The sequence below is a fragment of the Leptodactylus fuscus genome, chromosome 5 (assembly GCF_031893055.1).
Source record: "Leptodactylus fuscus isolate aLepFus1 chromosome 5, aLepFus1.hap2, whole genome shotgun sequence".
Classification (NCBI taxonomy): domain Eukaryota; kingdom Metazoa; phylum Chordata; class Amphibia; order Anura; family Leptodactylidae; genus Leptodactylus; species Leptodactylus fuscus.
In genome coordinates this window covers 36753185-36897363 of record NC_134269.1, presented here as the reverse complement: position 1 = coordinate 36897363, position 144179 = coordinate 36753185, and the positions used below count along the sequence as shown (strand labels likewise).

Genomic DNA, 144179 nt, shown 5'->3' with positions numbered 1-144179 from the left:
CTGTCTGACAGGATACAATGTAATACATCCTGGTATTGATTTAGCTGCAATTCCCATATAATGTTATTAGCTGAGTCACCCTGCAGGAACCATCGGGAATCAATGTCACTGTTGTCTCTATGCAGTCACAAGACTACTACTATTTTGTGACTAGTGACACTTAAAAAGCAAGTAAAACCCCCCATAAATGTCAGATAACTTAACCCCTTCCCGCCGATGGCATTTTTTGATTTTCGTTTTTCGTTTTTGACTCCCCTCCTTCTAAACCCCATAACTTTTTTATTTCTCCGCTCCCAGAGTCATATGAGGTCTTAATTTTTGCGGGACAATTTTTTCTTCATGATGCCACCATTAATTATTCTATATAATGTACTGGGAAGCAGGGAAAAAATTCAGAATGGGGTGGATTTGAAGAAAAAATGCATTTCTGCGACTTTCTTACGGGCTTTGGTTTTACGGCGTTCACTGTGCAGCCAAAATGACATGTCCCCTATATTCTGTGTTTCGGTACGATTCCGGGGATACCAAATTTATATGGTTTTATTTACATTTTGACCCCTAAAAAAAAATTCCAAAACAGTGTTAAAAATTTTTTTTTCTAAAAGTCGCCATATTCCGACGGCCGTAACTTTTTTATACATAGGTGTACGGGGATGCATAGGGCGTCTTTTTTTGCGGGGCCGGGTGTACTTTTTAGTTCTACCATTTTCGGGAAATGTTATTGCTTTGATCACTTTTTATTCAAATTTTTATCAGAATTAAAACAGTGAAAAAACGGCGGTTTGGCACTTTTGACTATTTTTCCTGCTACGGCGTTTACCGAACAGGAAAAATATTTTTATAGATTTGTAGAGCGGGCGATTTCGGACGCGGGGATACCTAACATGTATATGTTTCACAGTTTTTAACTACTTTTATATTTGTTCTAGGGAAAGGGGGGTGATTTGAACTTTTAATACTTTTTATATTTTTTTATATTTTTTTTTACTTTTTTTTTTTTTTTTTTTTTTTGCATTTATTAGACCCCCTAGGGGTGTTGAACCCCAGGGGGTCTGATCACTAATGCAATGCATTACAATGCTAATGCATTGCAATGCATTGCAAAAAATCATCATCTCTTTTGCAGGCTGTATACACCAGCCTGCAAAAGAGAGAATTTGCAGACTGGCTGGGAGCCCTTAACAAGGCTCCCGGCTGTCATGGCAACGGGGGGTCGGCCCTGGAGCATGCTCCAGGAGCCGGCGATCCCTGCCAAAATGGCGGCGCCCATGCGCCGTCGGGAAGATGGCGCCTCCGGCGCCTTTGACAGCAGCGCCGGAGGGGTTAATGCCTCCGATCGGTCCGGGGACCGATCGGAGGCATTAGAGCCGGTTGTCTACTGCTTAAAGCAGTAGACACCCGGCGGCTATGACGGCCGCCCGGCTCCCGGGCGGTTGCCATAGTTACAGACCCGACACGCGCCGTACTATTACGGCGCATGTCGGGAAGGGGTTAAAAGAGACGTGGTCTTGGCTAAAAAAAATTTGCACACTATTTCTCTGAAGCCAACAACAACAATGTTGGCAACTTTGACAATATCCTACATACAGCATGCTGTTAGTGGTTCTGTCAGATTGATTCCAAAGAGTTTCACTATCTGCTGTGTATGGGGTTATCATATCATCTACACCTATTTATTATTTGTTTATTTTGCTTACTTATATAGCACCATCATATTCTGCAGCGCTTTACAGATATTGTCAGTCACTGTCTCATATAGGGCTCACATTCTACATTCCCTATCAGTATGTCTTTGGTGTGTGGGAGGAAACCAGAGTACCTGGAGGAAACCGAGCAAACATGGGGAGAACATACAAACTCCTTGCAGATGTTGCCCTTGGCAGGATTTGAACCTAGGACTCCAGTACTGCAAGGCTGCAGTGCTAACCACTGAGCCACTGTGCTGCCCAGCCTATTGAAGGTATATGTCTACGCTATACAGCTACTTAAGCTGTATGCCTAGGATGTACAGCTACTGAAGGTGTATGCCTGTGCTGCACAGAAACTGAAGGTGTATTCCTACATTGTACAGCTATTGAGGGTGTATTCCTATACTGTATAGTTATTGAAGGTGTATTCCTACACTCTACAGCTGCTGAAGGTGTATTCCTATAATGTACAGCTACTGAAGGTGTATTCCTACATTGTACAGCTATTGAGGGTGTATTCCTACACTATATAGCTACTGAAGGTGTATTCCTATAATGTACAGCTACTGAAGGTGTATTCCTACGCTGTACAGTTATTGAAGGTGTATTCCTACACTATATAGCTACTGAAGGTGTATTCCTATAATGTACAGCTACTGAAGGTGTATTCCTACGCTGTACAGTTATTGAAGGTGTATTCCTACACTATATAGCTACTGAAGGTGTATTCCTATAATGTACAGCTACTGAAGGTGTATTCCTACATTGTACAGCTATTGAGGGTGTATTCCTATACTGTATAGTTATTGAAGGTGTATTCCTACACTCTACAGCTGCTGAAGGTGTATTCCTATAATGTACAGCTACTGAAGGTGTATTCCTACGCTGTACAGTTATTGAAGGTGTATTCCTACACTCTACAGCTGCTGAAGGTGTATTCCTATAATGTACAGCTACTGAAGGTGTATTCCTACGCTGTACAGTTATTGAAGGTGTATTCCTACACTATATAGCTACTGAAGGTGTATTCCTATAATGTACAGCTACTGAAGGTGTATTCCTACGCTGTACAGTTATTGAAGGTGTATTCCTACACTATATAGCTACTGAAGGTGTATTCCTATAATGTACAGCTACCGAAGGTGTATTCCTACACTATATAGCTACTGAAGGTGTATTCCTATAATGTACAGCTACTGAAGGTGTATTTCTATGCTGTACAGTTATTGAAGGTGTATTCCTACACTATATAGCTACTGAAGGTGTATTCCTATAATGTACAGCTACTGAAGGTGTATTCCTACACACTACACTATAAAGCTATTGAAGGGGTCTTCCTACACTGTACAGCTATTGAAGGTGTATTCCTATGCTGTACAGCTACCAAAGGTGTATTCCTACGCTATAAAGCTATTGAAGGTGTATTCCTATGCTGTACAGCTACCGAAGGTGTATTCCTACGCTATAAAGCTATTGAAGGTGTATTCCTATACTGTACAGCTACTGAAGGTGTATTTCTATGCTATAAAGCTATTGAAGGTGTATTACTATGCTGTACAGCTACTGAAGGTGTATTTCTACGCTATAAAGCTATTGAAGGTGTATTCCTATACTGTACAGCTACTAAGGTGTATTCCTATACTATACAGCTCTTGAAGGTGTATTCCTACGCTGTACAGCTATTGAAGGTGTATGCCTGTGCTGCACAGAAACTGAAGGTGTATTCCTACGCTGTACAGCTACTGAAGGTGTATGCCTGTGCTGCACAGATACTGAAGGTGTATTACTATGCTGTACAGCTACTGAAGGTGTATTCCTACATTGCACAGCTATTGAAGGTGTATTCCTACTCTGTACAGCTACTGAAGGTGTATTGCTATGCTGTACAGCTACTGAAGGTGTATGCCTACACTATATAAAAGACACTGGCTTATAACATAATAACCCTGTATATTTCACTGTGCACTACTGTGTGTTTAGTACATTATTACAGTAGTATAAAAAGGGTACAACAGTTCACTTTGGAGATCAAGGCAGGTGACTGCATTAGAGTACACCCCTTGTACTAAGTAACCTTTGCACATATTGAGACAGCCTATGATGAATGGTGCACAGCAGCTTGTGAATTCTCTGCAGTTGTGCACCTTTTACAGGCTGCAGAAAAGTCCCCCTTGTGAACTTGGGTTCCTCTCCAGTTTGGAGCGGAGTTATCCCTGTACCATCAACTGTGTCACATGCAGAAGTGTAAATTGAGGCACCTGGGCCATAGTGTAGAATCTGTAATGGAGTCGCTACACACCTTATGCTTCTTATTGTAGCGGTATATTTTATGTGGCAGAAGGACCTTTGGGGGTAATATGCTACTACCAGCTATGGTCATGCTGTAGGTAGGTAGTTCTAGGTATCCCATGGAGCCACACAAGGCATTACGACAGCAAACAGATTGTAACCTTTCACCACCATGTATAAGGCTCCGTCTTTATCAGAATGGCTCATACACAGAAGGTGCCATTGCAGGTTAGACGTGGCACCATAATGTTATTGTTGTAATATTATATTATCATTATTATATCATTATTACCTAATTTATTACAATGAGGCAAAGATAATACTCTGCAAATATCTGACGAAACAGTAGTCAACTGTATTGCCACTATTTGCAGAGCACCGCCATGAACAGTAGGACAACCTACAGTAGCCCATACTCATTACATGTCTATAGACTGAACCCGCTGTTTCGATGAGATCAGGTGGGGTCCTCCTTACTGTTCTCTGACTTTTGCCAAAAGAGGAGAGTCAGTTGTACAACCCTTTTGTTCCTGGGAGATAATATGCTGCCAGAACTGTGTAGTACCAACTTTCTCCTCTCTCCTTGTTTAGGACACCTTGTATGAGGTTGGTGGCCAAAATCGTAGTTTTTATTGCCAGTTCTTCTTAGTGTTTCTTGCAGACAAATGTTATTTTAGAATCTAAAGAGCAATTTAAAATTTTCTATATACGAAGTGTTTTGTTTTGGGCATTTTTAGGGTTTTTGGTGTATTTTTTTCTATCATTAGAATCCCTTTTTCAGATATTATCATGTGGGAATAGCCTTAAGAAAGACTATTCGCCCGCTACCTTTATATTTCTGATCCATGCCGCCGTACCGTTGATATACTGTATGTTTCTGGTCAGTGGCGTAACTAGGAATGGCGGGGCCCCGTGGTGAACCTTTGACATGCCCCCCCCCCCCCGACCGACACCGACGACCTTGACTGACCCCCTCCTACGCATTCCTGCACGCTCTATTATGCCCCATATTGGCTCCTGAACACAGTATTATACCCCATAGTTGGCCCAGCACACAGTATTATCCCCCATAGAGGCCCCTGCACACAGTATTATGTCCCTCAGTGGCCCCTGCACACAGTATTATGCCTCATAGTGGCCCCTGCACACAGTATTATCCCCCATAGTGGCCTCAGCACAGAGTATTATGTCCCTCAGTGGCCCCTCCACACAGTATTATCCCCTCATATTGGCCCCTGCACACAGTATTATCCCTCATAGTGGCCCCTGCACACAGTATTATCCCCCATAGTGGCCCCTGCACACAGTATTGTACCCCATAGTGGCCCCTGCACACAGTATCATGTCCCACTGTGGACACCCATAAACAATTATTATACTCTGGGGTCTTTTCAGACCCCAGAGTATAATAATCGGAGACCCAGGGAGAGAAAAAAATAGAAAAAAAAAACCTCTGTTAGGGAGCCTTCACACGGAGTTACGCTGTGCTCATTCCAAACGTAGAAACACGTTCAGAATGAGCGCGTAAAAAGCAGCTCCCATTGACTTGAATGGGAGCCGGCATATGTGCGCTACCCATTGAAATCAATGGGAGGCCTTTTTGGTACTTTTCCCTTATAGGGCCAGCATCGCAGTTCAGCATCAGCATCGGGACATGCTGAACTGCTGACTACTGGCCCAATGCTGGCTGTCACTGGAGCTGTGTATAAAGGAGCAGCGGATCACAGGATGCCAGAGATGGGCGCCAGACCCTGCCCTCACTCGCGGTGCGGAGAGGATGGTGGAGCTCGGCCTGGTGTGAGTGGTGTGCCACTGTGACAGATGCTGTGTGCGTGTCACTGCAGCTGCAGCATTAGGGGGTGACTCCAGTGATGCCTCCATCTTCTACAGCCACGCCTCTCCGCCACATCCTTCGTGTAGTGTTCTTTCGGCAAACTTGTGTTCGGAATCTAAATTCTGCACATGTGCAGTCGGCTTTGCCATTGGGCTTCAGAAAGTGCTGACTGCGCATATCTATTCGGCCATTTTGCTGTGGCTGCTTTTAAGAACAGTACGCTGTGTAAGTTGCCACAGTAAAATGGCCAAACAGACATACGCTGTCGGCTATGCCCAAAGCCCAATGGTAGAGCCGACTGCGCAATAAGCTGGAAGCAGATGAAGGAGGGCATTAAGCTGGTGACAGATGGAGGGGGAAAATTAAACTGGTAGCAAATGAAGGGGGACATTAAACAGGGGGGCAGATGGAGGGGGACACGTCTGCCCCTAGTTGCCCCAGTTTAATTTCCCCTTACAGCTGCCCCCAAGGTTTAATATCCCTGTTCAGTTGCCCCAAGTTTAAACTGGTGCACAAGGAGAGGGACTTCATACTGCGGGGCAATTGGAGGGAAACATTGTAATGCGGGGGAATATAATGTTAAGGGTGACTATCTAATGCATGTATATTAATGTATATCCAAATCTGCATAAATTTTACCCACGTAGACTATGGTGAAGCTGTGCCAACCATTGATGATATTGGCATAAGATTACTTCAGTTCCGCCAGTGTTGTGGATTTAACCCCAGATGATCCACTTAACTTCCATACAAATAAGACTCAGCATCAGGATATGACGGAAAGCACGTCTCAAGGAAAGAAGTGTCCTCTGTCCAGCCTGATATCCATGGTGTGTTTGAAGGCAGAGTCCACATGTGCTTAGATTATGACCTGAGTGATAAGTCTCCATGAGATAGAGCTTCAATGAGGAACGTTATCATCGAGGCCTGAGAAAATGTGACAAAGGGCGAGATCACCAGCCATGTGGCAGAGGTAAGAATGCGGGCCTGAGGTTATGGCCTTTATTACTACATCCTGACTCTGCTGGTTAGCTACATTTATGTAATTACACAGTGATAATATTATTAGTAATGCTTTATTATGAGAGACAAAGCCATAAAGGGGTTTTACGGACCCAAATAGAATTTTCAAACCGATGACACAAATCCTCTGTTCTAGCAGCCTCCAGATGCCAGAAGTTGGTAGTATAGGAATGGTTGTTGTTGACCAACACTATACAGTGGATGGGATTGCTATGGCAGCCCTATTACTTCAATAGGAGCCGCGTTTCATATGGTTCCCAGAGTCTGCTGGAACAGATGAACTTTGCGGGGTTTGGGTGTCAGGTCAAGACAGATCAAATACTGATCAATTCTGTGGATAGGTCATCAGAATGAAAATTTAATAGATTGATGGGGCTAGAGAAACCCTTTAGAGAGAACCTTTCACCACCTCCAACAAATCTAGCTCTTTATATCATTCAATAGTCTCTGCTCCACTGATTCCAACACAGTTGGAATTTTTTCTCTAGCCCCCTCCGTTCCTGAGCAATCAATGCTGTTAGTTTTGGTGCCTGATATACTATTTAGGCTCTGCACTGTCAGGAGGGCGGTGTCAGGCAGGAGCAGATAAGGGGTGTGATTCTGAGCTCCGATACTGGCTGTCTCTGATTGGAGCTCTGAATCACACCCCCTGCCTGACACGGTCCTTCTGACATTACAGAGGTTAAATAGCACATCAGGCAGAAAAACTAACTGCACTAGTTGCCCAGGAATGGTGGGGACTAGAGAAAAAATTCCAACTGTGCTGGAATCAAGAGAGTGGTGCCTATTGACAGATGCCAAGGTCCTCTTTAAGCTCCAGTGTCCCAATAGCAAATCTCAACTCCTTATGGTACAGAGGGCCCTTTAGGCCTCCTGAGGTAACAGAGTCCAGAAACATTTTTTTATCTCTGCAGCCCCTCTAGCTATGTTCTTGATGTAGAATACTGTATAAGCAATGCCGCTCCTGCTACCTCTTGTGTCACCCCCTCTACCTCATAGATTGTAAGCTCTTGCGAGCAGGGCCCTCAGTCCCATTGTGTGAAATCACATTCTTTGTTATGTATCTGTCTGTATTTGAACCCTACAAATTGTACAGCGCTGCGGAATATGTTGGCGCTATATAAATAAAATTTATTATTATATTACCTACCATGGAGGCAGGGTAGAGTATTGCTATGGGGCCCATGGAGGCAGGAGGCCCGCAGGCCCCTCTCACAACCCTTGAATCTCACAGTTCAAGTATTGTAAATCCTTCCCCCTGCACATCATTATTGTAGCTGTTGCAGAGTTGATTTTATTTTTCTTTTTTATTATTCATTGCCTAAAAATATCGTTTGAAAATGCATTTTCACAACCCCTGTCCTTTCGTCCTTCTTTGCCCAGCCGTAAGGCGCAATTCTGACTTGTTAGGGTCAATGCACACAGAGTATTTGGGCGCAGATTCTGATGCGGAATCCATGTCAGAATCTGAGTGGAAAAAAGCCCCCCATTGACTTCAGTGGGTTCTTTTTTCCGCTGGGAAATCCAGGCCATACACGTTAGCTAACAATTGGCCATTAGCTATCTCTTTCGGCATCCCATGAATGGGCAGAGGAAACAATCCAACTTCCAATCCTTCTCCCTGTCTTTCAGGAGAGAGTCAGAAGACACCTATATAATCTTTAGAGGGTGACCAATTCACTGGTAGTCACCACTTTTTTGGGAAATAATATGTGTTCCATAATATCCTGTCCCTTCACTATTTCACCAGTACCAGTTTTTAACCCATATAGTACTACTATGTTGTTGCCTCCTGTCTCATTGCAACCCTTCATGTCACCTTATCTTGGCCCTAGTGAAGCGTTCCCTTCTACATCATTTATATTTACCTTTTTTTTGCAAAGGATCCACAGCATAATCCCAGTCTGGGAACAGACCCATATTCATTGCACAATCCTGCACTGCACTAATATGTAGGGTTACATAATGTTATGCTTAAAGAAGCCCTGACGTGTCGGTTTTAGTAACATTACTTACCTCTTAAATCCCTCATCCATCCAGATACTCCGGAAAGGTCTCTCGGTCCTAACTATAGAGGGTTAGCAGTGGTTACCAGGACCTGGAACCTCAAGGGGCCCCAAAGGTCCCTCTGCCATATAAAATATATCATTATTTTAAGTGGCATAATGTAAGCCCCATAACAGATTTTGCATTGAGGCCCAGGGGTGTTAAGTTACACCTCTCGCTCAGAGTTTCAGAAATATGTGCCCCGAGTGCTGGTTGTCAGGTGGGTGCCAATAAACCACTTTTATGCATTTAGATACAGAGTCAGGCCTCGTTCACATCAGTGTTCGTATTCCATCCAGGGGAGTCCACATGAGGACCCTGAACAGAATACCGAACGCAACTGAAAGCGGTGTGCCAGTGAAAGCACATGGACCCCATAGACTATAACGGGGTCCGTGTGTTTGCCGCCAGATCTCCGCAGGGATCATGCAGACAGGAAAGAAGTTCACAATCTACTTTCCTGCCCACATGATTTGTGAGGGCAGCGCACGGCAAGCACATGGACCCCATTATAGTGTACGAGGTCCATGTGCTTTCACTACACACCACTTGCAGTTGTGTTCGGTATTCGAAGGGTCCTCCATTGCCCATTAGCCCTAAGAAATATCTATAAGCTCTTATACTTCTTCCTTCTACTCAATCCATTCCTACCTTTGGCTCAAAAATTCATGCAAAAACTGCAACAAAAAAGCATAAACGCAGCGTTTTTTGTTGCGGATTTTGTTGTAGTTTATTGAGCCAAAGCCAGGACTAGATTGAGCAGAAGGGAGACGTATAAGAACTTTCTATATATTTCTGATTTCACTGGTAGACATTCTTGGCTTTGGCTGCAAAAAAATAAAACGCAACAAAATCTGCAACAAAAAAAGCTGTGTTTCCGCAACGTGGGGCCCCAGCCTTAAGATTTATCTCTAGCAGTTTATACTCCAGAACTTCTCTTCCTAATGTAACCTAGCACTGTGACTATACAGTCCCAACAATGTGCATATGGATAGAGGGCTCGAGCCGGTGTTAGGGACATTAAAGTGTCCTCATAAGAGTATGTTGCAGAGTTCCAAATTAGATAATTAATTAACAGGCCTAGATGGACTGCAGCCATCTTTCTTTTAAGCCTGGAGAACTTATTAAAGACACAAGATGGTAGTGTATCAAAAGAGTTCTGATTTTATTATAAGAAAAAGGTAGTTTAAATACATTACAGACAAAGAGCTGGCTTGGCTATTCTAATCAATACAACCATGATTGGTTATAGAGATATAAGACAAGCCTGGCACATGGATATTGGCTGAGGCTCCTTATAATCTGCATCTCATTATAATTTTCCACACTGGGATGGACTTTCCCATGAAACAAAGAAGGATTCAAAATACTTGTGTGAGCTAACATCCCAGACTGTCTATATGTATATATCATGGCAAAAGAGATAAGATGACATGTTGCAACTTAATTAACAATTAGCTACATAGATTCTGTCTATACAAACTCTAAGTGACCTTCATAAACCATAAAATATGACAAAGTGCCCAGATACCATAAGATTAATACTTTTGTTGGTTATGTGTCCATACATCATGTAAAGGAGGTACGAGATATACAAAGTCAGCTGCATCTTCTCAAAATGAGGCCCTTGAGAGATAATGATTAGCAACCTATGCATTAATGTTCATTATCACATTCCTTAAAGTCTAACAAAGGGCCTCCTTGACTTAAGAAGAAAAAACACATACTTATACAGTTTATATGTGAAAGATTACAAGATGGCTGCCAAAATACAAAGATGGAGGACTTAACTCTAACACCGGCCACAAGCCGCAGGATGAAGTCTGATATATTTGATCAATGGTCCAAAGAACCAGCCAGTTAGTTTCTATGGTGATGCAAAGTCTGGGTTCTCCCATCATCTCCACCGTTGGCTCACGGAGTTCATGATCTACCTGTGGAAGTTACGAGGTTGTGTTTATGCTCTGGGCAAGCAGATAAGTGACTGCATCACGCTGTATAGAGATAAGGATCCGGCCGGGTACCTTGGCACTCGGTGTTCTCATACACAGGTACATCCGGACAGCCCGGGGCAATGAGATACTGTGTTTGGTGGAAAAAAACAGACTTGTAGATGGAAGCAACCTGACAGGAGCTGGAGGGAAACCAGAGATTAGAATATACTTTTACGTCAAGCTTTACTTTCTGTGCCAGGAGATTTATTGCCAGGAACTGATGTGTAAATGTGTATCTTCATTCTGCTGCTAAAGACAGAGACTGTTGGGAGATGGATCAAGAAGGAAGTTTTAGAGACTGTTTTGCTGGAATCTGAAGTAAAGCATTGTATAATGTTTCCTACATCTGCGGCACTTCTGTCTGGACATCACTATGTACATTTTTTTTCTATCAGTATGTCTTGACTGCGGTATTGTAGACTGGTGCTAATAATGGGAACCTACTCCCACCTAAAATCCCTCTAGATTGGTCCCACCCTGTTTCCCCCTGTTTCCCCAATATCTCCCCCTCCCCCACTGCGTGTCCCCAGACACCCCACATGAAGACACTGAGACTGGATTCTTTGGATAATTTTGGCCACAGCAGCCAGTTTATTTACAAAACATACATAAAATAAAACCGTCATATAAAACCCAACTATAAAACAGTATAACCTGTATTAAAGCGAAGACCCGAGCGGAGGCCCTTGGAGCTACAAAGTAAACTGGCCTTGCACCCCCACTAGACGTGCTATGACCGGATATTATAGTTTTTGCCACCAGTCGTTACCCCCAGCTCCGTGACACCGAACCTGGCCAACCAATTAAAGGGGGGGTTCTCTCATTTGGGATAAACGCCATGCGCCAGACCACCCACCACCATGGCCGCTACCAAATTCAAATGGGAGGGGGTAGCCACCTCGCAGACTCCCCCCCTTATCGGATTTTACCACCTCCAAGGACCCCCCGCCCGCCACGGCCACTGTGATTCTAGGACCGCAACCACAAGCAGGCCAGAAGCACAGCCCGCATGAAGGACATCCGCACCTGGAAAGAAAATGACACTACCAAATGAAACACAGCACCAGCCACCAGAATAAAAGGGGAGGGAGGGACCGCTCACTGCGATGTCTGCCTGCGAAATGGCACTTCTCCGGCTAACCACTGGATATGACTCGTAGGCCCCACCCCCCGCTCCCGGCATTCAGAGCGGGGAGCGGGGCGGCGCCATCTTGGAAAAGGTAAGTGAAGCGCTGCTTCACCTTACATTTTCCATGCGCACCGCTACAAAGGCCAGTCATGCAGGCCTCCGCTATCGGTGCCTGTGGCCTGCTGCTCCGGCCACTACTTTGTAGAATGGGAGGAAATCCATGCAAACACGGGGAGAACATACAAACTCCTTGTAGATGTTGTTCCTGGCGGGATTTGAACCCAGGTCTCCAGCACTGCAAGGCTGCAGTGCTAACCACTGAGCCACCGTGTTGCCAAAAATTTTAAAATTTTAAGTGAACTGAGTGGCATAAAACCACAAAATTTAGCAATTTTAAGCCCACAAAGTCGCAAAGCCCTATATGGCGACTTTTTGACGCCATCATTTTAGAGTGGACTGTTTAACAGATTCCACCCTATATGTTTCTTACAAGAGAATCCATAGATGTAGCATCTCACAATTACCTCCTTTCATGGTCCATAGTCAGCACGGACACCTACAATATGGATATTTAAGTGTTGTACACCACACCTAAGCTTAGTAAAAATCGTCATATGAATCCCATTTGTTAGGAAGTTCGTACAGAGGGGGCTGTACTCATTTTCACCCTACCATAGGCTGCATCTGATGTGTTTCTGTATTACTGGTACTTGTAACTGCTTCGCCATAGGTACAGTCTAAGTACAGCAAATGTTTTCAGCTCCCCAACTAATATGTGCCAGGAACAAGGACTCAAAGACAAATAAGCATGCTCATGGCAAACTTTTTTTGTGTTAAGCCTTGTCCTATTTGACCCCATCCAGTTCTACCGCATCCGGCACAACAATAGTCCCCTTCAATGTATAACATGCAGTGATGATGCTGCCTTACGGATATGCAAATGAGTCTGCCACTGCACTGGGGGCGGTGCCTGATCTGCCAGATTTGTCGACAGACAGTTGTGATGCAGGCAGAGGCTAAGAATGTCATTCATGGCTAAATGTGCGGCATTGGACAGTGATTTCTGAGGTTAGCTGTAGCACTTGTGGCAGTCTGTAGGCAAATCTGGAAAATCAGGCTCTTATATGTACACGTATGTCATTGGGGTATAGCTATATAGGGTGCAGAGGTAGCTGTTAGAGATCAGCGAGTACTGTTCGGATCAGCCAATCCGAACAGCACGCACACATAGAAATGAATGGACGTAGCCGGCACGCGGGGGGTTAAGCGGCCTGCCGCCGTCAAAGCGGAAGTACCAGGTGCATCCATTCATTTTTATGGAGCGTGCTGTTCGGATCGGCTGATCCCAACAGTACTCGCTCATCTCTAGTAGCTGTCATACCTGGGTCCTGATACCTAAGGAGGCCCAAAGGCTTCTCTGTCACATAAGAAGACGCCAACATTATAAGTGGTACATGAGAGGTGGGGGCCCTGTTAAAGATCTGCTTTATTTGTAAACTCTGGAGACGTCTGCAGCTCCTGACCCCGCAGCTCTGACATGACAGGAGATGTACAGGCACAGGCAGACAGTCCATATGACAATGCTGTTCCTGCACGACCATTAAATTCACCCTTTAACCAGGAGGACGTTGACACTATGGGAAATAGGAACATCTCCTTTAAGAGCTACCGAGCTAGGCATAGCTATAAAACCATAGACCGTGATGGTTGGTCTTAGAAGTGAAAAAAATATACAGGAATGTACAGACCCTCCCCCCTTCTTTTCTTCTACCCTAAAGCGGATAGTAAGTTCTGTGCCAAAAGAGGCCTTGTTACCCCCAGGCCTCTGCTATTAAAAGGAATCAGGTCTGGGCCTCCTGACTCGAGCAGCGGCGGGAAGCTGAGATCTGTGATACTGCAGACTCCTTACAAGTGACGCTGTAGGTACGGGATAGTCTCTCCTATGTGACTATGTGGCTATGTCACCATGTTGGTTTGGACAAAGGTCAGCCGAAACGTTTTAGCTTCATACAATAGCCACATTTCAATCTAGGTGCAGTTCAGATGAGTTGTATACAGAATACTTGGCCACAGGTAAGTAGAGCTGGAAAATGAGCCATTATAGGAATATTCCAGATCCATCTGCTGCTACTATAATAAGGAGTAAGTCTTAGCTATTTTTCAATTAGCCGTCCCTTGCTTTCCTACATATCATCAGACCAGTGTAGCCTAGGTAAGTTGGTTTTAAAGGGGTTGGTTGTCCAACAGGTTTTTTTGCAAGGAAGCCAGCGAGGTGAAAAAAACAACCCATACTTACCTGTCCCCGATGCACCGATGTCTCCCTGTGCGCTCCGGCTCTCCTGCAGTGGAGTCTTGTAGAAATCCCCGCACACCTGACCACTGCAGGCTATCAGCGGCCTAAGGAAAGGATACGAGATTTCACAGGTGACGAATGCGAGTGATGTCCCGCTTCGCTGAGAGAGGTCCGTTGTGGCGTGCCAAAACTACACCCCGGAGTGGCAGGAACGGACCATGGTGGGAAGCATCGGAGCTCCGGGGACAGGTTTGTATAGGTTGTTGGGATTTTTTTCACCTTGCCCAGCCTCCTTACAAAAAATGGTTATCCTGGACAGCTCCTTTAATACTGTATCTACTCTAAAAGCCCTACTGCTTCCTGTGTATGTGAACAGGTCCTTATATTTCATAGAATTCGCACACAAGCTATGACCTTCATGAGGATTAAGTCTCATTAGACAAAACAAGTTCCTACTGTTATCTAACAATCCAATGGTTCCCAGGACATCAGTGCACAGAGCGGACTCCATGAGCGACATGAAGCTCGCTGCTGCTGCTGATTACTCCGGCCAGACTCGCGCTGGTTTCCTGTTTGACATTTGCGCTGCCAGGCCAAACACTGCACCAACACTGCCCTCTTTTATACACCTACAACTAACTACCCCCCCCCCCCCCCCACAACTATCGCCATCGGGTTTCATTTAATTTTCCTACCTCATTACTTTTATTTTTTTAAAAATCCTAAAATACTGCAGTTTTTACACTGATGGCTAAGCCTAAAGCTTATGCACACAGCCATATCAGGACGGGGGAACATGGTCCATAGGACGGTCACAGTTCCCAACCCGGCTGCAGCTCCTGTAACCTGAACTACAACATCATAATGATTTATGATACTGCCAACTTCAGAACTACCACAGCTGTACTATCCTAAAGTCACTAACATGATGCCAGGATAGCGGAGCCATGGTATTCCTGAAGCTTAGGGCATCATAAATCATCAGGATACTGTACGCTCAGGTCACAGGATTTGCGGCCGTCACATGGATCGTGTTTCCTGTCCCAGACATGGCCATGTCCATGTGGCCTAATAATATGCTTCCTGTTCACTCTTCAGCAGTTATCGTATTATCATCAAAGGCAGGATTACAATGAAAGCTAATACCTATATTATAGGAGTCACAATAGGTTGCAGATTATCTAGTCTCCCTCCCTGTATAGTGCACAGATCACAGAGCATGCCTAGTATAGTCTCCCATAGAAGTCAAGGGGTCATTTCCAGACTACTGTGCCTATGATCCATCTGCTGCTGTAAAGCAAATATCTAAATGCTGTTAACAGACAAGATGGCTGCCGCATGAACATGTACAGAAGCTGGAATAAAAAAAAAGTCTAATCAGGAAATTAAAAAAAAAACTGATTAGACAAAAAGAATAAGAGTATCAGTATATATATATATATATATATATATATATATATATATATATATATATATATATATATATTATATTCTCTTTAATAGGGATTGGGAATTTGGCCAGATCCCTTAAAGGTGTTGTCCAAGATAAACTAAAAATTTGAAGCTAACCCCCTCCCCCACCTAACTTCTAATTTACTTCCTTAAAAATAAATGTATATTTACTAGAGATGAGCGAACAGTGTTCTATCGAACACATGTTCGATCGGATATCAGGGTGTTCGCCATGTTCGAATCGACTCGAACACCGCGTGGTAAAGTGCGCCAAAATTCGATTCCCCTCCCACCTTCCCTGGCGCCTTTTTTGCACCAATAACAGCGCAGGGGAGGTGGGACAGGAACTACGACACCGGGGGCATTGAAAAAAATTGGAAAAAGTCATTGGCTGCCGAAATCAGGTGACCTCCATTTTAGACGAATAGTGGATTTCAAATCCGGGTCATATGAGAATGTGAACTTTGTGACTATGAGACAGGGATAGCTGTACAGGCAGGGATAGCTAGGGATAACCTTTATTTAGGGGGGAATGTTATTAAAAATAACTTTTTGGGGCTCTATCGGGTGTGTAATTGTGATTTTTGTGAGATAAACTTTTTCCCATAGGGATGCATTGGCCAGCGCTGATTGGCCGAATTCCGTACTCTGGCCAATCAGTGCTGGCCAATGCATTCTGTTGGCGTGATAAAGCAGTGCTGAATGTGTGTGTTTAGCTCAACTACACCTTGTGCACCCTCGGCTCTGCTACATCAGAGCCGAGGGTGCGCTTGAACCCTTGTGCACACTCTGCTTCATCAAGCTAATAGAATGCATTGGCCAGCGCTGATTGGCCAATGCATTCTATTAGCCCGATGAAGTAGAGCTGAATGTGTGTGCTAAGCACACACATTCAGCACTGCTTCATCACGCCAATACAATGCATTAGCCAGTGCTGATTGGCCAGAGTACGGAATTCGGCCAATCAGCGCTGGCTCTGCTGGAGGAGGCGGAGTCTAAGGTCGGACCTGAATGGAGACTGGTGTGGAGCGATCTTAGACTCCGCCTCCTCCAGCAGAGCCAGCGCTGATTGGCCGAATTCCGTACTCTGGCCAATCAGCGCTGGCCAATGCATTCTATTAGCGTGAACTGAGTTTGCACAGGGGTTCTAGTGCACCCTCGGCTCTGCTACATCAGATTGCTACATCTGATGTAGCAGTGCCGAGTGTGCATCAGATGTGTAGTTGAGCAGAACTGGCTCAGCACTGCTAAGTCTCTGCATTCGCATAGGAATGCATTGGCCAGCCTTCGGCCAATCAGCGCTGGCTCTGCCGGAGGAGGCGGAGTCTAAGGTCGGACCTGAATGGAGACTGGTGTGGAGCGATCTTAGACTCCGCCTCCTCCAGCAGAGCCAGCGCTGATTGGTCGAGTTCCGTACTCTGGCCAATCAGCACTGGCCAATGCATTGTATTGGTGTGATGAAGCAGTGCTGAATGTGTGTGCTTAGCACACACATTCAGCTCTACTTCATCGGGCTAATAGAATGCATAGACTATAATGGGGTTCGAAACCCATTCGAACACTCGAGCAGTGAGCGGCTGTTCGAATCGAATTTCGAACCTCGAACATTTTAGTGTTCGCTGATCTCTAATATTTACCCATATCCCTAGGGCAGTCATGTGACCACCCCACCCCGTTCCTGGATATGGAATATCACCAATACACCTCTCCCCTGTCCCTATCATACTCACTTGTCTTCATGTCCTCTTCTTCTGCTGGGTGTCACTTCCTTCAGGGCAGCCGGCGCCTGCGCAATAGAACACTGGCAGAAGTGAATAGGAGAAGCAGCAGGTCTTCCGCGCATGCGCAATAGAATGACTCTATTGCACAGACATGGGTAGAAGAGGAGACAGCGGCACAGAAGAAATTAATCTCCAGGAGAAGAAGACAGATCAGTATGATGGGGTGGGGAGAAGGTTGGGGGACTGAGTTAGTTAGTTATGTATGTAGGGCAAGTAGTCCACGGGATAGCTAGGGAATCGGGGTTGGGGTGTAAAGGAGGAGGAGGAGGGAGAGAGAGGGGGGATCTGAGTGAACAGCAATGCATCATGGTAGTTGTAGGCTAATACAGCAGTAAGCTAACCATGTAAACAAATGCAGAGGATGCCAGGAGCTCCCAGAGAAACCCAGAAATCACTCAAAACACTCCTATAGGTATTTGGGTGCACTTATTAACCCATTAAGAGCACTAGCTAATAATTATTTTTTTTTGCCCGGAAAACCCTTTTAAAGGGTTTGTCCATAAATTACAGAAAACTCAGGGGTGGCCAGGTTGAGTGTAAACTAAAAAAGGACTCACCTATACTTGGCGATCTGTTTTGGGGTCTGGTTCCCTTTCTTGTCTGGCCTTATCAGGTTAAATGTGGAGAGGCTCATTACTGAGATATGGACCCTGGGGGGCCCCAAAGGTCACTCTGCCCCATAAAATATACAACTATTCTAAATGATACAAGGTAGATAGGGGTCCATCACAGATTACCCACGGAGCCAGGTAGACCCCATTGAGTATAATGGGTTCCGTCAGGTGTCGCCATTTAGAAATGGTAAGTGGTGAAGAAATGTCCTCCATGCAGAACATTTTTCTAGACCGATTTTTGATGGTCTCTGTAATGGAGACTCCAACGCAGATGTCAACCTTTTCCTGAAAAGGGATTAGTACATCTGCCCCCACCAACTGGTAGCAATTTGGTGTTAAAATGAACCTGATACCAATTTGTGGGTGTAATGTTTATCACTTTATAGGATACATCATCAATTTCTGATCAGCGTGGGTCTGACCTGTGGGGAGAAATATCCATGTCACATCAGTGAATGCGATGTTCTTCAGGCCTGGAGGCGAAGAAATAATATAAGGCCATCTGGTACCGAGAAACAATGATCTGCTTGTCAGGATGAGATCAGCAAATGCGATACCTGTAATGAAATCAGCAAGAACTCCGCTTATAGAGCCGCTGTCTACACAAGTGACAAGTGAAGGTGACTCAGTTGTTTCTTGCTTGTTACATATGTATGTGCCATATGGTAAAATAATAATAAGTAAACTGTCACAAATTTTCAGCATTTCAGAACGAAGTCTGTCTCCATGTGTCACTATCTGGCTGACAGAGAACAATAAGAAAGGCTTAAAGTGACCTCCAATTCTAAAACAACAATGAATAGTACAGGTGACTACAAGAAACTTTGTAATATATCTTATTAAAGAAATATGTTTCCTTCTCCACTTCTCAGGCTCAGTTGTTTTTTCTTTCATAGAAGTCTATGGAGAAGGGAGGGGGAGATTGCTGGAAAAGACAGACAGACCTGCGAGAAAAATCGTGGCAGACATGCTGTGATTTCCAAAACTGGTGGAGCTTTGGAATTCTTAGCATGTCAATTATATCTACGGAAACACCGGCGGCTTCCCTGTAAATATAATTGTAACAGAAAGTCCGCGGAGGAAAACTGTGCGAACTTTCTGTTTAAAGCACTGTGGGAAGAACAGCGATGCGTTCCTGCCGCAGGTTTTCCCACAGCACTTTATAGCTGTGGGTCATCCCGTGGGGCCTTAGCCTTATACTTCTCCTTTTGGTCCCCCAAACGAAATTTAGAGGAGAGCATGGAAGAGGTTAAAAAAAAAAGCGCCATATTTACTTGAGCTATACCCTGATGTCCCAGCCGATGCTCCCAATCTCTGGTGTCAGTCTGATTTTGGCACATGTGGCAGTCAGATATTTTATCGGTGCAGAGATTCTGGTTCGTGCAGCAATGACGTGCCCAACAAAACAAACATTTGCCATGAGCTTTCCTCACAATAGACAATAGCGCAGTCCGGTGATTTACTGAATGGTATTTTGCAGTATTCTTTGTATAGTGAGGGTGTTACTTGCCCTGAAGTATGAGACTACAGAGATGTGTTCTGGGTCTTGATCTAAAATTATTCAATGATGATCTCTCTGATCGTTCCGGGTAATGTGTTCCAGAGAGTGGGGGCGGCATGGCAGAAGGCTCTGGCTCCAAATCGTTTAAGGTGGATTCAGAAGATCTTTTGGCCCTAAGTTCTTTGTGGATTTGAAGGTCATCATCAGACTTTAAAAGTTCTTCTCTATTTTATGGGCAGCCAGTGCAGTGAGTGGAGGATGGGGGTTGTGGGACCATGTCGGGGTTGTTTGGTTATTAACCTCGCTGCAGCATTTTGGACTAGCTGAAGGCGATGTATTTCTCTATCTGGAAGATCTACATATGGGGCATTACTCTAGTCCAAATGTGAAGTTATGAAGGTATGGACCAGCATGGAGAGGTCTTCTATTGGAATAAGGTGATTGAATTGCTAGTAGAGTTCCCCATTAATTACGCTCAAGTTTTGCACATGGACTAAGCTTTGAAAGATTGTGTTTCCTAGGGATAGAAGTGGCCTTTTTGCATTAAGCTCTGACCTCCAACCATGAGAACTTCAGTTATGTCCGGGTTCAGCTTTAGCCAGCTGACATTCATCCATTCTTATAATTCAGCTAGGCATGAATTTATGATTGGAGATGGGTCATTTACTCTGGGCTTGAAAGATATATATATATATATATATATATATATATATATAATTGGGTATCATCTGCATAGCAGGGATAGGCCAGGCTTTGACTCTGGATTAATTTGCCTAATGGAAGTTTGTAAACTGCAAATAGCATTTGGGATAACGCCGAGCCCTATGGTGCTCCATGTTTTGAGAGAACTGGTGATGACAACGATGAGCCAAGGGATACTCTACACTTGGCTAGGCCTCTGTCCCTGACCATGAGCAGGTCTGTTAGTATTCACAGTACTATGTTTTTTTTCCTGAAGCCTGACTGAAAAAGATCATAGATGCCATCTCAAGAAAGATAGTCTGGTATCTAGTGGAATAGACATAGTCTTTTCTATAACTTTTCCCAGAAAGGGAAGATTACAGACAGATCTGTAGCTACTCAAAGCACTTGGGTCCATGGAGGACTTGTTTAGAAGGGGTTTGATAATGGCATAGAATAGTTCACTATGTTCTTCTCGTAGGAATGAGCAAGTCGGTACATTCCAGGAGAGGTGACTTGGGCCTGGGTCTAGTTCACATGTTGTTCTGCGTAGACTTGGAAGGATGTTTGTGATCTTTGTTTCATGTACTTGGAGCCAGCGACCTAAGGTATTATTATTGAAGGCCTTTGGACTCTTAAAGTCAGTTGTTGTTGTTTTCTGGATGCCATTCCAGGTCACTGTAACTTTGGCCCTGAAGTAATAGGCAAATTTTTCTCAGAGTTGTTACAATGATGGGATAGTAGGTCTTAGACAGTGTGGCCGGCCTGCTCTTTGCGTTTTCTATTCAGGCATTAAAATCTCCAAGCATGATCCACCACATGTGATGACTGAAGGACCCTTAGCCAAGCTAGCCAGCCACACAGGACATATATTGGTAATAAGCGAACCATTCAACTACAGGTCCTCCATGTAATATATGGTTGTTCTTGGTCTATCAGGGAGGGGACTACTTTTACAGAGCACATAACAGGGGTCCCCAGCAGGGACCTCTCCTCTATAACACCAATATGTCCTAGGAGGTATTTGGAGATGAGTTTTTCTGAAGGGAATACCCCTTTATGTGCGTCTTCATTCTGAGGATCATTCCAGTATCGCTGAGGTTCATTATTCTTCTTGTATCACTTCCAATGTCTTCTTCATTACTCCAATCCTAGCCTCCAGTCATGCTGTACATCTGCCACATTTCTCTATGTCTATTAGAGATTTCTAGCTTCCTTTATGAAATTAAACCCCATTGGATATAGAAGTGGCTGGGCACATACCAGCTGATTCTGCAAGTGGAATGCATTGGATTTTTCTGGCTTGTTATTTTGCTCGGGTACAGGCCAAAACATGAATATGTGCTGCCAGGCTTCAGTTAGCAAATGTCATTTATGGAAAATAACTTGTATACCAGTCAGACCTACTGACGTCAAATTTTCTTTGCCCATTTGGATAGGAATTAATACTACTTATCGGAGATGCCAACCTTACAAAAATATTGACTGTGGATATTCAGTTATGCCAGGACCAACCCTGTCTGACCTTTCATTTGTATTGATATACAGTAGTTCTATTAGTTTCTATCTGTCTATATACAGAGATGTAACTACAGAGGTGCATGATCTACCTATATCATATCTATCTATCTATCTATCTATCTCTTATCTATCTATCTATCTATCTATCTATCTATCTATCTATCTATCTATCTATCTGTCCATCTCATATCCATCCGGGGTGTAACTACCGGGGTAGCTGCGGTAGCGGCTGCCACAGGGCCTGGGACATTAGGGGCCCAGCGACAGCCACTACCTCTGTGTTTTTTTTAGTAGGAAGTTACCAGCTGGAGTTACTCCAGCCGGTAACGGGCCCTATTTACTTACCGATCCTGGCAGGGGCTGGGATCGGTAATTGATGCCGCGGGCCCTACAAACAGTATTATTATACTCTGGAGTCTTTTCAGACCCCCAAGTATAATGATCATAGGCCCAGAAGAGGTAAGAGAACATAAAAACCAGTGTTACTTACCTCTCTGGGCTCCAGACAGGCTTCGGGCCTACTTGTGTGACGTCCCTGATATCACTTGACCGGGGCCTGCATTGCGGATTATGTGACGTCCTGGACGTCATTGAGGATGGCCAACACCACTGAGGAGTGCAGCAGAGCCAGGGAGAGGTAAGTAACACTGTTTTTTATGTTGGTATCCCCCTCCCCCCGGGTCTCCAATTATTATACTCTGGGGTCTGAAAGGACCCCAGAGTATAATAATTGTTCATGGGTGTCCACAATGGGCATAATACTGTGTGCAGGGGCCACTATGGGGCATGATAGTGCATGCAGAAATACAGGGTGGAGGAAGGGGGTCGGTCGGAGTATTCAGTGTCGGTCAGAGAGGGTACGCCATGTCAAACGTTCGCCAAGGGGCCCCACCATTCCTAGTTACGCCACTCTATCTATCTATCTATCTATCTATCTATCTATCTATCTATCTATCTATCTATCTATCTATCATTCTACCTCTTGTCTCCATGTATGTGCGTGTATATACATAACATACGCACACAACCATTCATCTTTTTTCCTCTGATGCAATACCTTTACTAATCTCGGTTTGCAGAACCGTTCCCAAACAGGGCAGATGTAAGATTACATAAAGCTTTTTCCATGATCTGTTTGCACACACCTGTGTTGTTAGCTATTAGATAACTCGTTGGCATATTAGTCGGTGGGAGGTTTCCTACTACACACCCCCTGGCACATATACTACTATAACAAGTTATCTAAATATAAGCTGAATGTAACTCCATGAGGCGTCCATCGGAGTGCCGGGTGTTTGTATACAAAGTGTTACGTTGTGTTTGACCTGCTGCAGCTTTATTTAAAGGGCCACTAAACCATAAGTCAGCAGCTTATAAAAATGTATCTAAGGCTGGGTTCTCTAAAATCGCCAGCTCTTTGTCTAAAACACTACGTGATGATGTGACCATGGTGGCCATTGGTGTCCTGCTATTGTAACACCTCATATCTCAGGCACAAAGCAGAACCGTAGTCTATACACTGTATACATTTTATCATATATATCGCTTGGAAATTTTTCCTTAATTTTATTTAAATTATTTAATTTATTTTATTGTAATTGTAGCAGATGACATTTACATAGCAAGAAACAAGTGGGGAGATTCCTTTAGGATCAGTAGATGATTCCCATATTTCGTTCCCTGTCTCGGCGCTTTCTATTAGTCACAATGGGAACATTTGTTCACTTGAGAATTGACAGCTGGGTATGGGTATATATAGATCCTGTTTTGTTTGTAAGTAGAATTGGGAAAATTTTCTGAAACATGATCATGAAGGTAAAAGTAACTGCAGGAGGAGAAGAACTTAAGCCCGCCACATAAGGAACTGTGACATAACCGTGTACATTGTATTTTATATTGTTTGGCGACATTGGAGTGTGCATTATTTTTGACTATGGTCCCTAGTCATCTGTGACATCACTGTTTTTTTTTTTATTCCAGTTCTATGAGATCACTGGTGGCATTACTTACATGTGCTGACATCACTGTGATTTCTTATGATTTCACAGTGCTTATTATCCATGTACGGTGACATCACTGTCGTCCTTAGCCATTCGCTATCTGTAACATCACTGTGCGCCTTATTCACGTGCAATTACATCATTATGTAATAATAACTTCCTATGACTTCACAGTGCGTATTGTCCATGTCCAAATCAGTCAGAAAATAAAATAAAAGGTTAACTAATATGACTGACAGTAATTACAAATGAAATTAGGCACAATTTAACAGAAACCATTTGCCAAATTCCCCCAATGTCTATTAAAGAGAACAAGAATCATCCCACAAGCGCAAGCCCTAGTAGCATCCAAACAAAGCTGCAGCACAGAGCTCTGCAAACTAATGAAAATTACGATCTTTCTGATCTATGGTGGGAGAACATGGTAGGTATTTTCTATTTTTATTAGCTAAGTAAACCCCTTTAACTCCATTAATCCCTTTAAATCTCCTACCAATTAATTTACTGTCAGGATTTGGACACATCATTCACCATATCATTGGACAGAAAGAATAGATGTCATCATAACGGAAATTACTATGTATACTAAGTAATGCCACCTACAGGCTAACACAATGAAGAACAATGGTCCCATCAGAAAGTGATTGACATTCCTGCTTTGTAGCGGTCACTAATACCCAGCATCCTATTTCATTATCCCATAGACTGGCACGGATTACCCTCCTCAATACTACTCTCATCAAGTACACACAGCTGAAGACTGAGGCCATCTCTTCTGGCGGCTGAATATCCTCCCCTCCCGTATACACCCCATAGTGCTGAATCACATCATGCGGCTATATTCTCATAGTGACTCAGCACATTGCTGCTGCTCACAGACAAAGAGGATTCTTACACTAGTCTGGCTCTATGTAGCGGGATCGGCAAGGATGACATCCCAGAATATACAGCTGTGCTACATGGCTGAATCCCTAATATAGGGGTGAAGGTGTCTTCACTTCATTGTACTCATCTCTCTTGCCCATATTTTATTTGGGGGTTCAGCAATTTACTTTAGGAATCACCCCTTACCTACGTAAGATATCTATAAGATAATGTATATATATCTATAAGATCTAATATATATTATATAGTGCCGAGAGGCCATCCCATCAATAAGAATACTCCTAGACCTGGAGAATGGGCTTTCCTAGCATGAGCCCGCTCAAAGTGAAGTCCATGATCAAAAGAGCTGCAAAATAAATCTGGAGTCTGTCTGGTTCCCTGTCCTTGAATGTAACAGTGCGTCTGGAGTTAATGGGGCCCTGGGCAGGGGAACAGGTTTAGGTCTCCTTCTTTTCGGCTCTCCCGCCCCAGAGGCCGCTCTCCTTCTAACAGGCTTCAGCATAAGCTTTATTACTCTCTCTTGGCCCATTATATAATATTTCAAAATTAATCTGCACAATTCAAAAAAATGTAAATGCCGTATTTGCTCAGAATTCAACGTCTTTACCAGCCAAAAATCTGCTAGATAATATGATATGAATAAATATGATTTTTTAAAAATTATATTGCTAAAAATTTCATGTGTCTTTATTTAGAATTTCTTTCCAATACTGGGGCTACATTAAGGCCTCATGCACATGACCGCGATTGCGGATGAAAATGCAGACCCTTACATTTCAATGGGTCGTATACATATAGTAGTAGTTTTTGCGACTGTGTACGGGCTGCATTTAAGGGTCACATATGCTGGATCAGGTCCTATACTTGTGCACATTTGCGGCTTGGCGCATTCAAGAGAATGGATGGGTCAGTGAAGACCGGAGATAGCACCCAGATAGCAATCCGGGTGTCATTCGTGCCTGATCCACAGACTGCACACGACCGAACGTGTGCATAAAACCTTAATGTAGTTGGAGTTGTGTTAACCCTGTATGCTTGCTGCATCAAGAAATGTGCCAAAATACTTCTCATGTCAATAATATATACAAGTAAATAGGAAATTTGACATGTAAAATTAGGCACTTAGTAAATGCCCCATTGGACCCTATTACAAAGAGCATTAACCTTGGCAGCAGAGACCTAAGATGACAGCAAGAGAGAGAGAAATATGAAATACATATTGGTTAAAAATCGCCACGTCCCAAAGAGATCCAATGTGGGGTTTTTTTTGGTATAGTAAGAACAAACAGCTAAGACAATGTATTATCCGGGATCTCATATCTTGCAGAACTACACATGTGGTATATTATTACCGTAAATATATATTGGAGAACTTAGAATCAGAGAGAGAACATATGAGGGATATTAGAAATGTCAAAGATGGAAAGGTGAATGGGATATAAAGGAATTAAAGCAATACCGCGATATTATACAATGTTTCACGATTGTAACCCAAAAACATAGACATGGTATAGACATCCAGTAATAGAGGAGATGACATGAACCAATATTGGCACAACAGGAATGCAGGAGGATTGAGATAGTGGTGACCAGGGGTGTAACTTGAGGGGGTCTTAGGGGGCCCATAAGCACTGGTATCAGTATTGAGATTGCAGCTTCCATCTGGACCATAAACCAAGGAGACCCACAGATTCCCCGAACCACACTAAGGTGGATTAAACTCCTTAGCACCCGTAACCATCACTATCAAGAATTCACTGTAGGGGGCCCCGGATATAAGATTGCAACAAGACTTTAGTTACACCACTGGTGGTGACAATGGCTGAAACTGACCTTAATGAAAAATTAAGCTTTGCCCCATTATTATAATACATTGCTGCCATTTTTTATGATGATTTTTATTCATTGCGATTTGGATGAAACTTTAGACAATAGTATAATAACTGCAATAATCCTGCTATATACTACTGCTATAACTACCCTAGAGGAAGACAGAAGTGCAGCCTATAAAGAAAGGTTTTCTCTCTTAAAGGGGTTATCCAGGAATCATTGGAAGGATAGGAATGACTGGAGTGGGTGTAAAGCACAAAAAAGTCCCATTCATCTATCCATTATACAGTCCTGGCCCCCATACCCTTTACATGTCGAGACTCACCGAACTGGAAGTGGAGGGGCTTACATGACAGTTGAGGGCCAAGCACTGGTGAGGGAGCAGTGTACAGTGTCCATATTAGGACATCCTCAGATATCAGAGTCAAACATCAGATTAATGCTAGTTTACAGCTCTGATACCTGACTTCTGACATCTGATTTGTCTGACACCTGACTCTGACACCTGACTCTGACACCTGACTCTGATACCTGACTCTGATACCTGACTCTGACACCTGACTCTGACACCTGACTCTGACACCTGACCCCTGACTCTGATACCTGACCCTGACACCTGACTCTGATACCTGACCCTGACACTTAACTCTGACACCTGACCCTGACTCTGATACCTGACCCTGACACCTGACTCTGATACCTGACTCTGACACCTGACTCTGACACCTGACCCCTGACTCTGATACCTGACCCTGACACTTGACTCTGACACCTGACCCTGACACCTGCAGGAGTAGAAGATACAGTGTATATAGGAGCTGCAGGCTGAGAATCTCAGATGATACCTGATACCTGACTTGTGACTCCATCAGAGATCAGACTCACACATCACATACAAACCAGCACATACACTATGCCACCTAATGATTGGCCAGGATTACAGAGCCCCCTGCAGGAGTAGAAGATACAGTGTATATAGGAGCTGCAGGATGAGAAACTCAGATGAGACCTGATACCTGACTCTGACAACTGACACCTGACTCTGATACCTGACTCTGATACCTGACTCTGACACCTGACTTCTGACTCCGTCAGAGATCAGACTCAGGCATCACATACAAGCCAGCACATACACTATACCTCCCAATGATTGGCCAGGATTACAGAGCCCCCTGCTGACACTCAGGAGTAGAAGATACAGTGTATATAGGAGCTGCAGGCTGAGAATCTCAGATGAGACCTGATACCTGACTTGTGACTCCTTCATAGATCAGACTCAGACATCACATACAAGCCAGCACATACACTATACCTGCTAATGATTGGCCAGGATTACAGAGCCCCCTGCAGGAGTGGAGGATACAGTGTATATAGCAGCTGCAGGCTGAGAAACTCAGATGAGACCTGATACCTGACTTGTGACTCTTTCAGAGGTCAGACTCAGACATCACATCACAGTAGAGCTGATTGGATGAGACTCTTGCAGTAATTGTCATTGACAGCATCTCCACCAATCAGAGCTTCTGAGGGAGGAAACTTCATAAAGCTGCTGAAGTCTGGAACGTTCCTCCCTCAGAAGCTCTGATTGGTGGAGATGCTGTCAATGACAATTACTGCAAGAGTCTCATCCAATCAGCTCTGCTCCTCCTCTACTTTGTGCAGGACTTTTCTCTCTGATGATTTTTTGGTAAAATCTGCAGCAGGGTCTCCTATGGAATATTAGTTGAGGTTCTTTGGAGCTTATTGGTGAATTTTTGTAGCACAATGTTGTAGGTCCCGCCCCTTTACTGTGAGTCTACGCCCCTTTTTTCACAAGTTTTAAAAGTATTTAAAACACTTGATAAATGTGGTGCCCAACATGTTACAGGGTGTATTTGGTGAAAATGATACTAGAATTCTGGAGCATTTCACTTGATAAGTTTCCACCATTGTATGTGCTGGCTTGTATGTGATGTCTGAGTCTGATCTATGAAGGAGTCACAAGTCAGGTCTCAGGTCTCATCTGAGTTTCTCAGCCTGCAGCTGCTATATACACTGTATCTTCTACTCCTGCAGGGGGCTCTGTAATCCTGGCCAATCATTAGCAGGTATAGTGTATGTGCTGGCTTGTATGTGATGTCTGAGTCTGATCTATGAAGGAGTCACAAGTCAGGTATCAGGTCTCATCTGAGATTCTCAGCCTGCAGCTCCTATATACACTGTATCTTCTACTCCTGAGTGTCAGCAGGGGGCTCTGTAATCCTGGCCAATCATTGGGAGGCATAGTGTATGTGCTGGCTTGTTTGTGATGCCTGAGTCTGATCTCTGACGGAGTCAGAAGTCAGGTGTCAGAGTCAGGTATCAGAGTCAGGTGTCAGAGTCAGGTATCAGAGTCAGGTGTCAGTTGTCAGAGTCAGGTATCAGAGTCAGGTGTCAGAGTCAGGTATCAGAGTCAGGTGTCAGTTGTCAGAGTCAGGTGTCAAAGTCAGGTATCAGAGTCAGGTGTCAGAGTCAGGTGTCAAAGTCAGGTATCAGAGTCAGGGGTCAGGTATCAGGGTCAGGTATCAGAGTCAGGGGTCAGGTATCAGGGTCAGGTGTCAAAGTCAGGTATCAGAGTCAGGGGTCAGGTATCAGGGTCAGGTATCAGGGTCAGTTTCAGGTATCAGGGTCAGGTATTAGATGTCACTAGTCAGAGTCAGGTGTCAGAGTCAGGTGTCAGATAAATCAGATGTCAGAAGTCAGGTATCAGAGCTGTAAACTAGCATTAATCTGATGTTTGACTCTGATATCTGAGGATGTCCTAATATGGACACTGTAGCAGTGACGTCACTCAGATATGTCACTGGTTCCTGGCATGGGAGCAAATGAGGCCCGGGACTGTATAACAAAGAACCGGGGATAGGTGAGTTGATCTTTTTTGGCATACACCCATTTCGGCCACCCCTAAACTTCCAATGATTCCTAGATAACCCCTTAGAAGAAAGGAATAAGGAAGAGAAACAGAAGATAAATAAAACTAGATATCCACCATGTTTATCACCGCCATGTCTATCTGCAGTACATTACCCAGTATTTCACAATTACTTATTTTTCTATGTATCTATCACAATATTAGGTGTCATCTGAGAAGTCATATATGGAATTATATATATATATTTATTGGATTCTGGGTTTATGGGTCCTTTACATATCAGCTAATTTTACCCATTTTGGTAGGACTGGTTGACCCTCTAATGTGTGTTTGGAACCCTGTTTTTTTCCAATGGTGGATGTCAAGGAGAGAAGGATTGGGCTGTTTGTTTTCAACATGTCTGACCCTTTGCTGTCAGGGGTTGAACGCATACATTACTGGCTAAGTCAAGCGTGCATGTGTATGGGTGGATCAGGAGGAATAGCCGTCAGCCATAAGAGCATGTAACAATAATCAGAGCAGAAAGGCATTAAGAAGCCATGACGGGTTCTCCATTCATCAGGCTTACAATATACTCCACGTCTTGGGTTCTTCTCTTACATCTTCTACCCCCTCTGCAGAATGCTTGGCTTTAATACGCTCTTGGCTTGTAGGGCCGGAGGGCAAATATTTGCCTCTGTTTAATCTTGTTACGTGAGTGATGAAACCATAAACCAAAAACTGTAGGAGTATAGGTCTAGAGTTTCTCCACGTGTGTCGGGGCCACATATTCACTATCAGTAACCGCATTTATCACTTGCATGAGTAGAGATAAGGAAACAGGAACATAAAGCGGCCATTGTCCTGTATTATATCGCATTGTCCCGGTCACAGACCTGTCAGAGCTTTTCTCGCTGTCTTGTATAACAATCTTTTTGAAAAATATAATGTATAGATTTCTCCACGCTAAAGTTGGCCATACAGGCTATTCCTCTCGCCCCACCTATACACATGTATGTTTGCTTTAGCAGAGTGTGCATGTGTTCTCAATAAGGAACAGAGAATTACTGCTATCGGACACCTCTGCTGGTTTATTTCACATAAGAGCAAAGGATTGGGAATATGGAAATTCGACAACCGGACCCTTCTTTCTTCTGACATCTGCAAGCCATTACTGTACTGTAGAAAGCATGCAGTCCTTAAAGGGATTGTCCAGCAAATTGAAATGTATGGCTTATATTCATTTATGGCATATTGGATTGGTTGGGGTCTGACAGAAGGCCCCACCACATGGATCAGCTGTATGGGGTCGCTTCTGAGGTCTGTATTATACACAGCATAGGTCAGGTGCAGTTGGCTCCAGACCAGGGGCGTAACATGAGGGGTGCAGAGGATGCAGTCACACCGGGCCCTAGGAGCCGTAGGGGGCCCATAAGCACTGGCATCAGTATTGAGATTGCAGCTTCCATCTGGCCCGTAAGCCAAGGAGATCCAAAGATTACGCTAAGGTGGATTAAACTTCTTAGCACCCGTAACCATCACTATCAAGAATTCACTGTAGGGATGAGGTAGGGGGCCCCGGACAAAAGATTGTATCGGGGCCCTCAAGACCCTGTATAGTGGCCAGACATAGAAGAGGGCCCCCTGTACCCCATGATTATTAATGTGTCTCTCCGTCTGACGATCTGACTCTCGGTCACATGACTGACTCTGCTGTTCTCTATGTATAAGCTACTGGAGTAGAGCCGAGTCGGCGACATCATAAAGAGCAGGAGTGTCAGCAGAGGTGGCGGAGCATGGAGACCTCTGCCATCCCTCTTGTTCTCTGCAAAGCTAATAATGGGGGAACCAAGGCCCATCATCTATAGAGTCAGCATCCATACCTTATACAGTACAAGTATTGTATAAAGTTTTATATCTCCGCACTACTTCTTTAAAACTTATTACATCGCAGAAACCCAGTTTGTTTGGTTTTCGAGGAACAAACCAGAGTTATTTTGCCTGGGGTGACCACGTGGCCTATGAATATAGTGAGAACAAATACGATAGAATCAGATGATGGAATTACAGGATCCAGGAATACATATCTTGCAGCAATACACATGTGGTACGGTATATTATTAAATATACTGTAGGAGAACCTGGAACATGGAGGGATATTAGCAATGTGGAAGATAAAAAGGATTTTACCAAATGAAAAATAATACCCAGCATTATATAATGTATCATGATATATCACATACCATGATGTATCACATACCATGATATATCACATCATATCACATACCATGATATATCACATATAACATACTGCAGGCAGAAGATGTCACATGTACAATATACGACTCCCGCCCATCACAAATATTCTCACCAAGGTGTGTCTGGGGATTACAGCTATATACAGCATCAATGACCAGCAGCATATTACAAGCACATGACAGCAACAAAGCCCACGCATCATGTATAATGTATTATCATATTGCCATTTATTTAGTCGGTTCTGTGACAGTACTGATCAAGCAGGCTCCAAATATAGGGATCAAGCAGGCCCCGGATATAGGGATCAAGTAGGCCCTAGATATAGGGATCAAGCATGCCTCAGATATAGAGATTGAGTAGACTCCAGATATAGGGATCAAGCAGGCCACAGATATAGGGATCAAGTAGGCCCCAGATATAGGGATCAGGCAGGAATATTTTCTCTGGCCCCCACCGTTCCTGAGCAATCAATGCTGTTAGTTTTTGTGACTGAACTGGAATCAGTCAAGGGACGTCTATTAACGAATGGTAAGAACTTGAGTTGGCCGAGGTGATAAAAGGTTATCTTTAAGGAGGTCATGGTAAAGTGGGGCTTCATACAAGTTTTGCTAAGGGGCCCCATGGTGTTATACGTCTCTCTACATAATAAGTGTAAGGCCCGTTCACATAGCAGAATTTGACTTTGATTTTGGGGCAGATTCTACCCCAAAGTCAGTGGCATAGTCCACTCTGATTCTGCCTCCCATTGATTTCGCTGCAAATTCATCTGGAAAGCTGTGATGGACTGCTGAAGTTGTGCATCTGTATCCTGCTGTGGGGAGGAAGAGGAATCTGAGGCTGACGTCCATTTTGAAATCCTTTTTCATTTTCCTTTAGTGTCGGGTGTGCTCAAAATAATCAGAAATCTTTTCCTGGATAAGAGGTTGGCTAGCAAGACTGGCCAGTTACATCTCAAGGGTGGCCAATAAGGAGGTGTGTTAATTTGGCAAAAATCTCTCCTAATAATAGGCTTAGGTCCATTGACACAGTTGTTAGGCCTGTTCTACCAAGGCATGCTCTGACATAAGAATTCCAGGAAAATTTACTATCCAAAAGTACATCATGTATGTACAACAATTACATCGATTTGTATTTCTGTTTGCATTGGCCTTTTACATGGAAGATGTGATCACCCAAAAATAAGGGCAATGAAATTTGCCCAATCTTTGGTCCATGTAGTAGGGCCTTTCATTGGCCCATGTAATAGGGCCTTTAGGATTACTGGGCCCTTCATTGGCCCATGTAATTGTACAATAACAATCCAGTTGATCAATTGTACGTTTTTCCACCACAAAGAGGAATATATACCATACCATATATACCATATGGTGCTGGGGATATTTAGGGTGCCATATTTTTTTATTATGGCTACAACACCCAGACCTAGTTGTTCAATAGAACTGAACTTAGCTCAGCATAGATATAGTTAAAGCTCCAAAATCAAAGAAAAGCAAAATCCTGCTAATATTATAGGACTGGTTAAACCTCACGGCCATGTCCGTGTCTTTGCTTTACAGAGTATAGGTAATTATCCAGTTAACCCCGCAGCGCCTGAAACTCCTGCCCCTGGTGCGGGGTCTATTAATTACAGGCAGACATCTTGTACCGCTAATCACTTCATTACTTAGATGGAGCTCCCCCCGCAGGATTGTCTGTCTCTAGCTGATCAGGTTAATAGACTCTTAGCTGATCTATGGTCGCATAGCAATGAGTCCACATCAGGCCACCATCATGTACCTATCACAGACATGTTCCCGGCTAAGCATCATCAAATTACAAGGCCCCCCCCCCCCCCCATCTGCACATGATTTTGGTTTCTTTTACTCGGAAATGATGGGGTTACTGGCTCGTCTCCCCCTCCTCTAATTCCTGCTTATCCCCTTTCTATTCTTCTGCAGAGTGTGAAGCGGATTCTTCCACTGCAACTGATGCAAGGATGATGAAACCTCGGATGATGCAACAGCTCACAGTGATTTCTAGTACCAGCTTCCTATACGCCGCAGCAGATGTATAGAAGCACAGGGCCGTATACTGTGCAGTGTTGGGTTACAGTCCTGCTATAGTATTCACTACTAGTGTAGTCTAGTAACTCAGCACTCTTTGTTTAGTGAATCATATGGATAAATATATTACTATGTGCATATGGATATATAGATATATGTGATTCATAGATAGATAGATAGATAGATAGATAGATAATAGATAGATAGATAGATGATAGATAGATAGATAGATCGATCGATCGATCGATCGATCGATCGATCGATCGATAGATAGATAGATAGATAGATAGATAGAATGCTTGGTCTTGCTCCTATTTAATGGCCATACTAATGTACCTTCAAAATGTCCAGCAAAAGTATTCATAACCCCTGAATGTTTTCACATTTTGTCACCTTACAACCACAAATTTAATTGTATTTTATTGAGATTAAGTGATAGAGCAACAAAAGTAGCAGATAATTGTGAAGTGGAAGGAAAATGATACATGGTTTTTGGAATTTTAGCCCCCTGTACTCTGATACCCCTAAATAAAATCTATTGAACAAACAGCATCATGAAGAACAAGCAACTCACCAGACAGGTCAGAGATAAAGTTGTGGAGAAATTTAAAGCAGGGTTAGGTTATAAAAACATATCCCAAGCTTTGAGCATTACAAGGAGCACTGTTCAATCCATCATCCATAAAGGAAAAAGTATTCTACAACTGCAAACCTACCAAGACATGGCCGTCTACCTAAACTAATAGACAGAGCAAGGTCAGCACTGGTGAGAGAAGCAGCCAAGAGGCCCATGGTCACTCTGGAGAAGCTGCAGAAATCCACAGATCAGGAAGGAAAATCTGTCCAGAGGACAACTAGAAGTCGTGCCCTCCACAAATCTGGCCTTTATGGAAGAGCGGCAAGAAGAAAACCATTGTTAGGAGAAAGACATAATAAGTGACGTTTGCAGATTGCCACAAGCCATATAGGGGACACCGCAAACGTGTGGAGGAAGGTGCTCTGGTCAGATTAACTTTTCGGCCTAAATGCAAAGCGCTATGTGTGGTGGAAAAGTAACCCTGCTCATCCCCCTGAACACACCATCCCCACTGTGACACATAGGGGGCAGCATCATGCCGGGGGAGGATTTTCTTCAGCAGGGACAGGGAGTTAGTCAGAGTTGATGGGAAGATGGATGGAGCTAAATACAGGGCAAAGCTGGAAGAAAGCCTGTTGGTACCACAAAAAGTCTTGAGACTGGGAAGGAGATTCCCCTTCCAGCAAGACAATGACCCTAACCATACAGCCAGAGCTATAGGGGAATGGTTTATATCAAAGAATATTCATGTGTTAGAACGGCCCAGTCACAGTCCAGACCTAAATCCCATTGAGCATCGGTGGCAAGAGATGACAATTGTTGTTCACAGACGTCTCCATCCAATCTGGCTGAGTTTGAGCTATTGGGCAAAAATCTTAGTCTGTAGATGTACAAAGCTGCTAGAGACAGAGCCCAAAAGACGTGTAGCTGTAATTGTAGTGAAAGGAGGCGCTTCATATTATTGATATAGGGGGATGAAGACTTTTGCAAGGTACTGTAGATAGGAACACTCCATAACCAATTGTTATGTAATAAATGAACTCTCTTTACTGAGGGATACTGGTACGTATGGTAAGCCGCAGCATGGCTGACCCACATATAAATCTAGGACATGGCTCTATTACAAAGCCTTTGGCCCAGATTATTACATTCCCATAAGAAGAAGATAAAACTGCAGATCTATATAAATTCATGAAGTTACTAAAGATCAGGTGTATACAGCAGGAGGTCACAGGAGGGTATATACAGGTCAACCTAACCACACTTAAGGGGGCTTTCACACAGACATTATGAGGGCTAGACCTAAAAAGCAGACATTGTACCTCCTAGTATATTTCCACGTTTGATGCTTGTGTCATTCTTGTCTGATCCTTGTGTGATCCGTGACTTCATCCGTTTTATGTGTATACAAATAAAAAAAATGTACTAGCAAAGGTTGTTAGCATCACCTAGCATATTTATATTGGTTTTATTACGTTTTACCTCTTTTTCAAATAAAACGTCACTTTTTGACAATGAAGGATTTTCCTGGGTCGCCGTATTCGGACGCCTATAACTTTTTGCTGTACTGCTGACAGATACGTCAGGGCTCTTTATTTGCGGGACAAGTTGTACTTTCTATTGGTACGTATGACTTTTTGATCACTTTTTATTGATATTTTTTGGGAAAAGCAAAGTGATCAAAATACGTTTATTTGCACATTGCGGTATTCTTTTTTATGGCGTTCCTATTAATTTCATGTTTTCGGACACTTTGCTTTCTAATGTGTTGCCACAGAAACCGCCATTCAATATATGTCGCACAATTACAGTGCGAGAAGCAAAGTGCAAATGATATGGACTCCTACATTATTCAGTGCGGAGCTTCTTCCAGGAAGAGTTAACCCCTTCATGGACACCTCCGTTTTTTCCGTGCAATGCAGGAATAGCTACGTGCTTGCTTTTATTGTATTACAGCAAACAATACATTGACATTACGCATTCACAGGAAGATCATCTAGATTGAGTTAGTGGTTAGCAAATGTGTAAGGAAAACCGGGCCTAGACGGAAGATTTGTTCTGATTTATTCCATCTGTTTTCTATTTTTGACTATGGCGACAGATAGGGGTAGCTTACATCTAGAGTTAGATCATGGACAGAGTATTTATTTTATTTTGCTTTTTTTAGAACAAAAGATGGTTATGGAAATACGTAGAATATCATGTTCTTTCCCATCCCCCGGTTGAATTTGATGGACACGTACTATGTAACGAGGGGAACAAGGGCGGGGGGATTAGTGGGAGACTTTGTGCCAATGTTCTTCAATGGTCATTACATACAGTCACTGTGTTAATATTTGATGCTATGGCCATCCATAGTCATGGCCTGTCTATATTTCTATGTACTCATATACCAATCTGTACGGTCACCTGTCAGCATGTTAATATATCATTGGTATTTTATATCCCTTACACATAGTGACGGTCTCTATACCACGCTGCAGAATATTGGCGGTAAAAGCGACAGGAAATGAAGTACTAGCAAGATACAGAGAACTGTGAGAAGGATGCCACTCTGTGGGCAAACGTGGAACTGCAACTGAAAAAGTATATATATATATATATATATATATATATATATATATATATATATGTGTGTGTGTGTGTGTGTGTGTGTGTATATATATATTATTTATATATTTATTTATTTCCAGGTAAATATATATGACATGTCCAGAAAAGGGGGCTAGTAGCCCTATATTCACCCAACATGAAGGCAAATGGCTGCTATGCCTCCATAACACACTCTGCATTATACATTAATAGCAAGGAGATCATCTATTGCTACATTGCTATGTAAGGGTATGTTCACACTGAGAAATTTAGCATTGATTTCGAGGTGGATTCAGCTTCCAAGTCAGTACTAAATTCCTTCCAGAATCTGCCTCCTAATTGTTTCTAATGGGAAGCAGAGATCTAAGCAGGACGGTGAGAACATAAGTGCCCTGTTTGATCTTGCTGTGGATTCTGCGGCTCATCCAGAACCTGCATCAGGAGACAATCTGTGAAAACGGGGGCGATAAGTCGGAGGGTTGAAATATGGAGAGAAATCTCAGCCAGAAATCTTCATTTTCCACAATGTGAATACCACTAAAACTAGTGTATATATCATTCATGCAAAGTTCACATCTGTGCTGAGCTGTCCGTTGTCCTGGTCCGCCAGACGACCAGAACAATGCTAGAATAGTGGCTACACACGGAGCCCCACTGACTATAATGAGGTCTGTCAGGTATCCCTTGTTTGTAAACTGAAATCGGTGACCAATTAAGTTATGCGTGCAGGACTTTTATGCTGTGTTGAGCAGACGCTGAGCCTTAGGAGTGCTGGTTAATAAAGACATCATCGTATATAGGCTGCCTTGTTTGTTTTATAGTGAATATTAAATACTACATGAAATCATACTAAATAAAAAGAGGAAAAAGTAAAGTCACCGGTCTAAAACCTGTATATAATATAGCTCCAAGTATGGCTACAGCTTGGCACAATCTTGCCTATAAAGAAGAAAAATATAATAGTATAATCCTTCTGTTTGTTGAATTTTCATTATACACTGTCCATCAAGGAAAATGGACATAGAGGAGAGAACGTTTTACGGGGTAACATGGGTCTCATAAGACAGCAGGATATAACAGTGCGGTGCACTCTCTCTCTGATGTCTGGCGATTCACCAGATTGAGTGGTTCATGCTGGTAATGCTCGATCAAGTGAACAACACTAGGGAACACCTAAGGAGGGAAAAACACATATCATGAATCCATAAAATAAGACTGGTTTATTAGTATATCAGATGTTGTATACAAAGGTCAGGACTATTATGGCTGTTTCAATGTAAGCAGCATGCAGAGACTAATGCCCCAAACTTTGAGCAAGACCATTTTGTAATAGGGAGGTGTAATATTTTAATTTATGATTTTGTTTTTATAGTTTATGGAACATGCTGAAGGGTCTTAGATAAGGGATGCAAACATAAATGCACTATGCGTCAGTCACCTGTAAGACAATACACTTGGTTGTGTATCTCCTTGGGTACATTACGTCTTGTGATATAAGAGACGTTATATAGCCATCTCACACACATGCACGTACTAGTATATGTTTACATGTTGTCTACAGAGGGAACCACATAGCGAACATAAAAGCCCAGAGGCCAGTGTATTCCCATGTTGAGAAATATAAATGGGTGGAGTGGGAAAATTTTGATATAGGACCAAAAAACTCAGTCGTTCCCTATGGTGAAGCAGATTGCACAATGCGGTGTTTGGCAATGTGCTGATATATGACATGCTCGGCACACTGTGTACTTACAACACCGCAATAATAAAGCTTTACTAGACATACTGACCTATATTACACAACCAGATCTTACACAGACGCTAAACTGAAAATCTATGGAGTTGAAACAAGTCTATTGTTCCCTGTTAGTAGCAAAGTCAGCCCAGGGAAGGGGCCCACTGTATTTTACTTTAAAGGGAACAAGTCAGGGGGATTTGGAACACTAAACCACTGCACGGGTCCTATAGACCTGATGTTTAGTGTCCACAATAACCCTGTTGTAAACCTTTATACTTACCTACAGATGACTTTAATGGGATTTATCTCTGGTGCGCCTGGTAGCCGCGCTGTTCTTCAGTGAAGCCAGAGATGTACACGCTGAATTCACTGCGCATGTACCCAAGGTCTGGCGCATGCGCAGTGAAGCCAAAGTGTATTCCGCTGGTTTCATTGATGAGTGGGGTACACTTGATAGATGAGTACAAAGCTATTTTATTTTTAATGGGGCTATGGATTGCATTATAACAGGGCTATCTGGGACACTAAACGCCTGCTCAGAAATTCCTTGCCCCCATTTCTATAAGTCATATTGTCAGATTTTCAAACCTACACCAAGATTTATCTCCACACGTGTGATTGAGATCAGGTGACCGTACACAATAGGGTCAATTCACATCATCCATTTAGTAGACCTGCTAAAGATGAATCCAAAATTATTAAAATGGACATCATCAATTTACAGAGAGATTAATGCAATTTTAAAAAGGATCTATTTGCATTTGTTTTTTTGCATCCAATAAACAGATCTTCAAAACGTGATGTGGGTGGAGCCTTAGGCCTCTTGCACATGGCCGAATGTACAGGTCAAGACTCTTCCGATGCTCCGTTCCATTCCCATAATTATAGAGTGCGACGTATCCTGTTCCGTGATATTGGAATGGAAACTCCCATTGAAATCGGTGGGGATGGAGGGTACTCAGATGACACTAGGATGCCATCTGAGTGAAACATGAAAGCATTACGCTCAAAAAACACAGACCCCCCTCAGCCTGCACACTTGGTCGCATGCACGAGGCCTTGGCGGTCGATGGAACCTACTTATATTACTAGGACTAGCTGACCACCCAATGTGTATAGGGGTGTCCTGATGTTTGGGAAAACAAGGGCGAGTATACTATATATTAATACACCCAATAATTTTGTTTTCAAGGAAGACAAGTCACCACCGGAGGTGTCTAGCAGCGGCGCAATCCCCTCTGATCATTGGGAACACATGCACACTCAGCCAAGCCCAGCATTCATGGGTATAAGGGTGTTAGGAGGAATACATGTCAGCCAAATGAGTGTTTGGTTGACAGCTATTGAATAGAGATGAGCGAATATACTCGAACGAATACCTCGGCCCCATAGCTCCCGGTGCAAAAACACTTCTGGGGCTTCAAATTTTTACTGCCCCTCCCACCTTCCCTGCCGCCGGGAGCTATGTGGCCGAGGTATTCGATCGAGCATATTCACTCATCTCTACTATTGAAGGTATACAGGCAGCTTTAGGGGTTACTTGTCCCTTTAAGGTATATAACACTACTATAGAAGAGAATATAAAGTATACTGTGGCATCCGTTTCCCTAACACATACTTCTCTCGCACTTACCTCTTCATTCCGTTTGCCCTCCTTTCCTAATGAAAACCCACGGTCCGCCACAGCTCTTATGGGAATGTTGTAAATGTGGTCATGGTAGAGGACGGCCAAGGTATACGGCTGCATTTGATTTTGTGAAGAGCTTACGCGCACCAAGAAGCAGCCATCCTGTGGGATATACCGAAAAGGGGGTGTCATGGAAGCTCTGATGTATCAATGCAAACATGGGCTTATACTAGATCAGGGGTCGGCAACCTTCAGCAATCCAGCTATTGTAAAACTACAACTCCCAGCATGCATACCTGCTCTGTTGTTCATGGAAGGGAATGGATAATGTTGGGAGTTGTAGTTTCACAGCAGTGGGGTGCCGAACGTTACAAGACAAATACCCTGCATAGCGCTATATGGTGAGCTACAGGGCAGGAAATGCATTATATAGAATATTATTCAAGATGTCTAGAAAAAAGGTTAGGAAATATAAAAAATGTGAGCGTCTGGAACAAATAAGTGCAACATAATACTGATAGTCAATGGGTAGATTGTATGAAATAGCGTTTATAGGTATCGCAGCTATAATAGGGTCCCTTGTGCACAAACCTATGGACAGTGTATCTAGGATGTGTCTATAGCAGGGGTATACCCGCCATGGAGGCAGGGGCCAGGGTACTAGTGTAGGATGAAGCGCCCCTATTGTTGGCGACATCCAGAAAAAATTATACCAGTTATCAGTCCAGGAACACAGGGCTCACTCTACAGATATACTGTATATACAATTGCACTGTAGACTTAGCTAGCATTAGCTTCAATGAAGGTGCAGTACATATTGCACAGTTTTCCTATGGGACCCTTTGATCTCTGTGTACCCCATCGGTATAAAGAGACTTATGGATACTTCCAAACCATGAACAGGGTTAAATAAAAATTCTGCCAAATGGTAAAATCCAACCTATCTGGTCATTCATTTTCTGTACCTGGCTTGAAACTGTAGTCCATAAATGATGGTCTTCTGCAGAAGGGGATGTTTTACATGCTGGTTATCTATATACATGGTCTGTATGTATGGATATAGCTTGTATATGGAGTTGCTGTAAATAAACTCATCCATATAGGTTACTGTGGGTCAGATCCACTTCTGTTATTCAACAATACTACCATTATAAAATTAGTATGGTATGTACCGCCCAAAACAAGGTGTACACCGTGTGCTGCTCGGGGCGTTGGCACGCCTATATCTCAGGAAGATTTAAGTTTTCTCCCATTAAGGAGCATGGGAGCATGAAAAAGGCTAAATAACTAGCTGTTGCTTATGAGGGTCACGTGCAACCTGTACAACCACACAGGGGGTCAATAGAAAGAGGACCACTACCACCTTCAATGTCTACCCAAATATGACCTATATTTTAAACCAAGTATTCATGATGGTTTTATTTTTCATTTTCCATTCCAATGTTCTGCAATATTCACTCTATCCACTAAGCCTAATTATATAATGACACTTGCCAATTCTGTAGGGATTTCATTGCAGCAGTCACCTTGTTTATATCACATGCAAATCATATATACGATCACAATAGAAGTTCACACCTCTATAGATAACACCCATTGTGACCCATCAATAGATTCACTACTGACAATACATGATGTCACAGCTTATCACCTCCCCCTCCTGGCACAGAGCATAGACCTTAGTGAGTTGGGTCCAGACTATTACTGTTTATGGCCATGACTATGCTGTAAAGCATATCACTAAATGCTGTAAACAGATCAGAGGAAAAGCTCAGACAAGATGGCCGTCCCCATAATCATGTATAGACTAGAATAAACGTCTACGATATGAAAACAAAAGTAGACTAGAAGAAAAGTGAAAGTGATTTCGGTCAGATCCTGAGTGATGGAGACCGGCCACTTAACAATACATGACAGTACACATGTACATTAAATTGGGGGGGGGGGGGGGGGGTCCTCCAGGGTCTATTGTCATGGCTGGACAATGGAGGACTGCCAGTTATATAAGCAAAAAGTTGCAAAATGGTTTTGTAACTCATCCCAAAAACTTGCATAACCTTTGAGGAGATATAAACTTGGCAATCTTGTACATTACTAGGCTGTTATGCAAAGGGAGGCTTCTTATCGTACAAAGGTGGAGATGCGGAGGACGTGCCCAGACTGACAGCGCTGATCTCACAGCTTGTTTACAGGTAAGCCCGGACTGGTAAACTGTACCTTATTTATTCTGCGAAGAGCCGTCTCTGCTTCTTTCCGCTCCATCTCACCCCCATACCAAGGTCTGCCCGTCACCTCCAGATCCTGGATTATAATACAGCATTTATTCAGAGCAGTATATATACCGGTATATATATATATATATATATATATATATATATATATATATACATATACATATATACAGCTCGGGAAAAAATTAAGAGACCACTACAAAATTTTCCGTTTATCTGACTTTTCCCTTCATTGGTATATTTTTGAGTAAAATGTCCATTGTTCTTTTATTATATAAACTACTGACAACATGTCTCCGAAACTCAAAGCAAAAAAATTGTGTTTATTTGCAGCAAATGAGAAATCGTCAAAATAATAAAAAAAAAGAAGCAGCGCTGTCAGACCTCAAAGAATACAAAGAAAACAGGATCATATTCATCTAGAAACAACAATACTAATGTTTTACCTCAGGAAGATCAGAAATCAATATTTGGTGGAATAACCATGATGTTTAATCCCAGCTTTCATGCAGAAGATCTGCTTACATTTTTGTGCCAAGAGCGGCATAAGGTCGCCCAAAAGACTGGTGGAAAGCATGCCAAGACGCATGAAAGCTGGGATTAAAAATCATGGTTATTCCGGACTACGGAACACATTGGCGGTTTGCAGTGATAGAACACGGACCCCATAGACTATAAGGGGTCTATGTGCTTTCTGCACGGTCTCCGCTCGGAACAAGCGGACAGAAAAGTAGTTCATGATCTACTTTCCTGTCCGCATGACTCGTGTGGAGACCGTGCGGAAAGCACACGGACCCCATTAGAGTCTATGGGATCCGTGTGCTCTCATAAGGTCACCGCTTGCCAATGCGTTCAGTAGTCCATTCGGGGGGCCCCCATGCGGACTCCCCCAAACAGATTACTAACGCAGATGTGAACGAGGCCTAAACTGGAAACCCCTTTAATCTCTTTGTAATAGAAAGCTATGAATCGCTCTGATATAGTTAGATACAAGTAGTGGAATACTGAGAACGGCCTTGTCCGCATCCAGAGGCAGGAAACCCGTCCTTAGATGACCCTGAGTGTGTCTATAGTAGGCAATCCTGAAAACTAAACAGTATGAATTCCCGTCCAGGTTCTTTCTATCTACAACCACATATTTGGGGGGCACCTAGTAAGGCTCTTTTCACGCTGTGTGTCAGTGACCTGTTTGCCATATGTGATATAGATCCACAGGCCTCCATTTATCAAACAGAGGTTAACAGAGTGTCCTCATAACACTGGCACCTATGGCTGACAGATGTCACTAAGGCTGGGCTCACATTTGCATTGCAGTGACTGCCAAAAGAACGATTTCAGTCTAATAGAAAGGACACTCGATAGATAACATTACAGACATCAGTTGGTCATCTTGGATGTCTGCTCGTTTATCGGTCTGTGTGTCTGTTGTTCCGGATCGGGCGCAAATGTCAACATAGCATAAACTGCTTCCCTGCTTGCCTTCATGTCTGTGATTGCCACTAGGGGGCATGTATCTGACACAGATATATATAAACACACGGCTTCCATTCAGTTCACCATGTGCAGTGAGCTCCATCTAGTGGTGGCTGCATGCAGACAGAATTTTATCACTGTTCGGCTTTGTTCACATCTGTGTTGGAGATTAAAAATCACTCATCTCTATGCCGTGAACACAGCCTTAGGTCTATTATAGCATAGAAATGAGCAGTGGATTTGGAACTGTGTGCAAGGAAGCTTTAGATATCTATTATGAATTGGATCAGTACAGAACAATATAGCTATAGGATGTTTTCCGTTCTCCCTATATTTCCCTTAGTTTTGCTGTGGCCCTATCATATCTGACATCCCTGAACAGGACCGGAGATTTAGGGAACATTTACATGAGATTTTTTTTAGGGGTGAGGGGCTTAACTACAGTATATTAGAAGGTTGTATAACTTTACATTATTCAACATGTAAGGGTAATTTGCAGAATATCAGCCCCCGCCCTTTAATATCAGTATACTAGGAAATGACTTCCCTATTTTATGTAAAGCACCTTGTAAGGAAGTCCTCAATAACATCAGTATATAAGGCGTATACCTTATCCTGTTATGTCATATGTTCAGAAAAATGTGAATAACGTGTAGCCACAGATCTTTGCCCTCCAGGGGGTTAGATACTTCTATGGGGAACAGCATCTGCCTTTCCAATGAATAGGTCATACCACACCTCCAGGGGGCAGTATTCCATGGATATATGTTCTATAGGTGGACATAGCTACTTACTACAGTCAGCACTGTACATGGTGAGACCAGGATTATAAAATATACTATAAATATATTATAATTGATACTAAAAATTAAAGAAATAATCCAGGTACTCACCTCTGACTGCGGCTTAGGTTTCCCTTCAGTCCCTATAGGAAAGGAATAGGTTGTTGTTTAGGGCTGTGACTTCTTGGTAAAATTTACTTTTGCAAGTTAAACTTTTAGAACACTTGCACGGTATTACACAGTATTTTTTGGGGTACTGCAGATATATAGGGGGTATATCCAAGGGCGTAGCTATAGGATGTGCAGTGGTAGCAGTTGCTACTGACTCCTGAGAGTGCCCCAAAGATCCCTCTGCCACATAAAATTTACCATTACTCTAAATGGCACATGGCAGGTAGATGCCTCACTACAGATTTTACATTGGGGTCCAGGAGCTTCAAGTTAAGGGTGCATTCACACAGAGTAACGTTGGCGTTTTTTGTGCTTATTTTGGCACATAGCACCGCGTTAACGCCGCGTATACGCCGCGCTATTTTGCGGTCGAGTTAAATGGCGCAAACGCGGCGTATACGCGGCGTTAACGCGGAGCTATGTGCCAAAATAAGCACAAAAAACGCCAACGTTACTCTGTGTGAATGCAGCCTTACGCCTCTGGGCATCTATTGAGAACTCTATACGTAGCTCTGTCATCAAGGCCCAAGTCTACAATACTTCTCTTGTGCTGCACCTGGACTCCCAAAATCCACAGCCATGTTACCACAGATTTAGCTATAATTTAGTGGTATTGGGGCTTATACTTATGAAAGTACTATGGGTAAAGGCACGTATAAGCTCACCCAGGGCTGGCATAAGAATCAGAGACCCGTGGTACCTGCTTTGTGGATGTGGACAATACAGTGGGGTGGGCTTACTTCTTAATGTACTTTTTGTGTTCTTACCTGTAGCAATATCAGTGTGTGTGCTGATCTGTAGAGAAGAAATGAGCATTTATGTTATCAGGTAACTATATGCAGGTTTTCACTATTTTACTTTTACATGGCACTCCAGCCTAAAGAAAAACTATTTTGTGCCAAGATGCTTTGCATAATACAGACCCCCTTCCTTCAGTCTGACACCCCATTCTGGAGATTCCTGACATCTACAACTGTCCAGATGAATTTGTCTTCTATTGCCTTACTAAGGGTGGATTCACACACAATCATTTAGAAAAAAACCACTGTGGTATTTCAGGTTTGTTTGCTGCAAAATTGCTGCATCCAATTGTTTATATGATAGTCAGTTGTGAATCATGAAATGTTTTGCAAACAGCATTTTTTGTAGTGGCAAACGAACCACAGGACACTCATCATGATGTGACATCATCCTTACAGTATAAGGCCCTGGCCGGTATATAGTATATACTATTACGGGCTTTGCAGTGTTTTGTAAAAATATGGGTACAGGTGTCAGACATGAGTGCAGGTACTAGACATGGGTACAGCTGTCACAGATGGGTACAGGTGTCACACATGGGTACAAGTACTAGACATGGGTACAGCTGTCAGACATGAGTGCAAGTACTAGACATGGGTACAGCTGTCACAGATGGGTACAAGTGTCACACATGGGTACAGGTGTCACACATGGGTACAGGTATCAGACATGAGTGCAGGTACTAGACATGGGTACAGCTGTCACAGATGGGTACAGGTGTCACACATGGGTACAGGTGTCACACATGGGTACAGGTATCAGACATGAGTGCAGGTACTAGACATGGGTACAGCTGTCACAGATGGGTACAGGTGTCACAAATGGGTACAAGTACTAGACATGGGTACAGGTATCAGACATGAGTGCAGGTACTAGACATGGGTACAGCTGTCACATATGGGTACAGGTGTCACACATGGGTACAAGTACTAGACATGGGTACAGGTATCAGACATGAGTGCAGGTACTAGACATGGGTACAGCTGTCACAGATGGGTACAGGTGTCACACATGGGTACAAGTACTAGACATGGGTACAGGTATCAGACATGAGTGCAGGTACTAGACATGGGTACAGCTGTCACATATGGGTACAGGTGTCACACATGGGTACAAGTACTAGACATGGGTACAGGTATCAGACATGAGTGCAGGTACTAGACATGGGTACAGCTGTCACACATGGGTACAAGTACTAGACATGGGTACAGGTATCAGACATGAGTGCAGGTACTAGACATGGGTACAGCTGTCACATATGGGTACAGGTGTCACACATGGGTACAAGTACTAGACATGGATACAGGTGTCAGACATGAGTGCAGGTACTAGACATGGGTACAGCTGTCACAGATGGGTACAGGTGTCACACATGGGTACAAGTACTAGACATGGGCACAGGTATCAGACATGAGTGCAGGTACTAGACATGGGTACAGCTGTCACAGATGGGTACAGGTGTCACACATGGGTACAAGTACTAGACATGGGTACAGCTGTCAGACATGAGTGCAGGTACTAGACATGGGTACAGCTGTCACATATGGGTACAGGTGTCACACATGGGTACAAGTACTAGACATGGATACAGGTGTCAGACATGAGTGCAGGTACTAGACATGGGTACAGCTGTCACATATGGGTACAGGTGTCACACATGGGTACAAGTACTAGACATGGATACAGGTGTCAGACATGAGTGCAGGTACTAGACATGGGTACAGCTGTCACATATGGGTACAGGTGTCACAAATGGGTACAAGTACTAGACATGGATACAGGTGTCAGACATGAGTGCAGGTACTAGACATGGGTACAGCTGTCACAGATGGGTACAGGTGTCACACATGGGTACAAGTACTAGACATGGGTACAGGTATCAGACATGAGTGCAGGTACTAGACATGGGTACAGCTGTCACAGATGGGTACAGGTGTCACACATGGGTACAAGTACTAGACATGGGTACAGCTGTCAGACATGAGTGCAGGTACTAGACATGGGTACAGCTGTCACAGATGGGTACAGGTGTCACACATGGGTACAAGTACTAGACATGGGTACAGCTGTCAGACATGAGTGCAGGTACTAGACATGGGTACAGCTGTCACATATGGGTACAGGTGTCACACATGGGTACAAGTACTAGACATGGATACAGATGTCAGACATGAGTGCAGGTACTAGACATGGGTACAGCTGTCACAGATGGGTACAGGTGTCACACATGGGTACAAGTACTAGACATGGGTACAGCTGTCAGACATGAGTGCAGGTACTAGACATGGGTACAGCTGTCACATATGGGTACAGGTGTCACAAATGGGTACAAGTACTAGACATGGATACAGGTGTCAGACATGAGTGCAGGTACTAGACATGGGTACAGCTGTCACAGATGGGTACAGGTGTCACACATGGGTACAAGTACTAGACATGGGTACAGCTGTCAGACATGAGTGCAGGTACTAGACATGGGTACAGCTGTCACAGATGGGTACAGGTGTCACACATGGGTACAAGTACTAGACATGGGTACAGCTGTCACAGATGGGTACAGGTGTCACACATGGGTACAAGTACTAGACATGGGTACAGGTATCAGACATGAGTGCAGGTACTAGACATGGGTACAGCTGTCACAGATGGGTACAGGTGTCACACATGGGTACAAGTACTAGACATGGGTACAGGTATCAGACATGAATGCAGGTACTAGACATGGGTACAGCTGTCACAGATGGGTACAGGTGTCACACATGGGTACAAGTACTAAACATGGGTACAGGTATCAGACATGAGTGCAGGTACTAGACATGGGTACAGCTGTCACAGATGGGTACAGGTGTCACACATGGGTACAAGTACTAGACATGGGTACAGGTATCAGACATGAATGCAGGTACTAGACATGGGTACAGCTGTCACAGATGGGTACAGGTGTCACACATGGGTACAAGTACTAGACATGGGTACAGGTATCAGACATGAATGTAGGTACTAGACATGGGTACAGCTGTCACAGATGGGTACAAGTGTCACACATGGGTACAGGTACTAGGCATGTGTACAGATATCAGACATGGATATAGGTGTCAGATGTGGGTAAAGATACTAGACATGGGTATAGGTGCCACACATGGGTACAGGTACTAGATATGGGTACAAGTGTCACACATGGGTACAGGTACTAGATATGGGTACAGATGTCAGACATGGATATAGGTGTTAGATGGGGGTAAAGGTACTAGACATGGGTATAGGTGCCACACATGGGTACAGGTGTCAGACACAGGTGCAGGACTAGACATAGTACAGGTATCAAACATAAGTGATAGCCTCAGCAATAGTAGATTTTGAATCTACTTTCATGACTACTTTGCATAGCCAGCCATAAGAAAAACATTGCAGCATCGGATTGACCTGTACTACAATGCTCTGACCAGTTGTTATGGGCAAAAAAGACAATTTTACTTTTGCATATAGTTAATAAATGAGTCTTTATGTGCCTCGTGTAGTCCTAGTAAATGGCCACCTGTCTTCTGCATTGTAATCATGTCTCAGAAATAAGAACATGATGTCACACAATGCCAACTAGAGAGCCAAGGAGAATTTGGCACACTTAAGGATCATTGTCGTCTTAGCCAAGATGGGAATAAGACCCAATGGCCCAACCAGCAGGCCAGGACTTTTGGAAACAGCTTTTGTTCTATGGTGTTTCCAAAACTCCATAGAAGTAGATAAAGGTTACAGAAACAGTGTAGCTTCTCTGTTCTACTCTGTATCCATAAGTCCCATAGAGGAGAATAGAAGTTATGGAAACAAATGAAAACATTCACGTTCAGCTGTTTCCATAACTCCTGATCACTCCGGTGTGGCAAAAACGTGGGTACTCTCATCTCCACCATTAAAGACTGAGATGGGAATAAGCCTTTATGACATGTAAAAGTGTTTCCGGCCATCCATTTGGGCACCACTATGGACAGATCTGCCTGTTCTCCAGGATGAGGCCAATTGTAAAGATGAAGATTTATAGATTTTATTACCTGTGTCTCCAATAATGTCAAGTACAGATCTAAAATGAAGGATACAACAATCTGCAGTCGATTACATGAAGTTGTAGGCAGCCAAAATGTCATCTTTTACATCAATACTGGTCACACACATAATATTATACACACAAGCTCACTCAGTTGTACACACCACATGGTGGCCAATACTAATTTTTAGTGCAGGCCAACTTAAATGGGTTTGTAAGGGTCAGGGATGCTAATATGGATAGTCTATCATTGGGCTAGGCCATCAATATCAGATCGCTGGGCATCTGACTCTCTGACTCCCATCAATTCACTGTTTAAAGGGTCAAAATGCTTCAATTAGATTGGACAAAGCTGCAATACGGTTCACCACTGCTGCTAAGTGTACTAAGTATAAGTGTGCAAATAGACAGACTAATATAATGTACACAGTGAAGAGACCTCGGCACAGAATTCCGATCGCGATCGTGAAATTTACTCGATCGCCGATCGGAATCCGATCTTTTCCGATCCTGATCTCTCAACCCTAGTCAGAATCGATTTTAGGTGGAGATGGAGTCAGAAAAAAAGTTATCAACTCCAGCTTGAAGATAAAATTATTCATTATTATTAATGATATGATACAATTATTAATATGATAGATAATTAGATGTATAGTCTGTTATATATTTGTTTTCATAGTAATCGGTCACCAGATTTCTAATAAAGCGTGCTTGGTTCACACTAGTGTTGGCTGTCCGACTTAGAGACCATCTCCAATGGTTTCCGAGTCTGTGTCTTTCACAATATGAATGAAATAATACATGCTATCATTTTTTTCTGTCATGACCTTCAGTATTGCCTGCGGGAGGTTACAGTGCTGTCCTTTGTACACATGAACAGCACACGCTAAAATACTTTGTGTGAATTAGCCCTTAGACAATACATCATCTTTACCATCCATTCCTCGAGGGAAGTTGTTGTTGCACACTGGTGGTGAACGCATGGCCGTACAGGGAAGGGACATCCTGCGATCAGGAAGGGGAAGAGGGGGACCATGTTTGGTGGGTGGTCCTGGTCTAGTTTGCTTTGGTGCTGCAAGATAAGAAATGAATGTTAGTGCCCACCATGGATCCAACACAGCGATAACCATATGTAAGGTACCACCACACAACCGGTCAACATCTACCTACATTCAGAACAATAAATCCCTCAGTGCATCACGTCTACCCCATTTCCCCGAAAATAAGTCATCCCCCGAAAGTAAGGCATAGCAGAGGTTTTGTTGAATTGCCTAATATAAGACACCCCCCTAAAGTAAGACATAGTAAAGTTTTCATTTGAAAGCATGCCCGGACAGTACACACACATGCAGCTGGGATTCTTTTTATAACACTGCTGTCGTCCCCTACCTTCACCATCCGGTGCAGAGCAGCTACATGCAGGAAGCTGCATAAGACTGTCACCTGTGTCACTGATGTTCCCTTCAGCAACCATGACTTGTAAATATGCAGGCAATGCATCAAGAGTCCTGTGGCCTGCTGCTATCCCCGTTGTCCCCTAGTACCAGATGGAGAACACAGTCTGCCGTTGTTCCGCCGCCATTACACTGTACGATGCCCCTGCTGCGTTGTACCATATGAGCGTGCTGTCGTGAGCGTATATAATAAATGTTCATTTTTTTTGTGTTCAGCAATAAATGTGAATTCTTCTTCATTGAAAAAAATAAGACATCCCCTGAGTATAAGACGTAGCGCAAAGCCCCGCTCATGAGTCTTCTTCACTCCAGGGACTCCGGTCCTTCCTGTATCCAGGCCCCTCTGTTGAGCATTAAAGCCTCTACTTGGGCTTGGGGATATCTCCTGTCACACACTGCCATTGAGGACCTGGTCCCCTTGATAAAAATGCCTCTGCTTTACATGACCGCATTCCTTCCCCAGATGTAAATCCGTGGTTGGATTGACAGAGGTCTCTATAGGATTTCACAATCATATGATAATGACTGACTTAAATCTTTCACTATGTTGCGTACTGAGTTTAATATCCCTAGCAATTATTTTTTTAAGTACCGTATTTTACGGACTATAAGGCGCACTGGACTATAAGCCGCATTGCCCATGAGCGCCTTATAGTCCGTCTCGGTTCATATATAAGGCGCACCGGACTATAAGCCGCAGTCCGGGGTGCATTATATCTTATTGAAAGCGGCGGCAGGCAGACTTTGCCAGCGGCCGCTTAACCCCCCGCGTGCCAGCCGCTTCTATTGGAAGCGCTCGGCAGGCGAGGAGGGGCTCTATCAGCAAAATCATGCTGATAGAGCCCAACCGTAAACGTTAGGTTAAACTACCCCCCCCCCCCCCCCGTTTTAAAATAAAAGCCTGAAACAGAATGTCAAACTTACCGAGCGGTGTAGGGTGGGCGGGCATCCAGGCCTCCTCTTCCTCCGATGTTCCGTCCTCCTCCGGCGCTCGCAAGCTGATAATGGCCAGGGCACATGCGCAGTAGAAGCATTATGATATTGCGCATGCGCCCCGGCCATTATCAGCGAGCGCCGGAGGAGAAGGACGGAACATCGGAGGCAGAGGAGGCCTGAATGCCCGCCCGCCTGCCATGCACCGCTGGGTAAGTTTCACGTTCTGTTTCAGGCCGGCGTGACAGCAGGGCTGCCGGACACTTCCTATTCATTTCTATGGGAGCCGACATGCGAGCGCTCCCCATAGAAATGAATGGACTGCTTTTTTCCATTCATTTCTATAGGGAGCGATCGCATGCCGGCTCCCATAGAAATGTATAGGAAGTGTCCGGCAGCCCTGCTGTAACGCCGGCGTGTACGGTTGTGATACACGCCGGCATTCGGTAGTGTGAATGCACCCTTACGGTGCATTTTATGTATGTATGGAAGCGGCACGCAGTCTTTGCCGCCGCTTCCATCCATATATAAGCCGCACCGGACTATAAGCCGCACTTACGATTTCTGAGGAAATCGTAGGTTTTTATGTGCGGCTTATAGTCCGGAAAATACGGTACTTCCAAATTCGGCACCTTCTACAAACTCTTGGAGCCTCGAGACTTGTTTTTCCAAGGCTAGCCTTTCGGTTATGGAGACAGTCTCCTGCCCGAGGTGGCACCTCTGCATTCTATAGTTTTCTCTTGATTCCATCTACGCAGGTCAAACCCCTTTGCCTATTGCGTTGGGAAGCTGACCTAGCCAGAACCATTCCCCTGACGGAGTGGCATAAGGCCTTTGGATTTGTTAAGAAGGTGTCCAGGGGTGCTTCACATTGGGAGATGGCGCAAAAAATTATGCTGCGCTGGTATAGGACTCCTGTTCAATTGGCTCATATGAATTCCTCTACCTCAAGGCTATGTTCGCAGGGCTGCAGTCGTGTAGGCTCATTTATTCATATGTGGTGGGAGTGTCCCCCAATTTCAGGCGTTTTGGGTAGCAGTGTTTCAGTTCATGTCTTCCATTGTTGGTCTCCCTATTCCTCCCTCCCCAGGGTTAGCGCTGTGTTTCTTGGATCCTGGCTCTTTTCTAACGGGTACGTAGGTTGTCTTGGGCCAAATAATCCTAGCAGCTAGGTCCGTGATTGCCCGACAATGGAAATCAGCATTATGTTTGACTGTAAACATCATGTCAACCTAGCGTTTATACCGGAGCGTATGCTGGCCAGTAAAGGGCACACTTTTTCTACCGACACCGAAGATCTCGACCGACCCCTCCTCTGCACTCTATTATGTCCCTTAGTAAGCCTGGCACACAGTATTATGTCCCTTAGTGGCCCCTGCATACAGTATTATGCCCCTTAGTGGCCCCTGCACACAGTATTATGCCCCATAGTGGCCCCTGCACACAGTATTATGCCCCTTAGTGGCCCCTGCACACAGTATTATGTCCCTTAGTGGCCCCTGCACACAGTATTATGTCCATTAGTGGCCCCTGCACACAGTATTATGCCCCATGGTGGTCCCTGCACACAGTATTATGTCCCTTAGTGGCCCCTGCACACAGTATTATGTCCATTAGTGGCCCCTGCACACAGTATTATCCCCCATAGTGGCCCCTGCACACAGTATTATGTCCATTAGTGGCCCCTGCACACAGTATTATGTCCATTAGTGGCCCCCCGTACACAGTATTATGTCCCATAGTGGTCCCTGCACACAGTATTATGTCCATTAGTGGCCCCCCGTACACAGTATTATGCCCCATAGTGGTCCCTGCACACAGTATTATGTCCCTTAGTGGCCCCTGCACACAGTATTATCCCCAATAGTGGCCCCTGCCCACAGTATTATCCCCAATAGTGGCCCCTGCACACAGTATTATCCCCCATAGTGGCCCCTGCACACAGTATTATCCCCCATAGTGTCCCCTGCACACAGTATTATCCCCAATAGTGGCCCCTGCACACAGTATTATCCCCAATAGTGGCCCCTGCCCACAGTATTATCCCCCATAGTGGCCCCTGCACACAGTATTATCCCCAATAGTGGCTCCTGCACACAGTATTATCCCCCATAGTGTCCCCTGAACACAGTATTATGTCCTGCTGTGGACACCCATAAACAATTATACTCTGGGGTCTTTTCAGACCCCAGAGTATAATAATCGGAGACCCGGGGGAATAAAAACATTAAAAAAAACAGTTGCTTACCTGTCCCCCGGCTCCTATGCTGTTGGCCGCCGCTCTCATCCTTCTTTAATGACGTTGGACGGCACATGACCCAGGAAGCAGGCCGGGTTCATGTGACGTCAGAGACATCAGACACGAATGACGGAGGCCTAGCAGGATCGTGGAGAGGTAAGTAGCAGTATTTTTTACGTTCCCTTACCTCTCCCGGTCCGCCGATCATTATACTCGGGGTCTGCAAAGACGCCCAAGTATAATGATAGTATTTGTGGGGCCCGCGGTGTCACTTGCCGATCCCGGCCCTGCCAGGATCGGCAAGTAAATAGGGCCCGTAATGGCCTATTAAAAAAAAAACAAAAAAAAACGCAGCGGTAGCGGCTGTCACCGGGCCCCCTAATGGCCTGGGCCCTGTGGCAGCCGCCTCCGCTGCCTCTACGGTAGTTACGCCACTGCTTTGGTCTTCTTATGTAAGGAACAAAAGGGACTCCCAACCCCGGATTTTGCCTCCTTCCTCTGGAGCTCCCTGATAGCAGCTTTTCTTAATTGAGTTAGTGGTGACTGTACCGCTGGGCCCCACCTTAGTCTCTTGACCGAGATTTACATTTTATATGCTGTGAAGCTGAGTTGGACATAGATAAGTGTTATATCTATTATGTTGTTGCGGTTGTTATTATTTTACTGTTTTCTCACATCCTCCCTCCCCCTTCCTTTTTGCTCAGCTCCCAGATCCATTTGAAGCAACCTTGAGTTGTCGACAGAAAGAGTTGTACTTACTAGAGATGAGCGAGTAGTATTCAATATTCGTATCGGTCGAATACCACGCGGGAAAAGTCCATTGAATTCAATGCAAAAACCTCCTCGTGCTCCTCGTCCTGCTACTTCCGGAACTTGGAGGATCCAAGGTGTCGAACTTTGGTTTCCATGGAAACCAGAACAACATTCCCGTTTTTTCCCATAGACTATAATAGGATTCGATATTCGAACGCATACTGCTCGCTCATCTCTAGTACTTACTCACAGTGTCGGACTGGCCCGCTGGGAAACCGGGGAATCCCCCGGTAGGCCCCGAGCCTTGACTGTCAGTGCTCATTTCCTCAATGCTGAAGGACTGGCCAGGGGCCCGATCGGCATTTCAGGGGCTGGTTCGGGCCCCTGTCCAGTGCATTTGCATTGATAAACTGAGCACTGCTAGTGGCAGGGGGCCCAATCGGTAAGCTCGGGGGCCCCAGGCTGCCGGCAGCACTGTAATGAATAAAGAAGCACGGCTGCCGGCAGTTTCCCAGGGCCCAGACACTTACACCGAGGGGCCTCCTACCAGGGGTATACTTTCCCTATTAATATAGTATACTCCTAGCAGGCGGCCCCTCTGTGTAAGTGTCGGGGCCCTGGGAAACTGCGGCAGCTGTGCTTCTTTATTCATACATCGGGAGGATTGAGGGCTGCGACAGATATTCCTGCACTCTTAGGAAGCGATCTCTCTGCAAGCCCGGACATTTCCCCCTCCCCCTCCTCTTCAGACTGAGTCATCGCTTACATCGGCCCGTGTGGGGACAGAGGAGTCTGCTGCTGCTGCTTCACAAATGTGAGTATATTTTTTTCTTTTTTTTGGTAAACTGTAATATTTAATATGTATATGTGTACACTTGTTTAACCCTTAAGTCCTATCATGGTGTCTATCATACACACTACCATACACATATCATTATGATAGACACCATGATAGTACTTAAGGGTTAAAGCATGTGTCTTGTATACTGTGTGAGGACTATATGTTTGTATACAGGTATGTGTGTGTGTATATACAGTATGCTATAATAATAATGTGTGAGTGTATGTATATATGTGAGTATATATAGTATATATGGTATATGAATGTATGTAAATGTGTATATGCTAGATATATATATATATATATATATATATATATATGTGTGTGAGTGAGTATATATGAATGTATATGTATGAGTGTGTAGGTAACTGTTGCAGTTTTTGGAAATTGCAGCACTTATACCTACGGAAACACCTACAGTGTCCCTATAGGTATAATGGAAGCAGAAAGTCCTCAGAGCAAACCTCTGTGGAGTTTCTGCAAAAAGCACTGCAGGAAAAACTGATATGTTGCCGCCGGGGGTTTTCCTGCAGCGCTTTTTGGCTGTGGGACGCTGTGTTAGGTCTTATCCTTATAGTGTGATGTACAGTATATTGAGATGTTAAAGAGGAGCTTTCACCTCCTGGGGCACATGCGGTTTTATATACCGCTAGAAAGCCAACAGTGCGCTGAATTCAGTGCAGCTTTCCAGTTCTGTGCCCCCGGTGAAGAGCTATCGGTCCCGGTACCGTAGCTCTTCACTGTCAGAAGGGGTTTCTTACAGTCAGTCAGGAACGTCCTTCTTCCCAGCAGCGCCTATTGTGCTGTACTATGAGATCGAGGAGGAACGCCCCCTCGCCTCCTGATAATGCTCGTCCATAGACGTGTACTGGGGAGAGGTAGCATTCCTCACCGCTCAGCGTCATCACTAGGCAGTAAGCAAAGCCCCCTCACACAGTACAGCGCAATAGACGCTACTGTGAGGAAGGGCGTTACTGATTGACTGTCAGAAACGCCCTTCTGACAGTGAAGAGCTACGGTACCGGCACCGATAGCTCTTCACCGGGAGCACAGAACGGGAAAGCTGCACTGAATTCAGCACACTGTCGGCTTTCTAGCGGTGTATTAAACCGCATGTGCCCCAAATTGTGAAAGGTCCTCTTTAAGGATTAGGCGCAACAGTGAGACGCAGTGTTTTTCATTGAGCTTTTGTCCCCAGCACCCCGTTATCCTCCTGCCTGTGTCTGTTCAGTCTCATGACCTTATTTCTGGAAATCCTGTATCTAATTGGTTTCAGTGGTCCCATGAGGTGCAGGACTCCCAGAAAGGAGGTGCTGGCACGCGACTAAATGGACACTGACGGCGGACAATGGTGCAATGGGGACAGATGAAGGCGCTTTTTATTTATTTTTTATTTTACACCTCCCGCCAGGCACATGGGTTGATCCAATTCCTGGACAAATCTTTAAAGAATTTATCCAACTTTATAATATTGATGGTCTGTCCTTAGGATAGGCCATCAATATTACATCTGTGATGATACAACAGCCAGGACCTCTGCAGATCAGCTCTTCCAGGACAGTGTGGCTACAGGTAATAGTAACATTTCTAGGAGCTGCGCTGTTCACTTTCCATACAGAGTGTAGCAGTAGGTTTAGGTAGTATGTTGTTGCACATTGTATGGCAGGTGAGCAGCATGGCTCCCGAGATGGTATTACCTTTAGCTGCCCTGTCTCGGTATCGCTGGTCTGCAGGGTCCTGGTGGTGGGCCCCTAGAAATAATTCCACTGGTGGGCCCTAGACACCCCAGTCCGACCCTGCTTACTCATGTGGTGTGCAGTTGTTCTTATTCTTCCACTGTACACTGGTATTGTATTTCTGTTTAATATGTATGAGGTCACTCCTTCCATGCCATATTTATGGTCTGTTGTAGGAGCGTGTTATTATTTTCCCTGCATTCTTTTTCCTTTCCTGTATTTGAAAAAAATTTTCTCAATAAAAACTAAATTTAAAATAAATAAGACGTAGCGCCTCTTTAGGAGGAAAAATTAATATAAAATACTGTCTTATTTTCAGGGAAACACGGCAGATGTCAGGCCAACCAGTAACTTTCCTGCCTGGGCCCCATCTTCTCTATCACACTGCAGGGGTCCAAATCACCAATTATTTATTATTTTAAGTCACCTCCCCTGGGCTAGCATTGATTAAAAAGGGGCCCAGCGACATGCCAGGGCCCATTTTCAGTTACAATATATATAGTGGACAGGGAACCAGGCTTTCCCAAACCGCTATCATAGTGGTCAAGGGCCTCGGCCATCTCCAGTTGGCTGTAAGTCCCGTACCCTGCTGGGCCTGATCGTAGTCACAACCCCCTGCAACCATAATCGTTACGCCACTGACCTTACGTCCTTCCTTCCTGGGCCCCATCTTCTCTATCACACTGCAGGGGTCCAAATCACTCATCCCCCTGCATTTCATTTTTTTTCTGCTGCTTGACATACGATACTGTGTGGACACATACCCCTGGCCCACAGAGATAAGAGGGCTCTAGGTCAAGGGAAGAGCGAGGTAGCAAAATACTGACAGCATCCCAGAATAGAAACAGTCAAAGGCAAGGGATAAGCAATAGAGATGTGCGAATATACTCGATCGAATACTTCAGATGCATAGCCCCTGGCGGCAGGGAAGGTGGGAGGGGCAGTAAAAATTCAAAGCCCCGAAAGTGTTTATGCAGCGGGAGTCATGCAGCCAAGGTATTCGAACGAGTATATTCACTTATCTCTAATAAACAAGAAGTTACTATTGGATAATGCATTCATGTCGGTTACATTTCTTGGAATGTGAGGACGAATGTCATGTGATATTTGCATGTATACTAGCACTGTATGTATCTATAGCCACCACATGACATCACAGAGCACATGACATCATAGACACCACATGACATCACAATGGGTTTTGAGTGTAAACAGTTCTTAACCTCGGCCATCTTGTGTCACTTGAGCTTGACTGCTTGAAGAGGACAGGTATGTAACTCTTCACTCAATGCTGAGGCCTTGTTCACACCTCATGTACCTTTTGAAAAATCTCAGTTAGGCTAAGGCCCCACGTAGCAGGAGTAAGTGAAAAAGCGCTGCGGGAAAAACCGTGACAGAAACGCATTGCGTGTTTTCCTGCAGTGCTTTTTACAGAACCTCTGCGGACTCTCTACTTCTATGATACCTATAGGGAAACCTCCAGCGTTTCTGTATGTATTATTGACATGATTTCCAAAAACACATTGGTTTTGGAATTTGCCGTATTTCCACTGCGTATATTTTCTAGAATCCCATCCACTTTGCAGGGACTGTAAAATGCCACCGTTTTTGTCACATGGTGCCCCGGCCTATGAAGCCCTGTGCAATGTATTTCTTACTCTGATTGCCAAAGCAATTAATTACAAGAAAGATATTTCTAAGTAATGTTCCTTAACCTGCTTCTATAGACAATGTGCAGTTATGGGCATGTTGGAACCCGGCCTTATAGGTGATCCCTCATATGGACAATCCCTGCTCTACATGAGGATTCCTTAGCGGTAATCTGATGGCACGGATCTGGCAGCTCATACCCCCACCCATCATCTGTTATCACTGGGGGAAACTGTGTCCTCCCCAGGTCACATGTCAGTTTATTGCTGTATTTCCTTTAGTACATAGAGCAGTAGGTGATATGTATTACAGCAAAACAGGTCCCTTTAAGTGTATGTCATGTATCACAATATATCATGGCTTATATGTTGGGCTATGACACCATTTTATGTTGGTGCAGTCACTGTTATAAATCTGTAATGGTGATCATGTACATGATGGCTTATGGTCTTCATCTTGGCTGTATTGTAGACACCACATGACATCACAGGGAACATGACATCACCAACATTCCATGATGTCACAATGGGTGTAGAATGTCTACAGCTCTTAACCTGAGGCATCTTGTGTCACTTGACAGATAGAAGAGGACGGGACAGACGACTGCGGATCAAGATCACTTACATCAGTGTGCCAGTCTGAGGCATGAAGAAGAGGGAGTATGAGGGAGATTTATGGAGACCGGTGTATGTAACGCCAGCCTTCATATCCCCTGCAGGAGAGGTGCCGGCCTCTTCATAGATCAGGCGCACCCTCCACTAGGCCTCGCGCCTTCCAGATTTTAGGGATCATTTAAGTCAGTAAAGTGACATAAATGATAATAAACTTATTGTGCCACCTCCGCAGCGCAAAACAGAAAAAGTCTCAAATCTTTGTGCAAAACCCTCTTTTGCTCAGAAAATTGGTGACTTTTTTATGCCTTGAATGTCAGAAAACTGATGAACAAGGTATAATAATCCTGCCCCTATCAAAATTGTGGTTTATTTATGATATGAAGGTGTTTTTTTTAATTTGTTTTTTCTTACCAGTTCACCTGTATTGACGACGTTGGATTCGCTGGACGACGTTGGATTCGGTAGACGACGTTGGACGACGCTGGAGTAGGCAGCAGGCCATATATGATCCAGGGAGATATCCGATCGCCATTTCTGGGGTCAGGAAGGAATTTTTGGCCCCCATGTGGTAGAAGTCCCCGGGGGTTTGTTTCGCCTTCCTCTGGATCTTCGGGTCCAGTGACTGTCATCTCAGGACAAGGGTAGGACTGGTCAAAGTGAACAGAAAGTTCTTTGCCATCCATCATGCCTGACCTCCTGACATCTCAGTCACTGTGACCATTATTTAATTTAAAGTGCCAGTAATAATTTAATTACAATGTTGCCAATAAAAAAAAAAAAAAAAAAAAGAAGAAAAATCTACGTTGTGCTGTTTGTCTTTTTATCCGGTTTGTTCCTTACATAGTAGCAGTAGATGTGGCTGCTGATACTGCCTATAATAAAGTGTAGCTTTACATCACTCTGGTCACTGGGATACTACAATGTCAAATCCTGTTGTAGGTTACATTGCAAAAACCACAGGGTTCAGTGTTATAGGGTTTGGTCCCCCTGATGGGGGATAACACTGTGCATGCATCCTTCAGTCAGCAAGATCAACTGAACACAAGAGAGACAGAGGGTCTTACATAAAAATAGGGAATAGACTACGGGCCCTATAACAAAACCTGGAAAGGGGCCACTAAGCAAAGCCTGCTTTACCAGACAGTGGCCCACAGTAACTAACTGGTATATACTAAGTCAGTCTATGTAAAGGAGATAGTTGGAGTGATTTGCTGCAAATGTATCAAAAGGTGAAGCATCTAAAACCATCAGAGAATCCCATGTATTCCTGCTATGAGCCAGTGCACACAGTCCCTGCTTATCCCCTGTACTAGGTATATATAAGATGCAAGGTCTTGGTCGCTCTGGGTTCCTAGCAGTTAGGGGAGGTGGTGTTAGCCACTGGCTAGAGGGCTGTGTAGTGTCTCATAGAGCGCCTTCTGCTCTGTAGGTTAGGTAGTGGCCATTAGGATTAACAGGCAGTCCCACATCATATTTATATTTCCGTGTATGGGGATGCGTAGTGCGTCTTTTTTTTACGGGTCCAGGTGTACTTTTTAGTTCTACCATTTCGGGGAATGTCTATCGATTTGATCACTTTTTATTCAAATTTTTATCAGAGTTGAAACAGCAAAAAACCTAACTATATATTGGAATATGTGGAATATATATTGATGTCACTATAAACTAGACATGCAAGGTGTTCATTCCATGTCTATGAAACACAGGGATGATACAGTGTTGATTCCCCTGTAAGGTCAGTGCACCACGTGGCGTAAACACAGAGGCAAAAACCATAGCGTCTTACAGTTAGTTCTACTAGCCAATCCCATCCACACATTGCATAAAAATACGCACAACGTAAATGCTGTAATTTCCAAAACCATTGCGTTTTTGGAAATTCCAGCATGTCAATTATACCTACAGAAATGCTAGCAGTTTCCCTATAGGTATAACGGAAGCAGAAAGTCCGCAGTGAAAACCTTGGCGAACTTTCTGTGAAGAGTGTGGTGGGAAAAATGTGATGAGGCCCGCTATGTGGGGCCTAAGCCTAAACTACACCTACTGACTGTTCAATCCATGCCTACAAAGCACAGAGAATTTACCATTGCCTGTCTATGAGGAATAAGTATTAATGTCATAAACTAGACAGAGCACCTGTTCATTCCATACCTAGGAAGCTCAGGGAAGTTACTACATGCTTACATATGTGGAATACGTGTTCATTTCACTATAACCTATATGTAGAACCTGTTCATCTTATGTCTCCAGAGCTCTAGAATCTCATTGTACTTGTATTAATATTTATAGCAATTAATAACATTGTATCTTCTCTGTCATTATGTGTCCAGAGTATAATAACAGGTTCACTTCGGATGTTCACCAAACAAATACCAAATAAAGTGGCCCTATTCATCTATCCCCAATCACGGACACCTCCACTTCCCCTCCAGGGGGACCCATGCGTTGCATATCACATCCCTATGTTCAGCATCAGTAACCTGATATTGGATGCACAGCACCCCTAGAGGGTTGAAGGGGTAGTGGAGGCGGCCACGGACAAGGCTTGATAAATAAATAGGGTCTGATACATGCTGGAGCTACACTGGCAGGTAATGGTCTATTTTAAAAGTTATTTTCTAAGGTCGTGGGCCCCGGCTTCTACGGCCCCTGGGTGCAGCACTAACAGTTGGGCCTCAAAGCTCCATCTGCCACATAAAATATATCACTTCTAAATTGAGCCCCTTTCCAGATTTTGCTTTTGTTGCCTATGACAAGGGCATTGCCCCAGAGTATAATGATCAGAGGCCAAGGAGAGGTAAGGGAATTTCAAAAAATAGTGTTACTTACCTTTCCAGGCTCCAGACAGGCTTCGGACCTAGTTGTGTGACGTCTCTGATGTCACATGACCGGGGCCTGCGTCCTGGGTCATGTGACGTCCCGGACGTCATTGAAGATGGCCAACACCATTGAAGAGTTTTTAATGTTGGCATCCCCCTGGATCTCTGATTATTATACTCTGGGGTCTGAAATGACCCCAGAGTATAATAATTGCTCATGGGTAGAGATGAGCAAACACTATTTGAAACAGCCGGTTCGAATAGCATGCTCCCATAGAAATGAATGGACGTAGCCGGCATGCGGGGGGTTAAGACGTAGCATCTTTGGGAGCAAAAATTAATATAATACACTGTCTTATTTTCGGGGAAACAGGTTATGTGTTTCTTGCACTATTATTTCAGGGATGGGGGATATGGACAAGTCAGAATCATTTTCCAAAAGCAACATATCTCCAGTTCAGTTATTGTGTCGGCCATATTGAAGCCTGCTCAGGACTGGAACATTCATCATCTAAAAACGAACTTTATAAAAACTCACGTGGTCTCTGCTGCCACTGACCCTGGGGAAAAACAAGGATATAGGATGGTTAGAAGTCTGACGTAGGATATGGGCGGAGAAGGTGACAAGCCCATGCGGCATTACACAGTGGCGGATCCAGGGTTTGCGGGGCCCTGGGCAATTGACTTTGGCGGGGCCCTACTTACTGGGGGTCTCGCACTTCTAACCTGTACTTCCCAACTGTTGAAGACTAGAAAGAGGGCCCGCCCACTTTTATGTTGACTCCACCCATTCTCATTCAATTTTCATGTGATTCCACACAGTATAATCCTCCTACAGTCACCCGTAAATTATATCTCCCCCCATTTTCATATACACCCTTCATCTACCCCTAGTTTCATGTCCCCCCCTCTATCTCTGTCCCCAGTTTCATGCCATTCTCCCCCTTTATCTGCCCACAGTTTCATTTCCCCCCCGTCTCTGCCCCAGTGTCATGCCGTTCTCCCCCCTTCATCTGCCCCAGTGTCATGCCGTTCTCCCCCCTTCATCTGCCCCAATGTCATGCCATTCCCCCCCTTCATCTGCCCCAGTGTCATGCCGTTCTCCCCCTCCATCTGCCCCAGTGTCATGCTGTTCTCCCCCCCCTCCATCTGCCCCAGTGTCATGCAGTTCTCCCCCCTCCATCTGCCCCAGTGTCATGCCGTTCTCCCCCTCCATCTGCCCCAGTGTCATGCTGTTCTCCCCCCTCCATCTACCCCAGTGTCATGCCATTCTCCCCCCTCCATCTACCCCAGTGTCATGCCGTTCTTCCCCCTTCATCTGCCCCAGTGTCATGCCATTCTCCCCCCTCCATCTGCCCCAGTGTCATGCCATTCTCCCCCCTCCATCTGCCCCAGTGTCATGCCGTTCTTCCCCCCTTCATCTGCCCCAGTGCCATGGCATTCTCCCCCCTCCATCTGCCCTAGTGTCATGCCATTCTCCCCCCTCCATCTGCCCTAGTGTCATGCCGTTCTCCCCCTCTTCATCTGCCCCAGTGTCATGCCGTTCTCCCCCCTTCATCTGCCCCAGTGTCATGCCATTCTCCCCCCTCCATCTGCCCTAGTGTCATGCCGTTCTCCCCTTCATCTGCCCCAGTGTCATGCCGTTCTCCCCCTCCATCTGCCCCAGTGCCATGCCGTTCTCCCTCCTCCATCTGCCCCAGTGCCATGCCGTTCTCCCCCTTCATCTGCCCCAGTGTCATGCCGTTCTCCCTCCTCCATCTGCCCCAGTGTCATGCCGTTCTCCCTCCTCCATCTGCCCCAGTGCTATGCCGTTCTCCCTCCTCCAGCTGCCCCAGTGCCATGCTGTTCTCCCCCTCCATCTGCCCCAGTGTCATGCTGTTCTCACCCCCTCCATCTGCCCCAGTGCCATGCTGTTCTCCCCCCTCCATCTGCCCCAGTGTCATGCCGTTCTCACTCACACACACACACACACACTCACCATTCCTCGTTCCCTCGCAGCTCTCTCGCTCATACACATATTGTAGCCGCGATGTGATGACATCATCACATCGCGGCTACAAATGCCGGAGGCCCAGAGCTCAGTGTTAAAGCAGGGGCTGAGCTGTGACAGCTCCGGCTTTAAACGCCTATGTATTCAGCTTATCGGCGTCCTACCGCCGATGAGCTGAAATACATAGGCGTTTAAAGCAGGAGCTGTCAGCTCCTGCTTTAACGCTGAGATCAGTTGGAGTCGGGACATGCCGACCGGGACCATTTTGTTAGGCGCTAAGCGCGGGGCCCCGGGTGGTTGCCCGGCTCGCCTGGCCCTGGATCCGCCCCTGGCATTACATTCCAACAAATGGCGTGGAATGGTCACGTGATTTATCAGATAGGACTGAGCTAGGTGACCCTAACCTATCTATCTGCGGATCTGGGTTGATATGCTGGATTCCGGTGACAGACTACCTTTAATGGAATAAGTCAGCCTCCCTGCCAGTCATACACGTGTTCACTACCCAATACAATCTATGAACGGTATGAAATGGCTCGAAAATGTACTTTTATATGTAGTTCGTAGGGAATTGTGAGATATCCTCTTTACAAACTACACTCAGAATATGACACCTTGTGGCGGAACAATGAACTTGAACTTTCAAGAATTCCGAAACCACACTGTATGTCTGTACGTACACATAGATTATGATTATATAAGTATTTTGGCTGGCAACTATGGATCTATTATGGCACACTGATACGGGGCAGTACAATCTATAAAACAGTTAAAACACAGCGGGGCAGATTTATTATCCAATATAACTAGAATTTTATTTCAGTTTGCTTAAAAAAACCTTTCTGAGGCCGGGTTCACACGGTGTATTCTGGCTCATCATTTGGTACGTAGACGCGGCTGTCGCAAAATCACATCAGCAAAATAGCGCCGCGTGTACGGTACCGGCTCCCATTGAAAACAATGGGAGCATATACGGCCCGCAAATCCTCCCGCAGTGTCTACGTACCAAATGACAAGCCAGAATACTCCGTGTGAACCCGGCCTCACATGTCTTGTACCATCTTTATTCATTGTTTTAAATATATTTTTTTGCCTTGTTGAAGAAAGTGGTATAACTCGGCAAAAAGGATCATGACATAAGATGGGTAGCCAAATTCTGGCGCCAAGTGAGCCAAGTAATAGGTTCTATAAAGGCAACGGGTGAATTCATCAAGACTGGTGAATCCAATGACAGTCTTGATAAAAATGTTTCCCATTTGTCACCTGCCTAGGCCACTTTTCTGGAATAAACCCTTGCAAAAAAAATTGTCATGGACCCATTTTTCACGACACCCTCGCCACTTTTCAAAAAGGAACCGTGACGGGGATGTGTCTGATTTATCATCATTTATGCCTACATTTATATGATGAGATAGCTGTCAACCAAACAATCATTCAGCAGACAGCTGTCTCATGTATGTGGTCAGCTAAAATTGTAAGTATATTTTTATATATTACTTATCCATAGTGCAGGTGGAGAGATAGATGTCTATGGAGAGGGGAGGGGGAACAGGAGAGCACAGAGCTATCTGCACTAAAGTAACCACGGTCTGTATATACTCACTGAGATAATACCAACTAGAAAGAAGAGTGAAAAGATGAAAGATCACAGACTTACAGGATCTATAACACTTACCTGCTGAGTCCTGTCTGGTGGGGGAGGTTTCTGTAGAGGCAAACCGGCTGCAGAGGGACCTACATGGAAATGATAGAAACCCTCTTTATAGTGCACAAACTAATAACTGGCTAACCATTGCCCTGTATACGTTTCAAGCATGTATAGTATTGTGTACCTCCAGTTATAAACAACTTGTCGTAAATAAATATCACCATAGGCGCCATAGCAAACTTTTGACTTGGCCTCCCCACATCACCCCTTTCCTGACCCCTACATGGTGTAATGCCCCATTTACACACGCTATAATGTCCCAAAGTGTCCTCCAGACATTACAATATGCTACAGTGGCCTTGCACAGTATAATGTCACATAGTTGCCCCTGCACACAGTATAATGTCCTATAGCAACTCCTCCACACAGCATAATGTCTCATAGTGGCCCTATCACACAGCATTATGTCCCACTGTGGCCCCTACGGTGTTTGATACAGATATGGCAAAAATTTCAGGCCATCAGAACCTGAAATATTTAGGGAATACCACCCACAAACTATTATTATACTCTGGGGTCTTTTCAGACTAAGGGAGCCTTCACACGGAGTAACGCTGGGCTCAATGTGTACTTATTTTTACTGCCGTAGAAAAGCGAGGGTCACGTTTACATCGCGTTTACGCGGCGTTTTTTTACTATGAGTGTATACGCGGCAATTTTCTACGCCAGCAAAAAAAGCGCCCTTAAACGCCGCATATACGCTCATAGTAAAAAACGCTGCGTAAACGCGACGTAAATGTGACCCTCGCTTTTCTACGGCAGTAAAAATAAGTACACATTGAGCCCAGCGTTACTCCGTGTGAAGGCTCCCTAACAATAAGCGGAAACCCAAGGGAGGTGCTGAACATAAAAAGCAGTGTTACTAACCTCTCCTAGGCTCCGGCGCAACTCCTCTTCAATGACGTCACAGACGTGGGATACACCATCAACATTATACGTCGTGATGCCGGCCATACCCACATAACGTCTGTGATGTCACTAAAGAGGCCCAAAGACAACAAGGTGAACTGCCAGAGCCCAGGAAGGGTAAATACCACTGTTTTTTATGTTTGTCACCTCCCCGGACTTCTGATTATTATACACGGGGGTCTAAATAGCATTTTAAGCTTATTTAGCAATCCTTGTTCCTGCTTACAGCCACCTCCTTTTCACCTTCAAGGATCGGTAAGTAAATAGGGCCTCTTATCTGCTGGGTTTACTCCAACAGGTAACGGCCTATTAAAATAAAAAAGCAGCAGGGGCCCACCAGGTCCCCTAAGTTCGTAGAAGGTGCTATTGCTGCTATGATGGTGGTTACACCACTAAATATTATGTCTTATTAAAGAAATCTGTTTCCTTCTCCACTTTTCAGGCTGAGGAGATGGAGGGGGATGCAGCTGGAGAGAACACACAAGTAATTGCTTTGGTGCATGCAAGATATGGAGGTAGTAACCACCATCTATCCAACAAAGCGATAACCATACGTATGGTACCAGCACACATCCAGTCCACAACTACCTACATTCAGAACATTAAGGGCTAGTTCACACGTGGACAAAGGGGAGGTTTTTGACAGCGGAATTCGCTTCAAAAACCGCTCCTTTAACATAGTGGTCTATGTAGACCACTAGCTTTTTTTTTCCTCCTAGCGTTTTCCGCCTGAAGAAGCGACATGACCTTTCTTCAGGCGGAAAACGCTTGAAGAATTGCATAGAAGTGAATGGGAGGCGAAAACCGCGCGGTAAAAAAACGCGCGGTTTTTTGCAAAAAAACGCGTGGTTTTCGCCTGCAGTTTCTATAGCACATATAGGAAAAAAAAAACCTAGCGAAAACCGCTAGCGAAAACCGCGTCAAAAACCGCGTCAAAAACCGTGTGGAATGCAAAAAACAGCGTCAAAAAAACTCCCCGAGGTTTTTTACCTCGCACAAATAAGCTAGGCGGTTTTCACGTGTGAACTGACCCTAAATCCCTCAGTGCGTCAATTGTATGTGCTTCTAGTACTGTTAGTTGAGGAATGGGAGATATGGGCAAGTCAGAATCATTATCCAAAACCAACAAATATCCAGTTCACTTATTGTTTCCACCATATTGAAGCCTGTTAAGGACTGGAACATTCATCATCTAAAAACACACTTTATAAAAACTCACGTGGTCTCTGCTGCCACTGACCCTGGGGAAAAACAAGGATATAGGATGGTTAGAAGTCTGACGTAGGATACGGGTGGAGAGTGTGACAACCCCGTGTGGCTATGCCCACAAATCGCTCCTAATGGTCACCTGATTTAGCAGGTAAGACTGAGCTAAAAGGTAGTTATTCCTAAGTGTTACCTCTAAATGAGTGCACCCTATGTGGATGGGGCTTTGATTCCGTGTGGTTCCCTCACTGCTTTACTGTATTGTAAGGACACGTGTTCAGGTTTTGTAGACAAAACAGAAGTAGACTGTGTTCTTCATCAGGTCTAAGCCTTTATGATCCTGGTTTGGTTTCAGAAACCGTATCAACAAAACCTGAATGTGTGACCTTACCCTTAGTACATTGGACATCAATTACTACAACTTGTTATTTGTCATTCATCAAAATAATTATTATAATGGTCATAATTATCCAAAACAAGACAACAGCTTATCAGAATAGATGCCAACATGGTGCTTGTTTTCTGTGACTTGAGGCAATCTGCTAATGGTTCATATACATACATATATATGTACATAGGGTGTCTTTATGTGACATGCCTATTTTAGGATATATAACAATGACCATGTTTGTTTCTTGGCTGTGAAAAAAACTGTCTTTTTTATATGGTCATTTTAAATTAATTCGGTGTGTTTTATCCATTTTTGATGGCCGAGTGTCATCTGTTTCTTACAGACTGTTAAAGGAAGTCTGTCACCAGAATCCAGCATACCAACCCAGCCCCACAAAGAGATAGGCTAAGGTCACCTGAATCGAATGGTGTTTCCCCCCTTGTGAATCCTAGTCTCCATTGCCGAGATATTGCTACTTTTGTCAATATTAAATTGAGCTCTTTGCAGCATTGAGGGCACTGTCATTTCTCCATTGAGATAAGCGGCAACACCCTCATTGCTCCTAAGAGCTAACTTGCCAATTGACAAAAAGAGCAATATCTGGGCAATGGAAGCTGTTTCTTATATACCCGTTTCATTTCCAAATTTTTGTTTATGTATTAGACTGTCTTTTTGCTTGATTTGTTTTCTGTTTCCATTATACCGCATTAAATATATTTTAAACTAACATGAAACCTGCCAGCACCTTGGATCGTACGACTTCATATATCAGTAAGAGTGAAGTAAAACGACTTGGAGTAGATTCAGAGCATCTTTACTGTCAGCGATCTTAACGGTGATCGTTTGGGAAATATCATGCAAAAAAAGCAAGTCCGCAGCACCTCACGTAAGCTCCAGTGGCGCAATCGGTCAGTGCGCGGTACTTATAAAGCAGTAACTGTCGAGCAATGCCGAGGTTGTGAGTTCGAGCCTCACCTGGAGCATCCTTTCTTGCTTCCCTCATCTGTTTTTTTAGAACAGCAGCGAGGCAGCACAGTCTCTCAAGGCGCCTCATCCTCATCTATCAACACCACGGAATCACAAATCAGGCAAACTTGTGTGCTTTGGAAGAGTCCAGGCCCTCCATTAAGCTTTTCTTCTTCTTCTTCACCATTAACAATATCCTGTGACTGTGTTATCCAAAGGAAGCAAGAAAGGCACCCCTGGCTCTTCTTGAAAGAACGCAAGTACGCCAATAAGAAAGCTTTAGATTTGGAACGCAAAAGGTACAAGTCCCATCTGGATAATGCATTTGGATGGCTGGTGCATGTCTGCTTTCTTTGAAAAATAGAATCATAAGGCTTGTGCCCTGCATCCAGCCCCAGTGGCCTAATGGATAAGGCACTGGCCTCCTAAGCCAGGGATTGTGGGTTTGAGTCCCATCTGGGGTGTTTGTCAGCCTAAGCTTTACAAGCGTACCCTGGATGTGTTTTAGGTCCAAATTAAAAGTTCTCAAGCCTCCTCTTCCCGGGGTGATTGTCTCGCTTGCTTCTGAAGCGAATCGTGCCAAACCTGGCCGCGTACTAACATGAAAAGGCAATTTCTATGTCCCAAGAAGAGCAATTCAGTGTAACGCTATCTTCTTTGAATGCAGAGAACGCCCTATGCTTTTGAAAAAGACAGCACCTTGCTTTATTCTTCCTTTATATCCCATTGCCTAGACAAACACGGGGTACGGAATCGGAGATATCCATCTGCCTCCAATTGTGAATTTTTTTTACAAACAGAATTTCTTTACAACGCAATCCTATGTTGTTGGGATAGGGCACACGCATGGATTGCTAAAAATACAGGCTAACTCCACAGCGCTTTAAGTACCATTCCAATGTCACCCACATTGCATTTTTAAAAAAGGAGTCTGTAACCAAGCCCAGCATAGCAAACCAGCCCCGCAGAGAGATAGGTTAGAGTCACCTGAATCCAACGGTGTTTCCCCCTTCCGAATGGGTGCCTCCTTTCCTGAGTGCTCTCTCTTTCTGTCAATACTCAAATGAGCTCTTTGGAGCAACGGGGGTGTTGCCATTGCTCCAAAGAGGTAAGCGGCAACGCCCTCGTTGCTCCAAATAGCTCGTTTGCATAGACAAGGGGAAAACACACTTTAATTCAGGTGATCCTAACCTATCTATCAGCGGGTCTGGGTTGGAAATCTGGTGACATATTCCCTTTAACAAGTCAGCCTCCCTGCCAGGTCATATACTTGTGTTAATTCATCAATAAAGTCTATAAGAGATATGAAATGGACTCAAAAATGTACTTTTGTAACACATATGTATTTGAATCTACTGTAAGGAAAGTAGACTATGAATATATATTGCATACAGCACTGTGATATACGTCAGTGCTACTGTAATGTAAATGATAATTCTCATGAACCAGAAATATACGGTACGTAAAAAAAATGAGGAAATGTGAGATGTGCTCTTTGTAAACTACACTCAGACTATGACACCTTGTGGTGGAACAATGAACTTGAAGCTCTTGAACGTTGACGAATATGCATATATACACCATTGCCTGGATAGAATCACAGACACTTACACCTCGAATATGATATGTAAGTTGGTATTTTGGCTGGCGACTATGAGCACTGTAGCTGGATTGATTATTGCACACGGATATTAAAAGAGCATAATGGGGGCAGTGAAATCTAATAAATAGTTAAAACACAGCGTAGACAAGAAGTAAAGACAGAAGTAATAGCTAAAGACACAGGCACTTTCCTTTAGTGAAATATATTGCAATAGTTTGTTCCCTTCACCTACACTATAGATTCATGAAAAAATAATGAAAAGTTTACATGCGCTTTAGGTTTAGGCTTCATTCACATCTCCATAAGGGACGCAGATTCCGCCGAAAATCGGCGGAGAGAAAAGCAAGTGGGCTCTCTATCGTTCATGTTCCACGGCGGATACGAATGATGGAGAAAACGGCACAAGTGTGAACTTAGCCTTACACTATCTATATTACACAGGATTAGAAAATGTGCCCTATTGTCTTTGTACCGCACACCAGATCTACTTGACTGACTATGGTTAAGACCTACATATAAGCCTGCGAGTGTCAGGATATTCACAATGGTAAAATAAAGTCTGCATCCGGTATTCTAATTGTTGTCGGCGCCGTCTGTATATGCTCACTGAGTTAGTACCACTGTAACTAGAAAGAAGAGTGAAAGCTGAAATATCAGACTTACAAGATCTGCAGTATAACACTTACCTGCTGGGTCCTGTCTGGTGGGGGAGGTTTCTGTAGAGGCGGGCTGGCTACAGAGTGACCTACATGGAAATATGGAAACCCTTTTTATAGTGCACAAACTAATAAGTGGTTAACCATGGCCCTGTATGCGTTCCAAGCATGTATAGTATTGTGTACCTCCAGTTATAAACAGCTTGTCATACATGAATAGTACAAAAAAGTTTGCTGTATATCTTATTAAAGAAATCGGTTTCCTTCTCCACTTCCCAGGCTGAGTAGAGGGAGGTGAAGGCTGCTTGAAAGACCACCAAAATAATTGCTTTAGCTACTCTGTGAGAGAGCTCTTTTGATACTGCTACATCTTCCAGATAACACACCACACTGCACAGAATGAGGCATTATATCAAGCAACAGCAACCTCCTCCCCTCTCCATAGAGTTCAGTGTGTGGTGTGAATAGATCTCTATGTATACAAACAGTGGAAGTGAAGATAAGGAGAGCAGCCTAATAAATAGATAAGGAAGTTGGTTTCCTTAATTCGATATACTACAAAGTTTTTATAACTGGCCAACACATCATATAATGGCATAATACATTAATAACTTAACAAAATGCCCTCTTGTACATGCAGCCTAGTCTATAACTGATTATTTCTAAAGAAAAATACATGGGGGCATCATAAAATATTGTTCTAGTTAGTGCCATGGGTGACGTATGACTCGGGGCCTCCATGAGGACCTAGGTGGACGCCACAAACCCTCCCTGATGGCCATATGGTGATTTTATCCAGCTGAGAATTTGTGGTCGCACGTTATAAAGCATACAAAGAGAATGATGGACCAAATGCCTCAATAACATGATACCTAAATATGCACTTTCATTCTCCTGTGCTGTCCATACACATGGCAATGGTCTACTCTGTAGGTCACATGGTGGGAGCTCGTACAAGTCGTCCTCCTCCTCTTCCTGGTAAAGAAATCACAGAACTGTGAAAAGGACGTGACCACATAAGACATATATGGGAAGAAAATATGGTGGCACTTACCTCGACCAGGTCATTTACTGCAAAACAAATACAGACAGGTTATTATATGATGTCAAAAGTGGCAAAAGTTTTAGGGTGGAAAATCCATGTCTATGGCATGTTGTAGGCCATCACAATGAGGTCACAGTATATGCCACGTAAAGATCAGGACTATAAAGCTAACCATACAGATAAGATGTGGAAACTGCCAACTTCGATGGGTTTGGTTGACCATATAATGTGTATGGGGGTCTCCCTGAAGATGCCCGATCCTTTTGTTCTTGGATAGATAAGCCACTGCAAGAGGTGTCTGCAGAAGCTTTCTCTCCTCAACCTATAGGATACAGCCCAGCCTGAAAGTATTGGGGAGAGTCGTTCAACACCTACCTAAAGTGTATGGGTCGGTTTAAGCAAATGAAAGCACTCATTGACATCGGTGATACCACCTACACTGAGGAACTAGTAATTAAATATTCTATGAGGCCTGGTTCATATCTGAGTTTAGTATTCTGCTGGGGAGTCCGCTTGGGGACCCCCCGAATGGAAACCTATATGAATTAAAAAGTGGTTAGCTAAGGAAACCACACGGACCCCATAGAATATAATAGGTTCTGTGTGTTTTCCGCGCGGTGTCCACATGAATCATGCGGAGAGAAAAGTGCTGCTGGCAGTAGCGTTTTTTAATGTGTATAGGTTTCCATTCGGAGGGTTCCATCCCAAGCGGACTCCCCGAACGGAATACCGAATGCAGATGTGAACCAGGCCTTAGATGCCATAACATGTCTATTTATGCATTTACCAAATATAACTTTGGTCAAAGCCAACAGCCCAACCTCTTAAAGTAACCAAAAGTATTTTCTGATTTATGTAATAAAAACTTATACTCGAGTCAAGGGGGGTGGAGGGGGGGTCTATGACCAGCCGCAATAGTAATGTATAGAATCTCCCATAAAATAGTGAAAAAAATAAGCGTTCAAAAATATAATAAAAAAATAAAATAAATAAAAGTTCTAAATCCCTCCTTTCCCTAGAATACATATAAAAGTAGAAAATGACTGTGAAACACAAACACATTAGGTATCCCTGTGTCTGACAGTGCCCGGTCTACTGAATATAGGGGATCTGCAGTGCTCCTCTTCCATTGGGAAGGGGTTAATAGGAGCACTGCAGATCCCCTATATTCAGTGAGACTGAATTCCACTTGGGGGAAAAAAAAACAGCCCTCAAGCTCAGGGAAGGGGCAGACAGACAACCAAAACACCCCCTCCCCTTCCCCAGCACCCAGCATCTACTGCACCCAAAAACCATTTTAATTTTTGAAATTTTCCAGTAGCTGCTGCATTTCCCCCCTAGGCTTATACTCGAGTCAATAAGTTTTCCCATTTTTCTGTGGTAAAATTAGGGGGGTCGGCTTATACTCGAGTATATATGGTAATAAGACTACAATAGAAGGGAGTATAGACTACACAAAGTATATGAACACATAGCTCTGCATAGAGAGAAAAACGGGGGTTCTATCTATGAGAAGAGATGTCAAACTTGGAATTCTACATCCAAGTATTACATTTGTAGACAGTAAAACAAGGCCAGGATGTTAGTCCTGTTGACCCAAGGAGACCACATTGAATTGTGTCCTGGTATCAGACCTATATAGTCAATGTCAAATACAATTGAACTTCTTTAGAAGAGTATGGAGATCAGACTTCCCAAATATATCAAAGAGCACATAATAATGATAAATATAGTAACCTCCTAATATATGTTATTACACAAACTGCTGCGAGTTTTCTATAGTCAAGGGATCCTAGAGTGGCTAGTAGGATCTAAAAGGGCACAGTGCTTGGAAGAGTTTGCAACTTTCTTATTGGCCAGTGCTCAATCTCTATTGGTTAGACCCCACAATTCAGACATTTATTACAGTATGTAAACCCCTTTAATAAGTTTTATTTTACCATACTGGTTGAGAGGACGGGGAGTCGCATTGGACCTGAAAGCAGAACCAGGTAGACGTGCATTAGAGTACATACTATATAACAGCTCCCACAATATATATGATAGTAAATGTTATTTTATAGTATTATTATTGCATACTCAATTATTATTACATACTCATATAATAGCAAAAATAACAACTTACTGCTTCCTATTGCTCCCGTACATAATCTGAAGGACAAAGAAATAAAATATACTATTCACATGTAGTATAAGAGACAAATAAAGACACTTTAAAGGGTAAATCTTGCCAGGAACTGATCAATTGTTTTTATATTCAACATATTTTTAAGTATTTTTTATGTTTTTAATTTTCCATGTTTTATAGCTCTATTTTTTTTTTTTTTTTATTCTAAAGAACTTGCAATTTCTACTATTGCCACTAAGGCTCAGTTCAAATTCTGTTTCCTTCTCCGCATGAAAAAATCAGAGAGAAAAGCGCTGCAAAAAGCACTTTTGTCTCCGCATTTTTTGTGCAGAAACCACACGGACCCCATTATAGTCTATGGGGTATGAGGGTTTCCTAAGGTAACCGCTTTTTTATGTGGATTCGGTTTCCGTTCGGGGGGTCCCCAAGTGTACTCCCCAAATCGAAACCCAAATCAGGCCTAAGCCTTAAATAGTTTGTGACTTACCTCTCCTGGAGTCGGACCATGCGCCATAGACACAATGGTCTCCTGGAGAGATTTCTAGGCATGCTCTGTGACCTATGTAGTGGTCATTGCACAGAAGGGGAGGAGATAAGTTGTGAAATCTTCTATTGTTACTGGTGGTCTTATCTACATATGCATGATAGCTGTGTACATCAGTGCACCGAACAGGCCTGGATCACATCTGTGTTCAGTATTCTGCATGAGGACCCCTGAATGGAATACCGAATGCATTGACACACAGTGAGCTTATGAAAGCACACGGACCCCGTTTTCCGCGCAGTGTCCGCACGAGTCATGTGTAGAGAAGAGTACTTCATGATCTACTTTCTCTCCGCATGACTCGCGCTGAGACTGCACAGATAACACATGGACCCCATTATAGTCTATGGGGTCCGTGTGCTTTCAGTGCTCACCACTTGTCAATGCGTTCGGTATTCCATTCGGGGGTCCCCAAGCGAACTCTCCAAACAGAATACTGAACGCAGATGAGGCTAAGTGAGGTGCTTCTGCAAAGAAGCCTACATAAAACAGGAAATCTCAGTGTATTACTGGTTCAGTGGAAGATTTTTAGAAATTTTTTTGAATATAGATAATAACATGGAAAATTTTTAAACCGCTCATCAAAAATTCTACAAAAATATGTTTAACATATAACTTGACTGTCCCTTTAAATATAGGTTCCCTAAAATTATAAAAAAAATTCTATAGTCAGCTTCTCCCCTTCCCCATGAGGGTATAATAAACTATAATAGAGACTATAAAAGAGAACAATAGACTGTAGATACCTGAACAGTAATCGGGCATAAGATTAGCTTCACTTGAAGAGACAAATGTTCATTCCACGATACTGTAACAAATCAAAGAGATACAATTTGATTCTATGAGGGTTGGATCTAGAGATTCATCTAGCCCCAACTAAGGGCTAGTTCACACAGGGCAAAATGGTTCGGATTTTGAAGCGAAATCCACCTCAAAATCTGCCTCCTCACAATAGAGTCCTAGGTAAATTGCTAGCGTTCTTTTTTCCGATAGCGTTTTTTTTCCGCTAGTAGAAAAAAAAAAGCGACATGACCTTTCTTCAGGCAGATTCCGCCTGCAAAAACCAACGGGAGTCAATGGAAAGCGGAAAAAACGCTAGCGTTTTTTTCAAGGTCCATACACTGCGCTGGAAGAAAAAAATAAAACTAAAAACGCCTAAAAAAAAAACGCTCCAAAAAACGCCTCATGTCAAAAAACGCTTCAGAAAACCATTTACTTAAGTGGATTTAGGAATTGTTTTGTGTATATCTATATGTGTACATATGTACATGGCTGGAGGTATACCATATATACAGTCCTATGAAAAAGTTTGGGCACCCCTATTAATCTTAATCATTTTTTGTTCTAAATATTTTGGTGTTTGCAACAGCCATTTCAGTTTGATATATCTAATAACTGATGGACACAGTAATATTTCAGGATTGAAATGAGGTTTATTGTACTAACAGAAAACGTGCAATATGCATTAAACCAAAATTTGACCGATGCAAAAGTATGGGCACCCTTATCATTTTATTGATTTGAATTCCCCTAACTACTTTTTACTGACTTACTGAAGCACAAAATTGGTTTTGTAACCTCAGTGAGCTTTGAACTTCATAGCCAGATGTATCCAATCATGAGAAAAGGTATTTAAGGTGGCCAATTGCAAGTTGATCTCCTATTTGAATCTCCTCTGAAGAGTGGCATCATGGGCTACTCAAAACAACTCTCAAATGATCTGAAAACAAAGATTGTTCAACATAGTTGTTCAGGGGAAGGATACAAAACGTTGTCTCAGAGATTTAACCTGTCAGTTTCCACTGTGAGGAACATAGTAAGGAAATGGAAGACCACAGGGACAGTTCTTGTTAAGCCCAGAAGTGGCAGGCCAAGAAAAATATCAGAAAGGCAGAGAAGAAGAATGGTGAGAACAGTCAAGGACAATCCACAGACCACCTCCAAAGAGCTGCAGCATCATCTTGCTGCAGATGGTGTCACTGTGCATCGGTCAACTATACAGCGCACTTTGCACAAATAGAAGCTGTATGGGAGAGTGATGAGAAAGAAGCCGTTTCTGCACGTACGCCACAAATAGAGTTGCCTGAGGTATGAAAAAGCACATTTGGACAAGGCAGCTTCATTTTGGAAACAAAAATTGAGTTGTTTGGTTATAAAAAAAAAGGCATTATGCATGGCGTCCAAAAAGAAACAGCATTCCAAGAAAAACACATGCTACCCACTGTAAAATTTGGTGGAGGTTCCATCATGCTTTGGGGCTGTGTGGCCAATGCCGGCATCGGGAATCTTGTTAAAGTTGAGGGTCGCATGGATTCCACTCAGTATCAGCAGATTCTTGAGAATAATGTTCAAGAATCAGTGACGAAGTTGAAGTTACGCCGGGGATGGATATTTCAGCAAGACAATGATCCAAAACACCGCTCCAAATCAACTCAGGCATTCATGCAGAGGAACAATTACAATGTTCTGGAATGGCCATCCCAGTCCCCAGACCAGAATATCATTGAACATCTGTGGGATGATTTGAAGCGGGCTGTCCATGCTCGGCCACCATCAAACTTAACTGAACTTGAATTGTTTGTCCAAAATACCTTTATCCAGGATCCAGGAACTGATTAAAAGCTACAGGAAGCGACTAGAGGCTGTTATCTTTGCAAAAGGAGGATCTACTAAATATTAATGTCACTTTTCTGTTGAGGTGCCCATACTTTTGCACCGGTCAAATTTTGGTTTAATGCATATTGCACATTTTCTGTTAGTACAATAAACCTCATTTCAATCCTGAAATATTACTGTGTCCATCAGTTATTAGATATATCAAACTGAAATGGCTGTTATAAACACCAAAATATTTAGAACTAAAAATGATTAAGATTAATAGGGGTGCCCAAACTTTTTCATAGGACTGTAAGTCTAGTACTGTACCTGCAGCCAGGTTGTGTACAGCTGTGTGTATATCTATATGTGTACATAACTTCTGGTATATCATATAGGTCTAGTCCTGTACCTGTAGCCGGGCTGCGTGCACATGTGTATTTGTATATGTATATATATGTACATAGCAGGTAGTATATGATATATATGGTTGTAGTACTGTACCTGTAGCCGGGCTGTGTGTGTCTGTATATGTGTCTGTATATGTGTACATAGCAGGTAGTATATCATATATAGGTCTAGTACTGTACCTGTAGCCGGGCTGTGTGTGTCTGTATATCTACATGTGTATGTAGCAGGTAGTATAAGATATATAGGTCTAGTACTGTACCTGTAGCCGGGCTGTGTACAGATGTGTGTTTGTATATGTGAATATATGTACATAGTAGGTAGTATATGATATATAGGTCTAGTACTGTACCTGTAGCCAGGCTGTGTGTGTCTGTATATGTGTACATAGCAGGTAGTATATGATATATAGGTCTAGTACTGTACCTGTAGCCGGGCTGTGTGTGTGTCTGTATATGTGTCTGTATATCTATATGTGTACATGGCAGGTAGTATATGATGTATAGGTCTAGTATTGTACCTGTAGCCGGGCAGTGTGTGTGTGTCTGTATATGTATATATGTGTACATAGCAGGTAGTATATCATATATCGGTCTAGTACTGTACCTGTAGCCGGGCTGTGTACAGATGTGTGTGTGTATATATGCGTACATAGCAGGTAGTATATGATATATAGTTCTAGTACTGTACCTGTAGCCGGGCAGTGTGTGTCTGTATATGTGTATATATGTCTGTAGATGTGTATATATGTACATGGCAGGTAGTATATGATGTATAGGTCTGGTACTGTACCTGTAGCCGGGCAGTGTGTGTGTGTCTGTATATGTATATATGTGTACATAGCAGGTAGTATATCATATATCGGTCTAGTACTGTACCTGTAGCCGGGCTGTGTACAGATGTGTGTGTGTATATATGCGTACATAGCAGGTAGTATATGATATATAGTTCTAGTACTGTACCTGTAGCCGGGCAGTGTGTGTCTGTATATGTGTATATATGTCTGTAGATGTGTATATATGTATGTAGCAGGTAGTATATGATGTATAGGTCTGGTACTGTACCTGTAGCCGGGCTGTGTGTGTCTGTATATGTGTATATATGTACATAGCAGGTAGTATATGATCTATAGGTCTAGTACTGTACCTGTAGCCGGGCTGTGTGTGTCTGTATATGTGTATATAGCAGGTAGTATATGATATATAGGTCTAGTACTGTACCTGTAGCCGGGCTGTGTGTGTCTGTATATGTGTATATAGCAGGTAGTATATGAGATATAGGTCTAGTACTGTACCTGTAGCCGGGCTGTGTGTGTGTCTGTATATGTGTATATATGTACATAGCAGGTAGTATATGATATATAGGTCTAGTACTGTACCTGTAGCCGGGCTGTGTGTGTCTGTATATATGTACATAGCAGGTAGTATATGATATATAGGTCTAGTACTGTACCTGTAGCCGGGCTGTGTGTGTCTGTATATGAGTATATAGCAGGTAGTATATGAGATATAGGTCTGGTACTGTACCTGTAGCCGGGCTGTGTGTGTGTCTGTGCTCTCCTCCTCTATACAATGAGCTTTGTTCTCATGATTTGTGTCTTTTTTGCATATTTCTGTTTCAGTAAAGAGGAAGCAACAAGTCCCAGCTAATAGTAGCCAGACACAAGGCTCCAGGCCTGATTTGACTAATGACTGGCACAGAGCCGGCATACAGGTCAGAGGTCTGCACCCTGTCCCCCCACCCCATCCCCATAGCTGTGATACTACAACTCCCAGCATGCCCGAGCAGATTCCATGTGGTAACTGCACACGTGCGACCTCTGTAGTGGGCGGGGCTTGTTCCTTTGATCACTGCTCGCAGGTCTATGAGGTGACTACAGGGGGATTTAAATAAAGGGGCGGGGCTACATCTCTGGTTGCGAAACTGCGTATACGGGATCATTTGCATAAGGGGCGTGGCCGTAGAACCGGAAGTCTCTCTTGCTGCACAGTAGGTTATGGGAAGAGAAGGCCAAGTTTTGAGGGAAGGTGTATGGGCATGGAGGGAAGGTGGTCACAGCAGGCCACGGGGGAGGCAGGCTGGGAGCCATTAGGTACAATATACTGGGCTATGGGAGAATGAGATCAGTGGGGAGGATTGGGCTAGATGTGTGTACAGGTGGTATACAGGTGTGTGCATGGTGTAGACAGGGGGTGCACCCAGCAGGGGGGTTGGGGGCTATAGAGTATATAGGATTGTGTAGGTTACACATTGGTGGGGGAGGGGACAGTAGTGTAAGGTTAGGGACCTGTTTACATTGAACATTTTTTCTTCTATATAGCTGTCACAAACAATACACTGTCCATAGGGATTGCAGTAAAGTTACAATATAATACCATGCCATAGATAAGCAGGTATGTGTTATATTGGGTTATGTGGTCACCCAGCTTTCCTAGATTCCAGAAGGGCACATCTGTCACCAGTGGGGAATGTATCACTTGTAGCTTGGCTACTTACTCCTGTGTGACCTCCATATAAGTAGTCACCCAGCTTTCCTTGATGCAGATATGACTGTAGAACTGAAGATTTAGACCTTATTCACACATCAGTGTTGTGCGACAGTGATTGTAAGCCAAAACCCGGGTGTTAGTAAGGATTTAGGCTTCATGCACATGGCCGGTGTCGTATCCACAGATGGCACTTGGATAACTTCCAAGTGTCCGTGTTTTTGACTGTGCCATTGATTTCAGTGGGCAGCTCGGATCCGTGAAGACGATCCTCATATTGTGCACGAAGCCTTGGATCTTTGCCTGGGGATACAGAGTATAAGTGGTGCAGGGTTTGGCAGTAGAAATGGGGAGGACGTTTCACAAGTTGTCTCTGAGCTCCTGGTAATTTTCCGTGCTGTGACTTTAGTTCCATTTTCTTTCCAATCAGGAAATGATCTGTGGTCGGAGGGTGGAAGCGATGAATCAAGCAAAGTAACTTGTGTTCTCCAAGTAAGTAAGACAGAGCTCACCCAATTTTTTTTTCAAATGAGTGAAGATGGCTATACTCCTTAGATAGCAGTCACATGATGGCTATCCCTCATGGCTCCACCATACACATGCACACTTGGCTGAGTGTGCAGGTGTTCTCAACAGGGAGAAACCCGAACACTGATGTGACCCAGGCCTCAGGGTACTTTCACGCAGAGGAATCTGCTATGGATTCTACCCCCAAATTCCCAGCAGATTCCACCTAAAATCTGCCTTCCATTGTATTCAATGGAAGGCAGAGATTGCAGCAACATGTGTTCTGCTTAGGCAGGGCCTAATCCGCAGTGGAAAGCTGGGAGGGAATGACAATGCCCTGCATCAGGATCCTGTCATGGCTAGACCGCAGCGGAAAATGAAGAGGAATTCCTTCGTTTTCTGCCGCATGAACATACCCTTAGACGCTTGGTTGGCCCTGTGCCTAAACCAGTGGGTTGGCCAGCCTTTGATTAATGTCTGTTGTCGCTTTAACTCTCGGTTTTTGGCTATGACTCAGGTAATCCAAGCTGTAGAACTGAATAGGAAAAGTTGTGTGTCAATCCTAACATGTAATAGCTTTTGTCCCTGGATGGTGGTTTCTCCATGCAGGACCTGGGGATTCCGGGCCGGTTCAGACCCTGGGTGAATGAAACCAGCCCCCATCCCTTGGCCACTCCGTCTTCTCCTTCCTCTCCTGTATTCGCAGGTATTTACCTGTGTTGTAGGGGCTAGCAGACTATAGTAAAGCCAACTCTTACAGTACAGGTAAAGATACCTGTGAAAACTGGAGTGGAGGACGAGTGACCCGGAGGATAGGGGCTGTTTCTAATCACATGATCAGCCCTGAACCCTCAGGTACTGCATGAGAAACCGCCAGCCAAGGAAGTCTCCAGACAACACCTTTAAGGGCTAGTTCACACGCAAAATACATGTGTGCATATTCTGTCGCGGCTTTCCGCTCTGGATTAGACCCAAATGAATGGTCCTAGCCTGGAGGGTGCTGCTGCGAGGCGGACGCCGGGGCTGAATCAGCTGCGGAATCCGCCTGAAGAAAGGGCAGCTCGCTTCTTTTTTCCCGCTAGCGGCGGTCTACATAGACCACCATTGTGAGGGGGCGGATTATGACGTGGATTCCGTGCCAAAATCCGCCCCCTCTTGCCCCGTGTGAGAGTCCTAGGGTATGACAGGCTAGGGGAGGATACCTCGGCCGTGATGTATAGTGTAGTAGTTGTTTCTATATGTCTTCCTATGCCTGTATTTTATTTCTGTTTAATTCTGTGTTCTAGTACTTCTGTACGGTAGAACCGATGCACAAAGAATGAATAAAAATTTGATGGAATGATTACATAGGGTGGTTTGGCATTACAAAAAGTTTTTTTTTTCCCTTTAGAAACAGTGCCACTGCTGTCTGTGCCTGGTATTGCAACTTATCCCCATTCACTTTAATATGGAAATGCGGCAATATTAGACACTTCCCCTGGACAAGGGTTGTGCTAAAAACATATACCCCTTAAACAACTCTAAACCATCCTTTACATAAGATCCTCTAATGCTGGGAGTTCCAGCCCAACCGTGGCTCTTCCATCATGTAGTCAGATGACGCTATCGGTGTGGTATAATAAACCTGAGGACGGGCTTAAATTCATAGATTCATAGGCTGCTATGTTACAGTGAGTTGACTTGAGCCAAGCCATGATCATTCTGGGCAATGTGATTCGCATGGACCACATGACCTGGGCCACACTGTCCATATGTATTGGCCCTTAGATTTCCACACCACAGCTCCTAGCATGTAAGGAACCATGTATTGTGTTTGTATATAGACGTGTGACCATTTCTATTGACTTGTCCAATCTTTGTTCTTTTGTTTCTCAGCAATTCAGGTGCCATGATTCCTCTAAAGAGAAGGAAAAAAGAGGCCGCAGCCCCCAGTGATCCTGTGACCCCACCAGTCTTATTTCCTGAAGTCTGCATCTTTTTAGTGGAGCGAAGAATGGGGGCTGCACGAAGGGGCTTCCTCACATCACTGGCACAGAAGAAAGGGTTCAGTGTGGTACAGGAGTACAGGTATAATATAGTAGACCCCTTTGGCATGACACAATGGTAGTGACACCTAGGATTATACAGATTATATAATCCCACCTATACAGTAGTACAAATGGTCATCTGTCAAGACATTTCACAAGTTGGGCTTTTGAGTAGCGATTTAGCTGTGTGGTTAAAGGACCAGTCTCTTTAAGGTGATTCCAATAATATGCCAATGATGGAATGTATTAAAACTACACCTTGCTTGAGAATGAAGGCGCTGCCACACAGGTTTAGTAATATGGCCCCTTTGTGGTGTTATCTTACAAGTGTAACTAGAGATGAGCAAGTAGTATTCAATGGAATACCTCCCCGCCATGGGTATTTGTGTTAGCGGCTGAACACCAAGGGGTTAAGCGCATCGAATATTTGATGTGTTTGGCCACTAACACGAATGAATACCTATGGCGGGTAGATATTCGATTGAATACTACTTGCTCATCTCTAACTGCAACCCATTTTTAAGAGGCTGCTTATCCTAGTGAATGAGGCTTCCTGCAGTACCCTGCATAGCCAGATGGCGTAAAGGACTACCGTGCGGAGAAAACTGAATCAGTACTATGGCCCTTCCCTCTCTTTATTGGACCCCCTCCAATCCTAAAGTGATCTCGGTGTGCCTTTCTTTTGACATTCCTCCTGGAAATGTGTGAATAAATTGATAACTGAATATTTACTTATTTCTCTTATATAGCGCCAACATATTCCGCAGCGCTTTACAGACATTGTAAGTTACTGTCCCATATAGGGCTGACAATCTAAATTCCCTATCAGTATGTCTATGCCGTGTGGGAGGAAATCCACCAAACACAGAGAACAGACTCCTTGCAGATGTTGTCCTCGGTCAGATTCGAACCAATGACTCAAGTGCTAACCACTGAGCCGCTGCGATGTTACCGTTCCCTTTTTGTTAGCGGGGTGTGTCTCTCGGAGTTGGAATACATCCTATTAACATTAGGAATCGTAATACCGAAGTGGCAACTAATTCATATATTTCCAGGCGTAATGACAGAGGAACAACACTATGCAGAGCTCTTAGAAAAGATGCCGCAATAGTATTTCCTTATGCTGTGATGTGATTCCTGCGTTCTTGTTGCAGCGGAGCAGTGACACATGTAGTGTCGGAGCAGAATTCATTCACCGACGTCCTCAGCTGGATTGAAAGGAAAACTGGGAAACCGGTTGAAAATGGGAAAGATAAGGAGTCCCCACATATCCTGGATGTCAGCTGGTTTACAGAGAGCATGAGTGCAGGAAAACCTGTGCCAGTGGAGACCAGGCATAGTCTAGGGGTAACGACATTTAGTTATTTTTTTTTGGATTTAGTTTTATTAATCTTTTTATTACGTTCAGAAGATTTGGGAATGAAGAGTGATCCCTGCTGACTACGTCTTGCCGGCACAGGTGCACAGATCTCTTACACACTTGGGCTCCGTGCACATCATGCTGCTACTCTATGGGAGCTGAGGCTTGTGCATTGTCAGCCTTCTCTCCCCATGAATGTTTGGCTCCGCCAAGTGTACATGTGTGATTCTATAGGGAGAGGGGATTAAGCCTTTGCCAGACACCTGTCAGTGGCTTATCTCCCAGGGCAACAGACTAATTCAACATGCCCCAGCCTTCTCCCACATATCCCGGGGTCTGTAGTCTGACTGTAGAGATGTCCTCATGCTTATGGCTCTCTGTTCACATGTCTTCATCTTTACGTATTCAGTGTGTGTGTCAGGAAAGCTCCTGGTGCATGAACTTGTCCATAGATCGCTATGTACCATGTGCCTGATACCTTAAAGTTGCAGAATTATTATTTTTATCTATATAGGAAATTGTAGTCTGCCACACTTTCCTATGCAGACAGACAAACCCAAAAAACGCATAGCCTGGCTTAAGCAAATAAGTTGCTGACTAATGAGCTACAGCAAATATATTGGAAAATTGTGTATCAATTACTCAGTTTACAAAGGAATACTCCTATTATTGCCAATAGTGTCCGACATGGGAACAACAAGTAGGTTTCGACCATGAACAAGTGAGCAGTTTATAGTTTCCATCCCATCCATGGAGGTGAATGGGAGAAGAGCTGAGCTACACTGTTTCCAAAGCGCCATAGTTGTAGCAAGAGCATAGGTATGGCTGCTACGCTGTTTCTGTAGCTCCCATTCACCTTAGCTATGATTTGCTAGAACCCAGTATGTCAATGCCTCATTGCTCCAATAACAGCGATATCTTATGAATCAGTGCCAAGGGGAAAGCATGGTTTGATACATGTGATCTGTCTGCAGGGTTGAGGTTGATTTGGTGGGTTCTGGTGGCAGACTCTATTTGGAGATGTCATTCAGTAGGAACCTTTGTCTGCTGCAAATGAATAGAAATCTGTCCTGTTCATGTGATGGACACAGGTACATGGCTGGCGTCAGGTCAGAGCTGGGTCTTTCCATCACATGACCAGGAACTATTCATACCCACTGTATATAGACAATGAAGGTTCCTGCAGAAGCAAACCGTGATCTTGAAAGCTGTAACTAATTAATCCAGAAAGTGAATTGATAAACTGTATCTACTGTCTATTCATGCAATGAATAACTTTAGGATAATGTGTATGAATGTCTTGTAAATAACCTCTGATGTAATTGATGATGAAATGTAATGCACAGCATTGAGTCATTTTCTAATTGTATCTTTTGTTAAATTCTAGACTTTACAATCTGGGGTATCCAAAGAAAAAGATGAGCTTTTTACCGTAGCACCATATGCCTGCCAACGTCACACACCATTAACCCATCATAATTCGGGGATTACAGTAAGTGTGCTGTGTGTGCATGTCATTAACTATTTAGCAGCTTCTTCTCCACTGGATGGAGCCCCATAGCAAAACATGGGGGGGGGGGGAGGGCCTGAGTGTCAAACTATAGCGGCAAGTGTAGATTGTTCAGCGCTGCCCCTGCTTGAAGTCTATGGGGCGGTGCTGCAGCATGTATACTTGCCACTACAGTTTGTATGGTGAGTGAGTGACACGGCTCTGCTGTGCTGCCTCTGTACTGGTCATCTGTGGGGTTTCTGAGTGAGAACCGCTGCAAAGCTGTCCGTGCAAGGAATTCAGGGCACTGTCCACTTTTTGGAGTTGTAAAATAGCGACAATGTCAGAGGACATGAAAGGTAGTTTTTCACCTTACATTTGGCAAATTACAATGAAATAACCATTGCAAATACTGATGCCATAATTTTGGTGATGTTATTATCCCTTTTTATGGCCAAAAGATAAATCACAAAAAGAGCCGGTCACATCCAGTGTTCAGGAGTCCATTCTGCTTCTTCATTCTGCTACTGGATCCCGATGAGCACTGAACTCCCTCCAGTCATATAATGCAGTTTGCTGTAGTTCCTCTGTGCTGCTGAGCTCTGAGCTTACATTTCTCAATGCTGTTCCCCCTCCATTACCCAAATTGATCATATAAGTGTTAGTGATGTCAATCTGCATGTGAGCTTGGATGTTAGGACATTCCCTTTTAACAATTTTATTGGCTTTTTTTATTTCTGGAGTCACTGTGCATTGTGATTTGTGGTGTTTTGCACTTTTAGGACGCGTTGGAGATGTTGGGAAAAGCAGCTGCTTTTCAGGGGTCTGAAGTCCGAAGTCTGGCTTTTACAAGAGCGGCATCTGTGCTGAAATCGCTACCATTCAAGCTTCAGTCTGCTGAAGAAGCAAAAAACCTGTATTTTTGTGGTGGTCACTGCCAGGCTGTCATCCAGGTAATGTGATATAGAATGGCGGCCCCTGTACAAGACCTATATGTGGGTCCCTTTGCTCTTTTGCTGACTTGATGAGGTCCTCAAGGCTGCGGCCAAATCCTAAGGAAGATCTGCTTTTTTTTTTTTCTTTTTTTTATTGCAGATTTTGCTGTAATTTTTGAACCAATGCCAAGAAAGTTTTAAAGAGGACCTTTCACCGATTTGGGCACAGGCAGTTCTATATACTACTAGAAAGCCGACAGTGCGCTGAATTCAGCGCATTGTCGAATTTCCAGATCTGTGCCCCGGGTAAAGAGCTACCGGTGCTGGTACCGTAGCTCTTTACAGTTAGAAAGGCGTTCCTGACAATCTGTCAGGAACGTCCTTCTTCACAGCAGCACCTATCGCGCTGTGCTATGAGACCAGGGAGGAACGCCCCCTCCCCTCCTGATAATATTCGTCTATGGATGAGCACTGTGAGAAGAGGGAGGGGGCGTTCCTCCCCACTCATACTGTACGGCACGATAGGCGCTGTTGTGAAGAAGGACGTACCTGACTGACTGTCGGAAACACCCTTCTGACTGTAAAATGCTATGGTACCGGGACCGATAGCTCTTTACCCGGGGCACAGATCGGGAAAGCTGACAGTGCGCTGAATTCAGCGCACTGTCAGCCTTCCAGCAGTATATAGAACTGCCTGTGCCCAAATCGGTGTAAGATCCTCTTTAAAAGGAATGAGAAGTATAAAGGAAACTCTTGTAATTCCCCCATCTGTTACATGCATGCATGACTTTGGCTCAAAAACTTGCAGCAAAATCTACAACAAAAAATATGGAAGCGCGTGGCCATAACCTGAAGGGGTTTTCTCCTCTTATAAAGTGATGCCTTATCCCTTTATGATCATTGCGGGGTCTGACCTCTTGTACCCCTAACTTATCCTGGGTCCGCAGTGCTGGTGTAGCGCTGCATCTGATTTACTGTTCTCACTTGAATGTGGATGTGCTGCAGTTTCCTGCGCAGTGTGTGACTGTGGTGCTGCAGGGAAATCGGAGGGAATGCCGCGCTATATGGGTGTTGCAGTGTGTGTGTTCTAGGTGACAAAACCTCAAGGTGGTGAGATACTGACTGCCCAGCAGACCAAATGACACTACATCTGACATCTCCATGACCATAGTCCATACACAGACCAGATGCTACAGGACAGTATTAAAGAGCAAGAACTTTTAAGACATAGGATTAAGAAACTCCTTGATCAACTCCTCTTTTCTTTTATAGGAGATTCTTGAAGATGGAGTATGCCATGAAGTGGAGGTGCTTAAAATCAGTGAACAGTACAAGTGTATGGAGGTGTGTGCAAATGTAAATATATATATATATATATATATATATATATATATATATATGTGCTGTGCATATATGGAGTAAGACAGGGAGACGCTTCTAAGACAATTATTCTCTATAAGTGTCACATCACTGGACGTCCTACTGCTGGGGAAATGACCGCTGGATTCCCTGGGGACTGTTCATGCCTCCTCCATGGGAATGAAGATCCAACACTTCATTCACTTCGATGAAGCTGCCAGGGCTGCAACCTCCCAAAAGCCCCACAGAAGTGAATGAAGGGGCGGTCACATTAGCGCACTCCATTCACATGGAGGTGGCATGAATGTCCAGTGATATGACACTTATCCTCTGACCTGTGGACAACCCCTGTAAGAGGATCTTGGTTAATAGTATTTCCAACCATTTACACATGCATGCTATGTGCATCTCTAGCAGGGTCACAAAACATCTGACTGTGCAAGTGACAGCTGGTGCTAAAATTATTGGAGCTCATACTGAACAATACCTATTGACGTCTATGGGCAAGGCCTGTTCATTTAGCAGATTTATACCTAGTTTTTTTGTTTGTTTTTTTTCCTACCCCCATAGTTTTGAAAGCCCTGGCTGGTACATTTTTGCAGGACGATGGTGCCGTATATATGAGCGTACTATAATGACCTTTATTCATAAAACAAAATACACAAACCTGTATTGTCAGTTGATAACCTCTCAGGAATGTATTAGGGATACAAAGATGGAGACCAGGGGGGGCTTTCATTTGACCTTGTGGGATCAGTAGTGTATCCCCTAGGCAACGAGCATTAACCCCTCTATAGGGGGAGACTGCTTGTTGCATAGGGGCTATTATGGGTTAATGCTCGTTGTATAGGGGCTAGACCTAGGTCCACAGGGTGTACTGGGCACTTATGCTCATTGCTTAGGGGTTTCTTTACTTACCTGTAGCAATGTCAGTGAAGTTCTCCTTCATCCACTTCAATGAGAAGACTGCCTGATCTCACGAGAACGCCCGAGATCACGCAGCAGAAGCAGCTTGGACACTGTCCACTGCTAACGCCCTTCTGACAGTGAAGCCCTTAATTACCATACAGGGCGCCAGAATTAATGGGGCTCAGAGCTCCAAAACAAGGGGGGGCTGCAGACATAATTCAAAGTGCACCAGAGTCTATGCAGCTGCATCTATAACAAGGAGCAGAAAGCTGCACCGGCTTGTAGTGGTGACAGGTTATCTTTAAATGGAGTCTGTTGACAGAACCCAACATAGCAAGCAGCCCTGCAGATAGATGGATTAGTCACCCGAATCAAACAGTGTGATCCCCTTGTGAACTGGTTCCTCTGGGGTTGGGTTTTAGTGACAATGCCCCCTTTAAGTTGTGCCTCAGGTAGAATTGTTTTTTGATTTAATTGTAATTTTCATATCTTTTTTTATTCTTTGTTTAGCTCTTAACAAGTATTTTTGGTGTTGGGGTGCGCACAGCAGAACGCTGGTATAAAGGCGGTGTGCGGAAACTGAGTGACTTGGAGGACATGAATATTAAATTGACTCCAGAGCAGAAAGCAGGTACAGTCGTGGAGTATGTGGCAGGATGTTGTGTCTGTATAATACCGTATGGCACTCTTCAGGCAATGGTGTTGCTAGGCTATATGAAAATCAAGTTGGCTTTCTATACGTGGAGAGTGCCAGCTGTGTTACATATTGGCCACTGCTGACAGCTTCTGGGCTCAGAAATGTCTCTGATCGCTGATGATGAATCCCTTAGGTGCTGTGGTCAGAGGTTAGATAAAGGCGCTTCATCTGAGCCCGATTACCTTCCTCATGGTGAGATTGTGGGTTTCGATTAGTTGTCAAGCCATGTTAAAGCTCTGAGGCCTGTCATGGTCGTATTCCTATTAGGCCCTGCCTCTGTCGTAAGCAGAAGGCGATAGATCTATCAGTACTGTATAAAAGTTAGCCAGTGCAAATTTGCTTTAAACTGCATCAGATATATCAAAGTGTTTGACAAATTTGTCGTATTCTTAGACTATCTGTCTAACCTTACACCTCCTATTCTAGTTTACACCAAAAAATATAGCAAAAGTTTGTACCGCTATTAACCCACGCCCCTTTTGTTGTATGTGTCTCAAAAGCGTCTAAAACACTTGATAAATGTGGTGCACGTCATGTCAGACAGTTTTTTTGGCATAAACTATGCCAGAATTGTGCCATGTTTTGCTTGATAAATTGCTGCTCCACTGATTCTGCTACAGTTGGAATTTTTTCTCCAGCCCCCACCATTCCTGAGCAATCATTACTGTTAGTTTTGGTGCCTGACTACCTCTGATTGGAGCCCTGAGTCACACCCCCTGACTGACTCCACCCTTCTAACATTACAGAGATTAAATGGCACATCAGGCTTCAAAACTACCTGCACTACCTGTCCGCAAAAAAAAATTGAAAAGCCCTGATGCTGCCACATGAGTAGAAGTTTAATACCTATGGTTCCTGAAAAGTGGGAATGGAAATAACATGTAACATAGTAGAAGGTTAAACTGGGATAAAGCAAAATTTCAGATAAAAAGGAAATAATATAACACAACACTATACAAATACAATGTTTCTCTGTTTCGCACAGGTATAGAACATTACACAGATCTAAAGCAGCCCGTGAGCCTTGAGGAGGCCAAACGTGTAGAACACTTCATAAAGGATGCCCTAAACAGATTCGTCTCAGATCTCACAATTACAATGACCGGCGGATTTCGCAGGTAGGAAAAGTACGGGAGAATTTGGGGGGAAAACACTGTGGTTCAGTGGTTAGCACTGCAGCCTTGCAGTGCTGGAGTCCTGGGTTCAAATCCTACCAGGAACAACATCTGCAAAGAGTTTGTATGTTCTCCACGTGTTTGCGTGGATTTCCTCCCATTCTACAAAGACATACTGATAGGGAAAAAAACGTACATTGTGATCCCTATATGGGGCTCACTATCTACATAAAAAAAAAGTTTATTTGCCAAACCGAGGGTACCATCATGTTGGTGAACTTCATGAAGCTTTCCTTTACCCTTTCTAAAGGGGTATTCCCATCTTATAAAGTTACCCACTATCCTAAATATAGGGAATAGCTTCCAGACTGGTGGGGAGTTTAACCACTGAGCCCCTCACTGATCAGGAGAGTGGGGGAGTTGTCCCTTGTTATGAATGGAGCCGTGGTTGGGACAGATGTGTGCTGCTCCATTCGTACCAATTGAAGTGTCGGAGAGAGCTGAGAGCTTTGCTTCACCGATCTCCTGCACCAAGGAGATAGTCTTGCTTTACTGGAAGATGTGGCGTGTTTTGTAGAAACTTGTCTGATTATGTGACATACACAGGCCACAGAGCATGCCCACAACACCCTTCCATAGACGGGAATGGGTCCTTTCTAATTTTTTTGAATACTGTTCAAAGCTCAGACAAGATGGCTGCCCTCGTTATGTACAGAAAATGGAATAAAATCTATTTTTTTATTATATTTTTATTCAATCTTTATTTTACAGGTAGTCATGCAAACAAATCACATGGCAGACCACAACAAAATTGTAATGTTACAGATCTACCAGCCAAATCTACCCACCACACGGCAGTTATAAAGAGGATATATAGACAATATAGTAGCATATCAAAAAACAAGTGTGGGACTTATGCCAGTGTGACTAACCCTTTAACTCTTTCAGCAGGCACATCATAGAAGGTCCCTATTTATTCCTAATGAGAAGTGCTGCTGCTGTTGCCACCTCTTAGTCTGCCAAATGAATAGAATGGAACCAGAAATGGCCCGAAAATTTTTCTCCCTTATAACATAAGATAATCCTTTAATAGTCCCACCATGGTGAAATGCAGTGTGTAATAGTCCTTTTATAGTCCTCTTGCTTTACACTGCAGTCTTGCTTGTACAGATTGACTACTATGTGTAAACTCAAGCCAGGCAAAGACTTGAAACATAACAAAAAAAAAACTTGCCCCAATACCAAATAAAATATGGCTCTATGTAAGATGCATACAGGCCCTGTTATTCTGGCAGTGTGATCTAATAGCGTGGTGGTGACCAATAGGCTGCTCTTTTGTGCTGTGCATCTCACATTCTGTTACAGCGCCTTGTATTAGTTTTATCTGTGTGCATTAGAAGCGCAGGCATCCACCCCCTCATGGATTGTAGGTGTCTGGTGGGTGCTATATTAGCCTTGTGCACCTGAGCTGTTTATCATATAGTGCAAGGCCACGTTTTAAGACTTGACAACTCCTGAGGGGGAGAGAGAGTAGATTTGTATTATCGGAGCAATATGATGATGAAAAGATTAAAGGGCTTGTCCAGGATTAAAAAAAAGTTAGGCCAGAGGAGGTGACAAAAAAAACAAATACTCACCTGCCCTGCTTCTCCATCGTTTTCTTTCGGCGGACGTCCCCACTGCAATCAGTGGCCTAAGGAAAGGTTCCTGGGATGTCACCGCTGGCGCAGACTTCCACTGCAAGAAAACATTAGAGCAGCAGGACCGGACTGGAGCAAAATGCTGGAGGCCCTGTTTTAGCACTTGCTTTTTGGGTGGGATGTGCATTATACAATACCTTGTCCTGTCACTCCTGGCACAGTACCTGTTTATTAGTCAGTGCCTGCAGCCATACAACCTTACTTTTCTGTGCTCAGATTATTCAATGTGCTTGCTTTGTGTTTCCAACAGGGGGAAGCAGCAGGGGCACGACGTGGACTTCCTCATAACACACCCTGATGAAGAAGCAATACGGGGGGTGCTGAAAAAAGCTGTTGACTGGATGGATAGTAAAGTAGGTAAACCCGAAATACTCTTGGATTGTGTAGGGTGTTCATGTTTATCTCATCACTAGCCTAATATTTGGTCTTTAAAGGGCTTTTCCAGCTTCTGATATTGATGACCCATTTTTAAGATTGGTCATCAATACTAGATTGGAGTGGTCCTGATACTTGGCACTCCCATGATCAGCAAGTAGAGAGCAAAACTATACAGTGGATGGAGCCAGAAGCAGACTGTGAGGTCTACTGTGTAGTGGCCGCTCCTGACTACTGCAGCTTATCTCCTAGTAAGATGACTGCTAACTGCCCTACTCAATGGACACCTGCTTCTGGCTCTGTCCACTGTGTAGTGCTTCCTGTATTACTGGGTGTCAAACCCTCACTGTCTGATATTGATGATCGATCCTAATGTCAGTAGCCTGAAAAATCCCTCACTAGTCATTGTTAAAGAGGATTATGTTATGTAACAGGTCTGAGAGCTGCAGATGCAGATTTGGCTCTTGAGACCCTAACAGACAATGGGACAGCTCAAGTCCCCCAAAGAGCGAGCGCTTCTGCTCTGGAAATGAAAAAAACATATAGGAGCTCACCATGGCTTGTAGAGATGGATCTTCGAGGTGTACGACCAGGTTCCCGGACCAAGGAGCAATTAATGAAGTAGCAAAAAATAGAGATTGATCGGCATCACTCCGAGATCGTATACAAAATATAACTTTTAATCCATGTTATCCATAAAATATACAAAAGACGTAGAAAAGGAGTGAAGAAACAGAAAAAAACATTTAAAAAACGCTTCTGGTTTGGACTGGTCCTAATAGTATTCCTCTCTCTGACGGCCATATTCTTTAACCCTTTCCCGACATCCGCCGTAATAGTACGGCACATGCCGGGTGTGTAACTATGGCGACCGCCATAGCCGCCGGGTGTCTACTGACATTTTGCAGCTCCAGGGCCGACATCACATTTCCATGACAGCCGGGAGCCTTGTATAGGCCGATCTGCAGTCTTTCTTTTGCAGGCTGGTCTATGCAGCCTGCAAAAGAAATGATGATTTTTTGCAATGCATTAGCATTGTAATACATTGCATTAGTGATCAGACCTCCTGTGGTTGAAGACCCCTAGTGGGTCTAATAAATGCAAAAAAAAAAATAAAATAAAAAAAGTAAAAAATAAATAAAAAAATGTAAAAAGTATTAAAAATTTAAATCACCCCCCTTTCCCTAGAACACATATAAAAGTAGTTAAATACTGTGAAACACATACATGTTAGGTATCTCTGTGTCTGAAATCGCCCGCTCTACAAATCTATAAAAATATTTTTCCTGTATGGTAAACGCCGTAGCGGGAAAAATAGTCAAAAGTGCCAAACTGCCGTTTTTTCACTGTTTTGATTCTGATAAAAATTAGAATAAAAAGTGATCAAAGCAAAAGCATTTCCTGAAAATGGTAGAACTAAAAAGTACACCCGGCCCCGCAAAAAAAGACGCCCTATACATCCCCGTACACGGACGTATAAAAAAGTTATGGCTGCCAGAATATAGCAACTTTTTTTTAAAAAAAAAAAATTTTAACAGTTTTGGATTTTTTTTTAAGGGGTTAAAATGTAAATAAAACCATATAAATTTGGTATCCCTGGAATCGTAACGAAACACAGAATACAGGGGACATGTCATTTTGGCTGCACAGTGAATGCCGTAAACCCGAAGCCCGTAAGAATGTCGCAGAAATACACTTTTTCTTCAAATTCGCCCCATTCTGAATTTTTCCCTGCTTCCCAGTACATTATACAGAATAATAAATGGTGGCATCATGAAGAACAATTTGTCCCGCAAAGATTAAGACCTCAAATGGCTCTGAGAGTGGAGAAATAAAAAAGTTATGGGGTTTAAAATGAGGGGAGTCAAAAACGAAAATCAAAAAATGCCATCGGCGGGAAAGGGTTAAAGGGGTTTTCCATGATGCTAACACTTATGTCCGATTGCCCTTCAATGTGCGTTTGATACCCCACCAAACATCCTGCTTTTTGAATGGGCTGCTGGTTCTTTGGTACACGCACAGGAACAGCACAGCACCATACACTGGATAGTGGTTGTGTACTGCACCACTGGTCCCATTAGTTCAAAACTTTACTCTGACCAGCAATGGGGAGGTTGCAAATTTTTTTTTTTTTTTTTTAAAAAGCACCAATACCCTCTGCACTCCTCTGCGCTGGGGTTTCCATCACCACCTCCTTTTGTGTACAGAGAAGCTGCTTCAGTGACGTCTTATAGACCGTACTGCCGCCTGTCACTTTAGCGGTACTATTAACAAGACCTCACTGCTGCCGCCTGTGCTGAGGTGGTGATAGAAACCCGAGCAGGCACATTTGAAGCATGACACCGCTCCTTATTGAATTCAATGGGTGGACATGATCCAGTCCAGATCTTTAGCTTTCAGGGGGGTAATGTCTGTAATCTATTTTGTTGAGGTACCCATTATATAAGTGGGTGGGGGAATGTCAGTGAATATATGGGAGATGTTTGATATCGTCGCAGGCTTGGCTGTAAGGCTTAACTTACTGTATGTCATTGTCATTGCAGGGCTTACTGTTGTACCACCACACAAAGGTGCGCTCTCATACGCCCGCTCACAGGCGCAGCACACACATGGATGGTCATGAAACCTGTTATGCCATATTCGCTCTTCCAAACCTTCCCTCTGACTCTGGAGTTTCTGGTGCGGCACACGTTGACCTTATCTCCCCTGCTGCCCGGACATGGAGAGCTGTCAGGGTGGATTTAGTCGTCTCTTCATATGATGAATATCCCTTTGCCCTTCTGGGTTGGACAGGATCAAAGGTGAGTGATGCTCCGCTCTATTTGTAGGTGAAATTGGAATCTGCCATTGTAAGAGGAATGGCTGGAGAATTCGGTGTCGGAGAGATTATAGGGCGGGTTTCACAGAATGTAGACACTTTAACCCTATTCACTGCCCATAAAGAAAACGTATCCGTATCAAACAATCCATAGGATAAGTTCCAGATTGTGGGATCCCCACTGGGAGTAACAATCTTTGTCCGGGAGCACTGTTGCTCCATTCATTTTTGTGGGATTTCTGGACTTGGCAGGACACTGTACTTGGCCATAGAAGTGAATGAGGCAGCAGCGCTCCATTCCTTATGACCAAGCCAAATCTTTAAAAGGAACTTGTCAGGGTGATTTGGGACATGAAACCAGCTACAGGTCCTTATGGACTGGGGGTTCAGTGTCCCAGAGACCTGACAATCTATTTGTGTCTGTATTAAAAATAAAATGGATAGTCTCCCAGCACCTGTACAGTTCTCCAGTGAAGCTGGGAGACTAAACCTTGGCCTCAGTGCGCATGCGCAGGACTTCATGTGTCTGCAATCCCTGATCAACTGCAGAGGTCCTGGGAGAAGCCGCCATAAGACTTATTGGACTCATCCCTGATCCATAAGGCCCTGTAGGTGGTTCAGTATCCCATAAGATCTTATTAATGAGCTGGCAGGACACCGGCGTCTCGTGGACAAGGCCTGGGGTAGCCGCTCATCCCCAGTCACTGCTCAGATATTTTACAAATCTTCTCTGCCCTCTTTAGTATTGTAAAGTGAGCAGGTACGATATGCCACGTACTGTTTTATCAGATATATAAACATTTAATCTAATCTGACCCCGTGTCCAAGAGTGTGAATTTCTACTTGACCTTTCTTGCAGCTCTTTGAGAGGGAACTACGTCGCTTTTCTTGGAATGAGAAAAAACTGACGTTAAACAGTCATGGACTTTATAATACAGAGAAGGTAAGACGTTACCAGAAGATAGATAGATAGATAGATAGATAGATAGATAGATAGATAGGTCATGTAACTGTATAAGCTTTCATTATATGACGACTATTTGCTGTAAGTCTGGGGTGGTATGGTCGCCGTGGGTTAGCTGTAGGCAGCTGACTGATCTTACAGTACCAGTGTAGTGAATGGGATCTAACCCCATCCCCTCCACACGCTGCTGCTAAATTCTTTCTGTGGGTTCAGCTCAGTTTTCAACCCCAAAACTTGCCCAGTCACACAGTTAAAACCCGCACTGTAGGATGATGTGACCTTAGCCTAATCGTGTACCAGAGGGGTCTGTTCACACACAGGTTTTTTTTTTCTTGTAGAATTGTTCCATCCCCGCAACCTCTGAGGAAGAGATATTTGCACTTCTGGGTTTACAGTATGTGCCGCCTCCATACAGGAACGCCTGATTATTACTGTCAGGATGGCAGCAGCATTGTCCCTCTCCAGGTACCGCTGTCAGTATGTACTGAAATATTGTTTTATAAAGTTATTTTTGAGAATGGTTTTGGAGTAAAATATTGTGTATAACATAGAGGGAATTTCTGACCCACACTGCCGGACTGCCAGTAATTACCGAGTACTGCAAAATGATCTTTGATGTCAGTCATGTGACCGGTAACATGGAGGGGCCGAGCTTGTACTATAGCTGTGTACCTAGCTGTGCCAGGTGGCATGGAGGTAGCAGGTGCAAGTTTAGAGGGAGGAACGTCCAGGTAGTAGGACTGAGTGTGTGGGAAGTGTAGATGTAGCAGTGCGGTGTGGGAGGGTATGTGGATGTTGCAGGGCTGAGTATGTGTGTGGATGGAAGAAGCAAGCAGCAGAACAGTACACAGCTGAAAAGTATATGAGTCTGAATATAGCTAACTTATTCCCTCATTTAAATGGGGTTCCTGCTTTCATAAAGTTTGGACACTGTAATTGCCATATTCAGCAGTGCTTGAAATGTAACTTGTCAGATGTAGAGTCTCAATACTGTCACCGACTGGGGTTAGATGGTTTCTAGCGAGATGGCTCTGGTTATCACTGCTGTGCATGAAAGATATTTTAGCCCATAACTTTCCATGTAAACATTTGCCTGTAGACTGCAATAAGTCGCAAAAACATTGAAACTGTAGCCCTGAGCTAATTGACTCTAGTCACCAAATATTGCCGAATTCATAATTGTGCCAACTACATAGCCTGCTACAGTGCCAGGAGGGGTCAAATGACAATCCTAGCCTACAGTGCAAAAAGGGAAACCACTAAACCCTCCCTGCCCCGATCATCTAGTGAAGGAGGCCCTAACATTGCGCTGTACATAGTGTAAGGGCTGCATTCACTTGAATGTGTCTGAGCAGCTGGTGTACCATATGACTGACCTCATCGGCACAGGACAATGGCTTGCATCCCTATGACACTGTGGCCTCTTCAAACAGCTGAACGGCAGGAGTTGGACAGTCATGTATATTGATGAGCTGTTGTTAATATAGCAAGTCCTGGAAATTTGCCTTTAATTGATTTCTTAACTAATCAAATGCATCAGAACTATGTAGAGGAAAAGATCATAAGGGTATAGATACACATTATACACATGAGCAAAGCTGCACCTGCCCACTGAGGCCAGCCATTGGGGGGGGGGGGGGGGGTCAGGGCTTTGGCTATATATCTCTGTACCCTTACTCGGCACTGGTTGCCATTGACACAAATTCATTGACATCTTTATCATTCAATAAGGCCACTGGAATAAGCAGATTGTGAAGAAACTGTGGCTTAAAAACTTTATTCGACGAAAAGGACCCATGGCCCAGATAAGATTTATCACACAGAGTCAAGCTTATGTAAAAAATGGTTTATCTGTTCCATTTTTGTATAAAACACACGGGAGAAACCTAGCCAATCGACACACAGATTTCATTTACAAGACTTCAGGAACTTTTTTTTTTTTTTTTGTGAAACTTTAAACCTAAAGAACATACAAAGGTTTTCCTTTAAGTCTACACTCTATTACCTTCCATTTATCTATTTCTTTTAGAAAAAGTAAAATTTTCAACGAAAATAAACAAAACAAATTCCACATATCCCCATTTTTTTTCTGTCCCAGTTACAGTACAATGGTAGAGGGCAGCAGCTCGTGTACTTTATGCAGTCTTCTGCTGTCCCTTCTTTCCAATGAGAGATTTGTGGATATGAGGAATAACTCCTGCAAAAATAAGGGAGAGAGTCAGTACAGTACATGGCATAGATACAATACTAGAGCAAGGCTACAATAGGGGTTTGGCCTCCTTTATATTACTTTATTTTTGGGTAAAAACTAATATTAGGGGTGTGTGTGTTAAAGAGATGGTCTTATATAGGGGAAGAGTCCTAAGCAGCAGCTTCAGGGGCAAATGTCTTGTCGGCTTCCCCTGGCAATACTGTCTGGCTTCTCTATGCAGGTTAGGAGTTGCATTTTAAAGGGTTATCCAGTCTGGGAATCTGGTTGGTCGGTGACTGGTTTAGATAAATGCTTCTCAAACTGAGGCGCTGGTTGGTGAGGGTCAGGTCCTCGCTAATGTCTCTTGGCAATGATATTGCACGTCCTTAAGTCTTTCTAATCATGGAAACTGCACTGCTATTGCCAGCCTTACATTTTCAGTGCACTTTCCAAAGAAGACTTAAGGACGTGTGACATCATTAGCAGAGGTCCTTCCCCTAGAAACAGCTACGCTGAAGGGTTGGAGGCAGAGGCATCGGAGATTGGTACTGGAGATAGGTAGCTCTTCTCTTCTCTTGGATTTTCTCCATGTGTGTAAGGTATTATTAGGAGACGGTGCTGCTCCCAATGGTGGAAAGGGGGTGGGGACTGTACCTGACATTAGGAAAGAAGGAAGTGGTTGTGGGGCGCTCTGGTACCAGTGATGTGGCACTTCTCCTTCGATATTGTGTGGTATTTGCCACATTCAGAGTTGTGTGGTGTTTGGGTCTTCGGGAGCTGGTTATTGGTGCTGCTATATAGGCATGTGTGCTGTACTTTGGCTGTCAGAGTATTTTGTTAGCGCACAATGGCTTTTGTTTAGTACTCCATGGTAATATTTCTTTGCTGGTGAGGCCCCGGCATCGCAACACTGACCGGCGAGGCCTGAGTCAAAAATGTTTTAGAAGACCTGGTTTAGATCCTGACTAATGTCTAAAATATTGGATGCTAGAATAAGGCTGCAAACAAATAAGACACAGTAAGATGTACCTCCTCCTGCAATGGTGGCCTTGATGAGGGAGTCCAACTCTTCATCACCACGAATGGCTAGCTGCAAGTGACGAGGAGTGATACGCTTCACCTTCAGATCTTTAGAGGCGTTACCTGCTAACTCCAACACCTGTTTTATAAAATTTTAAGATGCTACTTAGATCCTGACAAGTCAAATTTACTTCATGAGCAGGACATTAAACTTGTATATTGGAGTACTGTACATGAGGTAAACCTACTTCAGCAGTAAGGTATTCCAGAATGGCAGCACTGTACACTGCTGCAGTAGCACCAACTCTTCCGTGGCTTGTAGTGCGTGTCTTCAAGTGTCTGTGGATACGGCCCACTGGAAACTATAAAACACATAATAATCTGTTATAGACCATGGACAGCACTGGCACCAGATTGTCCTAATCTGCACAAGAAAGCATCCGAATGTCCACTTTCCCCAAATCAAGCTGCTTTGTGATCAGCCACTATGTGATACTAAGTATATTTCTATATAGTTATTTACTATAAATATTTGGTTTTGCACTGGCCACAGACTAAGAACCTTTTTGATAAAAACATTTTCTATTTATACTTTTATCGGTTTCTTTACAACCAATTCGTTTCTGGAGTAAACACAAAACACAGGATAAAGACTACTAAAGTGAGGATAGTCCATCGATATCGAGTTAGTGGAGGGGTTACAATATGGCCAGTGGGTAGTGGAGGCTCCTAGCATCATAGATGAGCTACAATACTAGGAGAGTCTCCCGCCAGCTCGCAGATGGACCAAGACTCACTGTGAAACCAGACTTAAGAAGAGAGCACCAGGTATCTGTTAGGCTAAGCTTACACTTGTTCCAGACTCTCCGTCCCGAAAATAGCAGTTACCCAGGGACCTCATATACTATAATAGTCTGCCATTTTTATACTGAAACCAGCGGAGAGAAATTCCTCCGTGCAGGATTTTTCTTTCTGCCAATTTTCGGTGGAATCTACAGCAGAGTCTCCTACAGAGACTGGCACAGATGTGAACCTAAGCCTTAGATGCCATTAAAGAATTTCTGGCTTGGCCTAATGTAAATTTGTAGTCAATTTAATCTTCTGATTGGCTGTATTTGTAACTTAATCCACTCTCTTCTGTTCTACAGCAACAAGACCCTCCATCTGACAGTATTATGTGTGCACAGAAAGTCTATTTCTTTATATATTCCTATGAAGGCCTAGACGTGAATCCAATAGGGATAAATCAAGAATCCGACGTCCTGTCCACACAGGTGTTAGTCACATGACACAGCTAAGGACCAGAAGGGAGTGAATAGATCAAACACAGCCACTTGTATGTTTCCAATGTGCCATGTAATAAACATTTGTTCTTGGGACTAAGAAAATTGTTAGCCCAAATCTGTCTTATTCAGCAAAAAGATCTTACCTGTAGACCTGCCCTCTGAGAACGAGATACAGCCTTCGCCTTAGCCTTCCCACTGTCCTTCCCAGCCTTACCACCAGCCTGTATGAAAAGAAAATTAAAGTTATGAATCCAGTAGTGCAGTTTCCTTACAGTTAAGGTTTCAGTGAGGAAGTGACGTGTATTACTGTGATCTTTTTTCATTTGATAGACACACATATTAAAGTCTGGCAGCTGCGCAGTGAAGTAGGCTGGGGGTGACCATGTCATATCCATAAAGCCATGCTGCAGTTTCCCTCACCTTGCTAGCTGTGCTTTGGTCACTTCCAATTCTTTCCCCCATCTATAATGCTAGGAGTTCCCGTCTACCTGCGGCTGCTGTTCTATACTGTATAATAGTGGTTTCAGTTCAGGACAGTGGAGCTCCTAGCATCATAGATGATCTTTGTTATGGGAAACAAGTCCTCCTAGGTACAAAGAGGGGGGAGAGGTTATTTCAGCAGCTGAAACTGAGTCCAATTGTAATGGCCATTGACCGCATCATTACCCGAAATCATGTAGTCATTGGATACAGCGGGTCAGTAGTTTTGACCTCATGTGGTTACCACATACTTGCTGCTAAATAAAACCCCCAACCTTAGTGAAGTTCCAATTTGCAATAACAGATTTCTTGTTAGGTTTTATTAAATGATCTCCATAACTAGCACTTCACTCAGAAATTATAAACTTGTGATCCATCCTTAGACCTCTGCAGGATATTTTGATGACTTACACCATCATATTTTGTGTGTCAGAGCTAAAATCAGTCAGTGCAGCTATTGCCAGGTCTGTGCTATATGCCGTGTGTTTATCACATTAGTACTGTTTGCTTTCCCTTGAGACTAAAGACATGCAGATATGACCTTGGAAAATCAGAATGGGTGTAAATAATAGTCCCTTTGAATCCTGGTGCCGATGTTTTGTCCAGCTCCCTTTATTGCACCTTTTCAGTCGTGAGGTCATGGGCAGTGTAAGGATGAGGGTCAGATATTGATATGATCTCATATTTCCCTGTTATTTTCTATTTGCAGGAAAGCTAAAGAATTTAGTTTTTCTTTCTTGTTTGCCATTTTACAATCTCACTTTTTTTTTTTAACATATCAATATGATGGGAATTTCCATCACCAAATGTAATGGTTGTTGATGAGGGAGATGACTGGGCCACATGTGGCTGTGCTTGGTAGTACTTACACTAGCTGGCTGATTTAAAGGGCCCGTGCGCTCCAGATGTAGCCACAGACTGTGTTTAGAGGGGGTAAGTTATACCGCAGCTCATTCTCATCCAGTAAAATGGTTTTAGCTCCAGGACTGAGCTGTGTGTCCTACATGGAGCAGTGACCTCGCATGGGCACCATAACTCCAGCGCTTGGACAAAGTTGAGGGCTCCCATTCACCTAGAGGAACTCCATTGAGAAAAGCCCTTTCAGTGACTAAACACTGCATTACCATTAACGGCCACTACACAGTGTATGGAGCTGCAGCTCTTTGTACAGAGACTGCCATATTTAGTGTTTTTATTTAGTGCAAGCATTTAGATTGGCATATAAACTTATAAAATGCCTGAAAAACGTGACCTATACCAAAATAGTGCATGTAACCATACAATTAACACCCCCCCCCCCTCAACAAAGCTGATATTGTGGGCAAACCCCTTGAACTATCACTTTATTCTTGTTACTTATCCATACCACTGTTATACATATTAAGACTGGAATCGCACATGCAGTAGATCCATAAAAGGGATGGTATAGAGCTGAATTCACATGTGAAAGGCTTGTTACATAGTGGATATGCTACAGAATATATGTAGTGCATTATAGTAACAGCAAAATAAACAAGGCCCTCTGCAGAGAAAAATCTAATTGTTGTGGATTTTAAAGGGGTTTTCCATGCAAATGATATTGATGACCTATTCCAAGGATAGGCCATGGATATCAAATCAGTGGAGGGCTGACACTCGGGACCCTTGCTGATCAGCCGTTCCCGCCATAGAACATTCCAGGAAGTAGATAGCTCAGCTCTGCATCTAGTGGCTGTACTGAGCTACTGCAGCTCCGCTACAATACAAATTAATTGGCGCTTGCTGCAAGAACTTGGTACAGCAGCTACACACAACAGTCCTCTGCCTTCTCTGACTAGTGGCTGGTGATGACAGGTGATCAGGAGTCCCAAGTGTCAGATGGTGCTGATCTGAAATTGATGTCCTAGCCTAAGGATAGCTCATCAATATCATTTTCCAGGAAAGCCCCTTTAAATCCACAATTTGTGAATGTTCTGCAATGCATAGAGCAAAATCTTCATGTAATGCATGTGGGCCTTGTCGAATCTGCCACATTCCTGACATTCCCGTATTAATAAATATTTGTATGATCTATACTATAACAATTGTGGCTTTTTTTTTTTTTATAACTCTGTGCTGTTCCATTCCTCTTCGTGTAGGTTTACTGTTATTGGTGTATGTTGCTCTCATCCTATAAATACAGACTGAGTCCCCTCCTTCTATATTCACCCCATGTAATAATTAGGACAGCAGCTTTCTTCTATCATGTTAACTTCTGTTACAAAACAAACCTGATGGAAGAAAACTTCTCACGTCTACATTAGAGTCAGTGTGATTGGACACACTGAGGGGGCTCAGTCTGTACTGTAGAAGTCTGTTGTCTCCATCCTATAATGAATAAGAGCAACAGACTTACACAATGGTAGTGTGAATGTTGGCCTATTTCTACAAGACACTTACGAATACATTTATAGCTGGGTGTTATCAATTTGGGGTGGCTCTCTATACACGGCTCACTCAGTAGGGACACACCCATTTGACAGTGGAATGGTAACACCTAGTTGGCAGTTTATTCATACGTGTCTAGGGGGAAATGATGGAGAAACAGCATAATGCAGACATAAGAGAAGAGGCTCCAGAATTATTTTACGTAAAATTCAAGTATTTACTAAAACCAACCTGTCGGGAGAAATGATGTTCTCTTTATTGAGGCATTTGATTATTTTTGCTATTGATCTGTGATATTGGCTTATAATGCTGATGTTTTATATACTGGTGACGTTACTGCAGCACTGGTAAAGTTGGGGCTCCACTACAGTAAATTATGGCATATAGCTACCAAAGGGTATTGCCTAGTGAATGTGGTCAGATTAAAAAAAATACCAATTGTCATCTTGGGGACAGACTATGACAGGCTGTGTCTGTAAATACCGTCACGGCTGATGATCGGGGTCCGAAGGAAAGGCTCCTGAATAGGTTTTGTTTTCTGTACACTTTATATTTTATCTAAGAATGTATTCAGTGACCTCCAGGCCCATTCTATACTGGGGGAGTAACTATTCACATCCCACGTCAGTACAGGAGTATGTGGCTAGTTGTCATGCACAGCAGTGGTGTAACTACCGTGGTAGCAGCTACCATAGGGCCTGGGACATTAGGGGCCCGGCGACAGCCGCTACCCCTGTGGTTTTTTTTTTCCTTAATATCCCCACACCCTCAAGGGCCCCATACCTTCCCTACCATAAGTAGAAGATCGGCAGTAGATGCAGGGCTGCAGATGCTTCTTGTAAAAGCTTCCGCACACAGCAGATTCCTGTTCCGCCCCTCCCCCTCCTCAGTATTGGAGTGTGAGGGGAGACATCCTGTGCGATATATCTGCTCTCTTCACTGCTAGACAGAGCTGCACAGCCACATGTAAGTTTATTTTTGGATAAAATATGTATAATGTGTATGTGTTTACATTATGTGTCTTACATACTGTTAGTCCTGTATGTGTGTAGATAGGTGTGTGAGTAGATGTGTATATGTGTAAGTATATACAGCATATCAATGTCTGTCTATCTATTTGTATTTGTTTCTATAAATGACTACCATTATACATACTAGAATTGTATTTTATAATGTGATGTTTAGGCCCGGTTCACATCTGCGTTCAGGTTTCTGTTCGTGGATTCTGTTTGGGTTCCCCCAAACAGAAACCTATACGCATTAAAAAGCAGTTACTTTCAGGGTCTCCAATTACTATACTCTGGAGTCTGAAAAGACCCCAGAGTATAATAATTGTTCATGGGTGTTCATTATGGGGCATAATGGTGTGTTTAGGGGCCACTATGGGGCATAATGGAGCGCGCAGGAATGCGACGGAGGTCGGTCGAGGTCTTTAGTGTCAGTCAGAAGGGGGGGGGGGCGGTTTTTCGGGGCCCCGCCATTCCTAGTTACGCCACTGATATACAGTATGTGTTATATGTAAACAGTCCCCACCCAAATATTACAGTGCGTATACTGTGCTGACTTTATACATAGTATGGCATGGTAAAGGCCAAACCTATAGAAGTAACTTCATAAAAACCTTTACCATACTGTCATGTTGTTGTGAAAATCATTGTACACGGTCACTACGGTCAATCCTGTCTTCCTATTTCCAGGCACTTTAGGTTTTCCTTTTCCCCATGAAGACTAGAGTCTCCAGTGAACGCCATGTCCCTGCTGTGGACAGAGATCAGCCATTCATACAACTGGCAGTGGTGGAGTAAGTATAATATTATTGTTCTTTACATTTACACATTTTGAGACACTTACAAATAGTCAGGGGTCAGATCGGTTTCAGAGTCACTAGTTTATTGGCTTGTTTAAAAAATAAAATAAATGTGTTTTGTATAGAAGCCATTTTTTCAGGTCTGTTTGGATTAAAAATATCCATGCCCACACAATACACTGTTTTTCAAAAATAGGGAACCAAAACTAGTGCTGCAGAATTCCCTTTTGACCTGCAGCTAAACAGCCTGGGCTGGGTTTTTTTTTATTTTTTTTTTTACTTTCCCCCATGTAATAGGAATTGAGCTGTTGCCTGTGGGCTGTCAATATCAGCTGATGACAGAAGGCCCTGCAGTCAGCTGGTAGCGGGGAGTATGACAAGACAACCCCTGAAAGGGGGGCAGTGGTGCTAAGCAGCCTTGGTTAAACATAATCCTTAATAATGTAATGAGTGCCGTGGTCTAATAAAGCTACATATTGATGGGGAATATGGAGAAGGCCTGCAGGGTTGGGTAGGTTTGCTGTTGCCTGTCAGGTCACAGCAATTGGTGGGTCAAAAAGTAGTCACATTCACCATAATAAAATATATTTATGTGCATAACTGCAGACTTATGGAGCATGACCACAAGTTTCCTAGGGTGAGGGTACATGCACAGGGTCAAGAGATTTGACGCAGAAAATCCGCACTACAATCCGTGAGCGTTAAAGGCAATTAAAAATGATGCAGATTTTTTTGCCTTATCTTAAGGTCTGTCCTTATTTCTGGCAGTACAGACTTGTGTGTGTGTGTACCTGTGGATACGGCGCACCTTTCTATCACGTGCATGTATCGATCTATACACAGGTATATTTTCTGCATTAGTTTACATGTGAATTGTAGGCAAATAGCCAAGGATATAATCTATGTTGGACCACTTTTGTTTTGTTTACATCCAAATCTTGTAAACTGATGCAAAAAGAAAAACAAATAAAAATCAGTCACTTTTTTTTTAACTATTTTATCATACTGCCAAAAATTAGAGAAATGTGTTTATTTTTTTTTACATAAGTAAACAAATGACAACCCATAAAATGGATCTATGTCAAATAAGTGTGAAGCCTTATATTCATTTTTCCCCGGTTTATAAGGGTAAGTATACTGAAAATATTCAGATATTAATAGAGAGTAAATGCATGTAATTCTGCAACATGTGACCCTAAAGTTGGAAGGAACATAATTCTAATGTGTAAGTTTGTAGTGACACCAGATGCAATACAATGGGCTCCAGTTTGTGTGGGTGCTGTCACAGATGACATGTAATGGACAGGCTATAGTCAGAGCTGTCACTGTGATATGAGGGATACAGGTCTCGGCGCCACATTATAGGCTAACGTCGCACAGTCAAAACAGAAGCCGCTTCTGGTAGGTGACGGCGGGCAGCTGGTGTGAATTTGGGTAAGGACGTGGTAAATGTCGCTGCGGCGGTCACTACTTTCCAGGAGACGCTCGGGTCTAGTCTCCGGTGCTAGTCCACAGAACAATACGGCTGACATTGCCCTGAGGTGAGCCTGTGCTGCGGCCAGTGCACACACCATTGCCCGCTCGGTGCAGGAGGCAGTGCCGGCTACCACAGACCCAGGTGCAGCCCTGCACGGCGCACACTAACACCGCTATGTTCGAGTTTATCGCTCTTCCCGCCTTTTTCCCTCTACCGGGACATTTTACGTGCTAATCGAAGCCTTCCCTAGTGTCGGCGGCGCCGCAACACTCCCAGCATTCCCTCCTGAGGTAATCCACAATAATTACCATGTTGCGGAACTTCAAGCGTCGCCGTTAGAAAATCCGGATAGCGTTGTCCCCGTATCTACGCTCCTCACTGGTGCCGGTACCGCGTACTCTCAGCCTCACACACACACAATAACCCCCCCTGCCCGTCAGGCCCGACCGAGAGGACACAGTACAGCCAATCACGGCGCGCCTTCCTGGTTTGAAACCGCGTCTTCACCAATCAGGTGCTGTCTTCTTCCCCAGGTTCCTCGTGAGATCCCGCCTCTTTCACTTAACGGCTGTTTCCCTCCCAAGGCCCCTCAGCTTGCTTTTGCACACGGCCCGCAAATGAGTGGGCGTGATCACAACGCGTCAGCGGGAGAACGATAGCCAATCATAACACAGTTGTACCGCTGACTGATAGGTATGTTCACCAATCGTGTTCGGAAATGTCCAGTAGGCAGGAGTCTGCCGGGCTCGATAGGGCGATTAACCAATAGGATGAATGGCTTCTAGGTGGGGGCGGGTTCATCACTTTCCCGCCCTCATTGCCTTGTTTGCTTTAGGAAAAAGCTAAAATGGCGCTTGATCTCTTTCGACAGATAGCGCGGGCATAGTGTCCTGCGGACGTTTTACTACAATGTCGGCAGAACTCGTCAGATTCTACTTCATGAATAAATCTGTAGTACAATAACTTACGTGTACAACTGTATAAAGAGACAAACCCGCATGTGTGTGTTTCAGGGCGTATATAACACTCATTGTCACGAAAGTATATAAACATTACAGAACACGTAGTGTGATGCAGAGTCGTGAGGTAAATAATAGCGGGTTTTCTTTTTTACACATTACAACCCCACAAACATGGGAATATGGACACTGTTTAAAGAAATTTTCCCTTTCTTTTAAGAATTCAAAACATAATTTAGTAATTTACAATTCATTTGAGGGAAAACTAAATAAGTACATGATAATGGACAATGTCCCGTATAGGGCTCACTAACTAAATTCCTCAGGTTACGTTCACTGTTGCGCCGGGTCGCCGTAGAAGACTTTGTCACAAATTGCCGGACTCCATTATAATCATTGGGTCTGATATGCTCCTCTGATGGACCAGAACAACGGACAGACGACTAGCGTGAACCTAGCATTATCAGTATGGTCTTTGGAGTATGAGAGGAAATCATAGCGCTTGTGGGAAAGTCACACAAACATGGCGGGAGAATATAGGAGAAGGTTCAAACGTAATTTTTTTGTAGGCTGTAACAATCGGCTTCAGGAATTAGGATTGTTTTTGTTGTGTTTTTATTCCAGCACGCTGTTGCTAGTGATGCCAAAATTGCATCAAAGACCACGGCAAAAAATTGCATCACATTTTTTTTTTGTTAAAAACCACTTCAGAAAACGCCAGGCAGTTTTTCCCTCCCCTAAAGTGAATGGACCATTAAAAAAAACCGCAATGCTTTTTTTTTTTTTGCAAAAATGCGCAACGCATTTTTCGCCTCCCATTCACTTCAATTGCTTTCCTCAGGCGGAATCTGCAAAATGATACAGGGTGCAGTCAGTGTCTGTCATGATGGATTTGGCGTTCTTTGTTTCTGTCCCTATTTTGAGACATAAAATCAGCCGAGATGTGAATTTACTGCAAAAAATCACTGTATACGGTAGGTAGAGTAATAATGTATGCTAAGAGTACCAGAAAGTGATGCTTAGGGATGTGTTCAGACCTGTGCTATGAAACACCATAGAAAAATGGCCAGAAAAATAAACGCAATCAGCATATAATATTTATAAAAATATATAAATTTTATTGATAAGTAATAAAAAATTCGTTCAGCAGGGCAGATGGAAATAGCCAAATAAACACACACAACACAAAAGGGGCAACTAAACAAAATAGTATGTATGCAGGTAATAAGTTTGAGTAATAGATCGATAGATATTGTAACCCAGCATACACTAGAAAATAGAACTACACACCATATATCATGGCAGGACAATCAATATTGTAGTAGGAAGTTATACTATAAGGGGACATTGGTATAAAGTAGTATAAAAGTACCAGCCATGTAATATAATAGTAGCACTAAAGGTAAATCTAAACTAGCAAAGTATTATCACTCAATGTCTGCTACACAGACACAGAAATATATACCATAAAATGTGACCATAATATTATAGGCAAGTCTGAACTAAGAAGATATCACCACAAAATGTGTGCTAGACAAATGAGCCATAAATACATACCACAATAGTAGCCTACTACAAAGAAAATGCATCAAACCACAAACAGAGAGCAGATAATATACCTGTAGCCATGGTGTGTAGAAAAGCAAGATAATGGTCTCAATGTAGGGCCCCGGATAAACGCCTCTACGCGTTTTGCCTGTACCCTGCGTTTATTTTTCTGGCCATTTTTCTATGGTGTTTCAGGTGTTTGTAATGTGTATGGCCTTGCTGATGTGAGGGAATGTTCTAATTTTGGTTCAGACCTGTGCTATGACATAGCTTGTTTGGTGGAAAAGATGTGCTACAATTGCAGAAATCCAACATGTTCCCCTCAACTTTTCCCCCATACCAGTGGCGTAACTAGGAATGGCGGGTCCCATGGCAAACTTTTGACAAACCACCCCCCCCCCCCCCCCCCCGCTCCCTCCCTCACACTGACACACATGACCGACGCCAAAGACCTCAACCAACTGACCCCCCCCCCCCCCTCCGCATTTCTGCATGCACTATTATGCCCCGTAGTGGCCCCTACACACAGTATTACGCCCCGTAGCGGTCCCTGCACACAGTACTATACCCCATAGTGGCCCCTGCACACAGTATTATATCCCATAGTGGCCCCTGCACACAGTATTATATCCCATTGTGGCCCCTGTACACAGTATTATTCCCCATAGTGGCCCTGCACATAGTATTATGCCCCATAGTGGCCCTGCACATAGTATTATGCCCCATAGTGGCCCCTGCACACAGTATTGTGCCTCATAGTGGCCCCTGCGCACAGTATTATGCTCCATTGTGGACACCCATGAACAATTATTATACTCTGGGGTCTTTTCAGACCCCAGAGAGTAATAATTGGAGACCCAGGGGGGATAAAAACATAAAAAAAACACTGTTACTTACCTGTCCTTGCGCTCCTCTCTGATGCGCTCCTCTCCAGGACGTCATGTGACTGAGGGCCCTGCATTGTGACACATATGGACGCAGGTCCCGGTCATGTGACTTCAGGGACATCACGCAAGTAGGTCTGACGCCTGCCCGGAAAGGTAAGTAACACTGTTTTTTACGTTCCTGGGCCTCCAATCATTATACTTGGGGGTCCGAAAAGACCCCCCCCCCCCCCCCCCCCCCCCGAGTATAATAGTGCTTGATCGGTAAGTAAGTAGGGCCCATTACCAGCTGAAGTAACACCAGCCGGTAACGGCCTTTAAAAAAAAATAAAACACCTCAGCGGTCGTGGCTGTCACTGGTTCCCCTAATGTCCCGGGCCCTGTGGCAGCCGCTACCGCTGCTACCCCGATAGTTACGCCCCTGCCCCATACTGAACTCAGAGACCAAGCAAGCAAAAGATATGGCTGGAAGAGATGCTGTGCAGAGAAAAAGTAACATTGCATTCACTTTATTCTCCTGATCTGTGGGTGTCCCAAGATCACGTGTCTATGGGGCAGTGCTGCAGTACCTACACTCGCCACTACAGTTCGTATATCAGAAATCGGATAACCCCTTTAACTTGCAGATTTCTGAAAAACCTCTTATTGAAAGGAAATTTGAAAGCATTTTTTTTGCTCTGCATGTCAAGTACTTGTTTCTGCAAAACCCTTGCAGAGCTAATACTAAAATGGACCTCCCAGGACTGAGGGGAATGTCCCCAAAGCTCCAGGAAACTACACAAAGTGCTGCTGATGACACATGAAAGATAATATGGGTATGACAGTAGGAAAGAATGGACCAGCCTCCTCACAGGATTTGGCCAGAAGACAAAACAGCGCTTGCCCGTAGTGTTGGTTAAATGATCCTTTATTGGTACACACACAACGCGTTTCTGGCTTGAAAAGCCTTTTTCAAGTGTATACATTTCTTCAACAAAACAAACAAAATTCAAACCATAATGCATAAAAATGGATAAAAAACATCAAAAGATAGGAACTAATGTGTGCGATTTCGACAAGGTAATACTCCTTGTACTATAATTTAACATAAATATGGTAGTATCACTGATAGTCATAAAGGATGTCATGAGATCATATATATATCTTGATAGAGATACACACAAACATGGTAGTGTCACTTTGATAATCACAAAAGATGTCATAAGATTATATATATGTGTGAGCCCCAATAGTTAGGAGACCACATACAGAAGAAGAAAGATATGTATGTATGCCACCTGCAAACAGATAATCTGAAGGATGAATCTAAGGTCACATGGTAGTGTCAGTAGTATCTGCAGGCAGTAAAGAGAAAATTTCTGTTTGCACAGCAACCCATGCTAGAAAAAAAAGAGGTAACACTGTGATCATGTGAATATTGAAGGCTGTGGCAGGTAAGTGTGATGTGTGCTGAGTCGGAGCCAGTGTCACAGCCAGAGGGTAGGGGGGGTGGGGGTAGTGCCAGGGAATTGGGCATTATGATAGGGGGGCAACTTAAGGGGACGTTGTATCATTTGGGGCCATTCAAGGGAATGTTATATCATGTTGGGGGCCACTTGAGGAAACATATTATGTAGGGGGCTACTTGAGGGGACATTGGACTATGTGAAGCCACTAAGGTGGCATTATACTCTCCAATTCGTCTATGTCCTCTGAAAGTTGGGAGGTGTGTTTTAAGGGGGGGGACACTTATGAATCTTTTGCATGCGCCCACCAATGTGATAAAACAGCCCTGGCACCGCTTTTATCCAGTGTAATACAGATGTATTCTGACCGTGTTGACTCCAGCCATACCAGAGGTTCTCACCGGGACAGGAGTTGCTGGTCATTTGCCGCTCTTCTCTCTAGATCATAGAAGGGGATTATTATTTCTAGATCTTGTTTTTCGTTTTAAACATCTGATTTTGGAAAAAGTGCTCTTGAACTTTGAAGTAAGAGAATGACAAAGCTATTAGTCATAGGTTTCTATAGACGCTGATATGACTATCCTACGTGACATTTCACAGCAGTACGAGGTGACTAAGAACGGTTTACTGTATTGCAGATGCATCAGTCATAGAACTAGATGAATTAAAGGGACTTTTGGAAATACAAAACTATTTAATTCTTAATACTCTGTGTTATAATTTGGACCTTCAGGATTGGCTTCACTTCTATGGGACAGAACTGTAATAGTCTGCACTGCTGCTAAGTGTCAGCGTGCAGGTAAACTATGAATAGGCTCCAGCAATCCTAGCCGAACCCAATTCTATACCGCTTCTAATGCCTCACGTGTTTCTAACATCTTCTTATCCATATTTTCTGTTGCAGCAATAACTAGTAAAAGAATTCAAGGAAACAGAGTTACCTCCTTGGAGACATAGACTGGCTGTCAGTCAGAGAAGAGGGAAAGCGGTTTCCTCTGAAGATCATGAAAATTCCAGATTCTTCTCTACAGCCGGACGCCCAGCGGACTCTTCTCTCCTGGTTATTATACAGTGTGGGGAAAGCCATACATATTGCAACCTCATTTATTTGAATGGGACTGACCTGCTGCCTTACCATGTGATTGATTGAACTGATGATGTCATCGGTACCAGGAATGAGGCCGGCTCATGAGTGCTGCAGTCACTGCATACAGATGATGGACTTCCAAAAACTCCATATTGATGACCTAAGTCCCAGTCACCATGTCAAATCTTAGCAATAATAAGTGTTATAAATGGTATTTTACTACTTATTCTCTTGAGTTTACTTTTTCGTCATTGTCCTTTTGTGCTATTATTATTTAATTGCCTGTCTATGAATAGGTCCGTGTGCTGGGGCTTGTCCTTGTGTTCTGAGATGGCTCTGACCATATACATTCAGCATTGTCAAGCAGTGAATTTGTCCTCTGTCATTATGCAAGTGGCTAAATTGTGTAATTTAGGATGGCCGGTCAAGGTTGGGAGCCAGAACAACTGGCAGTAGCCAAAAAATGCTACAGAAAGGACTGCATTGGGATTACATTGTGGTTTGTCCGCAGAATTTCGGACTTTCTACCCCTATTATACCTATACGGAAAACACCAGACATGCTGTGATTTTCAAAAACTCTTGCGTTTTTTGAAATAACTTTTTTTTTTGCTGCAGAATTTTTTCTGCAATGTGTGGGTGGGATTATCCAGAATCTCATCCACTTGGCAGGCCTAAAGGAAGTCTGTCACCAGACAAATAGATTAGGCTACATGCACACGGCCATAGTGGTTTTTACTGTGCACAAAAAGTGACCCAAAATCCACAAAACAAATGTTTTCATTGCATCAGTCTGTCATTCGCTATCACAGATCTGCTAAAAGGCTTGTATCGTCTTCTCCACTTGTATGTATGGACAGAAATGGGATCTGCTCCTTATTATGGGGATAGTTTCTACGACACTGCTCAGTAAAAACTACAGATGTGTGTATAGGTCCATAGAAATGGTTCTGTATACTATCCACAAGCATGCTCAATATACTGTGGTTGTGTGTACCAGGCCTTGAGTGTCATCTAAATCACATTAGATGGCCAGTCAGACTTGTTGAAATGGGTAGATTAGGCTGACATACATCAAATGTGTATGACCAGCTTTAGGGCCTATACACACGGAGGTAGTTGGTGCTGATTCTGGCACGATAAATCACGGCAGAATTGGCGCTGAAAAAAAAGACTCCCATTGACTTCAATGGGTTCCATTTTCCACGCGAAACCCATTGAAATCAATGGAAGGCTTTTTGTCCCATTGATTTCAATGGGTTCCTCGCGGAAAATGGAATCCATTGAATGGGAGTCTCTTTTTTTCAGCGCTGATTCTGACGCGGGTTATCGTGTCAGAATCAGCACCAACTTCCTCCATGTGAATGCCCCCTTAGGCAGCCAAGATCTTGTGCACTTCTATTTTACTAAAAGCTCGCAGGTTCTCCTACTCGGGCAGCACATACAACTACCGCCAGGCAAAAATCTGAAGACTGACCTTGTTCACAGAGCTGAGACCCCAGGCTATGGCCCAAACCTTCCTTGTTATAATCCAGTGCTGTATGTCTGTGATAAAGATGCAAATTGCCTAAATAATGTGCTCTAACCAATTCTAAACCACTTTGAACGCTTTCCTGTAGACCTTTGCTTTGTATACTGAGTTTATCAGCATTGACAGAACAACCTTATTTCTAGTTCTGCAAAGAATCAAACGTAAAATGTGATATTATTTATGCCAAAATCCAGGCCTGGTGGAAAATATTAGCATTGGATACTTCATCTGTGATCTCTCCCACCTTAACATTCCTGACGTGACTGATGCCTCATGCACACGTATGCAGGCTGAGTTACAATTTTATTTTATTTTTTTATGGCAGGCACTCAGATGACGTCCCTGTATGTTCTGTGCTCCATTAACTTGGGGAGGGGAAGGGTTCCCTTCCATTCTGATTTCAAGGAACAAAACACTGGAGCAGCAGGACCAGACCGCGATCGGACACAGATGAGCAGGTGAACGGTCTGTGACCCTAGGTCATTACCTGCAGGAGTAACCCCTTTACTTTCCAATCCCTGTTCCTGCTCACGGTCACTTCCACTTCCCCTGCACGACTGCCTCTGGGTCTCATATCATGTCCCTGACAGCAATGTGATATGAGACGTGCGGGGCCCTTGGAGGGCAGAAGGGGAAGTGAAGGCAGTTCTGAGCAGGAGTGGGAACCGCAGCAAGAGTATTTGTTGGGCAAACCCGACATTCATCTTGCAAGGTTCGCCTGGCAGTTCTGTTCAGAATGAATATGTCTGAACTGATACGGCTATTATAGTCTTGGGTCTCTTCAGACTGCATAGTATAATGATCAGAGGTGCTGGGGAGGAGATCAAACATAAATGCCAGCGTTTCTCACCTCTCCTGGGGACCGGCGTATATCCCTGCTGTCTTCAGGCCTCTTCAATGATGTTACAGGACAACCCCTTTAAGGGCAGATAACAAAAATCAGACAAATGTGCTGTTTTCAGCAGGACCAGCTAACTATCTATTGTATATTGGGGACCTTCCAACAAATGGCCGTCAGTCAGCAGATTCTAAAGATTTCCTCCTGGGACTCCGGTTTTCTCCCACGTTTCAAAGACATACTGATAGTGAATTTAGATTGTAAGCCCTATGTGGGACAGTACTGACAATATCTGTAAAGCACTGTGGAGTATGATGGAGCTATATAAGTAAAATAATTAACCATATTGTAATCCCCAAAATCTGCCATGTGGAGGTCCCCCCATTACACACTGGCTTGTGTATGGGTAGCCAAATTATATTAAAGCAATATTCTCATTTGGGATCCATACCTATTTGTAGAACAAGGCTGTTATGCAGCCACGGTAAAGGAAGAGATGTTAAATAGACAATGCTGCCTACATACAGTCCTATGAAAAAGTTTGGGCACCCCTATTAATCTTAATCATTTTTAGTTCTAAATATTTTGGTATTTGCAACAGCCATTTCAGTTTGATATATCTAATAACTGATGGACACAGTAATATTTCAGGATTGAAATGAGGTTTATTGTATTAACAGAAAATGTGCAATATGCATTAACCCCAGGTGGAAAAAATCTAAATTCTGACAATATTTTTTGTTAACCGGAACAAAGAAGATGGAATTGCTATCTTGGATTCCATATAATAATGTCAGAAAACAAAAAAGTGATCTGTGATCGAGATGATCTATGAGTCAACATGTAATAACCAGGTTGTCTTGAAAGTCTGATATCACAATGAGTCTAACGTTTAACTTAATTGGATTATGAGAACACAGAAGTAAATGCCTAATAAAAACTATATATATATATATATATATATATATATATATATATATATATATATATACACTCACCGGCCACTTTATTAGGTACACCATGCTAGTAACGGGTTGGACCCCCTTTTGCCTTCAGAACTGCCTCAATTCTTCGTGGCATAGATTCAACAAGGTGCTGGAAGCATTCCTCAGAAATTTTGGTCCATATCGACATGATGGCATCACACAGTTGCCGCAGATTTGTCGGCTGCACATCCATGATGCGAATCTCCCGTTCCACCACATCCCAAAGATGCTTTATTGGATTGAGATCTGGTGACTGTGGAGGCCATTGGAGTACAGTGACCTCATTGTCATGTTCAAGAAACCAGTCTGAGATGATTCCAGCTTTATGATATGGTGCATTATCCTGCTGAAAGTAGCCATCAGATGTTGGGTACATTGTGGTCATAAAGGGATGGACATGGTCAGCAACAATACTCAGGTAGGCTTTGGCGTTGCAACGATGCTCAATTGGTACCAAGAGGCCCAAAGAGTGCCAAGAAAATATTCCCCACACCATGACACCACCACCAGCCTGAACCGTTGATACAAGGCAGGATGGATCCATGCTTTCATGTTGTTGACGCCAAATTCTGACCCTACCATCCGAATGTCGCAGCAGAAATCGAGACTCATCAGACCAGGCAACGTTTTTCCAATCTTCAATTGTCCAATTTCGATGAGCTTGTGCAAATTGTAGCCTCAGTTTCCTGTTCTTAGCTGAAAGGAGTGGCACCCGGTGTGGTCTTCTGCTGCTGTAGCCCATCTGCCTCAAAGTTCGACGTACTGTGCGTTCAGAGATGCTCTTCTGGCTACCTTGGTTGTAACGGGTGGCTATTTGAGTCACTGTTGCCTTTCTATCAGCTCGAACCAGTCTGGCCATTCTCCTCTGACCTCTGGCATCAACAACGCATTTCCGCCCACAGAACTGCCGCTCACTGGATGTTTTTTCTTTTTCGGACCATTCTCTGTAAACCCTAGAGATGGTTGTGCGTGAAAATCCCAGTAGATCAGCAGTTTCTGAAATACTCAGACCAGCCCTTCTGGCACCAACAACCATGCCACGTTCAAAGGCACTCAAATCACCTTTCTTCCCCATACTGATGCTCGGTTTGAACTGCAGGAGATTGTCTTGACCATGTCTACATGCCTAAATGCACTGAGTTGCCGCCATGTGATTGGCTGATTAGAAATTAAGTGTTAACGAGCAGTTGGACAGGTGTACCTAATAAAGTGGCCGGTGAGTGTATATATATATATATATATATATATATATATATATATATATATATATATATATATCCCCATTGGGCACGGAAAGCACTCTTGCCTTCTTTTCAAGTTTACACTGGCTCTCAATTTATTAGGAGGACGCGCATATTGTTATACACTTTGAACACCAGGTGGCGTCATACTGTGTAAGTGAATGTCTTAACTCTTCGCTGGATCAGGTTTTTGGTTTTTTAAACACTAATGGTCATTCAATGTTCTAAGAGGTACTTCCCTTCCTTTGTTCAGCCTACCTCATTTTCTTTACATGGAGGAACATCAATGGATGGATATTGCAGCAGTGTCAAGATAGTAGCTTAGCCTGGTTCTTGGTTTTAGCCATATGGAGGAAGTGTTAGTGAAAAAGATCAAAACCAGCAAAGATAAGACATGACATAAGGCACCTTTAGAGATAGAAATATCCCTTTAATAGGAGAGCAAATGCAGTTCTTGATTATAATACTATACTCATAAGACATGTGCAATGTTCCAGAACTGTAGCAAACAAATGTGTACACAGCTTAAAATCAAAGGGACAATATTTTATTACATCCAGGATATGTAAAGAAATAGTATACTAATGGCTGGTAGAGAACATTGCTGTGACACTAAGTACCTGCTTACCCCACTATAGCCTGGAGAAGCAGGTAGTCTCTATACACCTCACATTATAAATTTTACTGGGCTACCAAAAATACTGTAGACAGGTCAGGCAAAATCAAAGCCATGATTCCAGATATATATTCCTTTCCATTCTGGAACACAAAGTGGACAATGCCTTTAAGGTCATGTTATCTCCCTTTCTATACATAGTGGCCCACCGGTTTTCTTGCAGAAATATCACAATTATCTGCTTCTAGCAACCCCTTGTGTTCGATAGATAGATAGATAGATAGATAGATAGATAGATAGATAGATAGATAGATAGATAGATAGATAGGAGATAGGTAGATAGATAGATATTTTTTATTCTTGTTCTAGTGAGGCTCTTTTAGCTGCATCCTGTAGAATACTGTACAGCTTCTGCTGTATCTTCAGTGAAAGAAGCAGGGATATTATTTAGGCTGGACATAGACTATATGTCTCAAAAGGCCTAGCATGGGTAGGAGCATTTGTAACAGTGAAAAGTACCGTATATACTCGAGTATAAGCCAACCCCCCCCCCCCCCCCCCAATTTTACCACAAAAAACTGGGAAAACTTATTGACTCGAGTATAAGCCAAGGGTGGGAATGCAGCAGCTACTGGAAAATTTCAAAAATTAAAATGGTTTTTGAGTGCAGTAGCTGCTGGGGAAGGGGAGGGGGTGTTTTGGTTGCCTGTCTGCCCCTTCCCTGAGCTTGAGGACTGGGTTTTTCCCCCCACTTGGAATTCAGCCTGGCTGAATATAGGGGATCTGCAGTGCTCCTATTAACCCCTTCCTGACGGATCAGGAGCACTGCAGATCCCCTATATTCAGTAGACCGGGCACTTTCAGACACAGGGATACCTAATGTCTTTGTGTTTCACAGTCATTTTCTACTTTTATATGTATTCTAGGGAAAGGAGGGATTTACAACTTTTATTTTTTTTATTATATTTTTTTTAAAGCTTTTTTTTTTTTTTTTTTTTTTTTTTTTTACTATTTTATGGAAGATTCTATACATTACTATTGCGGCTGGTTCGCAATAGATGTGCAGATGTCCTGACACAGACTTCAAGGAGAGAGGGGGAAAAGCTATGAGATAAGCCCCTTACCACCTCATTGTTCAGGGAAGAGCAGCACAAAGTAGTGAAGGGTTTATCGAATGGCCTTTTCCTCACTACTTCAGGTTCTTTACAGTTGCCTTGCCCCAAGAGGTAGCAATGGCAGATCACACATCATCATATAAAAAGAGCGAGATGGTTATCTAATAATAAATTAAATGGAGAGTAGTAATTCATCGAACTATAAACTGTAGGAAAAATTTCTGAATATGATTTTTCCTCTAATATGATATAATTGGCTTTGCAGAGGTTTGTACCTTCCTTTGGAACAATATTGTAGGGTAACAGGTTGAACTTGATGGACCTGCTATGTGACCGTGTAACTGTACTTGGAGTCTGTATAAGGACATCTACCTTTTACTGATATAAATGTTCTTGTCTATGCTGGGCTTTCTCTCTGAGAAGCAAAACATCTATTTCCAATCTACATGACATCCCTGTTTTTTTCATCAAGGATACAGCAGAAGTTGTACTGTATTCTATTGGGTGTGATTAGTAGAACAACATGCACAGATCTATGTATTTTGCACACCAGGGGGGTGCTATAGCAAGTAGATAACTGTGATGATTCTACAATGAAAATATTTTAAAAAGGACGTATCATGTCTTCTGACATCGGTGGTATAATATACCGCTACAATACTACCAGCTTTGCCAGTATGTGCCCTGGTGCTAGAGATATTTACACTAGGGCGGCACTGATATCCCTCCACTGCCAGAAGGGCCGGCCTTAGGCTCCGTTCCTGTGGAGTAACGCGGTGCGCATTCAGACACGTGTACACGTGTCAGAGTGTGAGCGCTCAAAACAGATCCCATTCACTTCAATGTGTGCCGGCTCACGCGCGCTACACATTGAAATCAATGGGTTAAAAAGCCTCCCATTGATTTCGATGTGTAGCTTTATTGGCATTCTAAGCCACCAGATCCAGAACTAAAATTATTGATACACAAAGACCAATATAGTGACACCAACTTAGGGCACATTCACACGACAGGGTTCATCAGCTGTGAGCATTAATGGGCCAGCACACGGCCCCATAGACTTGGTGCAGGGCTCTACTATTAGCTATGTACAGTGGCTTAAAATGTATTTATTACCATATTTAATTCATATTGTATTCATATTCATATATTTATTTAAGTTTAGTTGTGAAAAGTCAATTAAAATGAAAAGTGAAATATTGCAGTTTTCATACTTGCCACTAGGTGTCAGGATGTAAAAAAAACAGATTATGGTTATTGAGGCAAGTCTCATTTTACTGGCACTGTGCAGTGTCTAGCTGTGGGCTGGGGAAATGTATAGTTGGGGCCCCACACTAAAAGCAAGGGACTGTATGTGTAATATAGAATCAGAGGTTTACACTGACAAGCACGCTGCTGGTATTATCCAGTGCACTTTGCTTCCAAGGAAACTTCAAGTGTTCTTAAGCTTCCTTGCTAAACATCAGCAGGCAATGGATTTAGTTTATAATGTCTGTATTCTGCTGAAGTATATAGATGAATGCAGGCCTAAAAACAGAACTAGGTGATAAAAACCGTGTCCCATGTCCCTCTATATTAGGGACAATTAAAGCATCCTTGTATACAGCAGACCATAGCTCAGCTTCCTGCACCCTTATATGAATGAACATTTACTGACTACTTCTTGCCTGATGCTGTTGTTCTATAAAACCACAATTTTACCTAAACATATCATTACACACACATATAATTGCCGTGAAATGTCTGTCCTGTAGTGAGAATAGTTAGTCATACTCATAGGAAACGCATGAGAAATCCAGCTATACATCACATAAGTGCCTGCATAGGCGGCTGTCAGGATGGAAGGCAATGCGGGTAAACTAAGCTAAAAATACAGCCGGCTCAGGTTTCAGTCAACCTAGTGAATGCACATCCCTAGTGAGTGCAGATGAGAATATAAGCAATGCGATAAAGCAGAAAGCAGACCATAACATGCCATAGAAGAAGCCCATATAGCTGCTGAGGAGCCCTGGAGAAGGGCCACAGTTCTGGTTGGTCTCATCACATTTGCTATTATGTGGAAAGAACTAGCACAAGACTCCCCTTTCCAGAGAAACAGCATTGTCTCTTCTATGTGTGATATTGACTGAATATACCGAGCACTGCAGTCCTAGGGGACATCTCCACTAAATGAGCAGCAGACCCATAGACTTATACCAGCGTCATCTGCTTCATTACCACTTACAATCCACACACACAGGCAAGAGAACACTCCAAATGAACAGAACTCCTACAAGTGTCATACAAAATACTAATTATACGTTATTGCAATAAACATACACATTCATCACAGAAAAAACAAACATTAAAATTGCTGATGGACCATTTCCAAGGAATTGCTTCTCAGATCTGAAACACATATTTCAGATGTGGTTGAAGAAACTGTTGATGTAATGCACATAGTGATGTCATAATACAGGGATAATACACATAGTGATGTCATAGTACAGGGATAATATACACAGTGATGTCACAGTACAGGGATAATATACACAGTGATGTCACAGTACAGGATAATACACACAGTGATGTCACAGTACAGGGATAATACACACAGTGATGTCACAGTACAGGGATAATACACACAGTGATGTCACAGTACAGGATAATACACACAGTGATGTCACAGTACAGGGATAATACACACAGTGATGTCACAGTACAGAGATAATACACAGTGATGTCATAGTACAGGGATAATACACACAGTGATGTCACAGTACAGGGATAATATACACAGTGATGTCACACTACAGGATAATACACACAGTGATGTCACAGTACAGGGATAATACACACAGTGATGTCACAGTACAGAGATAATACACATAGTGATGTCATAGTACAGGGATAATATACACAGTGATGTCACAGTACAGGGATAATACACATAGTGATGTCATAGTACAGGGATAATATACACAGTGATGTCACACTACAGGATAATACACACAGTGATGTCACAGTACAGGGATAATACACATAGTGATGTCATAGTACAGGGATAATACACACAGTGATGTCACAGTACAGGGATAATATACACAGTGATGTCACACTACAGGATAATACACACAGTGATGTCACAGTACAGGGATAATACACACAGTGATGTCACAGTACAGAGATAATACACAGTGATTTCATAGTACAGGGATAATACACACAGTGATGTCACAGTACAGGGATAATATACACAGTGATGTCACAGTACAGGGATAATACACACAGTGATGTCACAGTACAGGGATAATATACACAGTGATGTCACAGTACAGGGATAATACACACAGTGATGTCACAGTACAGGATAATACACACAGTGATGTCACAGTACAGGGATAATACACACAGTGATGTCACAGTACAGGATAATACACACAGTGATGTCACAGTACAGGGATAATACACACAGTGATGTCACAGTACAGGGATAATACACACAGTGATGTCACAGTACAGAGATAATACACACAGTGATGTCACAGTACAGGGATAATGTACACAGTGATGTCACAGTACAGGGATAATACACACAGTGATGTCACTGTACAGGAATAATACACACAGTGATGTCACAGTACAGGGATAATACACACAGTGATGTCACAGTACAGGGATAATACACACAGTGATGTCACAGTACAGAGATAATACACACAGTGATGTCACAGTACAGGGGTAATACGCACAGTGATGTCACAGTACAGGGATAATACGCACAGTGATGTCACAGTACAGGGGTAATACACACAGTGATGTCACAGTAGATGGATAATACACACAGTGATGTCACAGTACAGGGATAATACACATAATGATGTCACAGTACAGACATAATACACAAAGTGATGTTACAGTACAGGGATAATACACACAGTGATGTCACACTACAGGGATATTACACACAGTGATGTCACAGTACAGAGATAATACACACAGTGATGTCACAGTACAGGGATAATACACACAGTGATGTCACAGTACAGGGATAATACACACAGTGATGTCACAGTACAGGGATAATACACACAGTGATGTCACAGTACAGGGATAATGTACACAGTGATGTCACAGTACAGGGATAATGTACACAGTGATGTCACAGTACAGGGATAATACACACAGTGATGTCACAGTACAGAGATAATACACACAGTGATGTCACAGTACAGAGATAATACGCACAGTGATGTCACAGTAGATGGATAATACACACAGTGATGTCACAGTACAGACATAATACACATAGTGATGTCACAGTAGATGGATAATACACACAGTGATGTCACAGTACAGACATAATACACACAGTGATGTCACAGTACAGGAATAATACACAAAGTGATTTCACAGTACAGAGATAATACACACAGTGATGTCACAGTACAGGGATAATACACACAGTGATGTCACACTACAGGGATAATACACACAGTGATGTCACAGTACAGAGATAATACACACAGTGATGTCACAGTACAGGGATAATACACACAGTGATATCACAGTACAGAGATAATACACACAGTGATGTCACAGTACAGAGATAATACACACAGTCATGTCACAGTACAGGGATAATACACACAGTGATGTCACAGTACACGGATAATACACACAGTGATGTCACAGTACAGGGATAATACACACAGTGATGTCACAATACAGGGATAATACACACAGTGATGTCACAGTACAGGGATAATACACACAGTGATGTCACAGTACAGAGATAATACACACAGTGATGTCACAGTACAGGGATAATACACACAGTGATGTCACAGTACAGAGATAATACACACAGTGATGTCACAGTACAGGGGTAATACACACAGTGATGTCACAGTACAGGGATAATACACACAGTGATGTCACAGTACAGGGATAATACACACAGTGATGTCACAGTACAGGGATAATACACACAGTGATGTCACAGTACAGAGATAATACACACAGTGATGTCACAGTACAGGGATAATACACACAGTGATGTCACCCAGCTCTCTCAGAAATATATAACCAAGAATGCTGAAAGTAGCTTATAACAACAGAAAAGAATGACTCAAGGACTAGAAGATCGTGGTGGTGATGGTGGACAGGGAACAGATTTCAGGATTTTCTACTATAACCTCATTGAGAAAACTGAAGACTCCTTTAAGTGATGTATTTGCTCTTGTTCACAGTATTATGTGTATTGTGTATGTTTGGCCAGTATCTGTCTGATTCCATAAGCTTGTCCTATTAGCTTTTGCCTGCTATTTACCTCCAGCTTATTAGTACTATTACCTTGTGTGAACTGCGCACAGTACGTAAGGTGATACCCTATGGATTTGCTTTGACCTCCTTTTTCTTATTTTAATAGGCTGCATTAGAGTGGGGGCTTGAGAGCTGCACAGTTTATAACATGCATGGTCCATCCCCCTACTCTAACAAGCCTGTCTATATATAGCTGCGCCTCCTGCAGCTGCATACATACAGCACTATGTTCCCCAGCTGTCATCATTTCAGCATGCACATGGGGCCCGCACGTAGAACAGGGAGAGAAGGAACATTTCATATAGTCAGTAATATGCAAGTCTCTGGAGGAAACAGAAGAGGGCAATCCACATCTGCAGGGAAATAACACAGTCTTATCTACATCTCCTATGTATTGAGTGCTTTGGAGATTATTAGGAGTTTATATACATAGACTTTTATCTACGTCCAAATCTGTAATACACCATTTATAGACTGTTAGGGGCTCACACTGTTCTCTGTTTGCCCTGATTTCCTATGGATGGATATATGATTTCTGTAAGAGATTAAACAGGACATTTCATGTCCTTGGGCACATGGGGTTTTATATATCACTAAAAAGCTGACAGTGCACTGAATTCAGCATACTGACATCTTTCCCATTATATGCTCCCGGGCTGGAGATATCGGTGCCGTTAGTTTCGTCATCTCTGCCCACCCTCAGAAGGATGTACATGATAGTCTAGCCGTCACAGCTCAGTGTCATGGATGGGTGGTAAGGAACACTCCCTCTGACAGTACAGGGCTATGGACGAGGACAGTCAGTAGGCGCTAGACTGTCAGGAATGCCCTTCTGATGGTGGGTAGAGAGCAGTGCCAAAACTAATGGCACCGATATCTCCAGCACATGGTCAGCGCCGCACCTCCCATGAGGCGACCTGAAGCAACCGCTTCAGGCAGCGCTATGCCAGGGCCTCGGGGAGGGCGGCATTTTTGCCAACCTAAGCCAACCCAGGACAAGCTGTCCTGGACTGGTTTAGGGTCACCGTCACTGAGCGGTGGATTGGGGAGGCCGCTGGAGCAGCGCTGCTCCAGCGGCTGCCCCTCACACTCAGGCAGAGAGGGGGGGGGCGGCTTTCTGACGTCCGCCTCAGGCGGCAGAAACCCATGGTTCACCCCTGCACATGGTCACATAACAGGTAAGCTGAAAGTGAAAATTCGCTGAATTCAGTGCACTGTTGGCTTTCTAGCGGTATATAAAACCGCATGTGCCCGAGGACATGAAAGGTCCTTTTAAAGTGGTTGTCCAGGATATGAACATTTTTGATACTCGTGGATAGGTCATCAGTATATCAGTCTAGTCCGGCTTCCAAACGGATCAGGTGATACTATCACCAGGAGCCATATACCAAGTATACGCCCAGAAGCAGCCCTCCGTACACTTTAGCAGTGCTCTGCTCCCATTCACTTTAAAAGGAGCAAGGCTGTTCCTGACATATACTTGGTATATGGCTTCCTGGCGGTCACATTAGCTGATCGGTTTTGGTGTTGGACACTGAGTGATCTCATACTGTTGAACTATGTCGGACAAAACAGTCTTGTTCTCGTGATTGGGAACTGCATGTGCTGCTGGGTCATAGAGGACCTGGATTAGCTCTGGAGTGGAGCATGGATGCTGACTTCCTCTTGTAATTGAGGCTAAATGTATCAGCCCCAGTTTACAGGAAGAAAATCAGCTGGAAAGAAAAAAAAAAGAAAAGAAAGTAAAACATACCATCCAAGGGTTTATTTTGAACTTATGGAGGAAGGGGGAGGGTGCAATATGTAAAAAAAATTAAGAAAAAATAAGCTGGAAATAAACACGTCACTACCATGCCAACGTCAAGTTTCTGCTTCTTGCAACACAATGACTGTGATGTCCAGTGGCGTAACTACCACAGTAGCAGTGGTAGCAGCTGCCCCAGGCCCCCTCACTCGTTAATATGACAAAAAAAGAAGTAAAATGTAAAGTTTACTTTTTGAGACCCGAGTCCCCCTAAGGTGTCGGGTTCCGGGTGGGGAAGGGCCTCAGCGTACGTCCTGAAAATGGGGGAGGGGCGGAAACATCTTGCAGGAAAAAGATAGAGTTGGGGATTCAACTTATGGAGAGAGCAGAGCAGCAGTGCTGAGGCCTCGTGGAGAGTGGAGACTGGTTAGGTTAACCCATGCATGAAGAGCAGGCTGTACAGCACACAGTACAGTGCTGGCAGCTGCCTGCTGCAATTTCTCCTTTCCAACAATTATAAGTGTGCTGTCTGGGGAAGAAGGGGTTACAAGTGCCACATTCAATGTCTGTGAAGATGATTTAAATGAGATCTGTGAGATCACTGTTCACTGTCACTGAATGTGGCACTTGTAACCCCTTCTTCCCCAGGCAGCAAACTTATTACAGTATTATGTATTACAGTACATAACACTGTGTGCAGGGGCCACTATAGGGCATAATACTGCATACAGGAGTCACTATGGGAAATAATAGTGTGTGCAGAGGCCACTATAGGGCATAATACTTTGTGCAGGGGCCACAATATATAATATTAGTATAATATTGCATAATATTATACTAGTGCATGTGGGGGGAAAGGGCAGTTGGTTGAGGTCAAAAGTTTGCAACGGGGCCCCGCCATTTCTAGTTACGCCACTGGTCATGTCACATAAAAATTACCATAATGGAAAGCGGAAATTATTTACATTTTTTTTGTAACACTTGGCGATAATAAGCAAAAAAACATGAAAAATGTGAAAAACAGAAACATTTCCCCTCCTTTTTTGTTTCACATTTTCATGGATGTTAAAATAAAGAAAAAAATAGAGGAAAATTATTTTTATTGTTATTATTTTATTATTTTTATTATGTAAAAATTGAAGCTTTATTTATCACTGAAAAAAGATGCAAAAATTATTTCATTAATCCAAAGGAGAAAACGTTTTAGCCGTCACCACTGCCTGTATGAAAAACCCAAATATGTGTCTAGTCCTGAACCAGTGAACCTGGTTCAGTATAGTTTACTATTAAGTATAGGATTGGGTAAAATTGCACAGAGGTTTCCTGCAATGAATGGAGTTAGGGTCATTCTCCGCATGTGATATGGCATCATTGGTGCACAGAATTTTTTTGCGTATTTAGCAATGAGCAGACGGTAGGTCAGTCTCATATATTGATATGGCATCTCCTTTGTCAACAGCAGCACAGTTGGAAAGAGAAAAGCCAGAGATAATGTACCCAGTTTTCATTTTTCTTTGTCGCCAGATCCTAGAGAAGGAAATAAAGCAAAAGAATCTACAAGAACCAAGGAGACAACGGACAGCTGAAAATGCCAAACTTACCAGATCTGCTGTTCACTGTGCCAATCCTTCTCAGTGCAGGAGGGAATGCTAGACGGATTTCTGATAGTAAAGGCCTTGATCTTGTGGTAGTCTTTATAGGTAGTCACCACAATATTGGGACGGTGACAGTAATTGGGGTCTAGGGCGGTAGGTGAGGTTATGCTGTCCTCTTCCTCTTTGAGGAGCTCAGGACCAAGATAGGACATGGCACTTCTGAATGGTCTTCTGTCTCCATGTCATCACTGTGACAAAGCATATTGCCATGTTTTTTATTGCAGTTGCAAAATAGGCTATGTTCCATATGGTTCAAGTATACTCAGCCTGCCGAATATCAAAGGAGGAATTCATTAATCTTTTACAACAGTGATTTGGTGATTTGCGACTACTTAACTTCACTTGCAAGCAGATTATTGGAGTTGGCGTCTTTGTACCAGCCTCAGTAGTCTTCAGAATGTGAACAGGGCAAGCGGTGAGGCATGGACAAGTGTTAGACTGGCCCACCAGAGTACCAGAGGAGCCACCAGTGGGCCCAGGCTCTAACACGATTATGGTCCAGCAGATGACACTCAAAGTTGATGGATAATGTGGTCCATTTTGGAATGTAGGCATCCAAGGATCAACTTCAGTCCAACACTGGGTATGGATGCAGTTTTTGTGGTGTAAATGGGGTATATATATATAGTATAAATAAACACGCTCTGAGTACATGACCTCCCCTCCTACTCGCACTGTCTGTACAGAAGGGTTTTGCTGCACCTGAGGCTTCCCCGGCAGCAGATGTGTCATATAAGTACATTCATGGCTGATGACATGGCTCATACAATATGTAGAAATGCTTGTAAGAATATAATTATAACCTTAAGTGGGTGGTGGGCAATAAACACTACGCCATATTAAGGAAAGAGTGGCATTAAAATGTATTAGGGCCTTTTTATTAGGCATCTTACTTTCTATAATCTATATAGTGATGAAGTCTGAGTTCATTGGTAAGTCATAGAAGCATAACACAATATCATAGACCTGTAAAGGGGTTTCATATCAATGATCTAGCCTTAAAGGGGTTGTGCCGATATGGACACCTACTCCCTATCCACAGGGCAAGGAATCAGTCCTATGTGAATGGAGCACCAGTATGCTTGTATAAGAGACCCCAGAGTATAATAATGACAGATCCAGATGTGTTCGGTTGGGTGGACTGCACAGATATTCGTGAGAGGAAATTTGCTAGGTTCAGCCAACACAAACTTACCTCCAGTACAGTAGCGTAACTAGGAATGGAGGGGCCCTGTGGCGAACTTTTGAGATGCCCCCACCCCAAGAGGATTACATGGGCATGCAGGCTGTATGTATAAGCAAGAAAGCAAATGAGGGTACAAGCAAGAGGGGAGAATGGGGGTGCAAGCTGTGTGCGAGAAAGAGGGTGATTTGGAGGAGGGAACCTCTTTGCTCACACACAGCCTGCACCACCCATTCCTTCCTCTTGCTCACATAGGGTGGAATGGGGGCTGCAGACTGTGAGCAAGAAGGGTACATGGGTGTGCAGGATGTGTGTGAGAAAGGAAGGAATGGGGGTCAGCCTTCACACCCATGTACCCCTCTTGCTGACAGTCTGCACTCCCCCATTCCCTCCTCTTGATCACAGCCTGCACATCCATGTACCCCTCTTCCTCACAGATAGTCTACAACCTATTCCTCTTCATTGTACACTGACCTGTACAATCCGGGTAGCTACGCCCACAAGATACACAGATTCTATCATAGTAGGTTAAAGGACCTTTGATAATGTCATGACACAGGTCCTTAACCTACTAGGATAGATGCTGGCACAGGGCTTGGGACACCAGGCAGAAGATAGAAGTTCCTCCTGTCTGCTGTCATTATGCAAGTGCTGGGAGGCAGGGGCCCGGACAGCAGGCGGCCCCTGTTTGAGTACAGTAGTGAAGCCAGCAATTGCTGGTTTCACTACTGTTAAAAGATGGACTATAGAGGAGACAGCTGCTCTCCTCTCCGCATCCATCTTCAGGAAGCACCCGCTGCTGCAATAAATAGGGCCTGTTACGTGCTGGAGTTACTCCAGCAGGTAAAAGCCTATATAATAAAAAATCTGCAGCGGTAGCAGCTGCCACCGGGCCCACTAGTATCCCGGGCCATGTGGCAGCTGCTACTCTGGTAGTTACGCCCCTGCTCCAGTAGACTCTCATGTCCTGCCACAGTTACCCATTCCATCGGCAGATACTGATACATATAACTACAAGGTTGCATTGCAATGGGGCAAATGTGCAGTTACTTGCTGCTTGGTCCAAGCTACCACGCATTTCACATATATTATAATCCGCCCCTGGTGATAGCTACTGGGGGGGGGGGGTTATTGCTATGTAATTATTATACGGTCACCACTATATGGCCGTCAAAATTTTATGTTGTGGGCACAATGACCAGGGCAGGTCTGCATGACCTACAAGCCTACGCTACTGTGAGCATTACAGCGTGGAATATCTGCAGGACCTCTGTATGGGAACTACGGAGTTAACACTACAACATAGCAAACACAATTATCGCATCATTAGTTCACAAGAGAATATAAGATTCTTAGTTAGCCAACCATCCCTGGGATATAATGGAGACTGGGGGAGTATGTTCTCCAGCCGTGTCATGGAGCGGAGGAGAATTCCTTTCTACCAGCTCTTGCTGCTGCAGTTCACAGACCATAGAAAGGAGGGGTGGGGGGATATAGTACTGGATACTGTGAAGGGATACCGGCAGTAGTGGAGATTAATGGTCCTTTATGGCAGGACTGAGAAAACTGAGCTGTGTGGGTGTCAGGACCCAATACAGTGCTTTGCGGTATATACATATGTATAGCACTATGATAGGTGGGGCCTACTGAGGCCCATAACAGAAATGTACAGTAGGCCGTGGTATGCAACCCACACAGCTAGATGTATGCACTGTATAGTAAAATGTAGGACAGGGAGAACCGCTCAGTGCAGAACTAGCTAGTCTGGAAGTGCGCTATTTTTGCAGATGATCAGAATTTCCAAATCATAATATGTGATAATAATGTATAATGTACATGATCCCACATCCCAAATGTCACATCTGCAGACGAGAAGAGGAAAGTCTACATCCTACTGGGTGAAGAGTAGTCCACTGTGGAGATCGCTGCCCAATTCATGTCCATCTGCCACCAAATGAGGGGAAGATGAGACTCCAAGGACTATTACATCTCATTATCATCCCACCTAATAACCCACCCACCCTACGCCCGCCCATACCAACATGTTCCAAACAAGAACGATGAGACCTCAAGGACTATTGTACCTCCAAACGACCCACCCTCCCACCCATCCACCCACTACACCCCCACCCCAACCACTCTCTCTGCTTTGGCAATGCCAAATGTATGTTCAGACAAGCCAATAAAGCTTTTTGATTGATTGATTGATTGAACAAATATATTCTAAACATTAAAGGGATTCTATGATTAAAAACCTTTTTTTTCTCGTTGACACGTCAGAATAGCCTTAAGAAAGGCTATTCATCTCCTACGTTTAGATGTCTTCTCCACGCTGCGGTTCGGTTAAAATCCCATCTTTCGTTGGTATGCAAATGAGTTATTTTGCAGCACTGGGGCGGGCCCCAGTGCTCAAACAGCAGGGGGGGGGGGGGCGTCCCCAATGCTGCGAGAGAACTCTCCAGTGCCACCACTATCTTCTTCAGGAATGGGCTCTTCACACGTCTTCTTTTGGGGGTTGACTTCAAACTTCTAGGCCTTGGGCAAAGCCGACTGCGCATGCCCGCCGGCCACAAGAAAATGGCTGCTTACAATACTGTGTAAACAGCCCGAGAAAAACAGGATTTTAATTGAACGGCGGGGCGGAGAAGACATCTAAAGGTAGGAGACGAATAGTCTTTCTTAAGGCTATTCCGACTTGTCAACGAGAAAAAAAAAGGTTTTTAATGGTAGAATCCCTTTAAACTACTAAGGCTAAGTTCACACTATCACTCGGTCTCTGTTCAGGGATTACGTCCCCCATTCCGCTTGAAAAAGCAGGACTTTCTCTCTGCAATTTTTGGGCAGGAACAGGACGGAAACCTGGCGGAGCCCATTATAGTCTATGGGGGTGTAAGCTGATTTTTCGGGTCCCCAAACAACTGAAACCCAAACGCTAGTGTGAACCTGGCATAATCTGTAAGTACTAACTCAGCCAGGAAGACGCAGACCACGCCAACGCAAAGAGCGAGACCACCAAGTAATACAGCACATGGGGTGTAAGATTCCCCTACCCTCAGTTGCATCACTCACTCTCGAGCTCTAGACTGTCTCTGAAGTGACATCAGTACAAGAGACGTGCACCAGGAGCTTCATGAAATGGGTTTCCATGGCGGAGCAGCTGCACACAAGCCTAAAGTCACCACACGCAATGCCAAGCGTCAGCTGGAATGTAAACCGCGCCGTCACAGGCCTCAGGAGCTGCACAAACATGTTCACTTGAGTGATGAATCACGTTTCATTGGGATTCTGGCAATCTGGGTTTGGTTGATGCCAGACAGTGATACCTACCAGAATGCAAAGTGCCCACTGTAACAGCAAGCAGATCTTGTACATGGTGGGGAATATATATGGGGAGTATATAGGAAGTTACACAACTCCTTGAACATCTGACCATTCACTATTACTTGTTCTAGCGGACTGACAACTGCAACTGGTAAGCGTTAAAATCGATTGTCACCCTTTATAGAACGTGACAGTCCCTTCCATTCCTCTCCAGGCAGGAAATGGGATGCAGAGACAGTCTCCAGCACTTGTAAATTCTGGACGGTATGTCCAGTATAGGGCTAGAGTTCAGTATACACTATGTTAATAAAAGTATTAGGGTTCCAGTCACTGAATGCAGGAGTCCCATTGTCACAGGGGTATAAGATCCAGCACTGGCCATACAGTCGCCTTTACAAACATACTAAAGAACTCACTGAATTTTAGCATGGTAACAAGTCAGTTCATGTAATTTCTTGCCCGCAAGATATTCCACCAACTGTGAGTGGCAATACTGGAAAGCAGAAGCGTGTAGGATCCACAGCAACTCACAAAGTGCAGGCAGACTACGTAACGTTATAGAGCGAGGGCACCAAATGCTGAGGCACGTATTTGCAGATTTATGAAGAATGATGATCTCCACGCCCGTGTTCATGCTAGTTTTCATAGCCCCTCCATCAGCTATGCTTTCTCATAAGGCTGGGTACACACCAGCGTTGGCTCTCTGTACAGGGATAACATTTCCCTCTGCATTTTTCGCCTTTTCGGGCGGAAATCACGCAAACCCCATTATAGTCTGTGGGGTCTGGGGGTTTCCACTTTTTTATAAGCAGAGGTCCCCAAGCAGACCCCCCCCAAACGATAACCCGAACGCAGATGTGAACCTAGCCTAAATGACCCACACTCTAGACCCCTTAGTTCCAGTGAAGGGAAATCTTAATGCTTAATACCAAGACATTTTGGTTTTTGTATGCCTTGCCCCATAGTGGCCCCTTCACACAGTATTATGCCCCATAGGGGCCCCTGCACATACTATTATGCCCCATAGTGGCCCCTGCACATGGTATTATGCCCGATAATGAACACCCATGAACAGGGCCGGCTCCAGGTTTTTATGGGCCCTTGGGCGACAGAGCCTCAGTGGGCCCCCTTGTAAAGGAGGTGGGGGAGTCGAGACACTGTGCGTTGCAGATGAAGCGAGTGACGTCATGCAGGAGTGTGGCGTCACCAACGCCATACCTCCCAATCTTTTAAAGAGTAGAAAGAGGGGCAAATTTGGCTCCACCCACTTTTATGTTGATTCCACCCATTCTCATTCATTTATCATGTGCTCCCACACAGTATAATCCTCCTACAGTCACCCGTAAATTATATGCCCCCCCTCCATCTCTCCCCCAGTTTCATATACACCCTTCCTCTGCCCCCAGTTTCATGTCCCCCCCTCCATCTCTGTCCCCAGTTTCATCACGTTCTCTCCCTTCATCTGCCCACAGTTTCATGTCCCCCGTCTCTGCCCCAGTGTCATGCTGTTCCACCCCTCCCCTTCATTTGCCCCCTCAGTTTCATTGGGCCCCCTCCATCTCTGTCCCCAGTTTCATGCCGTTCTCTCCCCACCCCCTTCATCTTCCCCAGTGTCATGTCATTCTCTCCCCACCCCCTTGATCTTCCCCAGTGTCATGCTGTTCCCCCCCTCCCCTTCATTTGCCCCCCAGTTTCATTGGGCCCCCTCCATCTCTGTCCCCAGTGTCATGCCGTCTCCCCCCCCTTCATCTTCCCCAGTGTCATGCCGTTCCCCCCTCCCCTTCATTTACCCCCCAGTTTCATGGGCCCCCTTCATTATGTTTCACCTTAATATGTAATACAAAACAAACACTTACACTCACCTTCTATCACTCACCTTCCATCGTTCCCCCGACGCTCCTCTCTCCAGTCACATACGCGATGCAGGAGCTGTGAGATCAGCTTCTGCTTAGCTCCGGCCCGGCTTGCGTGTGTAAGCGTGATGTGATGACGTCATCGCGCCTACACACGCAAGCCGGGCCGGAGCTTTAAAGCAGGAGCTGATCTCACAGCTCCTGCATCGCGTATGTATTCCAGCTCATCGGCGGACGGACGCCGATGAGCTGAAATTGTGACAGGCAAGTGCCGGGGGGCCCCCAGAGGCTCTGTGGGCCCCGGCACTTGCCCGACTATGCCGTGCGCTGACGCCGGCCCTGCCCATGAACAATTATTATACTCTGGGGTCAGGGTCGGACTGGGATGTCTAGGGCCCACCAGTGGAATTGTTTCTAGGGGCCCACCGCCAGGACCCTGCAGATCAGCGGTACCGAGACAGGGCGGTTAAAGGTAATAACATGTTGGGAGCCATGCTACTCACGCACTAAACCATGTGCACTACATTTACCTACTTCTACAGCCTGTATGGCAAGTGAACATCATGGCTCCTAGAAATGTTACCATTAACCGTAGCTGAAGTGTCCTGGAAAAGCTGATCTGCAGAGGTCCTGGCTGTTGTATCATCGCAGATGTAATATTGATGGCCTATCCTATGGACAGACCATCAATATTAGAAAGATGGATAAATCCTTTAAAGTGGTTGTCCAGGAATTGGAGCAATTCATGTGGTGGGAGGGAGGTGTAAAAAAACAAATAAATAAAAAAAGAATACTCATCTATCCTTGGCGCTCCGTTGTCTGCCGCCAGTGTCCATTCAGTCTCGTACTGGCACTACTTGCTGGGAGTCCTGCACCTCATGTGATCGCTGAGACCAATTAGGTACAAGATCACCAGAAATGAGGCCATGAGACCAAACACAGGCATTTGAATGGGTGAGAAAGATGTCCGGCTGTGAGCGCCGGTGAGCGTTTTATGCTCTCCGCCATTAAACCGATTTTTTTAAATCGGATACAGAGTTGAACACGCAGTACTCTGTGTCCGATTTTAAAATAAAAAGGTTTGGCAGCGGAGAGCATAAAACGCACACCGCCGCACCCGGTCTGACAGTTTTCTGTCTTCTACATGCAGAAGACGGAAAGCTGAGAACGGACTGCCGAATGCTAGTGTGAACCTAGCGTCAGGCTAAAGCCCCATGTAGCAAGACAAAGCAAAAAGCGCTGCGGGAAAAACCCCGGCGGCAACACATCAGTTTTTCCTGCAGCGCTTATTGCAGAAACTCTGCAGAGGTTTGCTCTGAGGACTTTGTTTCCTTTAGGGTAAGTTCACGCAGGGATTTTTGGTCAGGATTTTGAGGCTGAATCTGCCTCAAAATCCTGACCAAAAAGACGGCTCCCATTGAAATCAATGGGAGCCGGTCAGTTCTTTTTTTTCCGGGAGCCGGTTTGTTCCAGCTCCCAGAAAAAGAAGCGAGGTGCTCATTCTTCAGGTCGTTTCGCCTCACGATTCAGCCTGAAGACACTCCCTCCTCCCATCTAGGCCCATTTATTGGGCCTAATCTGGAGCAGAGTGCGTGACTAGATGCCGGTGCAGTGCACCGGCATTGAGTCGCGGCTACCCGATTTTTGGTCTGGAACCTGAGGCAGCCTCCGCCTCAGGTTCCGGACCAAAAAACCCCAGTGTGAACTTATACCTTATACCTATAGGGAAACTGCAGGTGTTTCTGTAGATATAAGTGACATGCTGCAATTTCCAAAACCGCAACAGTTTTGTAAATTGCAGTGTGTCCGCCGTGTGTGTTTTTCTGCAATGTGTGGATGGGATTGCACTCACTGCGTTCAGTAATGCATTCGGGGAGTCCGCATGGGGACCCTCTCAAACAGACTACCGAACGCATTAGCAGACGGTGTGCAGTGAAAGCACACATAGACTATAATGGGGTCAATGTGCTTTCCGTGCGGTGTCCGCATACAACATGCGGACAGAAAAGTACTTTACAATCTACTTTCCTGTCCACATGACTCATGCGGACACCGCGTGGAAAGCACACGGACCCCATTATAGTCTATGGGGTCCGCGTACTTTCACTGCACACCGCTTGCTAATGCGTTTGGTAATCCGTTCGGAGGGAAGGGGGAGGGGGTTCCCATGCAGAATCCCCAAACAGATCACCGAACGCAGATGTGAACCAGGCCTTATACATATACCATATATACTCACACATATACAATACAATATACATATACAATGCTATGGCACATATACATTTATATACATTCATATATCATATAAGTCATATATATACTTGTATGAATACTATATACACACACACACATATATACATACACATTATTATAGCATACTGTATATACTCACACATACCTGTATACAAACATACAGTACTCACACAGTATACAAGACACATACTTTACACAAATGTACATATATACATATTAAACATACAGATTTTACAAAAAGAGTTTACTCACCTATTCCAGCAGTAGTGAACTCAGCAGTCGGCTCCTGTTCTCCCCACACGCTGCGATGTAAGAGGACTCAGTGTGAGGGGGAGGAAGTGCGTGCGGGCAGCAGGGGGAGACCTCACAGGAGAGCAGCAAAGCAGCTGCAGGTAAGTGAAGGGAGCGACCGTTAGCTGATGCTGAAGAAAGACACGTTGTCCTCCGATGTGTACTTCTTCAGCATCAGCTAATGGGGGCCCCTGTGTGTAGAGGCAGATGCATTGGCCAGGTGCCCGGTTGGGGCCCCTGGTCATCCCGATCGGGCCCCGACCAATGCATTTGCATTGGTAAAAATCAAAACTTTAAGTCAGGGCTCGGGGGCCCACCGGAGGATTCCCCGGTACACCGGTGGGCCAGTCCGAGCCTGTCTGGAGTCTTTTCAGACCCCAGAGTATAATAATTGGAGACCCGGGGGGGGGGGATACAAACATAAAAAACCATTGTTACTTACCTATCTCCAGCTCCACTGCAGTCTTCGGTGGTGTCGGCCATCTGTAATGACGTACTGACGTCACATGACCCGGGACGCATGCCCGGGTCATGTGATGTCAAGGACGTCACACAACTAGGCCCGAAGCCTGCCAGGAGCGTGGAAAGGTAAGTAACATGTTTATTATGTTCCATTACCATTCCGGGGCCTCCGATCATTATACTCGGGGGTGTGAAAAGACGCCCGAGTATAATAATAGTGCTTGTGGGGCCCGCGGCGTCACTTACCGATCCTGCCCCCTGCCATGATCGGAAAGCAAACAGGGCCCGTTACCAGCCTATTAAGAAAGAAAAACCGCAGGGGTAGTGGCTGTCTAATGTCTCGGGCCCTGTGGCAGCCGCTACCCCTGCTACCCCGGTAGTTACGCCACTGTTGTGAACCAGGCCCTCACGTCCAACATCAGTGTCGGACCTTACAAATGCTCTTCTTTCCAACATCTTGTACAAAGCCTTCCCAGAAGAGTAGATGGCATTTCAGCAACTTCACATCAATGTCTATGGATTCAGAATGAAATGCCATAAAAAGTCCTGTAGGTGTAATGTGTAGGTGTCCCAATACTTTTGTCTATATAGTGTATCATCAAATATTTTACATTACTATCTAGTTGCAAAAGTTGTATCATTCCTGCAGCCCCCTCCCCCCGAAACCATTTGTTACCCTGCACACAATATGTGATTGTATCACCGCTGACAGCCTTCTATCCATCTACATTTACAGAAAGACTGAGCCTACTGATATATATATAGTGAATCATCTCCTGCTTAGAAAATTACTCACACTGCATTCCAAACACAATACATGGTATGGAGACTGCTAGTAAGAAAGAGCACATTACAGATAATTTTGTAAGGCTGTGAAGTCAAGCAGCATGTTTGGTGGCCTCCTTTTTGTTAAAACTGCCAATTTTATGATAAATCCAGTTTTGGAAAAAAAAATAAAAAATGATAGCAAGTCGTGCGCTTACTGGGTGTCTTGTAATTATGTTCAGGCGGCTGTCAGCAAAAGATGCCACCGCCAGCAGGTGACATTGCTAAAGAGACAGTACAGGACAGAAAGCTGGGGAACATGTATTCATACATCAACATGTACTTCGCTCCAGCATTGGTCACACTATGGGTTAGGGTCAACATGATAGGAATATATTATACACAAATATTAGGCTATAATAAGCATCAGGTACTGACTGACTGTGTTAGTATCTGTATTTGGCGGATATACACAATTGGGACTATCTGCAAATTGTAAGCAGTAGATTGTCAAAATCGCAAGTTTCTCTGGACGTAATATCAGAACCAGTATCAGTTCTCGTCAAGTTGAAAAATTCTAGTTAAATTCAGCTATCTCCTTAATAAAATGAGACAAGCTTATACCATGGGCACGTCATGAGGTTCACAGACTATGGCGCAAAAGCTGAGCTCCTCTGTACAACTTCACCTCACAGCCTTCATTCACATCCCGTCTATACAATTTAGCAGCATTTACATTTTTGTTTCCTTTTCTATCTGGGCCCAGACCATCATGAAGACTTGTTCGCAACATGTCTGTTCATATAAGCTTCCCAACATTCCCATCCCCTATCACTGGCCTCCACACTTTAATCGTTCCGCCTTTTTGTTCCAGTCTACCTTCACTGAAACCCTTCTTCATTTTATGATGACCAACTGCTATGTTTCTGCCAAGTAAGGGTTCAATTTATCCTATTTCAAAGTAAAAGGTTGTGTATCATAAATCTTCTTACTTTAGTGCACCAGAGGCCAGGAGTAATACATTTACCATGCACCAACTGCAGCCAACAAAGACAATCAGAAAAAAGATAATGGAAGTTTATTCAGCCCTAGTATGTTGTGTGGCCCCCTGGTTTCTAGGCCCAGCTGGAGCTGTGACTACTACAACCCTGATAGTTAAGCCAGCGGGCTGCCATGATAACTTTCTTTCAGCTTTTTCGGACTTGTGGACAGTAAATTTGTTAAAATGCAATACAAACTTCTGTAGGAAGTGATGGTGGTAAGAATACGTTCACATCTGTGTGGAGTCTCCGTTAGGAGTTTCTGTCAAAGTGTCTGTTAGAAGTTGCTGGATGAAAAAGTCCTCCAAGCCTGACTTTTTAGTTGGGCAAATTTAGTTAAAAAAATAAAAATCCATTGGGGGCTCAGTCCTTGAGGATAGGCCATCGATGTGTGATCACTGGGGGCTCAGCCCTTCAGGATAGGTCATCAATGTGTGATCACCGGGGATCTGCCCTTGATTATAGGATATCAATGTGTGATCACTGGGGGCTCAGTCCTTGACCATTAGTCATAAATGTCTGATCACTGGGGGCTCTGCCCTTGAGAATAGGTCATCAATGTGTGATCACTGGGGGGCTCAGCTCTTGAGGATAGGCCATCAACGTGTGATCACTGGGGGCTCAGTCCTTGACCATTAGTCATAAATTTCTGATCACTCGGGGCTCAGCCCTTTAGGATAGGTCACCAATGTGTGATCACTGGGGGCTCTGCCCTTGAGGATAGGTCATCAATGTGTGATCACTGGGGGCTCTGCCCTTCAGGATAGGTCATCAATGTGTGATCACTGGGGGCTCAGCCCTTTAGGATAGGTCATCAATGTGTGATCACTGGGGGCTCTGCCCTTCAGGATAGGTCATCAATGTGTGATCACTGGGGGCTCAGCCCTTTAGGATAGGTCATCAATGTGTGATCACTGGGGGCTCTGCCCTTCAGGATAGGCTATCAATGTGTGATCAACGGGGCCTCAGCCCTCGAGGATAGCCCCTCAATGTGTGACCACTGAGAGATAAGCCCTATGGACCTTGACTTAGTAGTAGACTCACTTTAATAGAAATAATTTGAAATAACAAAGTCCCATTATGTTGTAGCTCGAGAAGTGTTGCATGTGCCATGGGGCTCACTGGAGTGCCAGAGCCCCCGCCAATTACACATTGATGACCAATCCCGAGGACAAGCCATGAATGTATATTACTGGATACTCCTTTAAAATGGAGTACTGCATGTTTCTTCTACTATAGTATGCACCTATCCAAGACAAACTGTTAAGTGATTGCTGGTTTGCCTCCTGTCAGCTGTCGTGTCTTGCTGACAGGTGGTCTTCATGGCAGCTGTGGTGAGAAGATTGTGGATTTTAGCACTGGAACAAAAAAGTCAACAAGCTAGTGAAGCATCACTGAGTCTAGAGAACAGCTGTGACCCGCCATATGACCAGTATATTCCAGCGTTCATCTACGTCTGCCCTTCGCCAGCTACAGCATTTGTATTTCATGAGAATCTATAGTAGAGTAAAAGGTTCTATCCTATAATAGATTGGTCTATGGAAAGATCATTGGTGGATTCATCTGTAGGGGCATTAAAGCTACCCATACACTGGCCAGCTATACATTCTGACTCCCCATACACATGCATACTTGGCTCAGTCAACCTTATATTTGTTTTCAATGGGGTAAGAGAAATAAGCTGTCTCTAGATATATAGCAATACAGTATATTGATTTTTGATGTCTCTCATCTAATATTTTTCATCAAAAGTATAAGGTGTATAATAACATAAGTGCATATAGGGGGTATAAAAAGATAATCGGCATTGCCACCTTGAATGTATGCAGCATAACCACAACTTAAAGGGGTATTTCTATCTTGGATGTATGTGTCTTATCTACAACTTTAAGGGGTATTTCTATCTTGGATGTATGTGGCCTAGCCACAATTTAAAGGAGTATTTCCACCTTGGATGTATGTGGCCTATCCACAACAAGATTGGAGGATACCAGATCTTCTCCATCCCGGGATCTCATGCACTCATCAGCTCTCATACACGCTGCTATATCCTATGGATCCATAGTACAACACCCATAGACATCTGTGTGCTTATGGTTTCATACTGCTCTTTTTACTCATGGATATATGCTTATTCCATGATGACATGCTCCTTTGCATTCCATATTATGTAAGTATTCTCCCCTAGGACCATATCATATTTGGCATTTAGGGCTTTGAAATGCTAATACATGTATCTGACATCGTATAATGCCTATAAGAAGGATGCGGCACTCTTGAGATGTAATCACTTGCAAAGAATTAAGCATGAAACCTCCGGTGACCTCATTTCTTGCTGCTGCAAATGTCTTGAGCAAGCTTAGATGATGCCCATCTAACACTGAGTTAAAGTAACAGTCCCAAAACTTAATCCAAGGATACTATACATTTAACCCCACAAAACCTCAAAATACCACAGTACTCCTCAAAACACCATCATGTTTGGCCATGCTGAGCATGCTTGTGTATAGGAGGGGTCAGGAGGAATAGCTGTTGACTTGTTCATTCAATAGCCAGGTTTAAAGAGAACTTCTCAGGGCTATTTGGGAAGCCAAACACTAAGCCGCCCACATGTCATTTTGGCCTGGGGGATTAGTGGCCCAAATGGCTTACTCCCAACGCGGGTGGTACCTTTATTCATTAAAAAAAACCCTCTTTATTATTTAACTGGCTTCCTTCACTGAAGCCGGAGGAGTAGACGTCAGTCTGAGTGTGCAGGTACCACACATTGGGCACAGGAGGCCATGGTTTACCTCCTGGTCCTCAATGCAAATTATGTTATGGGGCCCTTACCTACCATGTGCCATTTAATATAGTGGGATATTTTATGTGCCAGAGGGACTTTCAGAGTCCCCTCATGGTCCAGGGGCCCTGTAGCAAATTCAACTACTGCATCCGTCAGTGAACAACTACACAGGCACCCGGGAACACCAGAGATGAATCCTATGCCGGCTCATCTCTAGGTAGGTACTGTATAAAGGCTATTTGGGATACTAAACAAGTTGTCCTTAAAGGGGTTGTCCGGGATAAAATAATATTTCTACTCTAAGCTAAACACCCCTCCCCTCTGGCTAATTTACTTAGTTTACAAAAAAATCTATATTTACCTTGATCGCCAGGGCGATCATGAGTTAGTTAGTTAGTTAGTTGAGAAGGGCTAGTATTGGGCGGACTAGCAAGGGAAACAGGGAAGGGTGTGATGGAGTGAGAAATGGAGGGAGAGGTAAAAAGAGAGGGAGGTAGTGTGAATCAGCTCTGAGTGAAGCGCAATACACCATGGTAGTTGTAGGAACAGGAAATTAGGAAGTAAACAAATGCAGAAGATGCCGGGAGCTCCCAGAGAAATCACTCACAACACTGATAAAGGTATTTGGGTGCACTTTTTAACCTAATAATAGTAAAACAGACCTTTTATGAAAAAATATTTTTTGGGACTGGAAAACCCCTTTAAGGAGTAAAGCCCTGTAGGTAATTTAGTGTCTTAAATAGCCCCGACAGGTTCCCTATTAGGGTTTTGTACAATTATTGCCTGTGTGAAAGGCCCTGCGATCAGCTGACACATGCAAAGGCTCCTATGTCACCTGATCTCACCTTTCATGATGCAGCATTAAAACTGGTTGTTTGACAGTGAACAAACTGGGTGTTAACAGGGTGTGCTG

The 144179-nt window shown here is 43.8% G+C and overlaps 3 protein-coding genes and 2 non-coding genes across 5 annotated transcripts; 3 read left to right on the top strand and 2 right to left on the bottom strand.

The window, feature by feature from the left end:
- The first annotated feature begins 28698 nt into the window (after nucleotides 1-28698).
- On the top strand, nucleotides 28699-114407 carry POLM (DNA polymerase mu). Its single transcript, XM_075272928.1, has 15 exons — nucleotides 28699-28713; nucleotides 81867-81928; nucleotides 83819-84010; nucleotides 85125-85317; nucleotides 86718-86822; nucleotides 87602-87772; nucleotides 89027-89098; nucleotides 90533-90653; nucleotides 91705-91837; nucleotides 93785-93887; nucleotides 96453-96710; nucleotides 97587-97670; nucleotides 98030-98156; nucleotides 106772-106875; nucleotides 114099-114407. Exons 3-13 carry the CDS (start codon nucleotides 83832-83834, stop codon nucleotides 98114-98116), a joined length of 1506 nt encoding a protein of 501 aa, XP_075129029.1. The 5' UTR covers nucleotides 28699-28713; nucleotides 81867-81928; nucleotides 83819-83831; the 3' UTR covers nucleotides 98117-98156; nucleotides 106772-106875; nucleotides 114099-114407.
- SH2D6 (SH2 domain containing 6) lies at nucleotides 37957-76754 on the bottom strand. Its single transcript, XM_075275801.1, has 12 exons — nucleotides 76694-76754; nucleotides 75401-75426; nucleotides 75216-75250; nucleotides 73285-73301; nucleotides 73103-73205; nucleotides 66467-66525; nucleotides 63340-63361; nucleotides 50697-50834; nucleotides 49770-49798; nucleotides 42483-42566; nucleotides 40272-40427; nucleotides 37957-38073 (listed from the first exon to the last, which is right to left on the bottom strand). Exons 2-12 carry the CDS (start codon nucleotides 75421-75423, stop codon nucleotides 37957-37959), a joined length of 783 nt encoding a protein of 260 aa, XP_075131902.1. The 5' UTR covers nucleotides 75424-75426; nucleotides 76694-76754.
- Nucleotides 69896-69988, top strand: TRNAI-UAU (transfer RNA isoleucine (anticodon UAU)). Its single transcript is given in 2 exon segments — nucleotides 69896-69933; nucleotides 69953-69988. It is a non-coding gene; the product is annotated as a tRNA-Ile (tRNA).
- TRNAR-CCU (transfer RNA arginine (anticodon CCU)) lies at nucleotides 70363-70435 on the top strand. Its single transcript has one exon. It is a non-coding gene; the product is annotated as a tRNA-Arg (tRNA).
- H2AZ2 (H2A.Z variant histone 2) lies at nucleotides 99523-108856 on the bottom strand. The gene is made up of 5 exons (XM_075272937.1): nucleotides 108667-108856; nucleotides 102332-102409; nucleotides 101151-101264; nucleotides 100912-101041; nucleotides 99523-99888 (listed from the first exon to the last, which is right to left on the bottom strand). The coding sequence occupies exons 1-5, from the start codon at nucleotides 108667-108669 to the stop codon at nucleotides 99827-99829; spliced, it is 387 nt and encodes a 128-aa protein (XP_075129038.1). The 5' UTR covers nucleotides 108670-108856; the 3' UTR covers nucleotides 99523-99826.
- Nucleotides 114408-144179: the final 29772 nt, after the last annotated feature.

Excerpts from the sequence above, each read along its gene's own strand:
- SH2D6 (XM_075275801.1), bottom strand. The coding sequence starts at position 75,423 with ATGTACGGGAGCAATAGGAAGCA. Across the intron at positions 40,428-42,482 it reads CTCTTCGCAGAATAAATAAG|GATGGCTGCTTCTTGGTGCG; the intron begins GTACAGTTTACC and ends TATATCCCACAG. Across the intron at positions 38,074-40,271 it reads AGGGCAAACGGAATGAAGAG|GTGTTCCCTAGTGTTGTTCA; the intron begins GTAAGTGCGAGA and ends TTCCCTCCTTAG.
- POLM (XM_075272928.1), top strand. The coding sequence starts at position 83,832 with ATGATTCCTCTAAAGAGAAGGAAAAAAGAGGCCGCAGCCCCCAGTGAT. Across the intron at positions 96,711-97,586 it reads TGGGTTGGACAGGATCAAAG|CTCTTTGAGAGGGAACTACG; the intron begins GTGAGTGATGCT and ends CCTTTCTTGCAG. Across the intron at positions 97,671-98,029 it reads GACTTTATAATACAGAGAAG|AATTGTTCCATCCCCGCAAC; the intron begins GTAAGACGTTAC and ends TTTTTCTTGTAG.
- H2AZ2 (XM_075272937.1), bottom strand. Across the intron at positions 101,265-102,331 it reads CTCAGAGGGCAGGTCTACAG|TTTCCAGTGGGCCGTATCCA; the intron begins GTAAGATCTTTT and ends TGTGTTTTATAG. Across the intron at positions 101,042-101,150 it reads TGGAATACCTTACTGCTGAA|GTGTTGGAGTTAGCAGGTAA; the intron begins GTAGGTTTACCT and ends TTTATAAAACAG.